Source organism: Thalassophryne amazonica, chromosome 18 (assembly GCF_902500255.1).
Source record: "Thalassophryne amazonica chromosome 18, fThaAma1.1, whole genome shotgun sequence".
NCBI lineage: Eukaryota > Metazoa > Chordata > Actinopteri > Batrachoidiformes > Batrachoididae > Thalassophryne > Thalassophryne amazonica.
Genome location: NC_047120.1, coordinates 53,534,786 through 53,645,146, shown reverse-complemented (window position 1 = coordinate 53,645,146; position 110,361 = coordinate 53,534,786). Strand labels below are relative to the sequence as shown.

The 110,361-nt window shown below is 39.4% G+C and overlaps 3 protein-coding genes across 6 annotated transcripts; 1 reads left to right on the top strand and 2 right to left on the bottom strand.

Moving 5' to 3' along the window:
- The first annotated feature begins 3,843 nt into the window (after positions 1 to 3,843).
- Positions 3,844 to 17,870, top strand: LOC117530601 (testicular acid phosphatase homolog). Its single transcript, XM_034193488.1, has 10 exons — positions 3,844 to 3,958; positions 6,112 to 6,190; positions 9,094 to 9,256; positions 9,475 to 9,573; positions 11,476 to 11,571; positions 14,678 to 14,810; positions 15,092 to 15,174; positions 17,092 to 17,198; positions 17,489 to 17,670; positions 17,761 to 17,870. Exons 1-10 carry the CDS (start codon positions 3,844 to 3,846, stop codon positions 17,868 to 17,870), a joined length of 1,167 nt encoding a protein of 388 aa, XP_034049379.1.
- Positions 17,871 to 18,044: 174 nt separating this feature from the next.
- On the bottom strand, positions 18,045 to 75,957 carry mybpc2b (myosin binding protein Cb). 4 transcript variants are annotated; one of them, XM_034193836.1, is made up of 29 exons: positions 75,839 to 75,875; positions 61,891 to 61,911; positions 60,336 to 60,359; positions 52,985 to 53,053; positions 52,759 to 52,907; positions 49,112 to 49,229; positions 48,951 to 48,999; positions 48,700 to 48,759; positions 45,697 to 45,863; positions 45,358 to 45,490; positions 43,248 to 43,372; positions 43,013 to 43,118; positions 40,555 to 40,724; positions 40,247 to 40,412; positions 40,058 to 40,164; positions 39,944 to 39,973; positions 39,684 to 39,826; positions 37,333 to 37,492; positions 31,704 to 31,808; positions 31,419 to 31,607; positions 31,145 to 31,279; positions 30,885 to 31,052; positions 25,432 to 25,520; positions 23,721 to 23,916; positions 20,938 to 21,077; positions 20,677 to 20,836; positions 20,370 to 20,506; positions 20,075 to 20,261; positions 18,045 to 18,191 (listed from the first exon to the last, which is right to left on the bottom strand). In XM_034193836.1, exons 1-29 carry the CDS (start codon positions 75,858 to 75,860, stop codon positions 18,166 to 18,168), a joined length of 3,351 nt encoding a protein of 1,116 aa, XP_034049727.1. In that variant the 5' UTR covers positions 75,861 to 75,875; the 3' UTR covers positions 18,045 to 18,165. The 4 variants fall into 4 exon arrangements, with proteins under 4 accessions (XP_034049727.1, XP_034049728.1, XP_034049729.1 ...); XM_034193837.1 differs by having other exon boundaries at positions 18,045 to 18,182; XM_034193838.1 differs by lacking the exon at positions 60,336 to 60,359 and having other exon boundaries at positions 18,047 to 18,191; positions 75,839 to 75,917.
- A 32,184-nt stretch (positions 75,958 to 108,141) lies between these two features.
- Positions 108,142 to 109,267, bottom strand: LOC117530600 (stonustoxin subunit beta-like). Its single transcript, XM_034193487.1, has 5 exons — positions 109,207 to 109,267; positions 109,045 to 109,077; positions 108,896 to 108,961; positions 108,653 to 108,810; positions 108,142 to 108,575 (listed from the first exon to the last, which is right to left on the bottom strand). The coding sequence occupies exons 1-5, from the start codon at positions 109,265 to 109,267 to the stop codon at positions 108,150 to 108,152; spliced, it is 744 nt and encodes a 247-aa protein (XP_034049378.1). The 3' UTR covers positions 108,142 to 108,149.
- Between the last annotated feature and the right edge of the window lie 1,094 nt (positions 109,268 to 110,361).

The following is a 110,361-nucleotide window of genomic DNA, read 5'->3' as shown; positions in this document are numbered from 1 at the left end:
AAAGTTTTTCGGTCCGCACTCGCTTCTTTTAGTGTCGTTTTTATTGTTTTTGCACTTTGTTGCATGGAATGTGTCACCGCTCCTGGTGTATGATCGCCAGACTCTTATCAGCGTTCGGGCTTCGCTGGAGAATGTCGCTGTTCCTGGCTCGGGCGGACGGCCAGGGACGCGGCTGCCCCCGTCGCCTGTCTTAGCGTCCGTACCAGACTTTCTACGCCGGCCGCTTGGCGTGTTGCCTCGGCGTCTGCGTCGCAGAGGACGCAGAAGAGAGGGAGGTGTTTTCTGCTCAGAGTGTGCCTGGCTGTTTCCTCGCAAACATGCTCCACGACAATTCATAGCCGATTCTTCACACCATATGACGGCTACGACGTGCGGCGTTCCCTGACTTTTCGCTATCGGTGGCTCCGGCCGGTTGTCCGGGTTGCCGGGTCTCCACTTCCGCGTCGCCGTCCTGTGAGGAGCTGCAGTCGCGGCTGCGTGCAGGAGAACCTGCGCCCGCTCAGTCGTGTCTCCCAGCAGACTGACGTGCGCTCATCAACACAAGGTCACTCACAAGTAAGGCTTTCATTTTGAATGACTTTTTCTCCAGTCGTGATCTGGACTTTCTCCTGTTAACGGAGACCTGGTTGAAACCAGGTGAAAATAGCGCCTTTTCTGAGCTCCTCCCCCCCTGGCTGATCGTTTTTCAGCTCCCCACGAGCATCAGGTCGAGGCGGTGGTGTGGCCACGGTTTTTAAAGACAGTTTTAAATGCCGATTTTTATCTTCTAATGTCTACTCCACTTTTGAACTTCAGTTGTTTGTGATGGAGTTCGACTGTCCTGTGCTCTGTGCTGTTGTTTACCGTCCACCGTCAGTTTCACTTAAGGACATATCAGACGCTGCTATTTCAGATCACTTTCCTGTTATTTTTGAATTTATTGCTCCTCCATCTGCTAGTAAGCCACTTGTTCCTGTCTCTCGCCGCCGTTTGGTCACCTCCTCGCTGCTGCCTTCATGGACTCTCAGTTTTATGCCATGAATGGACTGGTTTCTCCATTACTCCCAGATAACATCCTCTCTCTTTCCACTCTACATGCACAGTCATTTTGGACTCTGTTGCACCGATGCGCTGCAAATCCAGGAAATCAAAATCCGACCCCTGGTTAAATGCCACGACCCGTGCCCTCAGGCAACGCTGCAGACGGGCGGAGAGAAAATGGAAAAGGACAAACGGCAGGTGTCTCTGGGTTTTCTGAGGGACAGTCTAACTGACTATCAGAAGGCTTTCTAGCAATTGTCATCGTCCCAGTGTATTTCAGACTATAAACTCAGTTGTAAATCCACACACCTCTGTTTTGATGGACGCTACAACCACAACCTGTGAGGAGTTTCTTCAGTTTTTTATTGATAAGGTTTCATCAGACATATTTCTCCTTCTTCTGTGCACAATATCATTAAATGAATCAAGGAATCTGGAAGAATTTCATGCCAAAGTCACAAAGCACAAGATGTGTTGTTGTATTTATATTTGTATTTACTTTTTGCAAATTGTTTCCTACTTCTTCTTTTGATACTACGTGTGCTCTTACCCTGCGTGCTACTGTCCAGTGCTGCTGCAACCTCACATTCCCTGAGGGAGTCTTCCCAAGGGATTAATAAAGTTCTGTCTAATCTAATCTAAGGCTAAAATGAATAACTCTGATTTCCGATCTCTCAAACAGCACTACACCAAGACCCATCGTTCATCAATAGCTGATATAACCACATGGGCAAAGGATTAACAACAAGCTAACTACACAAAACATGAAATATTTTGGGTTCATATTGTCTACAATGAAAAGCAAGTCAAAGTGAATGTAAGAAACACTGTGTTTGTTTGATTTTATTTATTTGTTATTTATGTGTTTGTTTTTGTTGTTGGTTTGTTTTTTGCATTTTCAAAACCTTCCCAACTTTTTTCTACTTTGGATTTGTCCTTGCACATTGACCATTTAACTGACTTATCTAACTTATGTAAAAAGGTTTACTGAGTACTGGCTCATAGTTTGATTCAAAAGAATAGCCTATAGTCATCTAAGAAATAACTGGAACATATTTAAATAACTGGCACTTGGGTAGAACACAAATATGTAACATTGCAACTGTAAACTTAAACTGTTTGATAAAATAATTAATCTTAATCTGTTGTTACACAACTACATTTAATAAGCATATTTTTGAGACATCTTTATATATAGGTAAGCTAGCATGGAGCGGCATTCTAGCAACTGGGCTAAGCTTACTAGCAAGTGAGTACATCCCGCCACTGGAAAAAAGTGTATTTGTACAATTGCTTTCTTGTGATACAAATCATTTATCTATTTTTACACTTCGGTGGAGTCAAATTGAGAAAAGTAGACATGACTATTTAATATGATAAACTAGAATGGAGTATATTGTAGTAAGTTCATGGCAGCTAGCTAGCTAAGATATTGTGCAGCTATACATGTGGAAGAAGTGCAGTTGGTGTTGTCTTACATATAAATGATTATTTTTACAGCCATGTTTCATAAAAGAAGAAGAAGAAAAATGAAAAACATTACATCTAAGCTTCAGTCTTGCATTCAATCACTGGTGTTGCAACACACAAGAAACCTGTCACTTCTTCAGAGTCGTCATTGGTGTCCTCACCAATCGGAGTGATTTGGACGGGTTCATGTGTCCATTCTTTGACTTGTTTAAAGAAAACTGGCTGTAAAAGTGGTGATTTTTATGAACAATAACCAAAGCGGCCATAATATAGCACAGCAGTCTCGTTTGAAACCTGCGTGGGATTTGTGCACTTATGGGAACCTCGGCTACTTCATTTACTTCACACGGAAAAATGGTGTCCTGTTTTGTTTTTGGCTGCAGTCACCAACGCAGTCGTGAAAAGTGTTTTTTTTTTTTTTTTTGGTTCCCAGTGGAGAAGGGAAGACGCGGCACATGGGAGACGTCGTGTCGGTGTTAGCCTACACAGCTAACCAGAGTAGCTACGTTCTCTCGCCAGCAAAACCGCCTCGGCATGTTTGTGCTCCTGTGCAACACATGTCCACTTTATTATAGCGTCGTCACTTTTTCATTGCATTTTCACTTTGTTTACATGTAATTTGCCCAAAAACTCAGAGAAAATCCCGTATTTTTTTCCCTGGAAGTAGAGAAAATTAGTAGAGAAATTACGTCATATGCGTAATATTTTACCACTTTAGCACCTGTCCTCAATTGACACTGCGCTGCCCAATTGCTGAATAGTTAATGCAATATTTTTGATAAACCCTTTGAATTAAAGCTAAAAATCTGAACCACAAGCACATTTTTTCATCGTTTGTGTGCAGAGACAAAATCACAATTGTGTCACTGTCCAAATATTTATGGACTTGACTCTGACTCAAAAGCCTCTGTTATTTAGGACATTGTTGCTTGCGCCTTAAGTAAACCCGGCCCTACAACACAGAAAAGAATGCAAGTACACGTAAAGGTCTTAATAGCTTCGTTTGAATCCGCATCCCAGTCTGGACAAGATGTTTTGCGTCATGTCACTTTGAAAACAGGTGATTTTCTCTGACAGCCTTGAGTTTGTTGCCATGGTTGTGTCAAGTGTTTGTGTTTGAGGTTTTACACCTAGTGTGGTGCAAACAGGAGTGAATCAGATGTTTGAATAAATCAGTTTAGTCATCTTGAGTGTTATGTCACTGCTCAAGAATAAGCAGTCAGTCCTCCGTGTCATTATCGCACCAAAGACTGAAGGCTTTGTGTGCGTATGATGACATTAAAGTAGACCCTTTGTCTCAAATCCACACTGAGCTGGTGGGATCATGTCTGAAGCTTATGTGACCTCAGCTGGATGACTTTTCAGGTGTTTCGACATGGCGATCGTTCGCCTATTGAGTCGTATCCCAGAGATCCTCATGGAGAAGACGTGTGGGCTCAGGGCTTTGGACAACTGACTGAGGTATTGTGTGCAGTCTGCAGAGTCTGGCTGTCACCAAAGACAATACATACGTAAATATACTCAACGCAAAATAGCAGTGCAACACTTTTGGTTTTGTTCTTATTTTTCAAAAGCTGAGGTAAATGTTCTTTTTCCTACACGTTTGTTCAGAAATCAGAGATGTTTGTATTTTCCATGACTTCTCCACTGTCCCTCGGCCAATTTCCATCAAGCATGGTGTATGGAAGACGGGTGAATTACCTGAAAGGAGTTGTTGTCGCAAAGGTCAAGGTTATCAGGGTGTAAAGTCAAAACTTTAATTTTTTTCGTCACTCCAATCACCACCAAATGACACACATATGTAGGTGGTTCTGGAATTGCCCATGCGAGCAAATTTGCCAAAGATCAATCCTTGGGATCAAAGACTTGGGCTCACAAGTCAAAACATAGGGTTTTTCAGTCAAATTTGCACCAAACTTGGCATGCATATGGATGTGGGTTCTCCAGTTGCACATTAGAGGTCAAATTTCCCAAAGTTCTATTTGTTGGTTACTCTTCCCAGGTTCTTTTGCTGATTAATACCAACAAAACTTGGTATGTCAGTGAAGGTTGACCCCAAAATTACCCTTAAAGAATTCATTTTGTCAAAGGTTAGCATCAAGAATTAGATTTCAACCCAGTTTGGACCAGATGTGGGTCCACAGGTAGATTCCAAATTTGCCCTGGCAAGGCCAACCAGAGGTCAAACATTTGGGTGAATTTCAAAAGCTATATTCTTATAGCACAGTCTTTATGACTGCAACCCAGTCTCATGCCAGTTTGTGATGGTATCACGAAAAGTGTTTTAATCTATTAGTTTGTGATAATGTCGCGAAGTATGAAGACATTAATTTGAGATGGTATCACAAAATTTGGAGTGATGCAGAGGAGGCATGGGGTTATGGTTAGGATGGTGGTTAAGGTTAGGTTTAGGCTAGAGTTAGGGGTAGGGTTAAAAATATTAAAATAAACATGGCCACGTCACAAAAATATGACTGGGCTGATTCCTCATGCAGTATTGCCTAGGGCAGTGGTGTCCAAACTATTCCAGAAAGGGCCGAGAGGGTGGCAGGTTTTCTTTGCAGCCACTGATTAACATCACTTTGAGCAGGTGGGATGAGTTCATCAATGAAATCACCTGCTGAAGTCAGTGGCTGCAAAGAAAACCTGCACCCTCTCGGCCCTTTCTGGAATAGTTTGGACACCACTGGCCTAGGGTGTTAAAATCCATGTCAGTGAGCACACCACCTTATCCCTCCACCCATCAGCTCTGGCAGATCAAGATGCCAATTAAGCAGCATGATTATTGCACAGACATGACTTAAACTGGTCACTCCAAAATGTGTTCACTAACATATATTTTTGAGAACATTTGAGAGAAATAACCCCATAGAGATGGTGGGTGAGAGGAGGATGTTATCTAAGCTAACATCAATAATGGACAGCCCCTCTCACCCCTTGCATGAGACTGTGGGAGCCTTAATCAGCTCCTTCAGTAACAGACTGCTAGTGCAAAACAGAACACCTTCGTAGGTCATTTATTCCAACTGCAGTCAGACTGTATACAGCATAATACCTCAAAATGTTTCTAGCACCATAATCACCTGGTGATTTTGCACAATCAGCTACACCCACCGCCACCTTTGTACTTTATTACATGCACAGCTGTGCAATTTATCTGTGCAATAACTTTACCATATATATACATATTTATACTTATACTCACTATATTCTGTTTTTCACTTAATCTGTTCACATCAGTATTTATGCAACCACAAGCAAACATTGCAATATACATTAGTCACCTTTCTTTAATGCAAATATTTTTCTTTTTCTTTACTACTGTATGACTTTTGCTGCTGCAACAAGTGATTTTCTCCGCTGTGGGATCAATAAAGTTGATCTTATCTTAATAATCTTGTTTTGCGCACAAAGGAACTCTTACGTTTATAATATCAATGCATAAAAATGGGAATGAAAACAAAGCATTGCATTTCTATTTTTGTCCACTTTATATGGTTGCAGCAGCACACACAGCCTGTGTTGATTTAGAATGAAATTTATTAATGTGGTGTGATTTTGTTGTTCACCGGATCACTGTGCGCTGTTGTTCGTTAACAGTATCAACCATCTTCCTTTCAGCTGGCATGAAGCAGCAGTTTGACCTCGGCCAGTTTCTCAGGAGGCGCTACGGAAACTTCCTCAATGATGACTATGACACAAAGAGGTGCATGTTTAATTTGTTTTTAGATTGTGGCTGGGTGAAATCCCAGGTGCAGCTGTGTGTGCATGTCCCCACTCAGACAGACCACGTCGGCATGAGGTCAGCCACTGTCTGTAATGGCTGTAAGCGCGTACAGTGACTTAATGAGCAATGTGCCACGGCGATGAAGCAGCCGTAATGTGCTGCAATCTGTGTACTGATGTCACTCCAGAGCTCCTGTTTTTCTTCAGTGTGGCCTTCTTTGCATCCACCCCCATACAGGATATGATTCATACTGCATTATTCCACATTTGCCGCCTTCCTTTTCTGTTTATTTTCTTTTACTGAACTAGCGCTTTCAGCATCCTTGCCTCATCCTGAAAAAACAAAACAAAACATGCAATTACCACAAACCAGAGCTGGGACGAAGTCACCATCAAGTCACTCTCAAGTTACCAATCAGCAAGTTCCATGTTAAGTCTCAAGCCATAATGACCACCAATGTTTGCAAGCTGACTTGAGACTTGCAGATTGATGACTTGAGAATAACTTGACAGTGACTTCATCCCACTTCTGCCACAAATGTGACGACTCTTCTCAGTACCCCTCGTCTACGATTTGGTGCCCAAGTCTCACTCAAGTTGTGCCGTGCTTCTCCCTGCCCTGTCATGTTTGCTTAAATTTGACAAAACCGGGGGAAAAAAGAATAATTCTTGGCATCACAGGAACATCCAACCTCATCACTGTGTGCAAAAACCTGACGCAGTCTGACAGAGAGATACAGATGAGCGAAGGCTGATGTCAGAAGAAATCACGCTATGCCCCCCAACGTCCGTTTGAATATCTTCTGACTCTCCTCGTAATCACACTGAGGGAATACCTCACATGATTTTGATCGCATTTTTTTTTTAAATATTGCATTTAAAAAGGGAATCAGCAGGAAAAGGTTTCCTACACCATAGAACCTGTTGTGTAACAAACCCTTCTCCACTCCAAGTCCTGATTTTGATATCAAAATTTTCACTATTTTCCTTCTACATTAGAAATGTGAAAATTTAGCTTTGATGCAATTTCAGTAGTTTATGATTTATAAGACTTTTTTTCCACGTTGTACAGAAAACATTCAGAACATTCCAACAGAGTGACAAGTGGAGGTCATTATGTGTGCAACGGACTAATATTATTCATGTGATTCTAACATCTGAACATCTAGTTGTCTGTTGTACTTCTTAAATAATTGCTTTGAATGGGCTTTTCTTTATTTTCTCCTGCATTTTTCACACTTTTGTTGGGTTGATGTGCTTTACTCTTGTGGAGAAGGTGTTCCAGCTGGATACCCACGGTTAACCCACCCCTGTTGTTCCGGGCTTGGAACCAGCACCAGTGTGGACGGAACCAGCAGCAATTCAGAGTTGTGTATCTTTTTCAAAGACATGCCGGTTCAATTGAATTGAATTGAATTCACTCATCACTCACTCATCTTCAACCACTTACCCAGGATTGGATTGTGGGTGAACATCTCCAGCAGGGGACTCCAAACAAACTTCCCTTTCCTGGGCCACATTCAGTTTATACAGCGCCAAGCTATAATGTGGCATTTCAAAATGCTGTAAGTAAGTACACTACTACTGACTGACTACACTTTAGCCACTCTGTGAGCAAACAAAATGACAAACGTGCGAAGGAAAAGCTATCTATATATATAGGAAGAAACCTTTAAGAGACCAGACTCAGTGGAGTTGCCATCTGCTATGGCCATTTCAACAAGACCAAACAAAAAGCAGAGCACAAGATTGCCAGAAATTGCAATGATAGAAATGTTACACCTAAAAACCAGATAGAGTCCAGTGTTCACAATGACAGGATGAAAAGATAACCACGAGGCAAAGACAAGCCTTAAGTTTCTGCTACTAGCCTATAAAATTGTTCACGGACTGGCACCTCCCTACTTAGCTGACCTTATTAAACCCTATGTACCAGCCCGGGCTTTGCGTTCTCAAGGTGCAGGACTACTTTGTGTCTCTAGGGTGAATAAAAAGTCTGCGGGTCACAGAGCTTTCTCTTACTGTCCCCCTGTTCTGTGGAATGATCTCCCTACGTCAATAAAACAGATTCTGTAGAGACTTTAATGTCCAGACTTAAGACGCACTTACTGTATTTTCCCTTTTGTATGGCTAGCATACTGGTACAGTATGTTTTTATGCTTTTTACTCTTTTAATTCATTTTATTAGTAACAGAGCATGCTGCGGCCTCAACTTTATCAAAATTCTGGGTCTTTTAGTGAAGCTTAGGGCTAGTGGCCGGCGATCACCTTAGTATTTCTTCTGGTTTTCTTGTTGCTTAATGCTGACAAATTACCAGAGGTGGGACAAAGTCAACGTCAAGTCGTGAATAGGCAAGTCTCAAGTCCCAAGTCAAAAGTCTCAACTGAAGTCTCAAGTCAGCTTGCACCAATTGGTGGTCATTATGACTTGGGACTTGACTTGAGAGTGACTTGCTGGTGACTTAGTCTCACCTCTGCAAATTACACTGTATTTGTTGTCTTTCTGATGCTTAATTCTGCTTTTTTTGTTTGTTTGTTTTGTGAATTATTTTGTAATTTATGTCTGTCAATGGCCCAAGCAGAGGGTCACCCCTTTGAGTCTGGTCTGCTTGAGGTTTCTTTCTCAGAGGGAGTTTTTTCTTACCACTGTTGCTCTGGGGGTTGGTAAGGTTAGCCCTTACTTGTATGAAGCACCTTGAGGCAACCTTGTTGTGATATGGCGCTATATAAATGAAAGTAAATTGAAATAAATTGACAAGCACCCTCCCTACAATGGACCGGCAACCTGTTCAGGGTATACCCTGCCTCTCACCTAATGCTCACTGGGATAGGCGCCAAATGAATGAATGAATGGCTGAATTCACACCCTCCATGTTTCCAACAGATATATGTGCGGAGCACAGACTACGACCGCACTCTGATGAGCGCCCAGGCCTGCCTCGCTGGGATGTTTCTGCCATCCAGACGACCACCTCCAATTGCGCCCCAGTTACTGTGGCGGCCTATTCCCGTGCACACCATCCCCAGGTCTCAGGACAAGGTGGGCTACTGAGCCACATGAGTATTTCCTCTCCATGCCACACCAAACAGAACCTTCTTGAAGTTAAAGTTCTTTCTCTGAGCTCCATATGGTTCTTTTCTCCTCATGTCACACTGCAGATATTCCCCACACTTTTTAAGCCTCAGAAATGCATCTACACCCACTAGATTTGTAAATTAATGCAACAAATATTGTTCTGTTGCTTTGGATTTCTGCAGCTGTTGAAGTCTCCTGGGAAAGATTGCCCAAGATTGAAAGCACTGATGACCGAGACCTTTGAGAGTGCACCCTACCAGACTTACCTCAAGGCTCACAAGGTAAGATATATGCTGAACGACTGGCAACACAAATCATTGGGCGAATTGTTGATTAAATCATTAACTGTAAAACGACTGCATATCTGTGTGAATTAATCTGTTATCAGATTGTTTCTGACACCCCAAAAATGTGCATAATAATACCTCACTTACTCCGACTGAACCTGAGATGGGTGACGCTTTGACACAACAGATAGGTTGAGCCCCAGATGATTTCCTAATCTTCTTCACACTTCTTGGTTTGAACGCAAATTGTGAAGGCATGACATTCCCACTTTTGGACTACCCCCCTCCCCCCCAACCATGGTGTGTTTCATAGAATAAAATAATGGATTTTATTACTGCAGGTATGATTAAAATTATGATATAACAGCCCTGGATGCAGGCATACCTCTGTAAGACATCTTCTAAAGATCTGGAGATCAAAAATAGATCTTCCCGCAGGCTTCTAACATCCAGCCTGTCGAGGACTTCCTGGACTTGACTGTTTTCATGTTTCTGGGTCCTCTGCCTTGAGATTAGGAGATATCTGGGAAGGCCTCATGATGTCACTGGATAGAGTCATTTGTGGACATTTCTAATGTCTTTGCAGGAGAATAAAGGTCCAGGTCTTTCAGGTCCTTGCGCTTCCTCTCTTACTGTAGGGTTGCAATTTAATCAAATCTTTATTTACCCAGGTTAGTCGTGTTGAAATTGAGATCTCTTTTGCAAGGGAGACCTGGACAATTGTAAAGCTTCCAATCCACCTAACCTGCATGTCTTTAAATGTGGGAGGAAACCGGAGCACCCGGAGGAAACCCACGTAAACATGGTGGACAACATGCAAACTCCACACAGAAAGGCCACAGGTGGGACTCGAACCTGTGACAGTGCTAACCACTAAGTCACTGTGCTCTCATGTGCTGCCTGACATTTTGGCCATGTGGCACATTTCTCTGGGAAGGATCCAGCACACGTATCTCAGTGTTGAGGACCCCATTGGCTGAAGAAAGCCAAGGGGACACCCATGTTTCACCTGGCTGCTGCAGATAAATGGCCTGGATGGACCAGTGGTCTACTTAGGTGGTTGTCCGTAGTGTGGCAGGTGCAGCGACACAGTGTCCTATATTATTAATTACTGTCCTCTTACTCATCCTCAGCATCTGTTCAATGATGCGTTCACAGTCCAGTTTGTGTTAAAGTCATACCATCACTTTAACGTGACTCATGCCCCGGTTAACACTGAAAACATTTTCCTAAACGTTTTATGACGCAAAATCAGCTTTGCCCTCAACTTTCTGTCTTTTTTCTTCTATTTATCACTGCAGTGATTTGTAACCGAGTTAACTTTGAGAACCGTACATATGTATAAAGCGGTGAACTCATACACTCCACAGCTGTCGGTGCCGACGTTATCGTCACCTCACGGATGTGTCACTTATGCCATAGACATCATGTCCTCAGTGATTTTCTCAGGCACGGTGACTCTGGCACAAAAGCTGCACAGCGCAATTTCTCACACATTCTCAGAGACACTAATTAACGGTTCAGTGGAATTAGATTAAGAATTACAATGAAAAGGTTTTAATTAAACCGAGTCCCATGTGCTGCCTCTTAAAGCGGTGTACACCAGCAGAAAAAGGGCCTCCTGGACTGAATTTTTATCACCCTCTGCTGGAAGCAAAGAACCTGCAAATTTAAATCAGGATAGGACGGTGCCATTACATCATCTTTTATACTAAATTTCTTGACCTAAGGTTAAAACGTCAGTGCACAAAAATCTAATCAGCACACATTATACTGGAGCTAAAGGGTCCTATTTTTAATTTTAGTCATAACATTGTGGGATAAAAAAAACCATTTGGATTCATTCAAAATTCCGTTGTTTGCTGACATCACTTTCATTATTTCTTCACCATGCAGCAGTTTGTGGAGGAAGTTTCTAACCACACCGGCTACGCCCCTTCCAAACTGGTTGGGAAAAAAATATGGAGGGTCTACGATACTTTAACATGTCAGGTATGGTCCACTTTTTAATGCAACAGTGCTTACAAAATTTGAAAAAACAAAAATATTAAATATATTGCAAACTATTTATTAAGCCCAGAATGCAAATTATACAATGACAACATTGGTCAACTAATGTCAGGTAAACGTCAGTTCTAGCTAGATAAAGTGAGATAGTTGACTTCAAAGAGATGGTAAAAAGACTACAAGAGACAGCAAGCTTGTGTTTACAATACGAGGGTTCCCCGAAAAGTACTTTAGAAATTTAAGCTATTATTATTATTATTATTATTATTATTATTATTATTATTATTATCTGCAATCTTGTAAAAGAAACTACAGCAATTTTTGTGTCAACATTCAGTTTTGGATGAAAATTGATTATGTATGTGGAATCCACTACCTTTCTCTTTTAATAACTTTACATTTGAGAAGTGGTTTAATAACTGTGTTCTTCTGATTGAAAGTGAATATTATCGCTATAATATTACATTTATGAGCTTTAAACAAGAGTGGAAGTTCGCTTTGGTTAGTGGAAGTTAGCATCCATGCTAACGTCTGTTAAAATGTCTTCTAAAACACTCCAGAGGTGTTATCAGGTTACAAAAACAGAGTTTCCAGTTTATAAGTGTTTATTTTTTGCTAGCTTTTACATAATATTTGACAAAAAGGTGATATTTAAACACAAATGAAGTAGTTAGCAGGTAGCTAGACCAGGAAGGGATGTTATCACGCTAACATCTGCTAAATGTCTTGTAAATCACTCCACAGGTGTTACCAGGTTACAAAAACAGCATCTCCAGTTTTACAAGTGTTTATTTATCAGTAGCTTTTACATAATATATGATAAAGGTGTTACATTTAGTCAAAAATGAAGCGAAGTTAGCAGCTAGCAACACCAGGACGTGATGTCACCACACTAACATCCATGAGATCATACTATTAAAAACAGGAACAGAATGCGACTTTTTAACTTCTTAAAATAATCCAGGTTAGCCATCTTTGAACTTGTCCAAGGTTTGTGTCCAAAAAATGTTCCTGTGAATTTGAAGACTGTGGCAGTAATAGGACAGGAGTTATGCTGAGCACAGACAGACGGATAGGCGGACGGACGCTTAAGTCTTCGCAGTACCCGATGGCTATATTTTATGGCCTCAGGTAAAAATGAGAGTTCCCAAATATGCTCACTAGCCAAGGGCGCAATTTAGAACTAGAAATTGGGGAGGGACAAAGTGCGAGGCCAACGGTTTCTAGATAAGCTCAGATGCATTCTGACCATCCAGAACAGTAATTTTAATGTTTTCAGAAGACCATAAAGTGGACACCATTTGACTTATACTATTTGAAACTGTGGATATAAGTACGTACTTTATTGTGAGAATAGCCAGCATGATTTTATAACATCTGGTGTAAATAAGGTATCACCCCATGTGTAGAATCAAAAAGAATGATAGGTGAGTTTTCTTTAAAAAAAACAACTGCCATATGTGGTTAAAATGTATTCATACCTATGAAAGAACAGGCTCTTAATAATTATTAACTATTGCATACTGTATTTTTTTTTCTCACGATTTGTTTTTGCATAAGTTTGAAAAACAACAGCTCATACATTTAGGTAAATTACTTATCATGAATTAATTTTCGAAGTGGCACTAATGACAACACTCATACTGAACATAATTTCGTTTGCATAGACTGATTTGGAGATCAAGCAATAATTGCCGATGGGTTTCTGATGGCCCCGATAGCTTTCTGAATTTCCTTTTCTAACTTTCAGACTTTAGTAATTAGCATATGGTCCACTGATACCTTATGCTTGTAGACACTAGTCCCTAGGAGGCAACATTTTTTGGCTTCAAATGTGGGCGCAAAATGCAGTCCCAGAAATTCCAATGTGACACACAACAAGAACAGGTGTTAGAACAAGTCAATGCTGCTAAAAATACAAACTTGCAGAAACAAAGATACTATTCTGCATGGTTTTGCACATAAGACTGACATGGTTTGCACATTAAGACGGGGCATAGCCTGTTTAAAGTACCACATATATGTTCAGAAGGGGGGGGAGACATAGCATGTTCTGTCTCCCCCGGTTGAAAAGGTGTGGGGGGGGCATGTCCCCCTATCCCCCACCAATTGTGCCCATGTCACTAGCCCTAGCACCCAATAGTCAGGTTTATCGGGGAGCAACCATTGATTCCTCTTATTTTTCTTCCGTCTTCCGAGGCCCACTTTAAATTATGATAGACGGCATCAATATGTCCCTTTTGGGCTACTGTATAAACATGGCGGTTGGCAACATGGCATCCATGAGCAGGCCCCCTCCTATGTAGCTATGAAGGGCTCATTCTAAGCTTATGAAAACCCACTGATTCATTGTGCAGGTAAATTATACACTAATTAACAAATACCTATGAATGCTATATTCCATTTCTAGAAATAACTAACCTAGTTCGTACACGCTGTAGCTTGTAAGCGTGGGGATGGCTGCCTTAGTACAACCCCTGTGAACTCTCATTTTTCCCTTTGGAATTTGAAATCAACCAATAGGAAAGTCCAATGAAAGAGGTTGCAGCGGTTCAAAACGAGCTGGAGTTTTACAACAGCGACTTAATGGGACTCTGAAGATAATCAACCAATAATTGCGCCCGACAGCTAAATAACGTTGCTGAGCCAGCGCCTTCCAGCGGCTGAATAAGCGGCGCCTTTGTACTATCTGCATTGTGTAGTTTATAAATGCTTCAGGACGCTGTGTGCTCAACATAAAGAGTCAAACAAAGAGGGAAGACACAGACCTGCTTTCCTCAACATATCTGCGGAAAACTAGAAGGGGTAGAAACACTGGAGTATAATATTATACCAACAGTATCACATGAATACAACCACATATTGAAATGATAATTAAAGCATTATGAGATGGGTGGATTCTGGGCTAAGTTGAATACACTCATTCACACTTACAAATTGAGCATCTGTTATCTTCAGAGCGCCACTAAAAATACCCCGTGCAATACAAATGATGAAATACAGATATTTAAACCCATTCGTTGTGCTTCGCGCGTTGTGTAATATGAGTATTAGCGCGGGGCCGGATAATGAATGTTGTTTTCTGGTGTAGAGGATCCATAACTTGACTCTCCCGCACTGGGCTACCCAACGCGTTCTGGACACTCTGAAGAAAATTGCATCCTTCGAGGTTACGTACAGCATCCTGAGTCACAAGCGGAAGGAGAAGGCCAGACTCTCGGGAGGTGAGGATTCACATTAGGAGCAATTCATTTCAGTCGCTGTTGTTTGAAAAATGTTATGAGAATAAAAGGTCTGTGAATATCTAATGTTGCCGCTGCACTTTACCTCGACTGAGCCGGTGTAAAGTGCTGGGTCAGGCCTCACAAAAGCATATTAGCACATATTAACTAATAGGACAACGATAATTACAGGGCTAAGACGAGATGTTCAATAAGGTCAAGGGGATTGTGTTGATGTCTGAGTAAATTTAATTTGCATCGTTGACACTATGCTAATTTGCCAGGGGTGCTACTGAATGCCATCGTGAAGAATTTCTCCAAGGCTGTGGAGCAAGGCAGCACACTCAAGTTCATCATGTACTCGGCTGTATGTTTTTAGTTTTTTTTGTAATGTTTGACAATGCACTCATAAATGGATCTTTGGATGAACTCAATTCAATTATGTGCAGGATTTCCATCTAATCAATATATGTAGACCCAACTCAAATAAAAGACATCCATGCAAGATAATGTAATTTAATTTAGTTGGGACTATATATATTTTTAGATGGAATCAAATCCAATGAGTCAACTTTTTTGCATGTATAACTCAAACAAATGACTCATTGGATGAACTGAATTCAATTATGTGCAGGATTTCCATCTAATAAATATATGTAGACCCAACTCAAATAAAACACATCCATGCAAGATAATTTAGTTTAGTTGAGATTACATATATTTTTAGATGGAATCAAATCCAGTGAGTCAGTTTTTGAGTGTATCATTCAAACAAATGGCTCTTTGGATGAACTCAATTCAATTATGTGCAGGATTTACATATAATAAATATGTAGACCCAACTCAAATAAAAGACAGCCATGCAAGATAATGTAATTTAATTTAGTTGGGACTATATATATTTTTAGATGGAATCAAATCCAATGAGTCAAATTTTTTGCGTTTATCACTCAAACAAATGACTCATTGAATGCAAGATAATTTAGTTTAGTTAGGATTACATATATTTATTAGATGGAATCAAATCCAGTGAGTCGGTTTTTTGAGTGTATCATTCAAACAAATGGCTCTTTGGATGAACTCAATTCAATTATGTGCAGGATTTACATATAATAAATATATGAAGACCCAACTCAAATAAACACATCCATGCAAGAAATGTAATTTAATTTAGTTGGGACTACATATATTTATTAGATGGAATCAAATCCAATGAGTCAGTTTTTTTGAGTGTATCACTCAAACAAATAACTCACTGGATGAACTCAATTATGTGCAGGATTTCCATCTAATAAATATATGTAGACCCAACTCAAATAAAAGACAGCCATGCAAGATAATGTAATTTAATTTAGTTGGGACTATATATATTTTTAGATGGAATCAAATCCAATGAGTCAATTTTTTTTGCGTTTATCACTCAAACAAATGACTCATTGGATGAACTCAATTCAATTATGTGCAGGATTTCCATCTAATAAATATATGTAGACCCAACTCAAATAAAACACATCCATGCAAGATAATTTAGTTTAGTTAGGATTACATATATTTATTAGATGGAATCAAATCCAGTGAGTCAGTTTTTTGAGTGTATCATTCAAACAAATGGCTCTTTGGATGAACTTAATTCAATTATGTGCAGGATTTACATATAATAAATATATGAAGACCCAACTCAAATAAACACATCCATGCAAGAAATGTAATTTAATTTAGTTGGGACTACATATATTTATTAGATGGAATCAAATCCAATGAGTCAGTTTTTTTTGAGTGTATCACTCAAACAAATAACTCACTGGATGAACTCAATTCAGTTATGTGCAGGATTTCCATCTCATAAATATATGTAGTCCCAACTTAATTAAATTACATTTCTTGTATGGATGTGTTTTATTTGAGTTGGGACTACATATATTTATTAGATGGAATCAAATCCAGTGAGTCATTTTTTGAGTGTATCACTCAAACAAATGGGTCCTTAGATGAACTCAATTCAGTTATGTGCAGGATTTCCATCTAATAAATATATGTAGACCCAACTCAAATAAAACACATCCATTCAAGATAATTTAGTTTAGTTGGGACTACATATATTTATTAGATGGAATCAAATCCAATGAGTCAGTTTTTTGAGTGTACTACTCAGACTACATATATTTATTAGATGGAAATCCTGCACATAATTGAATTGAGTTCATCCATTGCATCTGTTTTTTGAGTGTGTGGATGCAAGTATGCATGTGTAATTTGTATCTAAAAAAGTGTGTTCTTGTTCTAGCACGACTCCACTCTGATCACCCTGCAGGCAGCTCTGGATGTCTACAACGGCTTTCTTCCTCCTTACGCTGCCTGCCAACTCTTTGAGTTCTACCAAGAGTATGACGGGTAACGCCTCCGGCGTTATTTAATATTCTTTTTTTTCTTTCCCTCTCTCTTTGCATAATTGCCTGTATGTAGGTCAGATGGACAAAATACACCACATTTTGAGTAATTGCGTCCCCGGCGCTGTAAAGCCACACTGAGCCAGTTAAATCCTTTTCACGGTAAAACAAAAATCTGGCTGCAATCCACAAATGAAATGTTGAGATAAGCACATGATGAGACAAATGTGGTTTATGTAACACTTACTACAAAATGTGTGTCATCTCATTGTGTTCACCCTAATAATTCCCCAGATCCTATTCACTGGAAATGTACTATCGGAACGACTCCTGGCGTGACCCGTTCCCCAACCCGGTGCCGGGATGCAAAGGGCTGAACCCATGCCCTTTGTCCGTGTTCACTGAGCTGCTGCGGGATGTGATGGTGGACGACTGGGAGGCCGAGTGTGGGCTCAGAACAAAGTGGTCAAGTACAGGTAGAGAAAATGTACAACTCTTACAGTGTTTGCGTTTTCCTCTAATTGTGTCAGGCTGGAATATTTTCATTCTGTTATTTTCTCCCTCAGGTGTCGTAACAGCTCTTGCAGTGGCTGTGGGTCTCCTGGCAGTGGCGCTGTTGGTTAATATAGGAGTAGTAATCCGTAGTAGGAAAGCACACTACTCCAGGGAGGTGTAGACCTGCAAATGCACCAGTAATTAAATGTGCCTCTTGTGTTTAATAATGTGCCATGTATTTTTTTTTTTATTTTTACATTTTTACAAATATATGAATGACTCAAACGCTATATGGACCTGGATATGCGAACAGTTTAAACAGAGATATAAAATATCCAGAATAAAGGATTTTTGATAGCAGGTGTCACAAAGCTTTATTTCATTCCTTGCTGACAAGGTTGGCGATACATTCACTGTTCATTTAGGATTTGGTTCATATCATTTCACACCGTCTGCTGCTTGGCTTCTCACTTGTTTTACTCTTTGCTCGGGGCTGTGGGAACTGTGGGATGACAGAAGAGAGAACGAAAGAGGTTTTAACATAAGAATAACGTAAAAGAAAGCTATCCTGTTCACAGTCACAGTTCGGTTGGGTCTGGGAGCAGGCACCAATACCACATGTCACTGCATCCACCAGACAATGGATCTACCCTGGGCAGGGGTGGTCCAACAGGTTTGGCAAACTAGGCAATTGTCTAGGGCCCCAAATAAAAAGTGGGCCACCCCAGAACAGTTGATTACATTTATGAGAACTCCCTTAAATTATATGGTCAGCTGTGAACAGTCTAGGAGGCTGTCAAATGCTTTGTAATTTCAAGAGCAGTTACCATCAAAGAAGTGCACTTGTCCTTCAAGTGATCAAAAAAGAAAGCAAAGCATAAAACAAACAAAACAGAAAATCACAGATTGTATTTCAACCCCAACCATATTTAGGGCCCCTTCACACATATTGTGAATACATAACTCCAGGGCAATTCACGGCGGTAGAGCTCATATGAGCGAACCATGAAACATTGCGCCGGCATGCATGATGCTGGTGCAAAGGTTCTTGCACGTGGGAACACAGTGCCAGCAGCTGTCGCACAGCTGCTGTGAAGAAAAAAAAAAAAAAACACAGGCTGCGATGGTTGCAGGCACACAGGAATACAGCAGCTTTTCACAGCAGCTGCTGTGAAAAAAAAAATTAAAATAAAAATTACATGCCACCCACGGGAATCAAAGTTGTGCCTTCCAAAAGCTCTGCTTTCTAGTCAGAAACTTTACCACTGAGCTACCGTCACTGTCCTGTGTAAACTGCGGGAAACTGCCTGATATCAGAAAGGACATGGACGTATTAAAAAAATAATAAAACCACAACTCATATAAAAATACCACATTTATTAAGCAGGCAATACAAATATGATCCATCTGTTCCTCTGTAGATGACCCATGGTCTCTGACGTACAGTCATAAAATGACATGAATGAGAAGCAGAGCCCAGCCCCCCGCGAGCGTGTCCTGCTCAACAGGCATGTCTTGTGGAGGGCGCGCCGCAGGACTTACACAGCGTCATGTGGGACAGAGCTCACGTGGGTCATGTGACATTCAGATCGCCCACTGCGAGTTATGATGTGACGGTCAATTTCAACCTGGGGGTAGCCTGTCAGTGGGCTGCAGCGTGTGCACACTCGCTCGCTGCAGCCCATCGCCACAGTGATATATGTTTTCATTTATGTCCATGTGATGACAGCAAGCAGACACACACGCATCACAGTGGGCAGCTGTTAGTTCATGTAAGTCCAAACACAGTATGTGTTGTCCAGCTGGGATGTCCAGATCGACAGATCTCCACGGCCACTTCTGTCGGCGGCCACACCTCCTGTCAGTTCAGCGCACAGACCAAAGCCACACTCGTGGGGCACTTAGACAAATTTCACTGCCAGCATGACAGTGACTGTCTACTGACTCTTGTCCTGTTAATAGTACGAATGACTACACATTTTCTAAGTGCCATGCGAGCGGTGTTAGATGTTCGTGTGTGTCACCTGGAATTTGGCCGACACCTGCCGCGAGAGGGATCAATGGGCTCGCACAGCGCACACTCTGTCTTTCAGCTGCTGGTGTGCACAAATAGTTGTAGCAACAGCAACAGTGCATGATGCGTTAGAAGCAGCTACAATTTTACACGTTTTGCATATGATTCCTGCTTCATGTGCACTTTATGCGCAAATCGACCAAATTCGCCCTATGTGTGAATGCTCTTGGAACCTCAGTTTCCCAGAGGGAGTCTTCCCAAGGAATTAATAAAGTTTGAGCTAATCAAATTTAATCTCTAATCTAATCCATGATCCACCCCACTTTTCACAGTCTCCCAACATGCTTTGGTGTACACCATTCCGTACTTACTGCGGACATTCAGAGTGCACTCCACTTCATCCTTCCCCAACTCATTGACAGCCATGCAGGAGTACTTCCCCCCATCAAAGGTGCTGGGCTTGCGAATGTTAAGGGTCAGCACTCCTTGGTTGTTCTGCATCAAATACTTGGGATCCTCTCCAATGATCATCCTGTTCTTCATCCACGTGATCTTAGGCTGAGATGAAGAGATGTGGAAAGCAAACAACAGTAATTAAACATGGTTGGCAATGTTACAAAGGACTGTGCTGCTAGTGTCCATCAGCATTTGAACATGCACGTGTACCTTGGGAAATCCTCTGACGGCACAGCTGATGGCGGTGCTGTAACCGGCCACTACGGATCTGTCTACAAGTGGTTGGGTAAACTTGGGCACACAGGTTATTTCCTTCTCCCTGTAGGAGTGTTGTTTTTGAACCAGACCTAGGGAGGCGGAAGAGGACTTAGTCAAATTTCAGGTAAGCATCATTTCAGTTGACGTCTCCACTACAGTAGATGGCCAGTGGTTGCGCACTGCTGTTGGAAAAGAGTCCCAGACAAACCACACACAGTAAAACCCTTCCAGACCTACACCTGTGTATATACGCTCACACCTGTCTTAGCGATGACAGCTGTATTCTTGCACATGCGTGGCTCCTCGCTCAGCCCACAGAAGTTCTCACTGTACACGCGGAACATGTATTCGTTGCCCATGATCAGGTCTGTGGCTGTGCAGTGTGTACGTCTGTTGTGCTCGTAAACCGTGAACCATTCCTGGAGAATAACAGACACGTAATACGTTCAGTCTCAAGAGCAACGAGGCTGCACCGGATGTTTTAGCGGAGTAGAGGGTAGATGATGAAAACCATTCTTACCTTGGTCTTCATGTCGGCCTTCTGGATGGTGTAACCAGTAATTTCGCAGTTTCCATCATCTCTAGGGGACTCCCACTCCAGTGCGGCATTGAAGCCCCAGACATCGACCACCCTCATGTTCACAGGGGGCCCAGGCTTCTCTGAATTTACGAAATGAACGAAAGATATAACATTAACATATTATTATATGTTCATGTTACTGTTTGGCTGTTACTACATAGTAGTAGTTTTTACTTCAGAGGTTTTTATTTGTTAAAAACTGCTGAACAAAGCATCTAATTTTTTAGTTATGAAAGCCATAACATTCTCTGCCAATGCTTCAGGACTGAACTGTAATTATGGTGACACTTTGTGCACATTTTTTTTCAATAGTATTAAATACAGGTTTCTGTCAACAAATATATACGAGGGCTGTCAATAAAGTAACGGTCCTTTTTATTTTTTCAAAAACTATATGGATTTCATTCATATGTTTTTACATCAGACATGCTTGAACCCTCGTGCGCATGCGTGAGTTTTTCCACGCCTGTCGGTGACGTCATTCGCCTGTGAGCACTCCTTGTGGGAGGAGTCATCCAGCCCCTCGTCGGAATTCCTTTGAGAAGTTGCTGAGAGACTGGCGCGTTGTTTGATTAAAATTTTTTCTAAACCTGTGAGACACATCGAAGTGGACACGGTTCGAAAAATTAAGCTGGTTTTCAGTGAAAATTTTAACGGCTGATGAGAGATTTTGAGGTGATTCTGTCGCTTTAAGGACTTTTCACGGTGCGAGACGTCGTGCAGCGCTCTCAGGCGGCGTCATCAGCCTGTTCAAGCTGAAAACCTCCACATTTCAGGCTCTATTGATCCAGGACGTCGTGAGAGAACAGAGAAGTTTCAGAAGAAGTCGGTTTCAGCATTTTATCCGGATATTCCACTGTTAAAGGAGATTTTTTTTAATGGCACAGGAAAAACACCTCCGTGTTGATAACCATTTGTAAAATCCAGGCGGCTTTTGATGGCTTTCAGTGGAGTGAGTATATGAGAAATTGTTTAACAGGCAGGACATGTTCCAACTTGTCCTTAAGGCTTTCAACAGAGGTGTTTTTCCTGTGGCGGAGCATCACGGCGGCTGCGTCCCGCGGCTGTCTATCTCGGCTTTCAGTGCTTACCAGTCGAGTGAGTATAAGAGAACTTGTGGAGAGCTGGACATGTCCAAACTTGTCCTCTAACACTCCGAAACGGAGGTGTTCCTTTGTCTCGCTTCATCAGCGAATCGGTCGTGACGCGCGAAGCCTCCGCGCAGCTTTCCATGACAAAATCTCTTGTTAAAAGTGAAATCTGCCGGAAAATGGCTGATGTCCAGCTCTTGTGATAACCAGAGAAAGAGCACACGACGGTCTCGTATCCACAGAGCCATCAGCTTAGAAATGATCCAGTGGTTTGTGCCGCGACGTCGCAGCTCGGAGCGCGGCGCACCGACTGTCCTTAAAGGGGTCCTTAAAGCTGTAGTTAAAGTCCTTATTCTCTGTAAAGCCCGTAAAATTTTCACCAAAAGCCAGATAACTTTTTCGAATGGTTTCCAGGTGCCAGTCTCTAACAGCTTCTGAAAAAATTCTGATGGAAAAAAAGTCCTTTTCATTCCGCCATTTCCAGACAATGAAAATCCGACGAGGGGGCGGGACCACTCCTTCCACAAGGCGTGCTCACAGGCGAATGACATCACCGACAGGCGTGGAAAACTCACGCATGCGCACAAGGGTTCAAGCATGTCTGACGTAAAAACATATGAATGAAATCCATATAGTTTAAAAAAAAATAAAAAGGACCATTACTTTATGGACACACCACGTGTACATATATATATATATATATAATATTATATATAAATACAAATAATGAACTCATTATATATTATATATATATATATATATATATAAAATACAAATAATGAACTCATTATATATATATATATATATATATATATATATTATATATATATAAAATACAAATAATGAATGTTTATGAGTTCAATGGTACCAATATTTTATGAGGTGAAAGATGGAACATTCCATCTTTCACTGAATTAAAAAAAATTTATTATTTGTTTTATTTAAAGGCTAAAATCGAGCCTTGTCATTTATATTATATTAATTTATAAACATCAGAAAAGGGACTTACATTTTGATGCATCACTGATGCTTTGACATCAACAGTCCAACACAAACTTTAAATAGGAGTCAAGAATTGTTCTCGGTCAACTTGGAAAAACAGTTCAAAAATAATTATGACGATGTAGTCCGTGATACTTCAAAAAAAAAAAAAAAAAAGGATTACGTGTACTTCTTCAGTCCAGCGAAAAATCGCGTCAGAAATTTGACCAGGTTTTCAACAGCTCTTCATGCCTCCAGACAGCTTATGGTGTAGTGGATTTATTTTGTGTATGTGTGTGTGTGTTAGAAGAATTAGCATCGTCAATTAACTCGTTCAAATCGTTGCCCGTCAGCAAAAACAAAAAAAAACACTGCTATGTTTAGCTAAACGCTGCCCCCCACTAGTATGTGCATGAGTGGGGTTTGCAGCGTGGAATGGTACAAAACATATGGAAACAAATTTTCACGGTAAATGGACGACTAATCCATGTCATATGACATACAAAGCACCAATCAAATGACAAGGATCCACTCAGCCATTATATAAATATACATATATGATATAAATAATACAATGGGAAAACAACAGCCAACAAACTACAACATATGAGACAATCGGGTATTGACTTGACAAGGTACTGAAAACATTACCAACAATCCTTATTTCGATGGTAGCCCTGTCCTCCATGTTCTCAATCTGTAGAACCAGCTCATATTTTCCAGAGTGCTCTCTCTCTGCGGAGCGGATGAACAAGATGCTGTCCACATTGGAGTTACGGACGTTGACCACTTTGGGGTCAATGGGCTGACCATCTTTGTACCAGGTGGCAACAGGACGCGGTTTACCCTTTGTAAGATAAAAACCAGATCTGTTACTCAGAGTGCCAGAGATGGGGTAAAGATCTTATAGAATGTTAGATGTAAAGCTCCAAAATGATTAACGTGACAAAAGTACCCCCCCACCCCCATTTTTAAGTGTTCGAAAATAATGCAACGTAGTAGCTTAGTTCACCAAATGGATGCACATGAAAATTCAGTAAGGTATATCTTCTATTATACATTACCATTCTAAGATAGAAACTCTAATGTGTATACTAAAGTATATCTAAATATCTAAAAAAGAAGAGCAGAGCCACTTAGGTGCCTGGTCTTGAGAACCAGGGATGAAAGGTTGAAAAGCCTTTTTATTCCATGGGAACTCTCCCTACCCACCTAAGCAGCTCAAGAATATAGACAGTATGTATATAAGTGACATTTACACAATCAGGGTGGTAAACAACATATACAAGAAATATAGTTACTACATAATATTATATGAGTTAGCTCCTAAACCTAAATATTCATACAGGAGAAGATTGTAGTATACGTCTACCTAGTCTGTAGCCTTGTGTAAAACTAAATTTGTGAAGTAACTTGTAACTAAAGTTGTCAGATCAATGTCTGTTCCTTCTTACTTTTAGCTGCTCCTCTTAGGGGTTGCCACAGCAGATCATCTGTTTCCATCCTGTTCCTCTGTATACCCTGGATCTCAGCTCTGCATACGTCCAAACCATCTCAGTCTCACCAGTCCAAGACACCCAACTCGCCACGGTCCCTCTGACATGTTCATTGCTAATCCTGTCCATCATCATCAATAACAAAGAAAATCACAGCATCTTCAGCGCTGCCACCTCCAGCTCTGGCTCCTGTCTTTTGCTAACACCATCACCCCTATACCATACAACATAACTAGTCTCACTGCCATTTGTAAACTTTCCCTTTCACTCTTAAAGATACCCTTCTGCCACACATCACTCCTGTGTAGAAAGTGGCTTGAAAAGAAGAAGAGGAAAAATAATCAAGTGAAGCTCAAGTAAGCTACATCTAATTTGTAAGGTACATAGATACACTACAGGAGGAAAATCTACTTAGTTTACAGTCACACTAATGAGTTAATCAATCAATAAATAAATAACCATTTCCAGTACTTATTTTTTCTTAACAACCCAACTTAAATACACTGAGTTGACTTGCAGTTGATTTTACAGTAATTTTCTTTAAATGAGTGGTAGTAAAAAGTTGATAAATACAGTAATGTTTTTTTTAATTAATTTTTTTAACACAATGACTAAATGCAATGATATATGATTAATTTGGGCTTTGCTTCAGCTACTGTTAACATGATTACAGTGGTCAACTCCCAGCTCGCTATTTTCAGTTTGAGAATTGCATAATTATTGATAAATATATTTTATATTGTGTGTGTGTGTGTGTGTGGTGTGTGTGTGGCGGGGGATATATAGCTGGATGGAATTTTGTTACAAAATCTGTTTTATCAATGTAGGGGAAAACAGTCAAGCTTTTGTTGAAGTTTCTTTCAAACCTGGAATGGGATAGTCAGGTTGATCTTGTCTCCCACTCTTCTGATGTACTTTGTTCTCAGTTCACGAGGCAGGCGAATCTTAGGGTGTTCTAATACCAAAAGAGACATCTCATTCAGTGCACTGTATGATTACAACAATTGATAATGTAACAAATATTAAATTTACCTGAACAAATATCACACAGATACGATGCAAGTATAAATAAACATGTTTGGGTTTTCATATGAAATAAACTAAAAATTTACAATTCTGTGTATGTGCATGTAGAAACTACCCTGAAACTACTCTGCCATATGTGTGAAACGCCTTGTTCTACGCTTCTGTGACATATGACACAAAAGTCTATTCCTCTTTGCTCCCTACATTAATCTCACTCCCCTTGATCAGAAAGGGGGTGTGCACAGAAAGAGTATTTTTTAATGACCTTGTATATTTGTGATTGTTTTTAAAAAGATTAAGATAAGATACAGCAAAAAAAAAAAATCACAATCAAACTATATAATCTAATAATGTTGCCACTTTGAAAAGTGTCCCATGACTGAAAGCTGAAGAAACTAGAGGATTCAATTGTTAAACATTTATCTTTTTGCATTTTATTTCAGAATCACTTGTGTATAAGGTTTAGAAGTGCTACCAATAAATTGTTGTTGTTGTTTTATTCTTATTACTGTTGTTGTCGCAGTAGTGCCTGTCTCTGGCTTTTATTGTGAAAGATCAGGATGAGCGGTATATTTCTTTCTCATTGCGTGCAATTTGACAGCAACTTCAGTTTGGAAATTTGTGCCAGTCTTCTCACACAAGGGACCATACATGTCTTAAAACTTTTTATCAACAATTTCCTCAGCTTCAGAGGATGACGTGAGTTCACATTCACAGTCATGTTTCATGCCTCTTCCCAGGTCAGCTGTGTCTTTTGTTTCTGCCATTTCCAGCGCTTTTCTACATCAAACAAACACACTGCACTGGGAAATGATCGTGCACTTTGATGTGCAAACTAAAACCTGCATTGTTCTCATGTTTATTTGTGCTGTATAATTGCTGTCGGCCCATATTTAATATAAATATCCAAAGCACATCACTATTGATAGGAATTTTATTGTGGTACATTATCATAATCATATTATCTATCACCCAGCACTAATCGAAAGGGTAACATGACCCCTTTAATATGTTTTGCATGAAACTTGTCATCCAGACTGTTCATCCATTCATTAATATCCTGCTTATTGCATTAGAGGTCGGGGGGTTGGGTCGTAGGGGGGGTCGAGCCTATCCCAGCAATCAGCACCAATTTGACTCAAATATGGCATTTTGTGATTATTTAATGAGGATAAAATCAGCTTTTAAAAGCAGATTTGGGTCAGTAGAAAGTCCTCAAACCACTTCAACTTAACCATATCATATTGTACTATAATTTAGGAAACATTTGTCTTTCTGTTCCCATACTCTGGCCAATTTCCACCAAAACTGATATCTGGTCTGGATGACGGTCAACCACACAACTGCCCTTAAAGGGTTTATTTGAGAAAAGGTCCAGATAATTGTAGTCAAAGGTCAAAATATGGTTTGATTTTTTTTCACTCTGATGTCCACCAAACTTGGCACACATATGTAGGTAGGTTCTACAATTTCACAGACGGGATACAATTTACCAAAGATCAATCACTGAGATCAAGGTAATTGTGGTCAAAGGTCAAAATTAAAGTTTTTCGGTCCGCACTCGCTTCTTTTAGTGTCGTTTTTATTGTTTTTGCACTTTGTTGCATGGAATGTGTCACCGCTCCTGGTGTATGATCGCCAGACTCTTATCAGCGTTCGGGCTTCGCTGGAGAATGTCGCTGTTCCTGGCTCGGGCGGACGGCCAGGGACGCGGCTGCCCCCGTCGCCTGTCTTAGCGTCCGTACCAGACTTTCTACGCCGGCCGCTTGGCGTGTTGCCTCGGCGTCTGCGTCGCAGAGGACGCGGGAAGAGAGGAGGAGTCCGTGTTCTGCTCAGAGTGTGCCTGGCTGTTTCCTGCAAACATGCTCCACGACAATTCATAGCCGGATTCTTCACACCATATGACGGCTACGACGTGCGGCGTTCCCTGACTTTTCGCTATCGGTGGCTCCGGCCGGTTGTCCGGGTTGCCGGGTCTCCACTTCCGCGTCGCCGTCCTGTGAGGAGCTGCAGTCGCGGCTGCGTGCAGGAGAACCTGCGCCCGCTCAGTCGTGTCTCCCAGCAGACTGACGTGCGCTCATCAACACAAGGTCACTCACAAGTAAGGCTTTCATTTTGAATGACTTTTTCTCCAGTCGTGATCTGGACTTTCTCCTGTTAACGGAGACCTGGTTGAAACCAGGTGAAAATAGCGCCTTTTCTGAGCTCCTCCCCCCCTGGCTGATCGTTTTTCAGCTCCCCACGAGCATCAGGTCGAGGCGGTGGTGTGGCCACGGTTTTTAAAGACAGTTTTAAATGCCGATTTTTATCTTCTAATGTCTACTCCACTTTTGAACTTCAGTTGTTTGTGATGGAGTTCGACTGTCCTGTGCTCTGTGCTGTTGTTTACCGTCCACCGTCAGTTTCACTTAAGGACATATCAGACGCTGCTATTTCAGATCACTTTCCTGTTATTTTTGAATTTATTGCTCCTCCATCTGCTAGTAAGCCACTTGTTCCTGTCTCTCGCCGCCGTTTGGTCACCTCCTCGCTGCTGCCTTCATGGACTCTCAGTTTTATGCCATGAATGGACTGGTTTCTCCATTACTCCCAGATAACATCCTCTCTTCTTTCCACTCTACATGCACAGTCATTTTGGACTCTGTTGCACCGATGCGCTGCAAATCCAGGAAATCAAAATCCGACCCCTGGTTAAATGCCACGACCCGTGCCCTCAGGCAACGCTGCAGACGGGCGGAGAGAAAATGGAAAAAGGACAAACGGCAGGTGTCTCTGGGTTTTCTGAGGGACAGTCTAACTGACTATCAGAAGGCTTTCTAGCAATTGTCATCGTCCCAGTGTATTTCAGACTATAAACTCAGTTGTAAATCCACACACCTCTGTTTTGATGGACGCTACAACCACAACCTGTGAGGAGTTTCTTCAGTTTTTTATTGATAAGGTTTCATCAGTCAGACAGAACGCTGATCAGAGCTGTAATATTGAGTTGTCTGCTCCTCGTGCACATTCTGCTGTGCTCGAACAGTTTGAGCCCATTTCTTTTGCATCTCTCGCTGATGTTGTAAAACACATAAAATCTACAAGTTGTCCTTTTGATGTTGTTCCAGCTAAGGTGCTGAAGGAGGTTTTTAATACTGTTGGGGCGGGTCTCCTAACTTTTATCAATGCTTGTCTTAGATCAGGGTCTGTTCCAGCTGCTTATAAACATGTTGTGGTTCGACCTCTTCTTAAAAAACCTCACCTGGACTCATCAGTTTTTTCCAATTTTAGACCTGTGTCTCATCTGCCATTTCTGTCTAAGGTTTTAGAAAAGGTTGTCTTTTTACAGTTACAATCATTTTTAGAAGACAATCTCAGCCTTGAAAAATTCCAGTCTGGGTTTAGATCACGACACAGCACTGAGGCAGCACTTTTAAAAGTTCATAATGATATTACTCTGTCGGTGGATGCAGAGAATCCTGCTGTGCTGGTTCTGTTGGACCTCACAGCAGCCTTTGATACTGTGGATCACACAGTACTTGTTTCCTGGTTGGAACATTTTATTGGCATTCATGGTACTGCACTTAAGTGGTTTAGATCATATTTGGCTGAAAGGAGCTTTTCTGTCATGATTGGGGACCTTTCCTCATCAACTGCTCCTCTGTGCTGTGGAGTGCCGCAGGGATCTGTCCTTGGGCCGATTCTATTTTCTTTGTACATTCTGCCATTGGGGTCAATTATAACCCAGCACAACCTGTCCTTTCATTGTTATGCAGATGATCTGCAAATCTATCTGCCTGTGAGGACTAATGGGAGTGATGCTTTGTCATCATTATTTAATTGTATTCATGATGTAAAGCAGTGGCTGTCCCAAAACTTCCTTTACCTGAATGATGGTAAAACTGAGATCATGGTGTTTGAGCGCACTGGCATACCAAATGTGGTAACACCAAATTTTGGTGCTTTGGCTAACTATGTAAAACCAGCTGTCAAGAATTTGGGAGTGATATTTGACAGCTGTTTGAGGTTCGATCAACAGATAAATTCTGTTGTCAAAGCTAGTTTTTTCCAACTTCGCCTTTTGGCTAAAATAAAGAACTTTCTCAGTAGACGTGATCTTGAGATGGCCATTCATGCTTTCATCAGCTCCAGACTTGATTATTGTAATGCACTTTATTCGGGCATTAATCAGTCGTCTCTTGCACGTCTCCAGTTGGTGCAGAATGCTGCTGCTCGTCTTTTGACAAACACTTTTAGACGTGAGCATATTACGCCCATCCTGTACTCACTCCACTGGCTTCCAGTTCGTTTTAGAATTGATTTTAATGTTTGTTTTTAAAGCTATTTATGGCCTTGCACCTCCCTACTTGTCTGAAATTTTAACTTTGCGCACCTACTGGCCAACTTTACTTTTAACTGGCTTTTAACACTTAGTGGGGAGGTGACATGTTCTGTTATTTTTATGTTCTTTTTTTATGTGTTGTTTTAAAATTTTATTTTATATGTGTTTTATTTTTGTAAATTTGTGTTTTTAATGTTAAGCACTTTGGACACCAGTCGGTGCTGTAAAGCGCTTTATAAATAAATGTTGATTGGTTGATTGATTGATTGACTTGCGCCAAACTTGGCACACATATGTAGGTAGGTTCTACAGTTTCACAGATGGGATACAATTTACCAAAGATCAATCACTGAGATCAAGGTAATTATGGTCAAAGGTCAAAATTAAAGTTTTTCGGTCCGACTTGCACCAAACTCGGCACACATATGTAGGTAGGTTCTGCAGTTTCACAGACGGGATACAATTTACCAAAAATCAATCACTGAGATCAAGGTAATTATGGTCAAAGGTCAAAATGAAAGTTTTTCAGTCCAACTTGCACCAAACGTGGCACACATATGGAGGTAGGTTCTAGAATTGCCCATCAAGGTCCGCCCTGACACTGCCCCTTAAAGAATTCGTTTTGGCAAAAATCAAGGTCAAGAAGATTGATTTTCAACCCGATTTGGACAAAATGGTACATTTCAGCATTGCTCTGTCAAGGCCAACCAGAGGTCAGTCATTAAGGTGAAGTTCTAGGACGCTGAGGTCAAATGCCCGATTGCCATAGTCTGTCTTTGTGCCCATGGACATTTTAAAACAACTAAAGGGCCACGTTAGCAAAAGACCATTGTGCTGGATTCTGCGTTTGTACGGGCTGGTAGGGAAGAAACTGGCAACCTGACAAACAGAAGTGTGTAAGCAAAGTGTAAAATGTGTTTGGAAGCACGATTTGGTTCTCATCTGCACCAAGTTAAACCCTGAATGACTCACCCATGATCTCACGGATGGTGACGGGCTGTGAAAGAAGAGCGGGGGGACTGCGTCCAGCTATGTTAACCGCCACAACCCTGAAGTTCATCTTCTCACCCACAGGGAGGCCACGCACCACATATCCCTGCCTCTCGCAAAGCTCCTGGTTTGCCACCACCCACTCGGTGTCTACAAGGAGAACATTCATACCCGTGTAACTTACCGCTTTTCATTTTGTGCCTAATATCATTATTTATTTATTCATTTTTAATTTTTTTTACCTCCATCTTTGCAGTATTCAATGACGTAACCATCCAGGCCGCCGGCTCCAATCTTCTCTGGGGCGAGCCACTTCAGGCTGCACGTGCTGTCCGTCACATCGTGCACAGTGAGACGTGTTGGCTCACTAGTCGGGGCTGAGAGAGACAGAGAGATCCAACATGCTCAGTGATTGGCTGGAGAAAAGCGGCGTACAAAGCGAGGAGTTGGAAACACCTGAGAACAAAAAATAGTGGCAGCGCCAATCAAAAGCAAAAAATAGGTAGCCATGCATACCAATCGGCATGAAAGGCTTGGACGTGGCACTTGGCTGAGACATGCCGATGCTGTTGACAGCAAACACCCTCATCTCGTACAAAATGCCTTCAATCATCCTCTTAGCTTCATATGTAGTTGAGGGATAAACGTCAAAGTTGAGCTTTGTCCATCTGCTGGACCCTTTCTTCTTCCTCTCCATCAGATAACCTGATGATAAGAACCCAGTTAACCACAGATTTTACTCTACGACAAAAACTTTAAGTATTGTCAACATCCTGTTTAGAGATACATCTCATGCTTTACCTTTAATTGGGGCGCCGCCATCAAACTTAGGCGCCTCCCAAATGATCGTGGCAGTGTCCTCTCCCACTGATGTGCATTTGACATGCTCAGGAGCATCGGGCACATCTGCAAAAAGAATAAAAATGCATTATAAATCTGCACCATTATCAACAAAACCATCCATCCATTCATTTTCTATACTCGCTCACTCCAATCAAGAGAATCAACAAAAACATGCTTAAATTATTTTCTGTATAAACTACTATAAAGCTAATAGAAGGGTACAAAGGCACAAAATACTATTTCACACAGTGTGAGAAAATTCTCAAAAAATTGTGCCTCTGCTGCTTTCCTAAACAAATTAATTAAGTTTGCATGTTCAATCCAAGTGTTCACTAATAGTCTAATGTAATAGTTTGGATCTGTTTTGGGCCAAACCTGGTGGAATGATTGAGGAAAACCAAGGATAAAGTGAATTGATTTTGAGAAACTGGTCAAACTTCAAGGTAGAAATTTTGGCTCAGTGCTTATGCACAGTGGAATGAATGTCTGTGTTGAGGAATTGGTTAAAGATTCACCTATGGTCACGATGAAACACTAATATGAAGCTGTATGTCACTTTTTATTGACCTTTAATCATTGGGGACCTTGAAAGGTAAAACTCATTTCTGATAGTAATTATGAAGAATTGGTTAAGAATAAGAAGAAGATGAACTTTATTATCCAGAAGGAAATCATTTTGCCAGATTATCGAACAGTAATATTTGTTATTTTCTATCGTCCACCTGGTCGTTACTGTGAGTTTCTCTGTGAATTTTCAGACCTTTTGTCTGACTTAGTGCTTAGCTCAGATAAGATAATTATAGTGGGCGATTTTAACATCCACACAGATGCTGAGAATGACAGCCTCAACACTGCATTTAATCTATTATTAGACTCTATTGGCTTTGCTCAAAAAGTAAATGAGTCCACCCACCACTTTAATCATATCTTAGATCTTGTTCTGACTTATGGTATGGAAATAGAAGACTTAACAGTATTCCCTGAAAACTCCCTTCTGTCTGATCATTTCTTAATAACATTTACATTTACTCTGATGGACTACCCAGCAGTGGGGAATAAGTTTCATTACACTAGAAGTCTTTCAGAAAGCGCTGTAACTAGGTTTAAGGATATGATTTCTTCTTTATGTTCTCTAATGCCATATACCAACACAGTGCAGAGTAGCTACCTAAACTCTGTAAGGGAGATAGAGTATCTCGTCAATAGTTTTACATCCTCATTGAAGACAACTTTGGATGCTGTAGCTCCTCTGAAAAAGAGAGCTTTAAATCAGAAGTGTCTGACTCCGTGGTATAACTCACAAACTCGTAGCTTAAAGCAGATAACCCGTAAGTTGGAGAGGAAATGGCGTCTCACTAATTTAGAAGATCTTCACTTAGCCTGGAAAAAGAGTCTGTTGCTCTATAAAAAAAGCCCTCTGTAAAGCTAGGACATCTTTCTACTCATCACTAATTGAAGAAAATAAGAACAACCCCAGGTTTCTTTTCAGCACTGTAGCCAGGCTGACAAAGAGTCAGAGCTCTATTGAGCTGAATATTCCATTAACTTTAACTAGTAATGACTTCATGACTTTCTTTGCTAACAAAATTTTAACTATTAGAGAAAAAATTACTCATAACCATCCCAAAGACGTATCGTTATCTTTGGCTGCTTTCAGTGATGCCGGTATTTGGTTAGACTCTTTCTCTCTGATTGTTCTGTCTGAGTTATTTTCATTAGTTACTTCATCCAAACCATCAACATGTTTATTAGACCCCATTCCTACCAGGCTGCTCAAGGAAGCCCTACCATTATTTAATGCTTCGATCTTAAATATGATCAATCTATCTTTGTTAGTTGGCTATATACCACAGGCTTTTAAGGTGGCAGTAATTAAACCATTACTTAAAAAGCCATCACTTGACCCAGCTATCTTAGCTAATTATAGGCCAATCTCCAACCTTCCTTTTCTCTCAAAAATTCTTGAAAGGGTAGTTGTAAAACAGCTAACTGATCATCTGCAGAGGAATGGTCTATTTGAAGAGTTTCAGTCAGGTTTTAGAATTCATCATAGTACAGAAACAGCATTAGTGAAGGTTACAAATGATCTTCTTATGGCCTCGGACAGTGGACTCATCTCTGTGCTTGTTCTGTTAGACCTCAGTGCTGCTTTTGATACTGTTGACCATAAAATTTTATTACAGAGATTAGAGCATGCCATAGGTATTAAAGGCACTGCGCTGCGGTGGTTTGAATCATATTTGTCTAATAGATTACAATTTGTTCATGTAAATGGGGAATCTTCTTCACAGACTAAAGTTAATTATGGAGTTCCACAAGGTTCTGTACTAGGACCAATTTTATTCACTTTATACATGCTTCCCTTAGGCAGTATTATTAGACGGTATTGCTTAAATTTTCATTGTTACGCAGATGATACCCAGCTTTATCTATCCATGAAGCCAGAGGACACACACCAATTAGCTAAACTGCAGGATTGTCTTACAGACATAAAGACATGGATGACTTCTAATTTCCTGCTTTTAAACTCAGATAAATCTGAAGTTATTGTACTTGGCCCCACAAATGTTAGAAACATGGTGTCTAACCAGATCCTTACTCTGGATGGCATTACCCTGACCTCTAGTAATACTGTGAGAAATCTTGGAGTCATTTTTGATCAGGATATGTCATTCAAAGCGCATATTAAACAAATATGTAGGACTGCTTTTTTGCATTTACATAAATATCTCTAAAATCAGAAAGGTCTTGTCTCAGAGTGATGCTGAAAAACTAATTCATGCATTTATTTCCTCTAGGCTGGACTATTGTAATTCATTATTATCAGGTTGTCCTAAAAGTTCCCTAAAAAGCCTTCAGTTAATTCAAAATGCTGCAGCTAGAGTACTGACGGGGACTAGAAGGAGAGAGCATATCTCACCCATATTGGCCTCTCTTCATTGGCTTCCTGTTAATTCTAGAATAGAATTTAAAATTCTTCTTCTTACTTATAAGGTTTTGAATAATCAGGTCCCATCTTATCTTAGGGACCTCGTAGTACCATATCACCCCAATAGAGCGCTTCGCTCTCAGACTGCAGGCTTACTTGTAGTTCCTAGGGTTTGTAAGAGTAGAATGGGAGGCAGAGCCTTCAGCTTTCAGGCTCCTCTCCTGTGGAACCAGCTCCCAATTCAGATCAGGGAGACAGACCCTCTCTACTTTTAAGATTAGGCTTAAAACTTTCCTTTTTGCTAAAGCTTATAGTTAGGGCTGGATCAGGTGACCCTAAACCATCCCTTAGTTATGCTGCTATAGACGTAGACTGCTGGGGGGTTCCCATGATGCACTGTTTCTTTCTCTTTTTGCTCTGTATGCACCACTCTGCATTTAATCATTAGTGATCGATCTCTGCTCCCCTCCACAGCATGTCTTTTTCCTGGTTCTCTCCCTCAGCCCCAACCAGTCCCAGCAGAAGACTGCCCCTCCCTGAGCCTGGTTCTGCTGGAGGTTTCTTCCTGTTAAAAGGGAGTTTTTCCTTCCCACTGTAGCCAAGTGCTTGCTCACAGGGGGTCGTTTTGACCGTTGGGGTTTTACATAATTATTGTATGGCCTTGCCTTACAATATAAAGCGCCTTGGGGCAACTGTTGTGATTTGGCGCTATATAAAAAAAATTGATTGATTGATTAAACAGTGAACAATTTTTTATACAATAGGTACAACAAATTTATGTGAAATGACTGAAAAAATTTACACAAGATGTTTGCCAATATTGCACATAACTGAGTAATTGAATAACTGAATTACTGTGTTCGTTATGTATTCATCCTGCAGAAGGGGGAGGAATTACAGAGTCTGATTGCCACATGTAGGAAAGACCTCCTGTGGCCTTCTGTGGTGCACCTCAGTGGTCTCAGTTTATGGCTGAAGGTACAGCGGGTGGGAGGTGTTTTCCCGGATGCTGCGCAGTTTCCTCAACATCCTCCTCTCTGACACCTCCACCACTGACTCCAGCTCAACCCCCAGGACAGAGCCAGCTCTCCTGATGAGCTTGTTGAGTTGGTTCATGTCAGCTGCCTTCAGCCTGCCACTACAGTGTAGAAGATGATGCTGGAGACCACCGAGTAATAAAAAATCTGCAACATTTTTGCAGACATTGAAAGATCTGAGCCTCCTGAGGAAGTGCAGTCAGCTCTGACATTTCTTATATACAGCATCTGTATTTACAGTCCAGTCCAGTTTGTTGTCTATGTGGACACCCAGGTACTTGCGGTAGTACACTGTAAAACTCAATGAGTTAGTAAAACTCAAACCATTTGAGAAAACCGATTGCCTTAAACCATTTGAGTTTGCCAACTTAAATAATTTTCAAAAATTTAATTGTTAACGTTTTAGTAACTTAACAATTTATAGTTAATTAGACTTATGTAAATGTAGTTTATGTTTTTCAATAAAAAAGTAACAAAAATTTCTGCCTAAAAAAATTACATTATATTTTGGAATCATTTTTTTGATGCATTCTTTGGTTTACTTGTTGACAATAATCTACTTTCTAAGAAAAAAAAAAAATCTAAAAGGACTACAACAGAATGAAAAATGCTAAATGGTAGCCCATGAACAGAACTTGCAGTTTTTCTTAATGGTATAAATGTAGCGGCTGGACTCTGCGTTGTGTTGTTATGACTCTGCCCATTTGTGAACTCACGATCTCCGGCATGGAAGTCGGACTCTTTAACAAGAAGGTTTAAAACCAAGGGCTATTGAGCTGTTGGAAGTGAGGTTTACCAACTACATCTGCACAGCGACACCTGTTGGCCAAAGTTACATAAACTCAATTAAAATGAGTGAATGGAATGCACTGGAAATACACTTAAATGCCCAAAACTTTAAATGCACTTAAAGGAACTGAGTTGTTATGACAACAGTTCATTTTTGAGTTAGTTTAATTAATGGAAATGAGTGACTATAACTTTTTTCAAAGTTTGAGTTACATTAACTTAACTATTGTATTAAAATGGAGTGTTCAGTTTAACAGTTTAAAGATACACTTGGCTACTACAGATACTATTGGCTACATGACCTTTGACCATAGGTGACCTTAAAAGGTAAAACTCATTTTGTGAAATTTGTTAACAATACACCTGGTTACTATGAAACACTCACTTGTAGCCACGTCACATCTATTGGTCACGTAACCTTGGACCTTGACAGTTCAAACTCATTTAGAAAGGCTACTTTGAGGAATTGGTTAACGAAGGTATAGCTACAAAACATGAAAATCACATCTTTCTACTGGCCACATGGCCTTTGACTTTGGGTGTCTAAGTCATAACTGTTGAACTTGATCAAATATCAAGGCCACAGAGAACCATAAATTATGCCATCAATGTATAATAAAGAATTAATGTGCACCAATCTGATTAATCGTTTTTCAATAATGCTTTTAAAATTCCTAAATGTAATGACTTTGTTTGTCAGACCAGGTTCAGCCGTTTCACCAGATTTAGAAAAATGTGTTCAGCCTTTTTTTTTTAAGCGACTGTACTCACAATCCTTCAAACGGGTACGGGCGGAAACACGTAATCCGCTTTGTTTAGCAGCTTTACATACCCACAATCTTCACAAAGAGATTAGCCTTGTCCTCTCCAGCTGGGTTGGTAACACAGATGGTGTAGTTCCCCTCATCCTCTCTCTCCGCGCCCTCTATGACGAAACAGCTCAGGTCTTTCCTGGACTCCACCCTCACACGGCCAGTGGTCTCCGTGACTGGCTAAAAAAACACCAAACAAACAGGAAGATATCACCGTTAATTGTATTTCTGCACATGTATTAAATCCAGCATTACATTTTCATAAAAGTTATGAAAATAAGACACTGCCCTCCGTATGTACACGTATTGCATCTGAACATGTCAGCTTTTGCACAGAACTGCTCATGTAATGAGGGTACCGCTGTTGCATTCTGGGATAGGGTTCTGCACCACTTGATCTAACCTGAGAGGTTTTTGGCTAGCAGATGGTCACACGGAGTCTTAAGTGTAATCAGTTCGTCCACGCAGCCCCTGACGAGTATTTGGGCTGACCAGCAAGGCACTTATCCTGCTAAAGTGCACCTCTGGTGTGACATTAGGACAAAAAAGAACTGTGGAACAGTCCCCTTTGGGCACAGACTGTATTCTGTTGGAAAAAGGTTTCATAAAAGGCCACTAAAAGGAAAGGGAGTGCTAGTCTCGCACAACTGCCTGGGCAGGAAGACAAAAAAAAAAAAATCCTTAGACAGTTTTATCAGACAATCGAGATCACTTTCATTCCATATGGGGCATTAATTGAATCTTAAAAAGATAGATGGAAGGTGTGATGTTGTATTGTGCTTTCACTGTAAGGTGAAGTGGAAAAATAAGTCAACCATACGCCAGGAATTTTTCAGGTTAGCAAGATAGCTTCCTGGTGCCTTACCGGGTCAGGCTTTATTGTCTTTTGTGGTTCACCTCACTGCAGTTTAGGTCAACCAATGAAAACAGCCCTGCAGTTCACTCCTGACAAGATATACGGAAATGTTGACCTAAAATCACAACCTAGTTCTGGCAGCTCATGTATAAAATCATTTCTGTGATATTTGCTGTGATCCTGTGCTTGTCGTATCGTTACTCATCTGCGGTGTCAGGGTGGAGCTTGGTGGGGGCTCTGTCCCCCAAAATAATAAAAAAAAACCCTGATATCTTCTGTTTCCATTTCTTACATTCTGTGACTGATCTGGTCCCGCTGCACCCTCAAAAACCAACAGGTTTTATTGTCTGTGCCAATGATCCCTAAAGTGTGGGCCACCAGTGTTACCACAGTTACTTTGAAAAGTTACTTTATTAGTTACTTTTTAGTTACTTTATACAGTTACTTCATTAGCAGGTTTATGCAGTTACTTTATTAGCAGCTGCTGACAATGTGTAACTTAGAAGGAATGTAACTAATAAGGTAACTAATAATCTAACTTGGTTACTTGTAAAATTGAGTAATCAGCAAAGTAACTAATAGTTACTTTTTTGAGTACGCAATCCTAAAAATAACCAAGTTAGATTACTTGTTACTTCATTAGTTACATTCATCAGCTGCCGACAAGTTGTCTGCAGTTGATAATGAAGTAACTGTAAAATGTAACTAATAAAGTAATTTTTCAAAGTGACTGTGGCAACACTGTTCAACATAAATAAAAAGTTTGATTTTCAATTTTATAACAAAATTTTAATTTACCCCAAAATATTAGCTTTAAACCTTTCAAAGTGGGCCATGGTGTTCCTTAAGTTTTGGAATGGCTGGTCATTCCCAAACTGAATGCATGTTTCTGAATTAATGTCTTAGACATTAATTCAGAAACATGTTGAAAACCCACTGTACAGAGATAAACTGAAAGTTTGTGTTTGCTTTTCTATGGTGGTGCTATTAAAATGGATGATTTCCATGCTAAACAAACTTATCCAGAATTCAGTACATAGTAAAAATGAGCTTTAGATGGTGGTGGCGGTCTATGCAATGTACTGGCTTCTCATCTTGAGAGGTCATAAACGCTCATAAACTTGAAGTGACAGAACGTAAGCACCGACACCAGATCTTCTTTGTTCAGTAGACTGACCGCTAAACAAGGATACTTTGTAGACAATACCCCCTCATCATGAGTATGGTTTGGTAGGAATCACTGAAAATTAAGCACTGCGCAACTTTTCATTAGGTAACACTGAGATATACAGTTTATCTAATTCATTCAGTATTTGTGCTGTAGCTTTTGATTGTCTACGGCGATAACTCAATTTTTTTTATTTCTGTGTCATTGTCATATGCATATATGGTCTCGGGCAGATGCCCTGACAGACTCCATTCCAGTTTCTTCTGTTCTACTATGTGATGATTTGCAAATATAGTGCCTTTTTGTCCCCACTTAGTAAGATTTTCCAGTGACACCACTGTCCTTACTATATCTCCTTTTGACCAAACCACGGTAGGCGCCGGCTCGCCTGTGATCTCCACATCCAGGCGGAGCTTGTTTCCAGCCACAACAATGATGGTGTTTTGGGAAACCATATTGCCAGTGGTGTCCAGGTGGATCTTTGGTGGTTCTTGAGTATAAAGAGAGACACATATTGTGGAGAGAGTTATTTATTTTAGGACCGAATTCACCAAGTGCATCACGTAATTTTCAGTTGCGTCACCTTAGGTAGTTTAAGGATACTTACCTTGTCTCGGCACATAGTCGATCTTGATTTCTGTTTGTGAGAAAACAGTGATTATATTCAGAAGGCCAACTGATGCTTAAGGTATGAACAAATTCAAGCTGTCATCAGTCTCACCCAAGAAGTTAAGTTTAGCAGACAGAGACAAGGCGTATCCATCAGGAATAAAGGTATAGTCTCCTGCATCCTGTTGCTTGACATCGTCAATGACCAGCCGATGAAACCTGAAACAAACGGGGAGCTTGTGATTTATTGACAAATGTATCAGATATTCAGACTAAAGGTTTCTTACCCTGGACCTCATACCTTCCATTGTGAGTTATTTTGATGCGTTCACTTGGTAGGACCTCTACACCGTCTTTGTACCACTTCCCTGTAACCTTCTCATCAGACACCTCACACTTGAAAACTGCCTGATCTGTAGCCTTGACTGTAAGATCAGCAATGTCTTGCAACACCTCCAGTTGTTTCTCTGATTATGGGAAACCACAAGACCATGACAGGAGGTTGGCTGGAACAGCGGTAACATTTACACTGCGCTAAATGGCATGAACGCCAATGACTACACAGTGAGACATTACACAATAAGTGAAAAACGTGACATTTTCTAGTACCTTCCACCTCTAGTTCTCCTTTGGTGTGCCCCCCATTTGTCCAAGCATGGTACATTCCAATGTCTTCCATTGTAGCCTCCAGGATAATAAATGTGTGCTTCTTCCCATCTTTCTTAAAACGATACTTTGAGGAAGCTGACTCTTTGTGAAGTTCTTGGTCCTCAAAGAACCTGGAAGATATGAAATGAAAAGAAAACCATTGCAAGTGATTTATTCAGAAAATAGAGAGATTGCATAGAAGGTCACATACCTATGCCAAGGCGAAACAGTTTCTTCAACCATATTACCTCCAACCCTGTGCTCTACACCCACAGTCCCCTGACTTTCATTTTCACCGGATCTGCAAAATGATCCAGATCTACAGAATGTGTTTATAAACTTCAAAATCATACACCTGTATGATTATTTTTAAATTTAATGGATTATTTTATGGCCTATACCAGGGGTGGCCAAGTTTGGTCCTCGAGAGCCACATTCCTGACACTCCTAGTTGTCTCCCTGAATGTGGCTCTCGACGACCGAACTTGGCCACCCCGGCCTATATTGTACCCCTTCACCAAGTTCAATGAATATTGGACCATATGTGTTTGAGTAATACTTATTATCAACTATCCATCATACATGAGTAAAACATCATTTCCTTGGCAGAGGTAGTAATAATAATAATAATAATAATGATAATAACATGCAGCACGGTGAATAAATTGTTAGCGCTGTTGCCTCACAGCAAGCTAAGTTAAGTTTGCATCTTCTCCTTGTGTTTGCGTAGGTTCTTTGGGTACTTTGGCTTCCTGTCACTTACAAAGACATGCTAGTTAGGTGAATTAGAAATCTTAAATTGACAGTAGGTGGGAGTGAGGGTGTGGTTGTGTTTGTCTGTCTATAGGTGGCCCTGTGATAGACTTGTGTCCTATCCAGGTTGTACCCAGCCTCTCACCCTATGACTGCTGTGACAGATCTGAGTTTTTTGTAGTGTTCCCATTTGTGCACAACCAACCCCCCCACCCCAAAACATTTCACTTGATAAGCTAAAAGCCATCCAGTGCGAATACAGCCTAAAGTTTCAAGTGAGCAATGCGATGGAGCATAGCATCCTGTTCCGAGCCAGTCGTAGACTCCCATTCGCTTCACGAGTCAGAATCCAGGGATCAGCAAGGCACCAATGGTCCTCAAGGTTTATAAAAGACTTACTTTTCTTCTTCTTCAGAAAAGGGAAGCACTTATTGACAAATATGTAACATTATACTGTATTTACACGGGAGTATAAGTCACACTTGTTAAAATAATGCCTCTTGAAGAGGAAGAATACATATATAAGTCGTACCGGAGTATAAGTCGTACTGGAGTATAAGTCGCAGTATCATCAGCTTTTTAATTTAGAATTTTTGTTGATTGTTCTGTACTTTCTATTATTGGCATTTATTCTTTTATTATTAGAGTTTATTTCTTTTTGATTCCTAGATAAATTTCCAAACGCTTATTGAGTGTTGTTAGAAGGAAAGGTGATGTAACACAGTGGTAAACATACCACTGTCACAGCGTTTTTGAAATGTGTTGCAGGCATCCATTTCAAAATGAGCAAATATTTGCACAAAAACAATAAAGGTTATCAGTTTGAACATTAAATATCTTGTCTTTGTGGTGTATTCAATTGAATATAGGTTGAAGAGGATTTGGAAATCATTGTATTCTGTTTTTATTTACATTTTACACAACATCCCAACTTCATTGGATTTGGGGTTGTAATAACTGTTATTATTAATAACAATGAATGTGTGATTTGTCAGTATATAAGTCGCACATGCATATAAGTTGCTGGACCTCCCAACTAGTAATTAAAAATGCAATTTATACTCTGGAAAATACCAGTTCCAAGATTAAATGATTTAATAAAATTACAACCCAGGTAGTGAGTGGAATGTATTCATTGAACATATTATCTGCACACAAATGGGTTGAACAAACAAATGCCTGAGGCCAGATTCATGCTAAAAAAAAAAGCTAGCATGTAGCATGACTGTCACAACTGCGCTACTAGCTTACTGTAGTAGTTGCTGTAGTAGCTAGCTAACTGGTGAGTTAACTAGCCAATAATAAAGTGACAGTTATGTGAGGAGAGTGTAGTACTATGAGTGTAGTATGTAATATTGTCTTACAGCTTAATGCAAAGTGCAACAATGTTTTTACAGAAGTACAAAAAATTTGCTGCAGTCATGATATATCATGACAAGCTAACATGACAGACGTTATTTCCACCAGACCCACGACATGTCCATTCTTGGTTGTCAAACTGTGTCACCTATTGGAAAGGAAGGTAATTGTGAGGAGTTTACTCTAATTTCCTCAACACCATCCTGTTTGTGGAGGTGGGCGTAGGAAAATCAGTCATTTTAGGAATAAAATGTCCCACTTGAGTTGCCCGACTGAACTGCAGTGATAAATACGATCGTATACTCACCACATGACGTGGGCTCCTTCCTCTGACACCTCAATCTCAAATTCCACCCTCTCACCCACCACCACATGATAGTCATCCATCAGTTTGGTGATGGTCACAGGGGGCTCTGGACACAGCAGAAAATAACTTTTAGAAATTCTCCAGAAACGCTGTGCCATGAGGATTATATTAAAACTCATAGCGGTCACATCAGATGTGTGACTAGTGATGATAAAGTGCCAAAGAAGAGACGTACCTTTGACAAACACCTCTGTGAGGGATTTGTCCTCACCAACCACACATTCATATTCAGCATCGTCAGCCAGGGTTGTCTTATTGATGGTAAGTGTCCTGATGTTACCATTTGCCTCCATTACATACCTTGAAAAGGAAAAAAGTTTAAACATAGAATGTCACTTTAACAAGATTTTTGACAAGTTTGTGCACAAATGCATTAAAGTTATATGCTAGATACAATACTACTTGTATATATAATAGGTTAGGCAGCCATCATGAACAAAATAGAAAGACTAAAGCTTTACAAAAGTTAAGATATGCTCAATTTGTGTCTGTCAAGAAACATTTTAACTCAATATAAGTAATATTTACCAAATTTTTTTGGTCTTTTTTTTTTTTTTTTAAGTACAGACATTTTGCAGTGGGAAACCCCTGTACTGACCCCAAAACCTAAGCATGATATACTATTCTGCCCCTACATGTGGACATTATGCCGTATCTCACAACCCATTAGGCATATTTTCAAAATTTTGACGTCAAATTATTTCCGAAACGCTCTTCTGTGACATTGTCAGAATCTGAAATGTTCACACGCTCTAAAAAATGAAATGCTATAATTAATTCATCTCATCATATCACTACCAGACCTACAAAATTTAATTGTTTAAATAGGAAAAGCAAAAGTTTAACAAATTGTTAAAATAAATTGCATGTTTCCTATTTAAACAATCAACTAGATTGAGTAAAGAAAGCATGTCCATTTTAGAGAGAATAAGCTCTTGCCTAAGCATGTTCAGGATCTGTTTAAAATGAGGGATACCAGCTACAATTTGAGAGCGACATTAATATTTGACAAACTAAGGATCAGAACTACTGCAAAAAGTCATTGTATTTTCGTTAAGGGTGTTAATATTTGGCATAATTGTCCTGATAATATTAAGTTACTTGGTATCTTAGTCGGCTTTAAAAGGCTTTACAAAAATAATCTACTTACCCGTTATAGCTTGGAAAGTTAGATTTACCATTTTGTTGTTGTGCTTGGATTTATGCACTGTTGCTCATTTGGTTGTGTTTTAAAATTCTGGTGCACCGTCTGAGTTGTGTTGTTTGTGCACATTTCTTTTGTATTGTTGTTATGAGTATATATAGTTATATATGTATACATTCTTTGCTTTCTTTATTTTTTATGGTATAAGGGGAAGGGTAGCTATAAGCTTTGCTTCTACCTTCACTCTTTTGGCTACATGGGTTCATTGCACATTGTTCTTTTTATGAGTGTGTTATTGTCTGTGTTGTTATTCTGTGTGCTGAATTAATTCATTCATTCATTAAAAAAAAAAAGACTGCAAAATAATGGGCAAGAACATTGAAATTCGCCTGCTTAATATTAGCCACCACTGTGGCAAGAGAACAGAGCTTGGATTTAAATTCTATTTGACCCAGTTGAAAATATTTACTGAAAATGGCCCGAGCAGATGGTCACCTCAAAGAGTCCTGTCTGTCTGAGGTTTCTTCCTATAATCAGGAAACAATGAGGGAGTTTTTCCATACCATTGTTGCCAATGTGGTTGCTCATTAGGTGGGTAAGTCCTAGACCTTACTTATGTTGACCTATGGGGTGACTTATTATTTGGGGCTTCACAGATTGAACTGAACTAAAATGAAAACAAATCACAGTTGCATACATACTGCAATCATCCAATGTATGGTGATATCATGTAATTTTAACAGCAAAATCCAAATTATGCACAGTCAGCAGAGACAGGAAAGTTCCGAACATGAAATCTTTTAAATTTAGCTCTCAGAGGTCTTTGTCCAGAGGGTGGATCTGCACTGCTGTGCAAGGGGCATAATAGATTTTGGCAGTTTGGCTAAAACCCTCTGGGAGACTACGTGTGACGGCCTAAAAATAAAATATGATGATGGCAGCCTCGCATGAAAATGTGACTTTGAGGTCCAGATAATTATAGTGCAGTATTTTTGAAACGAGGCTCAGCTTGATGATTAATATGATACAACCTATTTAAGCAATCATGGAAAAAACCCATAGCAAATTAAAAAAATCACTTAAATGTTTTGACAAGAACAAAAACTGTTTTGTATGTGTGTGTTTTCATGGTATAATATACTTGGCGGAGGGTTTGATCTCCTGGCCATTCTTCAGCCACTTGACCTGGACGTCAGGATCTACAACCTCACACCTCAAGACGATCTTCTTCCCCTTTTCCACAGAGTAGCATGATTCAAGCCTCTTTAGGAAAGCTAAAAGGGAAGAGTTATACGTAGTTAATTCACAAAACCTTCCACGTCTCATTTTGTGTTGCTGTTTTTGCCAACTTAATGTCTACTTTTCCTTTTTTGTTCCCTACAGAGTTCTTCTCGCTTCATCTCCCCTCTGGTAAAATCTCACCTCCTTATTCATTTGCTCCTCTATTTCTTCCCTTGGCTTCCCGCCTGCCCCGACTTACCCTCGCTGTGCTTAGGCTCAACCTTCATCTTTTTCAGACGTTTCAGCATGCCCCTCAGGTCGGTGATGCCATACTTAAAGGCGATTTTCTCGTACTCGCTTGGATGGGCATTCTTGAGTAATTCCCAGACATCAACCTCTGGTACCTCATCTTCAGGCCTCTTCTTCCTATCAGTCAAGGAGAATAAGTATATGTGAAACAAATGCCGTCAGAGATTTGGGGAAAAAGGAGGTTTGAATGAAGAAATCCATCATTCAGTGATTTTTTTTTACCTAAGTATGTACTTATGAAGTACTACTACATTAAGTCAAAGTTATAAGATACTAAATCAAAATGTTATGATACCAAGTCAAAATTAGGACATGATAATTCCTAATTACAAGGTACCAAGTAAAAACAGTGTTAATGTGTTCATATATATATATATATATATATATATATATATATATATATATATATATATATATATATATATATATATATATATATATATATATATATATATATATAGCACTCTAAATTATGAGCCAATAATTCAAAATTTCAATAAACTTATAATTACGAGACAGTAGCTCATAAAATAGGACCTGGGCTTTGTCTCAATTCAGGTTCTGCATACTTCTAAGGGCTGCGGCCCACAAAACTCTTTAGGGTTCAAACTCTCAAACAGCTGGAACAAACCATTATGAAATGAGGACACCAAAAGTGCTCAGCTCATAAAATATAACTTTACATCTCATAATTATGACTTCATGAGGTAGTTGTATTTTATAACCTAAGACTTTGTAATTCATGCTATTATATGGGTTTTGAATTAAAATATCATAACTGTGCCTTTAAATTATGAGTTGTTAATTATACATTCATCCATCCATTTTCTAAATCCACTTATACGAGTTAAGGGTTACTGGAGCCTATCCCAGCAATTCAGCAATTAATTGTGAGAAAGGCATGGTTCACACTAGACAGGCCACCAGTCTAACGTAGGGCCGACACATATAGGCAATCAAAGTCATTCACACTCACTATCTCAGTTACTTTTACAGTTGTGAATTAGTATCTCATGATTCTTGACTTAATGTCTCAATTCTTGATTTAGTATCTCATAAATCTTTATTTAGTATCTCATAATTCTTGATTTAGGATCTCAATTCTTGATTTATTATCTCATAATTCTTGACCTTGTATTTCATAATTCCTGATTTTGGATCTCATAATTCTCAATGTAGGATCTCATAATTCTCAGTTTAGCTTCTAATAATTCTTGATTTACTATCACATAATTCTTGATTTACTATTGGAAATAGTACTGTTGCCTCACAGCAAGCTAAGTTAAGTTTGCATCTTCTCCTTGTGTTTGCGTAGGTTCTTTGGGTACTTTGGCTTCCTGTCACTTACAAAGACATGCTAGTTAGGTGAATTAGAAATCTTAAATTGACAGTAGGTGGGAGTGAGGGTGTGGTTGTGTTTGTCTGTCTATAGGTGGCCCTGTGATAGACTTGTGTCCTATCCAGGTTGTACCCAGCCTCTCACCCTATGACTGCTGTGACAGATCTGAGTTTTTTGTAGTGTTCCCATTTGTGCACAACCAACCTCCCCACCCCAAAACATTTCACTTGATAAGCTAAAAGCCATCCAGTGCGAATACAGCCTAAAGTTTCAAGTGAGCAATGCGATGGAGCATAGCATCCTGTTCCGAGCCAGTCGTAGACTCCCATTCGCTTCACGAGTCAGAATCCAGGGATCAGCAAGGCACCAATGTGTCTTGACTTAGTATCTTATAATTCCTCAGTTAATATCTCATAATTCTAATATCTTATAATTCTTGATTTAGTATCTCATAGTTTTTTTTTACTTTGTATCTCAAAATTCTTGACTGAGCATCTTATATTTCTTGATTTACTATTTCATAATCTTTTCGTATCTCATAATTCTTGATTTATTATCCCATAGTTCTTGACTTAGTATCTTATAATTTGTGAATAACTATCTCATAGTTTTTTTTACTTTGTATAATATAATTCTTGACTTAGCATCTTATAATTCTTGATTTACTATCTCTTAATTTTTTAGTATCTCATAATTCTTGATTTAGTATCTCAATTCTTGATTTATTAGCTCACAAGTCTTGACCTTGTATCTCATAATTCCTGATTTAGGATCTCATAATTCTCAGTGTAGGATCTCATAATTCTTGACTGAGTGTCTCATAATTTGTGATTTAGGATCGCATAATTCTTGACCAAGTAACTCATAATTCCTCATTTAGGATCTCATAATTCTCAATTTAGTTTCTAATAATTCTTGATTTGCTATTGTATAATTCTTGACTTAGTATCTTGTACTGCTTCAGTTAATATCTCATAATTCTTGACTTAGTACCTTCTAATTCTTGATTTAGTATCTTATAGTTTTTTTTTACTTTGTATCTCATAATTCTTGACTTAGCATCTTATAATTCTTGATTTGCTATCTCAAAATTGTTTAGTGTCTCATAATTCTTGATTTATTATCTCATAATTCTTGACTTAGTATGTTATAATTCTTTATTTACTATCTCATAATTTTGTAGTATCTCATAATTCTTGGTTTATTATCTCATAATTCTTGACTTAGTACCTTATAATTCTTGATTTATGATCTCATAAGTTTTTAGTATCTCATAATTCTTGATTTGTTATCTCATGATTCTTGACTTAGTATCTTATAATTCTTGATTTACTGTATCATAATCTTTTACTTAGTATCTCATAATTCTTGATTTATTATCTCATAATTCTTGACTTAGTATCTCATGATTCTTGATTTACTATCTCATAATTCCTGACTTAGTACGTCCTAACAACAGTGTCTAATAATGTTAATGCTTTTGATAGTTATTGATTGCAACTGTGAAATACTATCTTCTGAGTAATATCTCAATATTATAAGAAACACTTTCATATTGAGAACATAAATATAGACATAGACATTTGGGCAAACCAGTAACGTTTAGCATCTTACTTCTTTGCGGCTTTCAGCAAAGCACTGAAATCCAGATCTCCCTCGTCTTCTCCAGCATCCCTGCATGTGTGCAAATAGTCATTCAGCATCACAGCACTGCACAGTGTTCAGACATTATCTCCTGACATCACACTAAATGACCATTTTTCTGTATCTCCTGTACAGAATGAAGTTTTAACATGGATGCATACAGCTGACAGCACTGGAAGTACACGCACATACACGCTACTGACAAATACTGATGCACTTACGCTCGCTTGAAGGCAGACAAAATATCCGCCTGCTCATCCCGCTGAGCAGCTGAAAGGTGAGAAGTTGCAGAGAGAGGCACTTTAGAGATGGATCAGTTCAAAACGTCCGCGTGCACGGAATCTGTGGCAGCTTCAGCAGGACAGAGTCTGTTTTCACTCACCCTCGACAGTGATCTCAAAAGTGGAGCTGTCACACTTGTCTTTTGCTGTCACCTCGCATCTGTAGCCCCCAGCGTCCCCAGGTTTCACTTTGATGATCTTCATTTCATATGTGTAAATCTGGGACGGAAATATTGCTTTATTTGGTATTTCTAAAGTAAAATGATCAGGGGTTACACACATAAAATAAGAAGTGCTCCAAAAGCACATATATCCAACAAGACATACGGTACATCTGGAAAGTATTCACAGTGCTTTGCTTTTTCCACATTTTGTTGTGTTACAGCCTTATTCCAAAACGGAGAAAATTCATTTTTCTTTCCCCTGAAAATTCTACCTACAGAACCCCATAAGGACAACATAAGTGTTTTTTTTTTGTTGTAAATTTATTAAAAATAAAGTTAATAAATCACATGTACATAAGTATTCACATGTACATAAGTATTCGCACATTTTGGTCAATACTTTGTTGATACACCTTTGGCAGCAATTACAGCCTAAAGTCTTCTTGAATATGGTGCACCTATCTTTGGTCAGTTTTGTCCATTCCTCTTTGCAGCACCTCTCAAGCTCCATCAGGTTGGATGGGGAGTGTCGGTGCACAGCCATTTTCAGATCTCTCTGTAGAGATGTTCAGTTGGATTCAGGTCTGGGCTCTGGCTGGGCCACTCAAGGACATTCACAGATTTGTCAAGAGTACTCTGGAGCAGGTTTTCATCCAGGATGTCTCTGTACATTGCTGCATTAATTTTTTCTTCAATCCTGACTAATCTCCCAGTTCCTGCTGCTGAAAAACATCCCCACAGCATGATGCTGCCACCACCATGCTTCACTGTAGGGATGGTGCCTGGTTTCCTCCAAACACGGCATTCATGACAAAGACTTCAGTCTTTGTCTCATCAGATGAGAGAATTTTGTTTCTCATGGTCTGAGAGTCTTTCAGGTGCCTTTTGCCAAGCTCCAGGTGAGCTGCCATGTGCCTATTACTAAGGAGTGGCTTCCATCTGGCCATTCTACCGTACAGGTCTGATTGGTGAATTGCTGTAGAGATGGTTGTCCTTCTGGAAGGTTCTCCTCTCCTCTCTCCTTCTCCCCAATTGCTCAGTTTAGACAGGCGGCCAACTCTAGGAAGAGTCCTGGTGGATCCAAACTTCTTCCATTGATGGATGATCGAGGCCACTGTGCTCATTGGGACCTTCAATGCAGCAGAAATGTTTCTCCAGATTTCTCCCTCAAGACAATCCTGTCCCCGATGTCTACACACAATTCCATGTTTGGTTTGTGCTCTGACAAACACTGCCAGCTGTGGGACCTTATATGTAGAAAGGTGTGTGCCTTTCCAAATAATTTCCAATTAAGCTGTAGAAATATTTCAAGGATGATCAGCGGAAACAGGATGCACCTGAGCTCAATTTTGACCTTCATGGCAAAGGCTGTGTTGTGTGGGCCGCTGAAGAGGAGGTACTGCTGGCCCACCACCACCAGAGGGCGCCCTGCCTGGAGTGCGGGCTCCAGGCACCAGAGGGCGCTGCCGCCTAACAGGAGCAGCCAGGGTGACAGCTGACGCTCATCATCCTTGACAGCTGTCACCACTCAACAGGATCAGCATTGGTATATCAGCCAGACGACATCTCCACCTCTTTGCCGAGATATCGTTCTACCTTGAAGGTAACGTACCTCAGCTGGTTGTGAGATAATAACCCTTTGTTGCTTGAGTGTTTTTTGTGAACTCTTTATTCGACGAGAGGAGGAGGTGGTTTTCCACCGTACGTATTGCTGGGTGCACACGCACCCACTTCTAACTGTGTTTGCTCCTCGCCAGCAGTACCAGATCCGACACGCGGAGGCAGTGGCCACCTGGGAGTTCGGGACTTGGCGGCTCCAGTATTCCCGGGGTTCGGTGGCGGAGGAAATCGTGTGGTTCCGGTTCGACTTCGGACTGATGTCTCCTATCTTCGAGCCTGCCCACATGACATCTTGTATTTGACTCACTATTGTAATCTGTTGTTGTTGTTGTTGTTGTTGTGCATTTTCACAACAGTAAAGTGTTGTATTTGGCTTTATCCATTGTCCGTTCATTTGCGCCCCCTGTTGTGGGTCCGTGCTCCTACACTTTCCCCAACAGGCTGTAGATACTGTACATGTATGTGATTTCTTATTTTTTTATACTTAATAAATTTGCAAAAATCTCAAACTTTTTTCACATTGTCATTATGGGGTATTGTGTATAGAATTTTGAGGGAAAAAAAATGAATTTCATCCATTTTGGAATAATGCTGTAACATAACAAAATGTGGAAAAAGTGCAGAGCTGTGAATACTTTCTGGATGTGCTGTACATACATATTTAAACCACAAGTTCCATGAAGAGAAATATGAGGTACAAGAATAATACAGCATTGCGAAATAGGATGAGCTGGCTTCTTCACTTATGCTGGGTGAGTGTAAGACAAGAAATTGGGACAGAAATGTGTAGCTTTATCTTTTTACATATTCTGTGACCAAAACATGAAATTAATTTCTGATGGAGTGTTCATAATGACATGAAAAAATTTAAAGTATGAGCCTTCCAATGGTGAGAGAGAGAAAGAAAAAAAGTGGATCCACTCCATTCCAAGTTAATGGCTTCCTCCTTAGCCCATACCAGCCTATCTTATGTCTGGCCGTAGATTTGTGTCCAAGAGATGTAACATCAAAAGATATAAGAACTATTTTATACCCACTGTTACTTGTTTTTTAAACACTATCATATGAGTGTTTTTTTTTAACTACTTCTGTTTTTTATGTCCACTGTCTGGTGAGTTTTCATGTCATATTTAAGTCTATGTATGTATGTATGAATGAATGTGTTCTCTGCTGGCTGCACAACAAATTACCCCATTGGGGACAATAAAAACACCTTGATACCTTTCGGTGAGGATACTCTGGGCGTCACACAGATTAAGGAGCATTACAACCGGATTAAAGACGGCGCACAATGGCGGAGGGTGTGCCGCACTCTGAGCGGCGATCGACAGGCTGAAACAACCAGATCATTTCCAAAGTGAACGCTGTGTTGATCCAGGACGTCGTCTGACTACCAGAGAAATTGCAGAAGAGGTGGACATCAGCACTTTTTCGGCACATTCCACTGTTACAGGAGATTTTGTAATGAAAGACGTGCAGAAGTTGGAAGTCTCACAGGACATGTTGTGACATGTCCAGCTCTTACACAATTCCTCGGATACTCACTCGACTGAAAAGCCACCGAAAGCCGTCTGAATCTTCCGAATGGTTTCCACCTGGCTGTCTCTCACAGTTTCTGGAAAAATTTGATTCAGCGCTGCTCCAATCATTCAGACATTTTCCTCGCAATGAAAATCCAACGAGGGGGGAGGACCAATGCTCACTCAAAGCCTACTCACAGGCGAATGACGCAACCGACAGGTGTAAAAAAACTCACACATGCGCATGAAGGTTCAAGGTTGGCTCATGCAAGCACACGTGATTCAAATCCATAAGGTTTTTGAAAAAAATAAAAAGGTCTGATACTTTTTGGACAGACCTCGTATATAGACTGATATATCGGTAGGGTAATTTTTTTCTCCCTATTATCGGTATTGGCCATCCCAAAAAACCCATTTCATCAAGCTCTACTCTCTATCACACACCTTTGTGTTCCTGTCATAAGTTTCTTTGAACTGCATATGCTTCCCAGCCTTGCTGCCAAGGTCCAGCCACTTGCCCTTCAACCATTTCATGGTGGGCTTCCTGGTCAAGGTGCTGGAGTCAACCTTCGCTGTGAAAGTGACATCCGTCCCTAGAATCAGAAACAACAATCAGTAGTTTGCAAATTTTTCTTTCTCATCTTTTCATGCATTCATTTCCATGTCTCACCTGCAACGATGACTACATGATCTGGTGGCTTCTCAGTGAAGAGCCCCGTGAGCTCAGTCGTCTCCGAGTCTGAAAGGAAAGAAGGAGAAGTAAGTCCTATGTAGGCCCCCAAGACCATTGGTGCCAAAGCTTATCGCTGGATCCCGTAGCTTAAAGCAAATGAAGACTCTGTGACTCCGCCTTGATAGAACACCAGCCCAAAGCTGGTTGCTTCACCAGCTAAGGCCGGTACCCATTTACAGCTGGGTGGACTGGGACAATGCAGATGAAGTGTGTTGCCCAAGGAAACAGACAGGTAGTGTGGTCGAGAATCAAACACAAGTCTACATGTTTGCAGCCTTATCGCACCTGTTCTACAAATCTGAAATGAAAATTTTAAAATAAGTCAGTGCACATAAATAGTTCAATGAAGGATCAAAAAGAAAACTCAAATTTAACTCTAAAACACAAAAAGTGTAATGAGGCGTGCAATCATTTCCATTAATTACCCTGAAAAAACACACAAAGTTCATTTACCCAGGCCTCTATTAATCATCTTCACATGTTACAGATAAACAATCAGATGGCTGAATTCCTGAGCTGATCGTGTCAAGTTGCAACATGAGATCTTCTTAGATATCATTTTAACAAGGAAGTGACAGAAAAAGAGATTATAAATAAAACTATTGCTAAAAACAGTTGTGGGGAAGCATATTGTAGCTTTTTAAAGAAGAGCAAAAGTGATACATAGTCACTTGTGCAAAGTGTCATTTAGAAGGTGGTACTGTCTAATTAGCAAATAAGCTGACGCTGCGAAGCCTAAAAGGTTCAGCACGTGCACCTGTTGGCCACCATACATCATCGCCGTCTCTTCATAACCAGCATTCAGCATGCAATATGCAATATAAATACATAAAACCAAAGTATTTGGCTCACATTCATCCAAGACAACACCAACAAAATGTTCTGGATGAGAACATGATTTATGTCAAGATACAAAGGATGCAAAGTCTAGAAGTGCATTTCTCATAATGACATTTTCATGCACACATTTTCAGATTCCATGTAACCATCGGACTGCAGCTGTGCCAAACAATTCCAGAATAACACATGGAGGTGTAACAGTTCACTGTTACACTGTGCCATAAGTCAGCGCGAACTCACAACAATAAAAGTAAGCAACAACAGAATGATTGTTTTGACCGATTACTGCATTATTACACCACACGGTGAAAACCATTCAAAACTGCTTTTTGTGGAGTTAAGATCATAACTGTTACAGGTCAAAACAGAAAGTAATCAAATGTTTTGATTACTGCATTTTTAATGACCAAACTCTGGATAATTCTTTATTGGAAAATGTTTTTAAAGCTACAGTGTGTAGGATTTAGCGTCATCTAGTGGTGAGGTTGGAGATTGCATTATGCCATTGCTTGTCGCGATTTTTTCCCCCTTCAAACTTTGGCTTCTTTTGTTACACAGATTCGTACTCCTTTGCCTTCCAATTAAACAATATGTATAAACCTCCATTTCACAGAAATGTTAACCTTGTTAACCTGCACTAGCAACCAGCAGATGGCACATAGGGGAGCAACCATAGATTCTTTTGTCCTCAGTCTTCTGGTCGCACTGCAAAATATGAAAGAAAGAGTAAGTATGTCCCTTTTGGGCAATTGTGTCAACATGGCGGTGCAACATGGCGGCTTCCATTTGGTGACCTGACCCCATGTAGATATGAAGGATCATTCTAAGCTTATAAAAACATCAATTCATTGTTGCATGTAATTATACACGACCGAACAGGTGGTTATGAATGCTATATTCCATTTACGTTAATAAACGCCTGTAAACCCTACACACTGTAGCTTTAAGTACTTATATTTGGACTGATTTTGCATAAAGAGAAATTACTTTGCTTCAAAAACAGCAAGTGTGCCTGCAAAAGAAAAAATAAAATTTTGAATTAAAGTCTTTTAAGGATCATGTCAAAGCTACTTCACGGATATGACATCATGATATAAAACCAAGATCAGGAAGACATTCCGGATCAGTACGCAATTACTGCATGGTGTTGTGGACTCAGGATCCAGATAAAGTCTGGGTCACGATATGAATCACATATTTGTTACTTTGAGTCCTTGTCAACCCTTGGCAGGCATCAGAAATCTCCGACTGTTCTAGTTTACGTTGCAAACTCTGTGCTTTTTGTGGACTTTGAGAGTGAGCTGTTTTTTGATAAAAACTGTCCATACTCTGCATAATGCTGCATTTACACATAACGACGACAAGTCACGAATGCCACGAAGTACACATTCTTGGCTGCTGATCACGAATGTGATTATCCTGGGCAGAGGCGTCAGGTGTCCTCAGGAACTGCTGCAACCTGTTACCACACGTTACGATTAATGGCACATGTTGCTGGAGAATTATCAGGAACCATTACGCACGGTCAAGAATAGTGTTCCGCGTTGTTGCGCGCTATTGCGTGTAACAGCGCATCGTTAAGTTCTGTCACGTTGTGAACGAGGTGAATTGTCTGCACACACACACCCATATTCATCCAACCGAATTCAGATCGCTCCAGTTTTTCAGAACTTTGTGACTGCATGTGTAACGGAGGCCAGCAGGTGTCGCTGTGCAGATGTAGTTAGTAAACCTCACTCCCAACAGCTCAAAAGGATTCTCTGGTCACAAGGCCAGAGCCCTGGGTTTTAGCCTTCTGGTTAGAGAGTCCGACTCCCATGCTGGAGCTCGTGAGTTCGCGTCCCAAGGGGAGCGAATGGGCAGAGTCATAACAACACAACGCGGAGTGCAGCCGCTACACATGCATAGTTGGGCTCTGTGCCATGGAGTGGCACAGAGAGGAGGAGGAGATGGACAGAGCCAGATGTGTGGCTTCATGCGGCTCTCGTCTCGTGCATTTTCCCAAACATCAGGCACATGCAGCAGGTGGAACACCTGCATGAGCGCGCTGAAGAGCACTGAAATTAGACTTTTAGCTGACTTGGTGTCAGCAATCAAACTGAATGCGGTGCAGCAGGGTTTAATTGTGCGCACGCTTCTTCCTCCGCCGGACTGGAGGAGGTGCAGAGATGTCTGGCTGCACGTGAGTCTCCTCTCGCTCCTCTGGTTCCTCTGGCTCAGATTCGTTCTCCCATTCATCGGTTACAACAGCAGGTGGAACACCTGCAGGAGCGTCCTGAGGAGCTTCAGCAGGAACCGTGGAACGACATTTGGAGCCGAGTTTAATTGTGCGCATGTGACACAAAATGGATTCGTCGTGGCGCGCAGTGAAATGTGACGCAGTGTTACAAGTCGTGTCAAACCTTGACAGTTTCCGTGTCACTTCGTAATAACGCGTGACAGTTTGGGCTTCAAGAACCATCACAGGAACCACTATGAACGTTGTCATGTTCTATTAAAGATCACTATTCATCAAGACGGATCAATACGCTCAGTTGCGACCTCCACGACGTGAGATGAAATGAGGGTGGTGTGTGACATTCGTGGAAGATTTTTTGACAGGCAAAAACATGCTCCACGAATATCAATATTACGCACCAACACGCACTATTAAGAAATCTATTCAGATGAGTTAAGTCACATTAAGAATGTCAGGAATGTGTCACGAATGACAGAAAAATGACATTCGTAACGCGTCTTGGTTATTGTGTAAACGCACCTTAAGTAACCCATAATTACCACATACTTCCTACTACAGTATCCACTAAACATTCCCTCCAAATTGGGTGGGCTATTTAAGATGTAATTTTCCCAGGTCCCCCTTTGCCTGTTATGTCACTGCTGCTCAGCCCAACCACCAACTCAGCAGCCACCTGTGGGGTCTGACAATGTACAACCCCAATTCCAATGAAGTTAGGATGTTGTGTAAAATGTAAATAAAAACAGATTTGCAAATCCTTTTCAACCTGTATTCAATTGAATACACCACAAAAACAAGATATTTAATGATCAAACTGATAAACTTTATTATTTTTGTGCAAATATTTGCTCATTTTGAACTGGATGCCTGCAACACATTTCAAAAAAAACTGGGACAGTGGTATGTTTACCACTGTGTTACATCACGTTTCTTTCTAACAACACTCAATAAGCATTTGGGAACTGAGGACACTAATTGTTGAAGCTTTGTAGGTGGAATTCTTTCCCATTCTTGCTTGATGTACGATTTCTCCATTGTCGCATTTTGCGCTTCATAATGCGCCACACATTTTCAGTGGGTGACAGGTTTGGACTGCAGGCAGGCCAGTCTAGTACCCGCACTCTTTTACTAAGAAGCTACGCTGCTTGGATGGATTGCTTGGATGGCAGCATGTGTTGCTCCAAACCTGGATGTACCTTTCAGCATTGATGGTGCCATCACAGATGTGTAAGCTCCCCATGCCATGGGCACTAACACACCCCCATACCATCACAGATGCTGGCTTTTGGACTTTGTGCTGGTAACAATCTGGATGGTTTTTATCCTCTTTTGTCTGGAGGACACGATGTCCATGATATCCAAAAACAATTTGAAATGTGGACTCATCAGACCACAGCACACTTTTCCACTTTGCGTCTGTCCATTTCAAATGAGCTTGGGCCCAGAGAAGGCGGCTGCGTTTCTGGATGTTGTTGATGTATGGCTTTCGCTTTGCATGGTAGAGTTTTAACTTGAACTTGTAGATGTAGTGACGAACTGTGTTAACTGACAATAGTTTACTGAAGTGTTCTTGAGCCCACGCAGTAAGACCCTTTACACAATGATGTCAGTTTTTGATGCACTGAGGGATTAAAGGTCACGGGCATTCAATGTTGGTTTTTGGCCTTGCCGCTTATGTGTAGAAAGTTCTCCAGATTCTCTGAATCTTCTGATTATATTATGGACTGTAGATGATGGAATCCCTAAATTCCTTGCAAATGAATGTTAAGAAACATTGTTCTTAAACTGTTGGACTTTTTTTTCACGCACTTTCCCAGTCGATCATTTTTGTCCTCATCAGAACAGATGTCCAGGCAACAGAGCTGAAAAGATGGAAGGTCACTACAGCCAAATCCACTATCATAAATAAATAAGAGTGAAAGAAATCAGAGCTGCAATGCAACAAGTCCCTTATGGGTTACACAATGTATTCATACTCCAGGAAGCAGATTGTGTGAAGGCTTTAGGGTCTCAATGCATCCATGTATACGCAACCTGTGCACCCATTCAAATGTGGTGACTAACGAAGAAATTTTGGATGACTCGCTTGCTTGAGGTCTCTTTGTAGACTCGTCACTGCAGAGGAGGAACTATTAAAGTGTCATTATGTCAGATCATGCTCGGCGCATTAGCGGCAACAGCTGCCGTTGTTCCGCTAGGGCTGTTACACATGAACCACAGCTGTGTTTTCACTCTCATTGTTTAAACTGCCAGAGGGACAGACGCCACAGAGGGCTGGTATCACAGCTCCCAGACGCAATGGGCAGCAGTACTGTTCCTGTGTCAAAACCAAATTCTTGCCTGGTGAGAGCGCATCAATTAAATTTTCATTTATGGGTTTGACATCATCCGCTGAAGCAAAAGACAGCGGATCAAGGACATGAACAGTCTTATATCCTAAACAGACAGTCTTTTTGTTGTCATCTCTGGCCGTTTGCTGTCACTGTCCAACCTAGTCTCATGGCAAGTCATGATTCAGCAGCATGAAATATACGTTAATCTATTGGTTTGTGATATTGTGACGAAAAGCACCTCATTTTCGTCATGGCAGCACGAATTCATTTGAATTCATTCCGTGATGGCTGCATGAAATTAAAAGTGAAGTGGTGGGGGGGTGGGGGGGGTGGCTATGGTTAGGGTGAGGGGAAAGAGTAAGATTAGGTTATGGTTAAGGTTAGGGTCAGGGGTAGGAGTAGGGTTAGGAATAATGAGTGAAAAAAAAACATCATGAAAATTTGACTCATTTCATCACAGGAGCACAAAACAAACAAACAAACAAAAAAAACAAACAAAAAAAAAACGTGAGACTGGGCTGCACTGTCAGAATTGTCTAATGGTTTATTTGTATGTTATCTCCTTAATTTATGGGAAAAAAATGTGGTAACAAATTGCTTTTGCTATATTAAAATCTACAACTATAAGCAACAGGTTCATCATCATGTCCCACAGCGGCCTATACTCAAGGTTCTTGAAATGGAGCAATATCTCCACATGGTGGGCATTTATCGTTAATGCAGGTACAACGCAGGTCCAATAGAATTTTGCCAAGAGCTCTTTTTGTGTATATTCTTAGTGGTATGTGAGAGTTGTGACTCATACCAGCATGCTATATACAGACAAAAAACAAACAAACAAAAACAAACAAACAAAAACAAAACAAAACAAAAAAACAGAAACACAATGGACTTAATTTTCAAAAATATTTCATGAAAACAAAGTTATATTTCTCAATAAATAAATTTGTGTCCAGATATTTTCACTCACATGTATTAAGTTCGAAAGGGCACACAAAATGGCAAAATAACAACAGACAACAGAATTAAAAATAACAGAACAGCTTATTTTGGTGAACATTTTGGACACAATTTTGAGGCCTGGTTATATTTTAGAGTCATTTGAGGAACAGAAAAAAAGTTGGTTTGGTTTGGGGTGCAAAGAGGGGTGGGGTGGTTTTAGCTCCCTTACAGTCATAAGGACAAATCTCCCATGTAAAAATAATATGTATAGTCTCGTTCATACATTTTTTTTCTTCTATATTTAACAGGGACAATGCACAGTACATTTATTGTATTACATATAGCTAAAAGTTAAGCGCATCCGGAGTCTCAGCTCACAACATTAGTGGCCACCAATTTTATTGCTGTCTTTGCCTCAAATGTCAGCCATTGTAAGGAGTTTTCTGGTTTTTTGTTTGGCCAAAGGTGCAAGAGGTACTGGGATTTTCTCTTACGGAGACTCTTAAGTGTTTGCTAAATGATTGTCGAGGGGCTGTACTAAATTTTACACCTTGGGTGTCATTAACTACTTTTGGTCAAGTAGTTTGTTGAATCCTTGGAGACATTAATCTCATAACATTACTTTCTTTTCAATAGATTAAAAATGAAATTTGGGATCATTCTAAACTTTCAGTTTCCAGTAAAAGTGACCAAAGCAGGCCAAGAAAATTTGGAAAAACTGTCAGTCCAAATATAAGTACACAAAAGCATTTCAAATAAAAACAGATCCAGATTTACAAACAGTAACATTTGATATATTATGTGGCATCTTGCCTAGCACATAATAACCATATGACACACAACATCGTGTTCCGAACACTCAGACTGTGTTCTCGGATCAACAAAAGTCGATCGTCAGTAGTACACGCCAGTAGAGATCACGCTCTTCTCTTACCATCCCCTTCACCGTCTGAATATGCTGCAGACAAGGAAGCAAAGGCAGCTGAAAAAGTAGCTCACAAGCAACTGCATGCAACTATTAAGTAAAGGCAAAGAAACAAATAAATAATAAAGGAGACATGCACCATCTTATAAAAATCTAACAAATCCACCATTCTTTGGTGTTGTACAGTACTGTGCAAAAAACTGCATAAAAACCTTATATTTCTAAATAAATATGTGTAAAAGGTGTGACTACTTTTTATCTATTAAAAAAATTATTGTTGATAAAAGACTTTTTACTACAGCTGAAAAATCTTATTTCTTTTAGATGTTAAAATTATTTTAAATGACTAATAATGATTAAAAATGATATACAATAATTTTATTATATTATTGACTGACCATTGTTTTGTTTTTTTGTTTTTTTTGCAAAATGATCTTCTCACGTAGTAATTCAATTATTTATATATATATATATATATATATATATATATATATATATATATATATATATATATATATATATATATATATATATATGGAATACTGGGACATTTCAGATTTTATGTCCTTGAAGAGAAATGATTAAATATGACCATTCAACTAAAATTTTACAGTCCCTAAAATGTTTGTCACAATACTGTATTTTAGCATTTCCTTTTAAACATTATAATGTATGGGGGGTGAAAATCCATGCCAAAATTAAAGAACACATGATATGCACACCAGACACAATACGTAAAAACACATACAGAAACTACGATGGAGTTTTAGGGCCAAATTGAATTTCTTTTTTTTTTTTTTTTTTTGAACTTCGAGAATAAAGTCATAATAATACGAGAAAAAAGTCGTAATATTACGAGAATAAAGTCGTAATATTATGAGAATAAAGTCATAATTTTACGAGAAAAAAGTTGAAATATTATATTATGACATTATTCTCGTAATATTATGACTTTATTCTCGTAAAATTATGAATTTATTCTCATAATATTATGACTTTATTCTCATAATATTGTGACTTTTTTCTCATAAAATTCCAGCTTTATTCTTGTAATATTATGACTTTAATGTCGAAGTCTTAAAATTACGACTTTATTCTCGTAATATTATGACTTCATTCTCGAAAAGTATTTAAAAAAAAAAACTCTATGTGGCCCTAAAATGCCGTCGTAAGAAACTGATCTGCATACTGTGTATTTTCATATGCAGTATTCAGAAACATAACATTAAATTCAGCCATACTGCATACAAAAATCAACCTGAAAGGCAGGAATATTCGTCAACATGGTACCGTGTTTTCCTGTCTCACAGTACATTACATCCTTATTCAAAATACAGTATGTGGGCAGAAAATATACATTTTGCATTTCAAACTTACACCATAAAAACACCTGGAATAAAACACATTCAATATGAGAAGTATTGAATGGTAAAAATAAACCCATCGTGCACATACATCAAAGTTCAACCAAAGTAGTCCATGTATGCACTCATATATTTGAATACATTACATGATTGATGATAAAGGCACACAGCTTACATTCAATGTACCAACTCTGTCTTACCTGCTTCTGCAGGAGGTAATTCTATGGAAATGAACAACAGTTAGCTGAATCTTACAATATATAGTTAGTGATTATGAATTGAGAATTCTGCAAAGTAGACACAGCAAGCAAAAATCAGTGTGAAAATCAATTCTAAAAGACTCGTTTTTAACATTGTTTCAGAGTTTATATACTTGAGCCCATAGGTTTCAATTAAACTATAACACTATCTTAAGAGTTAAAGATTCAACACTCTGCCACAGTTCATATTTTAACAGCGTGAGATCGGGTTGAACTTTCGAGACACTAAGGAATACGTTATCACTAGTTTGCAAGGCTTGTCTGATAAAATCACCAGAGATAAAAGTCTCACGTTGGGCTTCAACCAATAACCTTCTGGATATGAGATGACAACACCATCACAGAGTAACTTTAAAAAACACTAAACAGAGTACTTTGCCACTGATATAAGAGGGTCTTTGTGTACATAAGAACACCAGAGACAAAGGTGTCACATTGGATTTGGACCAGCAACCTTCTGTATATGAGATAACATCACTGTCAGATTTCAAATTTTAACTTCCAACAGTGTAACCTTCAACACTATAGAGAGTACTTTACCACTGATATAAAAGGGTCTATGTATAAAAGAACACCAAAGAAAACAGTCTCAGGATTTCAACCAGCAACCTTCTGGTAATGAGGCAACTGTCCTGTGGCAACACAGCCTTTGAAAATGTGCAGACCATGTCAATAAAACTCTTTGCATGCATGGACAAAGATGACACCTTCAGAGAGTTAATTTACACTTGTGTTGAATCAACACTGATATGATCAACTTTGAGACCTACTCTGTAACACCGATTTAACACTGAGCAATATGACTTTAGGAGTTAAGTTAACTGAAAGATGTTTGATGTTTGTTTGAGGTTTACAAAGTGATTCCATTTTCAGAGTATAATGAAGTTCTCAAAGAAGATTTGTGTAAATTTCTTTGCACAAATTGGTCATGTCTGCAGAATCCAAGCAATTCAAGAAGTTAGTGAAATATGACCACCAGCAACACCACGTAAACAAGGAAACAAGTTCATCATCAGTGTGCAACAACTAAACAGAACTAGCGTCGATTGAGAAATGAATGGTTTCAGTAACGGCTACACATGCTCTCTATCGCCTTCATACCTTTTGACCTTCAACCTCTGTCTCACAAAACTCAATCTCCTGTGTATTAGCTCAGCGCTCCTAAACTAAAATCTCCCATTTTCTCTCCATTTACTGCAGGAATGGGCAATCAGGTGCCATAAAGGGCTGACAGCCTGCAGGTTTTCTCTGCAGCTGATCAGAACAGGCAGGCGGTGTCACCGGTTACACCACTTAGAAAACCAGTAGACCGAGTGCTCACGCAGGTACACGAAGTGTAAAAATCAACAGACAAAAACCCCAAGTTAATGCTTTTGGTTGTAAAAGTTTAAAACAAGCCTTTAATGCTTGGATGGTTCATAATTTTAACATTAAAAATCATAGCAGCGATTAGAAAAAACGTTTCAGCCAACTCAGGCCTTCATGTGGGCAAACCTGATGGAACACCGTATGGAGGTGAGGGGAGCAGATGACATCTGACCCGTTTGGGCACATCGTTGCCCTGATTTAGAGATTTTGATACGATGTGATATACTTTATTGTTTCACAAGGAAAATTGTCTTGGACTCAAATGCTGCACACATAGCACTACTACTATACTTACTACTTTAATAATATAATGTAAAACACTATAACATATCACAGTATTGTACATTACACATACTGCACATACATAACCCTTAATCAACATATTACCCAACACGCCATAAACTATTGCGCAACCCCTACAGCTTCAAGAAGATGGTTTAAAATTTTAATTGAGGGAGGCACAAATGTGTTTTTAAAACAGTTAAACTTGCACTGGTGCCAGTCTGGATCAAACATGTGGTATAATAATGGTTTACCAACCCAAATACTGAAGCCCAAATACAAAAGTTTAAAAAGTACGCATTAAACTGGATTCCGCCGGTTCACGCTTGTGTGCTTTATTTAGCATTATGTCATATATCACAATCTGCTCAGCCTATAGTTTTCACTTTGGTGTCAAAGACTTAAATGGAATGCTGACAGGAAGTGACTCCTTCAAATTCTAACGGCCAAAATGAATAATAATACTTCCTGTCAGCATTAATAATAATAATTAACAATAATAATAATAATAATAATAATAATAATAATTATTATTATTGTTATTGTTATTGTTATTATTATCATTATTATTATTTGGATTTAGCAGACCAGACATGGTCTGGCCTAACGCTAACGTCAGCTAACTCAAAGCTAATTTCCACTTCTGTCAAATATGTGTAAATATAACACATCTCTCATATATTATGTAAACACTAGCGAGAAATTAACACTTTGAAAATTGAAAACTCTGTTTTTGTAACCTGATAACACCTCTGGAGTGATTTACAAGACATTTCGCGGATGTTAGCTTGCACACTAACTTCTGCTAACTTCCACTTTTGTCAAAAGCTCAAGTATGAGCACACACACGCCCCCCTGCAGACACCGTTAAAATGTAAATAAAATATTGTTTATAACTGATTAATTAATTGAGTTTATTCTGCAACATCAATATAAACATATAGAGGCGAATGTGTCAATAATACATGGATAACACAATAAAGTTTAAATGCTTATTTCCATTGTGGTCCTTGTGACATGACAAAAGAGATTGATTGAACATGTATAAATTGTACATAATAAAATACATAATAAACTGTAATGTACATAATAAAAGTAATAATTAATGTAAATAACAATAAAGGTGTAATTTTATATATATTATTTTATAATTATATATTTATAATAATATATAATTATATATATATATATATATATATATATATATAGATATAGATATAGATATATATATATAGATAGATAGATATAGATATATATATAAAAATTATAGACTGGGGTACCAATTAAACAACTGAAAATGATAAAGAAGACAATGCTCATATGGCTGAGGGTATTTTAGCATTGCCTTATATTTATGAATGTCATGACCTTGACAACTAAAAATAGAAGTGGTAAATCCACAGTCCACAGTCAGTCAGCAAAACCTGTTGGTGTCTGTAGATATATTTGGCTTTGAGTTCCACTGAAAACAGATACAACTTTGTGAACTTGGAATTTTGACCTTTTGGTGACCTTGCAAGGCCTTGCTTACCTGCCACTTACTCCCATTTTTTTTTTTAATATCCTTTTCTATATTATCAAACTCTCCATAAAGTGTATATGCTGTATCATGTCCTCAGCAGGTCCTCTAATGTAGCTAAAAAGTCCTGTCTCTAACATCTATATTACTTTTTACTGGAAATCTCACGGTGCTTTACGCGTAGTGCGCAAATATCAGTGATGCAACACTGCCCTCTGCTGGCCGTGATACAAATGAATGATGATGCATAAGCAATGGGAATCTTCATTTTAATGCAACAACATACTACATTTTTCAGTGCATATTATGTTAGGAATAGTGAAAGTGGTCATGATTTTGAACACAGACTGCAATAGTAATAATTTTTGGTTGTTTCGCTTTGGTATATTGAGGAATATTAATAAAATCCAAGAAAATCAAAGTATAACATGCTTATAATGCAGTTTGAAATAAAACACAGAAATCATAGTTATTGCAGTTTGTATTGAAAAAAAAAAAGAGCTATACTGATGGACTATTTTGTGCAACAACCATCTAAATAACCCTGGAAAAAAGGTCCATCATAAAGTACAACCTGCTTTTTCTTTCTTTCTTTCTTTCTTTCTTTTGTGCCATGGTGGTTGACATGCACTCACAGAAATATTTAACCCTAACTTTTAAGATTTATGTAATTTTATTACATGACAAATTCCCATTTACTTTTTTTTTTTTTTTTTTTACATCATTTCAATACAAACCTACCAACTAAACAACCTGTTCTGAGTTACATTTTTTTAAAATAATTTTTTTAGAATCTCATGTACTGAGACTTCACAGTAAAAATTGGATACATTTCTATCAATGCACATGTAGCAAAAATTTAGGCCTGAAAAAATGTTTCAAACTTCTATGGTTTGTAATGAAAGTCCTTCTCTCATCTCCTGCTATGCTCTGTGAAACATGCCCAAACACATGATGAGAGGGGGCGTGGCAAGCAGCTCATTTCAGAAACAGGCTGTTTCTTACAGACTGGAAAATTGATTTATTTATTTTTTTCTCCTGCCAGAATGCATCACCTTAGTGTCCAGGGGTTTACTGACTGCAAACTTTAACATCTGTTTCTTAGATTATCTTGATCTAGCTTGATAATAGGTGTAGAATATGACCCCTTTAATGTCACAGGTTTATATAAAACTGGTTATCTTGGGAAATGTATAGTGTATATTGAATTACATAGTGAAACTCGTTGGACTCCAAAACATTGAAACACTCTCTTTCAAGTAAGAAGATACTTTCTATAAAATGAACTTCTGTATTCCTCTGGCACAAATCCTTGAAACCGACGAGTTAAACTTGCTCGTCAGTGACCTTTGGATCATCTTGTTATTGGAATATTTCGCAAATAATTTCTTAGATATATATTTCTGATGTCAAAATGGAGCTTCAGGCAATCACTGAAAGTCTGATTTTGTTGTATCAGTGAGCACAGTTGAGGTAATTGTTGAGGCCTAAATCTGGAAAAGGAAAATTGTCAACTGAAATAGATGCATATTATATACCCGACTCCTCGAGTGTGTCTCCGGGGGCGACTGCATTACAGCGGTGACTGAAAAAGGCCATGGATGGTGTCTTGTGGCCTCCCTGAAGTCTTGCCACGTTCTCCCAAGATGCACGCACTTTCCTTGAATAGTCCCACTTCAGTATTTTTTTTAAAAACATTATAGATATTAAAATTGTAACAACTTGGATTTCAGTTCTGGATCCTGGCTCTTGAAAACAGGTACTAAATTAATAGCATTATATTTCATATTTTCTGCAAAGCATGTTATTCTGTTTTTTGGCTACATTACTCTAATAAAGACCTCTTAAATATTACATTTGTGATCATACTGCTTTCTACTTACTTGAAAATTAGAAATCAGCTAACATAACGCACACGTACAAACACTCGTGTAAATATTTGATGAATTTTCACAAATTTTTTCAGACACTGGTTTGTATAATACAAAAAAGTCTGGTATTTTATTATCATTTTTGAAGATACCAATCAAAGTCGAGCTTGGATTGGTGTGATGTGACGTTTAAATCTCTCACAGACAACTACAGAATGGCGACAAGGGTGAACCCCCCCCAACCTAAATATGCCTCTCCCAAATTTTTGTGAGCCAACTAATAAAAACAACTGTTTTTAAGTTCTGGTATTTGTAGTATGTTATCAGTTATAACTGCTTTTATTTATCATGTTGGGATTTATTTGTTTTTATACATCCCAATGTTATTTCTGAAATACAATATTCAGTTTGAAAGTGTTTATTATATATATATATATATATATATATATATATATATATATATATATATATATTTTTTTTTTTATTTTATTTAAAAGAAGAATTGCCTATATATGAATACATAAAATGAAATTTAACCCATCCTAATTATAGTTGGACACAATCCAACCACAAGGAGCAGTGTGCAGCCACAGAGAGATGCCCAGGGACCAAGTCCAGATGTAGAGACGTTGCCTTGTTTTTTTTTTTAAAGTGTCATATTAAAGTTGTTTTTACCCGATGGTCATCAAATATGGCCATCGGGTATTGCGAAGGCTTTACATCCGTCTGTCCATCCGTCCATCTGTCTGTGCTCAGCATAAGTCTAGTACTATTACTAACAGACTCTTGAAATTCACAGGGAACATTCTTGGGACATGTTCAAAGATGGCTAATCTTGATGTGTTTTAAGAGGTATTTTCAGAGGATAAAAAGTCACATTCTGTTTCAATTTGATCTGTTTTGTGTTTGAATGACGCGGGTGACAGCCAGTCAGAGTAGAGCTGCACCGCGACGTCAGTCATTGGTCTCTTTAAAACTGCTTCCTTTTGTGTGTTTATACAACCCCTGGGCAAAAATTATGGAATCACCGGCCTCAGAGGATGTTCATTCAGTTGTTTAATTTTGTAGAAAAAAAGCAGATCACAGACATGACACAAAACTAAAGTCATTTCAAATGGCAACTTTCTGGCTTTAAGAAACACTATAAGAAATCAAGAAAAAAAGATTGTGGCAGTCAGTAACGGTTACTTTTTTAGACCAAGCAGAGGAAAAAAATATGGAATCACTCAATTCTGAGGAAAAAATTATGGAATCACCCTGTAAATTTTCATCCCCAAAACTAACACCTGCATCAAATCAGATCTGCTCATTGACATTGACCCTATGTGTCTTTTTGCAAGGAATGTTTTTGCAGTTTTTGCTCTATGGCAAGATGCATTATCATCTTGAAAAATGATTTCATCATCCCCAAACATCCTTTCAATTGTCCAAAATATCAACATAAACTTGTGCATTTATTGATGATGTAATGACAGCCATCTCCCCAGTGCCTTTACCTGACATGCAGCCCCATATCATCAATGACTGTGGAAATTTACATGTTCTCTTCAGGCAGTCATCTTTATAAATCTCATTGGAAAGGCACCAAACAAAAGTTCCAGCATCATCACCTTGCCCAATGCAGATTCGAGATTCATCACTGAATATGACTTTAATCCAGTCATCCACAGTCCACAATTGCTTTTCCTTAGCCCATTGTAACCTTGTTTTTTTCTGTTTAGGTGTTAATGATGCCTTTCGTTTAGCTTTTCTGTATGTAAATCCCATTTCCTTTAGGCAGTTTCTTACAGTTCGGTCACAGACATTGACTCCAGTTTCCTCCCATTCGTTCCTCATTTGTTTTGTTGTACATTTTTCGATTTTTGAGACATATTGCTTTAAGTTTTCTGTCTTGACGCTTTGATGTCTTCCTTGGTCTACCAGTATGTTTGCCTTTAACAACCTTCCCATGTTGTTTGTATTTGGTCCAGAGGTTAGACACAGCTGACTGTGAACAACCAACATCTTTTGCAACATTGCGTTATGATTTACTCTCTTTTAAGAGTTTGATAATCCTCTCCTTTGTTTCAATTGACATCTCTCGTGTTGGAGCCATGATTCATGTCAGTCCACTTGGTGCAACAGCTCTCCAAGGTGTGTTCACTCCTTTTTAGATGCAGACTAACGAGCAGATCTGATATGATGCAGGTGTTAGTTTTGGGGATGAAAATGTACAGGGTGATTCCATCATTTTTTCCTCAGAATTGAGTGATTCCATATTTTTTTCCTCTGCTTGGTCTAAAAAAGTAACCGTTACTGACTGCCACAATCTTTTTTTCTTGATTTCTTATAGTGTTTCTTAAAGCCAGAAAGTTGCCATTTGAAATGACTTTAGTTTTGTGTTATGTCTGTGATCTGCGTTTTTTCTACAAAATTAAACAACTGAATGAACATCCTCCGAGGCCGGTGATTCCATAATTTTTGCCAGGGGTTGTAAACATGTTTCTCATATATTATGTAAAAGTTAGCGAGAAATAAACACTTTTAAAACTAAAAACACTGTTTTTGGAACTTAATAACATCTCTGAACTTATTTAAAAGACATTTCGCAAATGTTAGCATGGTGATGTCACAGGCTGGTAGCTAGCTGCAAAACTCCATTTTGTATGTGTGTAAATATATCCTCTTTGTCATATCCTATGTAAAAGCTAGCGAGAAATAAACTCTTCTAAAACTGAAAACTGAATCCTGGCGTAGCTGCTTGCTAACAGCTTTGTTTCTGGTATAGCCTATTATGTAAAAGCTAGTGAGAAATAAACACTTCTACAACTGAAAACACTGTTTTTGGAACTTAATAACACATCTGAACTTATTTCTAAGACATTTTGCGGACATTAGCATGGTGACGTCACAGGCAGGTAGCTAGCTGCAAAACTCCATTTCGTATGCGTGTAAATCTTTGTCATATATTATGTAAAAGCTAGCGAGAAATAAACTCTTCTAAAACTGAAAACTGAAACCTGGTGTAGCTGCTTGCTAACAGCTTTGTTTCTGGTATATTATGTAAAAGGTAGTGGGAAATAAACACTTCTAAAACTGAAAACACTGTTTTTGGAACTTAATAACACCTTTGAACTTATTTACAAGACATTTTGCAAATGTTAGCATGGTGACATCACAGGCTGGTAGCTATAGCTGCAAAACTCCATTTTGTATGTGTGTAAATGTATCCTCTTTGTCATATATTATGTAAAAGCTAGTGAGAAATAAACTCTTCTAAAACTGAAAATGTTTTTTGTAAAGTGACAACACCTCGCAGACATTTGCTTGCATGCTAACTTTTGCTAACTCAAAGCTAACTTCCTATGGAGTTAAATTTGTTTCATTAAGAACTGCAAATGCAGAAAGGGTGATCTATAAATCCTTCATCCTTCTTTGATTTACACAACATGAACAAATGGCTGTTTGATTTGAACATGTACAAACTGCACATAAGACAATAGGATCTTAATAATTAATTAAACAATTGCAAATTATAAAGAACACAATGCTCATATGGTCGAGGGTATTTTATTGCGTTATATTTCCTACTTCTTAATATCACCGCTGCTGTTGTTGATTCTAAATACTTTGTCCAGAGCAGTGTAGCTCTGTGTTGGGAAAAGATGATTATAGCATTTTACTTCTGACCACTAGGTGCCAGTAACAGAAAGAAGTATTACACACTCTTGTCTGGTGAATGGCAGTAATGCTAAAGTTGCAAACTGCCAATAAACTTTACCAAAGAAGAGGAAGAAGAGAAGGTTATTGGTAACGACAACTGGATAAACAAACAAAAATCGACATGATGTGGTATCTGTAAAAAAAAAAAAAAAAGACTCTGTGTGTGTATTTGAAACGTAACCGAATGTAGATATTTTTGGAAGGCGCCGCAGCAGTGCTGGAGAGCTCGCAAACATTAAAATGAAGCCAACGTAGAAAATCTTACAGTTATTTGAAAGCCTGTTTGAGACTTGGCTCCAAAAGTGAGTCACTCCCCATAAATGCCTGTGTTAAACTGCCCAACTTTACAGCATAAATAAACATGCTTACAGCGTGGTACAAAAAAAAAAAAAAAAAAAGGTTTTGGTCCCTCTAGCTAGCTTCTAAATTTCTGACAACTGTATGGGTTTGGGAAATTTTTATATAATTCATCTGTTTAAAGTATTTGAAGCCATAAGGTTGTGAATAATTAGGAGCATGGTCACTTTGAGAGACAGCTAATGCGTTTGTCCAGAGCCCCGCTAACAGTGGCTGTTAGTTGCTTTGTGCTTGTTATTCCTGAGCATTTGTTGCAAATACCTGAGAAAATATGGCTTACTGTGTGGATAAGTATGGTAAAGGACCATTTAAGGAATCCAATTTTAACCATATTTAATCTGTATGTTAGCACCGTTAGCAGTAATTAGTAGGTATCAATTGCTTGGTGGCATTTGCTTCGTTGCTGTTGCCATGATTGCTGTGGCAACATACCATTCATAATATTTAATGCCTACACCCAAGCCACCCATTATGAAAAATATCAACTCTTCTCTAATTTTATGTGTTAATCAAACATACAAGGTCAGCCTGTTAGCCTTAGCTTGTTTGATAACTATGGTGTGGTTTGGTAGTCAGGCCTCATTTGTCCCACCCAGGTCACCCATGTCGTGCCCATGTTCCACCTCGTTAACATTGTATCTGGACCCTGCTAAAACACTGATGACGATCTTTGAGATTGGATCAGGACATCCCTAATTATAACCATATCTAATCGTAATTTTTTTTGCTTCAAAATCTTCAATACACTGAATTAAGAGAATAGTTTAACCAACTTAAATGAGTTGTTTTAATTGGTAACATCTAAATTAATTAAGTTTGGAAGTTACTTATTAACTTAAGTTCAAACAACTTAGTTCATTTAGATGTTACCAGTTGAAACAACTTTTTAAGTTGGTTCTTTTTTCAATGTAGGATCAGAACGTTAACTCACTAAAGCTCAACTTTGCATTAAAACATCAGCCGACTTTCGTATTTATGTTTAGACTTTTGAAAATTGTTTATTTAGTGAAGAAAGATTAATCATTTCATGACACGGTTTATGTATCAGCTTTGGGGGCGGGGTGGGGGGGGGTCAGATTGTGGAAACTTCACAGATCGGTTTCGGATCAACTCGTCCTCATAGTGTTTCATAAGCTCGCGCTGATGACATGAATTATGACCATGAATCATAAAAAATCGCTTCCAACCTCCGACTGCTGTCGTGCGCTCGATTGAAGGTGTCTTATTTGAGACGACCTGCAACCCCGCTGACAGAATCGACGACGGAGCTTTGCTGCCCAGAGTGACAGATTACATCATGATTGATCTGGTTTAGGATTGCAAGAGTGATACGCTGGCATGCTTGAAAGGGTACAAAGATTTTATTTATTTTTTGAAAGGTGGATAAGGTCAGGGGTCATGGCAGGCTATATTTAGCCAAAGCAGAGAGCGTTGGATCCAGCTGCTAAGTGGCGCACGACAGAAAACGTCATTTTAGCAAACTGAAATAGAAAATAACCATTTTTTTTATAGTACTCTAGAAGCATGCATATAGACACTACACTGAGGAAAGCTCTTAGAATATCACATTCAGTTCTCCTCTGCTGTGAAAATCATACTGTGAGTAGCGGAGGGTCATTTGACCCTTACGTTCTCAGTCTTACACTGAGCGGGAGTTGGGTGGTGCAGACATACAGTAAGCGCCGTGAAATTGTATCCTGATTACACGGATAAACCACTTGCCTGTATATGGTGAATTAAAGGAGTGCCTCTTGCATTCTCGGATAAAAATAAACCGGTCTGCTGTAATGCAATAAAAAGATAAGAACAAAAACATATGCAAGAGAAATAAATCAAATAGGAGAGAAATAATGTGCTCCGAAGCTCGCCAAAGCCACTATCGCGGCTTAAGTGTGTAAAGCTTTTTGGAGCCAAAGAGGATTTCCACCAGCTCCGTGTGGAAAGCTCAGTTCTGCACTGCTCTTTTAACTGCAGTGTTTTAGGTTTCTGACAGTTGACCGATTTAGATTTAACGGGGTTAAGGTGGAGGACAGATGGCTTCCCAGAGGTCAAAGGTTGAAAGGTAACTATTATGAGAAAGCAGCTTTGACTGAAGGGAGTCAAAGGTGAAGTTAAAAAAAGATTTCCACACTGTCACATAAGCACTCGTTACAAAAGCATGATGTGAGTAAACTGCTGGATAATAATCACTTAAATTAGATCAGCATTTATTAACCCTTCAGTTGGTGATAGTTTAAGCCAAGCAGGAACCTCCTATGCTGAAAAAAGAATGCAATGTGGAAGTGTCAAAACCTGCAGTTTCTTAAATAGGCGCTTGAGACTGTCTCCAAAAGTGAGTCAATCCCCATAGAACCTCCATGTCAAAATGTTCAACATTACAGCAGAAATAAACATGTCAAGCCTGGAACAAAACATGGCTTTAGTCGTTATAGCTAGTTGTCCCATTCATGGCAGCTGTGTGTGCGTATGTATTTTAACATAATTCATTAGGTTTAAGCTGTTTTAAGCCATAATGTGATGCATAATTAAGGGGATTTTAGTGACAACAACCATCATGGTGCCAAACTGCTACCACAACACTAGCAGCTACCTGCTATCAAGCTGCTAGTTCCTTTCTGAGCATTTTAATATAAATATGAGACAACACAGTTTGCTGTGTGGATAATAGTACAAACAGATCATCTAACAAGTCTGTGTTCCCATGTTTCCAGTGAGTGAAGGTTCAATATTATTTAATTTTGTATGTTAGCACCATTAGCGCTAATTAGCAAGTATTGTTACATAAGTAATGTTAGCTACACTTACAGCACCATGGTTAATGAGGCTGTTATAGTTTTTAATACCAACATCCAAGTCTTCCATTAAAAGAGCCACCATTCAGGACATGAAAATATGCATTTATAATTATCTCCCAAACGCAGGTTAACTAGCTTGTTACACTACCTTAGCTAGCTTAGGTGGATATATATTCACACTTCATTTGTTCCATTTGTTTTGACAGGTGAAAGAAAAGCATAGTTTTAGCCTTGCTGTGTCATGTAAGAATTTGGAGAATGATTAAAATAAATGTAATGAATTAAAATACTTTTATTTACAATATATTTAATTACATAAAAATGTCAACATATTGTATTAGCTCAAGTCCTTAAATGCTTTGTTGGCAATACAGTAGTAAATTACCACTAAAGGTTATATGTACAAAGTGCATGAGAAGAAAATTTTAAGTTGATTTTCAAGACCAGCAGTCCAGAATTCATAAAATCTGGAAGCAAAGAAAAAATATTATTATTATTACCAAGCTGAGCTAATTAAACCCTATGTACCGGCCCAGGCTTTGTGTTCTCAGGGCACAGGACTACTTTGTATTCGTAGTTTGAATAAAAAGTCTACGGGTCACAGTGCTTTCTCGTATCGGACACCTGTTCTGTGGAATGATCTCCCTGTGTCAATAAAACAGTCAGATTCTGTAGAGACTTTCAAGTCCAGACTTAAGATGCACTTATTTTCCTTTTCATTATGGCTAGCATACTGGCATAGTATGTTACTATGCTTTTTACTCTTTTAATTCACTTTATTAGGAAACGGAGTGGGCTACAGCCTCAACTTTATCTAAATTCTGGGTCTTTTAGTTAAACTTAAGGCTAGTAGCCGGCGATCACCTTAGTATTTCCTGTTTTTCTTGTTACTTAATGCAAACAAATTACACTGTATTTGTTGTCTTTCTGATGCTTGATTCTGTTTTTTCTCTCTCTCTGTTTGAGGTTCCATCCAGAGATGGAAGTGGTGTCTGCTTTGGAAACCCTCCTCTATATTGTTTTGTGAATTGTTCTGTAATTTATGTCTGTATCATGACCCAAGCAGAGGGTCACCCCTTTGAGTCTGGTCTGCTTGAGGTTTCTTCCTCAGAGGGAGTTTTTTCTTACCACTGTCCCCTATGTGCTTGCTCTGGGGGTTAGTAAGGTTAGACCTTACTTGTTTGAGGCAACTTTTTTTGTGATTTGGCACTATATAAATGAAAATAAATTGAAATTGAAATTATTATTATTTACAGTGAATGGTGATCTAAAATTCTGCACAAATAGCAGCCCTTTAACAATATTAAAATCATATTTTGTCCAAATCCCATCAGCTGTTATAACATATTTATAGCGGTGGATATTCTCACCTTATCATTCATTATCACATTTTGTTCTGTCTGTTGCACCTACAAATATAACTTCTCCCTGGTGAGAAATTTGCACAGCAGCCTCGATTTGCTGCCCAATAACAGCTACTGTGATTGACAGAATGATCTCACATGTTTTATTTATTTATTTATTTTACCCTTCAGCTCAGCAACAAAAAGCATTTGCTGTAAATAACTACTACGGGTCACACGGGAGTTTAATCTGTAAAGTATTGCTGAATCAGCGTGCTCGACTCCGACTCCAACATTAAGACATTTCCACTTCATGCAGGCTGCAGAACTTTGTCAAGTCTTTGTGCAGTTACAGCGCTCGCTCTCATCTCGTCCTGAATGCTCAATTTTAAAAACACCCCGTCAGCAAGGTTTTTGCAGCATACACAGCGTAATATCGATCGAAAATCTTACAATAATCAAAAAGTGGCATTTTATACAGCAGCTGTTTAATTGCAGCACTATAACGAATCAATTCAGATGTGCATCATCCTAACCTGTTTATTATTGCACATAATGCAATCATCATTTAAACTCATCTCAAGGCAGTATAGTCCACATAATTAAAGAACTCATTTCATTCATTTAAATGTGTTAAAACAAGCTGTATACCTGCTGGTACTGGCTCAGGCATGGTTAATCCTGTGTCTTCTCTTTGCTGCTGGAAGACTGAGGTCTCGTGGTGCTGATTCCTTTTATTTCTCCCCCTCTCTCCGTGTTATTCAAAGCTTCTTTGGCACTCGAGCCACCCACACCCACCAGTGAGCAGGGAGACCGTTCAAGGAGTTCAAGGAAAAAAAGCATTCAGAGCCAGAGTCTGATGTAGTGGAGACACAAGTTGGTTTAGAAGAAATACAAAAGCTATTTCAATCACAGAAACTGAGAACTCGTGTTAGTTGAAAGCATTTAATTTGTAAGATTTGACGGAATGAGTTTCACCAGAGATTAAAGTGAGGTTAAGGAAATTCATTGTTGTGGCAGCTATGGTTGTTCTGGTGGCATGTTCCACCTGCACCGTACATACATCTCCAAACTAAGTGGGGTAAGTCGTGTGAAAACAGTTATTTTGTTTGTGAGGTCATGTCAGGTCAGGTCTAGGGTGAATTGGCTCGCCTCATCTAGCACACCAAGGAACCACCCTGAGTCTTGACTGGCAACAACCCATGCAGACAACCAGTCCATCTCCTTCTTTTGAAAGTAACCATCTACTTTCCACAGCCACGTGATACGTTGGAATCCCCTTGGCTGTTTCTACTTGCTGAGATCTTCAACATGGAGGAAACTCTGTGATGGAACATACCCAGGGAAGCGTGCCGCATGGCCACAATGATGTTCCAATTTCAATTTATTTTTATTTATATAGTGTCAAATCACAAAAAAAGTTGCCTCGAGGCGCTTCACACAAGTAAGGTCTAACCTTACCAACCCCCAGAGCAAGCACACAGGTGACAGTGGTAAGGAAAAACTCCCTCTGATGATTTGAGGACGAAACCTCAAGCAGACCAGACTCAAAGGGGCGACCCTCTGCTTGGGTCATGCTACCGACACAATTTACAAAACAATTCACAAAACGGACATACAGGAAATGTTGGCAGTGCACAGGAAGGGAGGGTTACAGAAACAGACACCACACCCATCTCTGGATGGAGCCGCACCTCAAACACAGAAGAAAAAAAAAACCAGAATCAGACATCAGAACGACATCAAATACAGTATAATTTGTCAGCATTAAGCAACAAGAAAAACAAAAGAAATACTAAGGTGATCGTCGGCTACTAGCCCTAAACTTCACTAAAGGACCCAGAATTTAGGTAAAGTTGAGGCCGCAGCCCGCTCCAATTACTAATAAATGAATTAAAAGAGTAAAAAGCGTAAAACAAAACTGTACCAGTATGCTAGCCATATGAAACGGAAAATAAGTGCGTCTTAAGTCTGGACTTGAAAATCTCCACAGAATCTGACTGTTTTAATGATGCAGGGAGATCATTCCACAGAACAGGGGCACGATAAGAGAAAGCTCTGTGACCCGCAGACTTTTTATTCACCTTAGGGACACAAAGTAGTCCTGCACCCTGAGAACGCACAGCCTGGGCCGGTACGTAAGGTTTAATTAGGTCAGCTAAGTAAGGAGGTGCCAGTACATGAACAGTTTTATAGGCTAGCAGCAGAACCTTAAAATCTGATCTCACAGGGACAGGAAGCCATTGAAGGCATGCCAAAATGGGTGTAAGGTGGTCAAACTTTATGCTTCCTGTAAAAAGTCTGGCAGCAGCATTTTGAACCAATTGGAGACCCTTAATGCTGGACTGTGGTAAACCAGAAAATAGAACATTGCAGTAGTCCAATCTAGAAGAAACAAATGCATGAATCACAGTCTCAGCATCAGACATAGACAGGATGGGACAAATCTTCAATATATTTCACAGGTGGAAGAAAGCAGTCCTCATAATATCTTTAATGTGGAGGTCAAAGGACAACGTAGGATCAAAATTTACCCCAAGGTTCCTCACTTTGTCAGTGTGATGTATGACACATGAGCCTAGGCTAAGCATTAGCTGGTCAAATTGATGCCGATGTCTCACTGGACCAAGAACCATCATTTCATTCTTGTCAGAGTTTAAAAGGAGGAAATTGCTAGACATCCAGCTTTTCACTGATGCATGGCAAGGATTTTATGTGGATGAGATTACCAGCAGTTATCAGCATGTATCACTGAGTATCACCAGCATATCAGTTAAAGGTAATCGCAAAACGCTGCAATATGTGCCCCAGGGGTGCTATGTAAAGGGAGAAAAGCAGGGGGCCTAAGACGGACCCCTGAGGAACCCCAAATTTCATGTCACAAAGGTTAGAGGTAGTGTTATTGTACAAAACACAGTGAGAACGACTGGTCAGGTATGATGTCAACCATGCAAGGGCACTCCCAGTAATCCCAAAATGATTCTCCAGCCTATCGAGTAGAATATGATGATCCACAGTCTCAAATGCAGCACTAAGATCTAACAGCACCAAAACCGTAGTGGTGTCCGAATCCATTGCCAGCAGAAGACCATTCACTACTTTAGTGACCAACCAACCTGCAGTGGCTGAAAAAGATTATTCTCAGTAAGATAGTCCACGAGCTGCCGTGAAACCACCTTTTCCAGAATTTTAGATCAAAATGATAGATTTGATATCAGCCTATTGTTTTTCAATACACTAGGGTCAAGATTAGATTTCTTAAGTAATGGTTTAATCACTGCAGATTTGAAACATTTAGAAGGCTAATGAGAGATTAATCATTTCCAGCACAGTCGGCACCAAAGTGTGGGCCACAGGTCCTCAAACAGTTTTGTTGGTATAGGATCAAATAAGCAGGTTGTGCTTTTTGTAGATGTTATGAGTTTTGTCAGCACGCCTAGTGAGATACTATCAAATCCTGTAAATCTTGGTAATACCTCAGTAGTGGCACCCACCTCAATAGGAGGGTGTAGTGGCTGGGTTAAGGCATGCTGGGATATGTTTTACCTAATGTCATCTATTTTCTTCTCGAAGTAATCCAAGAAATCTTTTGCTGTAAAAGGAGAGCGACTTATAGGTGGCTGTCCATGAAAAGGTGTTGCCACCGTGTCAAACAAGAGCTTTGAGTTATGCTTGTTTTTGCTAATCAAATCAGAGTAACAGGTCTGCTTTGTAGCCAGTAGTGCATGCTTATAGTCTAAGACAGCATCACACCATGCAACGTGGAATACTTCTAATTTTGAACTGCGCCATTTCTGTTCTAGACCTCTAGCCTTATGCTTGAGGTCACGCAAGTAATCACTGAACCAAGACGACTGTGTTTGGGGGGGATATGGTTTTTATAAAGGTGGCGCAATCATGTCGAGTATAGTTTTGAGCGCTGAGGTAAACCGTCCACAAGACTGTCTACTGACTGGGCATTTTCCAAATGTGAAGCTAAGATATCAAGCAGTGTAGCTTCGAGTTCAGTCGTAGTTGAGGAGTTGATGCATCGCCGTAGTGATAAATAAGGTTGTTGTTCCACTAAACATGGCAGCGAAACCGTAAACCCAATAAGTGAGTGATCAGAGACCACTGATGCAAGAGGCATGATGTCAGTATTCATGACAGCAATACCACGTGCGAGAACCAAATCCAGGGTATTATCACTAATGTGCGTCAAGTCCTGAATGCATTTCTGAAATCCTAATGCATCCACAATTTCCAGAAATTATTTGCAGAGGGGATCAGAAGGCTTATTTATATGAATGTTGAAGTCACCAATAATCAGAATGGAGTAGAATTAAGTTATGGTTAAGGTTATGGTAAGGTTAGGTCAGAAACCACATAAGTCCATTAAACTGTTTCCAGATGTCTCCCAATCTCAAAGGCAGAGGACCCAGAGATATCAATGTCACTGTCGAGATAAGTGAATGTGTGTGCAAGTTCAACACTTTCACCACACACGATACCCTTCGGATAGCTGAATCCAAAAATCCGGGAACTTAGTCTGCATTTCAATTCAGGGGTTGCATCCTTGTAAGGCTGCATTCATCCATGGTGTGTCTCATTTTTAAAAGCTCCATGTAATGCAACTGACAAATGCAGTCTTCTTTCTTCAACAAGTGTATCCTTCTCCAACAGATGTATCCTTCTCCAACAGGTGTATCCTTCATGGCCCAAGCAATCCCACCCAAGAGTCATTGTGGGGTTTTTTTTTAAGGCAAAATGCTTGGTCAAATAAAAAAAGAAAATTAAAACAATGGACAGTTGCTCCATATATACATACAGCTGTACATCCATCCATCCATCCATTTTCTTCCGGTTTATCCGGAGTCGGGTCGCGGGGGCAGCACCTCAAGCAATACCATAAGTAATGTATAAGTACAGAAAAATTAACACTAAACTACAGGTTACACCCACTATTCCAGCTTGTTGTTTGCAGCTGTCAAGGTTGCTAGACGACAAGGGGTAGGGGCGGGATAATGACGCAATCACAACATGTTCCATGGGCTAGACTATCTCATTTCAGAATGGATGGTTTGGCCTCCACTGTCTTGGTAGGTGAGATCTTTCTCACCAACAAAGACACCCAAAACACTTGGTTCCACAACCCTACCCAACACCCAGTGCAAGTATTGAACAATAGGAACCAGAACACATCCTTGATGAATTCTAGTTTTCACTCAGAAAAATTCGGTCCACTCTGTACAGCTGAGTACAGACAGTACCTGAGTACAGTATAGGCTGGCTATGATGTCCAGTGACTTCTTGGGTATACCATGAATTTTGTGGATGTCCCGGAGAGCAGACCATTTGACTAAATCAAACACTTGTGAAACTCTACATAACCTGCAAAGATGCACTGCCGATATTCACGCTTGTGTTCAGTGAGTACTTGCACATATAGTATGTCATTCATGGTTCAGCAAACAACTGGTACTGAATCCTGTTACGAATAATCCTTGCAAGCATGTTTCCTGGTACACAGAGTCCTGTAATACCCCTGTAGTTGTTGCAGTGAAGTCAAGAAGTCACTTAGATGCATGGTTCAAATTCGAGGAGGTACTTGGGGGAGGGGTGTCTGAGTTAAAAACAACAGTTCAGGGGTGGGATCAGAATTTTTATATGTCCTATCTGTAACTGTGAATTTTCCAATCTATTGCCCATATTCATACTAGAAAAAATTTGGAAATGTAGTGGGATGAAGGTCCTGGGTCCTGATTGAAAAGACGTTCCCGCTAGCTTGGCTAATGGGGAATTCCCCTTTGGCTGACCTGGTAGAGGAATGGTCTTTAGTGCGAGCTGTCCGGGGTTCGATCCCACCGCCGTCCTGGCCACAAAGGTCCTTTGTAGGACAATATTGTGTCCTTTGTAGGACAATATTGTGACTGTAGGACCTTTGTAGGACCTCAGCCAAAGGGGAATTCCCCGTTAGCCAAGCTAGCGGGAACGTCTTTTCAATCAGGACCCAGGACCTACATCCCGCTACATATCTCCCCACCATTTCTGACTTTGTCCTGAAGTCACAGGTGCATTTAAGCATGTTTTGTGACTACCCACGTCCTGCCAACAACGCCAATTGTCAACCGAAGGACCTTTGTGGCCGGCACGGTGGTGGGAACGAACCCCGGATGGCTCACCCGGACTGCTCACACTAAAGACCATTCCTCTACCAGGTCAACCAAAGGGTAATTCCTAGCCAAGCTAGTGGGAATGTCTTTTCAGTCAGGACCCAGGACCTTCATCCCGCTACAGAAATATGATTTCAACCATTTCTAAAGTGGACCTTATTATTTATTAGTATTAGTTGAACATTTCTTCTACCTACATCACTCCCATCATTGCAGTGGCTTATTTAAGTCCAGTACTTGACGCAAGCTAAAGGACACTAGCAGGTTAATCAAAGGAGCTATTTAGCTTTTTTAATCAACTTTACTTTCTTGGCTTCAGATGTTCTGAATACAATTGTGCCGTGTCTACAGATGAATGCTAATGTTGGCCAGTTTCTAACTTTTGCCTTAAGTTAGTACAGTTTAACTAGTGTTAGCTAGCTAAAGCTAATATTATGTTTGGTAAGGAACCCACAATTTTCACTTTAAAACTTGCACTCTGCTTTCACGTATGGTGAACTGTCTTTAAGGATAAAAACAAGTCCACTTGCTTTGGGTTTTAATCAACAATGAATGGTATGAACTGCTCAGAGGATCCAGAGGTAATGAACCCCAATCACACGTCGTTCCTTCAGGAAGTAGCGATGAACAGGTGGGCTGGCTTGCAAGCCGGCGGTAGAGAACATAAATAACCTGAAAATGTCAACCAACAAGCGGTCAAATGAATGGTCTTCTAAGTGAAAGATTCTTAAAGAACCGGCTCTATAAAATGCAAAATGAATAATTTGCTTAGCAGCGACTGATGTTGTTTTTATATTGATACTATAGTATTGAGGAAGTTTGTGTCTGTGTTCAAGGTGTTTATGATCACATATACTAAACTGGACAAGGAGTCTCAGAGAATGCATACCTCTGCCAAGATAATAATATGGTCAACACCACGAGTCAATTCACGGACTTCCTGGCAGCAAGCCAGAATTCTGACTTTTTGCACACACACGACAAAAATATTGGATGACTTTATTAGCCCAAACTGTTTATGGTTGCACCTATCATTTTAACATTCTGATCTCATCACAGAAACCTGCAAATACATAAATACCTATAGGCCTGTAACTGTAGTGTCCGCCATCTGCTGGTGGCTTTAGTAAATTAAAGGCAATCAAAATTTTTCTTTTTTTTTTAACGGTGCCATCCAAAAGTATTGGTACTCTTGGTATTCCACATACAGTGAGGAAAATAAGGATTTGAACACCCTGCGATTTTGCAGGTTCTCCCACTTAGAAATCATGGAGGGGACTGAAATTTTCATCTTAGGTGCATGTCCACTGTGAGAGACATAATCTAAAAATAAAATCTGGAAATCACTGTATGATTTTTTTTAAAATAATTTATTTGTATGTTACTTCTGCAAATAAGTATTTGAACACCTGTGAAAATCAATGTTAATATTTGGTATAGTAGCCTTTTGCAATTACAGAGGTCAAACATTTCCTGTAGTTTTTCACCAGGTTTTCACACACTGCAGCAGAGATTTTGGTCGACTCCTCCATACAGATCTTCTCTAGATCTTTCAGGTTTGGAGTTTCAGCTCCCTCAAAAGATTTTCTATTGAGTTCAGGTCTGGAGACTGGCCAGACCACTCCAGGACCTTGAAATGCTTCTTACTGAGCCCCTCCTTAGTTGTCCTGGTTGTGTGTTTGGGGTCATTGTTATGCTGGAAGACCCAGCCATGACCCATCTTCAATGCTCTTACTGAGGAAAGGAGGTTGTTTGCCAAAATCTCACAATACATGACCCCATCCATCCTCCCTTCAATACGGTGCAGTCATCCTGTCCCCTTTGCAGAAGAGCATCCCCAGAGTATGATGTTTCCACCCCCATGCTTCACGGTTGGGATGGTTTTCTTGGGGTTGTTCTCATCCTCTAAACATGGTAAGTGGACCTGATTCCAAAAAGCTCTATTCTGGTCTCATCTGACCACATGACCTTCTCCCATGCCTCCTCTGGATCATCCACATGGTCACTGGTGAACTTCAAACGAGCCTGGACATGTACTGGCTTGAGCAGGGGGACCTTGCTGCCCTGCAGGATTTTAAACCATGACAGCATCATGTGTTACTAATGTAATCTTTGTGACTGTGGTCCCAGCTCTCTTCAGGTCATTGACCAGGTCCTCCTGTGTAGTTCTGAGCTTTCTCAGAATCATCCTTACCCCACAAAGTGAGATCTTGCATGGAATCCCAGACCGAGGGAGACTGACAGTCATCTTGTGTTTCTTCCACTTTCTAATAAATAATCTTAACAGTTGTTGTCTTCTACCAAGCTGCTTGTCTGTTGTCCTGTAGTCCATCCCAGCCTTGTGCAGGTCTACAGTTTTGTCCCTGGTGTCCTTAGACAGCTCTTTGGTCTTGGCTATGGTGGACAGGTTGGAGTGTGATTGCTTGAGTGTGTGAACAGGTGTCTTTTATACAGGTAACAAGTTCAAACAGGTGCAATTAATACAGGTAAAGAGTGCAGAATAAGAGGGCTTCTTAAATAAAAATTAACAGGTCTGTGTGAGCCAGAATTCTTGCTGGTTGGCAGGTGTTCAAATACTTATTTGCAGCAGTAACATACAAATAAATTATTAAAAAATCATACATTGTGATTTCCGGATTTTTTTTAGATTATGTCTCTCACAGTAGACATGCACCTAAGATGAAAATTTCAGACCCCTGCATGATTTCTAAGTGGGAGAACTTGCAAAATCGCAGGGTGTTCAAATACTTATTTTCCTCACTGTATTTCAATTTGTTTATGCCATTTCAAATACAAAAAACAAACAAACAAACCAAAAAACACAAAAAATAAAATTTCTAAAATTATCTTCCTTAAACTCAAACTGAAAGCAAATCCGTACAACTTGATATAAATTAGTTAAAAATATAAAAGCCAAGATGATGGGTTGCATGAGTAGTGGAACACTTAGGTATAATACCTGTAAATAATCAGCCTTATTGCCAGTTTTCTTCAGACAAGCCAGGGGATGGATAAATGAACATTTGTCTGGCTTGTCTGGGTGTTTTGGTGGGTTTCCGCACTCTTCTCTTTCTTGCACTGTCTAATCCATGCAGATTTACCATAGAATGCCATATTGTTCAAATTTCTTCATAACTGATGTAAATAAAGTCCAAGACATATTCAGTGGCAGCTTTACCATCAGAGAGCCTCGTCCACAATGACCACAAAAGACTCCAAGCTGTCATTAATGTTAAAGGGGCAACACACGACATTAAGAGAAGGCGCATGTAAACTTTTGATCAGGGTCATTTGGGTAGTTTCTGTCGTCATTATGATTTTAAAAGAGTAAACACAGTTGTTTGACAATAAATGGCTTCACCCAACTAACCATGAGTAAAAACAAAGTTTTTGTGTCATCATTCATATTGAAAAAAATGGCAAAAAAAAAAAAAAATAATAATAATAATAATTCTGCCAGAGTATGTAAACATTTGAGCACAACTGTATCTCAAATGCATGCAACATGATGTCATGATTTCTGTGCTCGTGGCGCCCCCTTCAGACCTGAAACATGATTGTTCTCTTAAAGCTAACAGCTTGCCAGTGCATTGTGACCTTTTGTAGCACGTGCACTTCTGTAAGACATCTTGATCCTTGCGTCACCATGTGGGGAACCAAACAGGAACCAAAACAATGTTCAGGATGATCAGACTGCAGACTCCAGGAGATTCTGGGTCAGAACTCATCCCGCCCCGTGTACAGGCCTCCCATGCTCGTCTGCACCTTGTTGTGGTTAATCTCGTGGTTCTCCTTCGGCTTCTTCTGCTATGTGTCACAGTCTCTGCAGTCTCTATTGTTTGCAGCCGTTTTTGGCATTTTGTCCTGAATTGCAGGAGGAACACTTTGCAATTTGCAGGCGACGTTGTGTGACGGTGCATTAAATATAAGAAGTTTACAACTTGCTTTCAAACCTCCTGTATAATCTGATAAGGGAATTGGACTGGAGGGTAACTAGAAATATCTGGGAACAGACAGCAAACTTCAGACAGTGACAGAAAATTTGCAAGGGAGTACAAAGGGTTTGTTTTCATTTGGTTGTTTATTTGTTTGTTTTCTTGTTTGTGTTGTTTTGTTTTACCACAAGACAAAATGAAATCTTTTATTCCAGTCATTCCCAAATTTAAGACTGCCAGGGCTCACTTTGGAATGTAAAATTCTCCTGGAGCAATCACAAGCTTTAATTACAATTCTGATTGAGACTTGAATGAAAATTAAGTATTTCCACATACACAATGTGTTAATCTAAGTCAGCTATATGAAGAATCAAATCTAAATAAAAGATTTAAATCCCACATCTTTATTACTTCTGATAAAGTTTTAAAAATGATCATTTTAAAATATAATTTTAAACTTTATTGTACAAAATGTTATTTTAAAGTTTTGTGACCTCTCATGGCCCAATCGCAGTACCTTTATGACCCATCGTGGGGCTGCAGCCCACCTGCAGTATATTTGAGTCTCACCAGTAAACCGTGGTCCACGCTTTGAGAACCATTGTTTTCTCATTTGATAAAGAAACAAAGAACCAGAAAGAAGACAGTGAAAACATATACCATGTCAAAGAATCAATGCATTCAGTAATCAGGATCAAAGCTCTGTGATATGGATCAAAGGACAGCAATCTGAATCAAACTTCAGGATCAAAGGATACTGATTACAGAATCAAAGAACATAAAGTGACAGAAAATAAAACAACCATAATCCTCATCACAGAAACAAAGTACTGCGTTATCAGAATCAAAGCCCAATGATCTGGCTGAATGTTTAGAATTAAATATAAGGGACCAGGATAAAAAAATCTAGATCAAAGCTCAGGAATAAGGATCAAAGCCTATTGATCAGGATCAATGATCAGGAACACATGTTTAGCATTCAGGATCAAACCTCTGTGATTGGCATCCATGGTCAGGATCAAATGTGAGCGATCGGAACAACAGGTCATCAGTCAAAAACAAAGAGGTTGTTCCATGATTGTCTGTCCACTGGTGTGCAGATCCACATAATGATTCCAATCTGGTGGCAAAACCTAATTATTTTGAGACAGGTTGTAGTCCGCTACACTGAATTAAAGATTGGAATTTGGTTTGGGGGCTTAAATAAATTGGGACTGTGGAGCCTGGGTTGGAGTTATTTGCTCTCCAAGTGCCCTTCTTCAGTTTTTACAAAACTGAATCTAGATACAGACCATGCGCCCGGATCCAGCAGATCTTGGACAAAGATACAGTAGGGTAAACTACAGTGGGGTAAAAAAAAAGTATTTAGTCAGTCCCTGATTGTGCAAGTTCTCCTACTTAGAAAGATGAGAGAGGTCTGTGATTTTCATCATTGGTACACTTCAACTGTGAGAGACAAAATGAGGGAAAAAAAAATCCAGAAAATCACATTGTAGGATTTTTTAAAGAATTTATTTGTAAATTATGGTGGAAAATAAGTATTTGTTCAGCCACAAACAAGCAAGATTTCTGGCTCTCACAGACCTGTATCTTCTTCTTTAAGAAGCTCTTCTGTCCTCCACCTATTACCTGTATTAATGGCACCTGTTGGAACTCATTATCTGTATAAAAGACACCTAGCCACAGCCTCAAACAGTCAGAGTCCAAACTCAACCATGCCCAAGGACACCAGGAAGAAAACTGTAGATGTGCACCAGGCTGGGAAGAGTGAATCTACAATCGTCAAGCAGGTTGGTGTGAATAAATCAACTATGAGAGCAATTGTAAGAAAATGGAAGACATACAAGACCATTAATAATCTCCCTCGATCTGGGGCTCCATGCAAGATGTCATCCCGTGAGGTCAAAATGATCATGAGAACGGTGAACAAAAATCCCAGAACTACACGGAGGAACCTGATGAATGACCTGCAGAGAGCTGGGACCAAAGTAATAAAGGCTACACACTACGCAGAGAGGGACTCAAATCCTGCAGTGCCAGGCGTGTCCCCCTGCTTAAGCCAGGACATGTCCAGGCCCATCTGAAGTTTGCCAGAGAGCATATGGATGATCCAGAAGAGGACTGGGAGAATATCATGTGGACCGATGAAACCAAAATAGAACTTTTTGGTAAAAACTCAACTTGTCATGTTTGGAGGAAGAAGAATGCTGAGTTGCATTCCAAGAACACCATATCTACTGTGAAGCATGGGGCTGGAAACATCATGCTTTGGGGCTGTTTTTCTGCAAAGGGGACAGGACGACTGATCCGTGTTAAAGGAAGAATGAACGTGGCCATGTATCATGAGATTTTAAGCCAAAACCTCCTTCCATCAGTGAGAGCATTGAAGATGCAACATGGCTGGGTCTTTCAGCATGACAATGATCCCAAACACACCGCTCAGGCAACGGAGTGGCTCCGTAAAAAGCATTTCAAGGTCCTGGAGTGGCCAAGTCAGTCTCCAGACCTCAACCCCATAGAAAATTTGTTGAGGGAGTTGAAAGTCCATGTTGCCCAGTGACAGCCCCAAAGCATCACTGCTCTAGAGGAGATCTGCATGGAGGAATGGGCCAAAATACCAGCTACAGTGTGTGCAAACCTGGTGAAGACTTACAGGAAATGTTTGACCTCTGTCATTGCCAACAAAGATTATGTTACAAAGTACTGAGTTGAACTTTTGTTATTGACCAAATACTTATTTTCCACCATAATTTACAAATACATTCTTTAAAAATCCTACAATGTGATTTCTGGGATTTTTTTTTTCTCATTTTGTCTCTCATAGTTGAAGTGTACCTATGGTGAAAATTACAGATCTCTGTCATCTTTCTAAGTAGGAGAACTTGCACAATCAGGGGCTGACTAAATACTTTTAAGCCCCACTGTGCAACTAGAGTGACAATCATTCAGAGTGAAATGATTGAAGATCAACACCAGAATAGCAAAAGAGAAACAAGACTACAGACTAGAACAGGGTCTTTAAGTTGTTTAGATGCAGAGACTGACACTTTGGTTATAAATGGCACCATATCACCATCTTGTGGATACAACACAGTACATCTGTGAGGATAAATGACTAAACAAGTCACACAGTCGAGGTTTTCCTGAAGTCATACATTGAAAGCAGAAAAAAATACAAGCAACATGGACTAGGAACTGTAAAGTGTGGATCAAACTAAATGGAACTCCGGAGGAAGCGAAGGTCATAAAGATAAGAGAGCTTGCAGATTTGGATAAATTTAAATGATTGCTCCTTATGGATGAAAATGTTCCTTATTGTTTTGATATTGTTTATTTGAAGGGATTTCGGTACGTTTTTTGTTTTGTTTTCCTCTTTTGTTATGAGACAATTTTTGACTAAATCCATATCACATACTGGTTTACATGAAATAGTTATATCATATTTAGACGCATTTTTGGTTTGTCGATTACAACCCTTTTATAATGTCAACTGATTCTTTTCAACGTGCTTCTGCACAGGAGCTTGATCTAAAAGTGTTTGATTACTCTGAACATAAATCTCATAGCATTGATTATAATATAGATCCAGATTGGGTTTTTTTTCTTAAAAATACTACTCACCACTGCAATTAATTTACAGAGGAACAACTTAAGAACTGTTCCATGATAAATGGTTCTTTCTCCATTATACATTTTAATAGTAGAAGTCTTCCTATGAATTTGCCCAAAATTCAGAATTGTTTAAAAAGTGTCAATAATCCCCTTTCTGTCATTGCGGTTACAGAGACGTGGTTGAGGGGTGAGCACATGGACACGGTCTGGCTTGATGGTTACAGTCTTATTCCAAAATGGAGTAAATTCATTGTTCCCCTTAAAATTCTCCTCACAACACCCCATAATGACAACATGAAATAATCTTTTTGTTATAAATAGGATGAATAAAATGGGCGGTGGCGTGGCACTTTATGTCGGTTACAGTTAATAGTGTGAATTTGTCAATAATATATCCTTTTCTTTTGACAGTGTCATGGAATGTGTCTCAGTGGAAATTAAATATGAAAAATAAAAAAACATAATCATAAGTTGTATTTACAGAGCTCCTGGATCAAACACGAATATTTTTGTGGATAAATTGACAGATATGTATAACACCTTTAAAAATAATAAGCTTTTGTTTATCTGTGGAGACTTCAATATGGATTTCCTCAACCTCATAGTCAATCACATATAGATGAATTTATTAATTCTGTATTTTGTATGGGATTGTATCCAGTAATTACTCATCCAACTAGGATAACTAGGAATTCATCAACACTTACTGACAATATATTGACAAACATTACTATGGGAAACATAATGGGTGGACTTCTCATTAATGATATCAGTGACCATCTGCCTGTTTTTGTTGTTTTCAATTCATTAGTTGACAAAATTGACCATATTAACATTACAAATTTCACAAGGAATATAACAGAGGAAACTATGGAAAAGCTTAGGATGGATTTAAGACAGCAAAATTGGAGTGACATTTACATTAAGGATGTAGATCAATCTTACGTATCATTCATTTCTATTATTTCCAATTTACATGATAGACATTGCCCTTGTGTGTTAAAAGATGGAAAAAAGCTAAGCAAAGATAAACCTTGGATCACTAAGGGACTTCAGAATGCATGTAAAAAGAAAAAAAAAATGTATAAGCAGTGTTTAAAATCTAGAACAATTGAAGCTGAGATAACATATAAGTCATATAAAAACAAACTAACATACATTATGCAATTGTGTAAAAGACAGTATTATAGTGATTTATTGGAAAAACAAAACAAATATAAAGGGTACCTGGAGGTTCTTAAATGAAATCATAAATAAGAAAAAAGTTGTCAAAGAATATCCTGCCTATTTTTTATACAAATACTGACACAATCTTGTGGGCTGGGGTGTTTGGCTGGCTTGCTTTTTGTTTTCTGTTTCTCCCACCAGGTGGTATGCATTCAGGACTGAGCGGCTGAGCATCAGGACCTCACCCTGAACACCTGAGGCTTGTTATCACGTGCAGGTCATCAGGACTCACAGCTGTGGTGTATTTTGTCATAATCAGAGATTGCTGCATTTAAACCTTGAATGCACAGTGTGTGATTGCCAGAGACTCGACCTTGTGAGCAGACGTGTGAGATCGACGTCAGGAGAACAATCTCACCATCACGGACGCAGAGACCGCTCCAGGTTTGACGCCACAGTCTGTGAAGGAGGATTGGGTGAGGTCTCATGCTCTTCAGCACACTTCCTGAGGTAATTTGGTTTTGGTGACTTTTATGAAGTAATGACAGTGGATTTGGTGTCCCTCACACCTTGTGTTAGTGAGCTGTCACGTTATGCTAATTGTCTAATCAGCTTCTGCTGCAGTGGAGATTTGAACTGAGTTGTTCCGTGCCTGCAGGGTAAGAAGCTGATGTATGGATTTAAGCCAGGAAGTGTTTGCTGATTGTGTGCACCTTTGAGTTGCGTCTCTCTGTGTGGAGTTGGACTCACCTCATGTTTTCTTTCTTCACAGACTCGGTTTGTCGCGGCCACCTGGGGGGTGTCGGCGGGGTCCCTGGGTCCAAACTGCTGTGGCTCCGGACCGTTTGCGCTGCTGAGAGCGCGCCGTGTTTCCACCTCACCAGACCGCGGACTGTTTAGTTGTTTAGCACTGTATCACCCCACTGTTATGTTTATTAAATTCTGTTACCTTTTGAACCGTGCTCTGCTTATTTTATGCTGGGTCCTTCAAACGCTGGGTCGGTTCTCCGACCGCGTCCGAAACATAACACACAATTGTTAAAGAAAACAAAGCTATAGCAGATCATTTTAATGGTTATTTTGTTAACGTGGGTAAAAACTTAGCAAATTCAATTGTTCCTTCCAAAACATGCTCCTTGAGTCACAGCAAAACAATAGAAACAGTTTGCGATTCAATGTTCATTAGAGGAACGGATGAAAAAGAAATTATTGATATAGTTCACAAACATAAGGGGAAAAAAAAAAATCAACTGATAGTGACCATTTTGATATGTTTTCATTAACATTATTATTGATTGCACTGTTAAGCCTTTAACATATCTGTAATTTGTCATCAATGAGTGGGAAATTTCCTTTCAAAATGAAAATAAAGTGATCCCATTGTTCAAATCTGGTGACAAGCATGTTTTTTGCAATTATAGGCCAATCTCCCTCTTACCACAATTTTCTAAAATTCTGGAAAAGGTATTTGAAATTAGGTTAAATGATTTTTTAACTAAACATCATATCCTTAGCGAGCAGCAATACGGTTTTAGAAAGAATCGCACTACTTCACTGGCTGTGATGGAGTTCTTTGAACAAATTACTAACACGATTGAAAATAAGTAATATACTGTAGGGTTTTTTTTATTTACAGAAAGCATTTGATACTATAGATCATACCTTGCTACTGGCCAAATTACAGAAGTATGGTATCAGGGGATTGGCACATGACTGGATAGCGAGCTACTTTGACAGTAGGTATTAGTGGCCACTTTGGTGGGACAAATTCTGAGTTTTTGAAGATTACTTGTGGGGTGCCCCAGGGTTCAGTCCTTGGGTCACTGTTGTTCCTTTTGTATATTAATGATATATGTTTGGTTTCTAAGTATGTAAGTTGTATTTTATTTGCGGATGATACGACTGTGTTTTGTAGTGGGGATCATTTGGGACAGCTCCTGGACAAGATGGAGAAGGAATTACATAAATTTAAAAAATGGTTTGATTTAAATAAATTATCGCTCCACTATGTGGGAATAAGTCCAGGAATTTAAGCAAAAAACTATTACTACATGATATTGAAATTGTAACAGATACAAAATTTCTTGGTGTTCATATTGATGATAGATTAAGCTGGAAAACACATATTAACTAAAAGCCATTGCAATTCTGCATGAAGCCCAGGACTTCCTCACCCAACATGCATTAACCACTTTATATCATGCATTACCTGTTCCATATATGACATATTGTGTTGAGGTTTGGGGAAATACATACAGAACTAATACTAAATCAGTTTTTCTGTTGCAAAAGAAAGCTATAAGAATTATCAGTAATAAACCATATTGAGAGCCAACAAATTCATTATTTGCTTATTTGCAAATTTTAAAATTCTGGGACTTGGTTGATTATATTACAATACAGATTATGTATAAAGTTAAAAATAAGCTTTTGCCTCTACATGTCCAGAATCTGTTTAAAATGAGAGACTCCAACTACAGTTTGAGAGGAACATTATTATTTGAGAAACTGAAGATCTGTCAGGGGTGTTAATATTTGGAATATATTTACCCGTCATAGGTTGAAGGATTAGGGTTACCATTTTTGTCACTGTTCACACTTACTTGTTTGGTTGTGTTTTGAAATTTTTCTGATTAAGTTAAATAGTTTATGCACCTTTTTTTCTCTTTTCTTGTACAGTTATAATAACTGTACAAAATGTTTTCTGAACTCTGTTGATTTGAGTACTGCAAACTCATAATAAATAAGTTACTGTAATCTAATTTATTTAAGTTTATTTGAGCTTTGCAAACTCAAAATATATAAGTTACTTTAATCTAATTTATTTAAGTTAATTTGAGTACTGCACACTCAAAATAAGTTACTGTAATCTAATTTATTTAAGTTTATTTGAGTACTGCAAACTCAAAATAAATGTTACTATAATATAATTTATTTAAGTTCATTTGAGTACAGAGAACTAACAAAAAATTAGTTAATCAAATCGAATGTATCTAAGTTAACATAAATGAATTTTTTTAAGGCAACGACTTTGCATATTTTTTTAAGTAAAGTCAACTTATTATATTTTACAGTGTATGACCATATATATATATATATATATATATATATATATATATATATATATATATATATATATATATATATATATATATATATATATGGAACGTGAGATCGATAGACGGATCGGTGCAGCATCTGCAGTGATGCGGTCATTGTATCGGACCGTCATGGTGAAGAGAGATGTTATGTGTCGGACGCAGCTCGGAGAACCGACCAGCGTTTGAAGGACCCAGTATGAAATAAGCAGAGCACGGTACAAAGGCTAACTGAATTTAATACATAACAGTGATACAAAAAATAACAAAAGAAAGTGCGGTCTGGCGTGGTGCGCTAACGGTCCGGAGCCAGAAGCTGTTCGGACCCAAGGACCCCGCCGACACCCCCCAGGTGGCCGCAACAAACCGAATCTGTGAAAGAAGGAACCATTATGTGAGTCCACACTCTACACACAGAGAGAACACTTAAAGGTGTACAAACAGCAAACACTTCCTGGCTTGATTACTAATCAACTTCCCAACCTGCAGGCATGGAACATCCAGTTCACAAAACTCCACTGCAGTGGAAGCCGATACATGACTAACATACAGCTCAATATAAAAAGGTGTGAGGGACACCACATTTACTGACTGTATAAATGTTAGTCACAAAATCTAACGTACCTCAGGAAGTGTGCTGACGAGCGTGAGACCTCACCCCCTCCTCTTTCACAGACCGTGCATCAAACCCTGGACGTTCTCTGCATCCACTGATGATGAGATGGCTCCCGAGACGACGATCTCACCCGTCTGGTCACAAGGTCGAGTCTCTGGCAAATACACACTGTATACTCCAGTCTTAAATGCCACCATGTTCCAATCCATATAGATGCACCTCAGCTGTGAGTCCTGACGAGCCGCAGGTGATCAGGGTGAGGTCCTGATAACCTCAGCAACACAGCCACTCAGTCCCAAATGCAAGCCACCTGGAAGGAAAAACAAAAGACAGAAACAAAAAGGCAGCCAGGCCCCCCAGCCATACAACAGAGAGAGCTGAGTAGGGGGGCAAAGCTCTCGATTTACCGATCGATCTACGTTCCGATCCTCACCTCTGGTCATGAGATTTGGCTCATGACCGAAAGAACGAGATCGCGAGTACAAGCGGCCGAGATGAGTTTCCTCCGCAGGGTGGCTGGGTGCTCCCTTAGAGATAGGGTGAGGAGCTCGGTCACTCGGGAGGAGCTCGGAGTCAAGCCGCTGCTCCTCCATGTCGAAAGGAGTCAGTTGAGGTGGCTCGGGCATCTTTTCCAGAAGCCCCCTGGATGCCTAGCTGGAGAGGTGTTCCGGGCACGTCCCATTGGGAGGAGGCCCCGGGGAAGACCCAGGATACGCTGGAGGGACTACATCTCTCGGCTGGCTTGGGAACGCCTTGGGGTTCCCCCGGAGGAGATGGGGGAGGTGTGTGTGGATCGGGAGGTCTGGGCGGCTTTGCTTGAGCTGCTGCCCCCGCGACCCGACTCCGGATAAAGCGGAAGAAAATGGATGGATGTATGTATATGTGTGTATGTATTTATTTTTAATGGTATAAAGGGTGGGTGCTTACAAGCTTTGCTTCTGCCTTCACCCTTTCAGCCGCACGGGTTCTTTGTACATTGTTTCTTTTATGTTTTGTTATTGCCTTTGTTGTTGCTCAGCTGTGTGCCAGATAAATAAATAAATTCAAATTCAATTCAATTCAAAATTCAAATTCAAAGTTCTTAAGGGGTGGGGGTGTTTAGCAGGAAACATTTATGAGAGTCAGGTGCTTCATTTATGTCAGAAAAGACTAGATGATCATGTTAAAAAAAATCACACACACACAAACCATACAATGCAAGAAATTTTCCATTTGCTTGAAGTACCCTATTTTCCAGCCTATACATAACTCTTGTTGTTTTGTTTTTTTGATGTTGTTGTTGTTTTTGTTTGTTGTTTGAAGGTCATGAGAGTTCAATTCTAAAGTTACATATATGAAAAAATACTACATTGCCATCTATGCCACAAGAGGGCACTATCTTGTGACACGTTTCTCCTGTATACTTAATGAGGTACTGTGATTCATATTCTGGAGCAGAAGTTGGCCTTAACATGCTACTAATCTGGATACCACTGCTGTAAAAGAATGAGAAGAATATGATGATCTGAATGAGTCTAAAAGGATGGGTGAATTTAATAAATCATGCTCTCAAACTGAAAGACCATGTTCTTGATTTTTTTTTAAAAAAAGGGAGTATAACATGCATATCAGGACAAAAATAGGTTCTAGAAATTGCCCTTAAAAAATTAATTTTGGCAAAGATCAAGGTCAAGGTGTTTGATTTTAAACACGATTTGGACCCACTTAGGTGGATTCTAGAATTACACTGCCAAGACGAATCACAGGTCAATCATTTGGGTTACAGTCAAGGTCACTGGGTTCAAATGTCAGATCGCTGTGACCCTGGCAATCTCCATGCTTACAGATGCTGTTAATTAGCTATTTCAAAAATAACAAAATAAAATAAAGACAAATCATGCAGTTTTATGAACATTTATTTGTGGCTATGACATATTTCAGAGTTTTAGCCATAATAAAAGTTTTAAAGTTTTGCAGGTTTGCAATTAAATACAATATATAGCAAACCTATATGCAGTTTCAATGGTTGTTATATTTTTAACAGCCTGCAGGGGGAGACAAAGACGTTTCCTTGCTCAAAGGCAGTGGTTCTCAACTATAGAGCAAAGACACACTGAGAACAGTGATTAGTAACCCAGAGTTTACAAGGTCATATTCTGAGGGTTATAAAATACAAAGGGACAAAAAAGGACTAAAACATACTCACAGAAATATTTAACCCTAATTTTTAAGATTTATGTAATTTTATTACATAAATCTTAAAAATCTTTGAAATGCATAATCCTCAGCTTTATGTATTTTAAATAAATACTGTCATTATTATTGATTTTGAGTAATTATATTTTATTAATAATAAATACATAAAGCTGAGGATTATGCATTTCAAATAAATAGGATTAATGAATATGCATCATGTAAGGTTTATTTGGTAGGTTTGTATTAAAATTATCTAAAAAAAAAAAAGTAAATGGGAATTTGTCATGTAATAAAATTATATAAATCTTAAAAGTTAGGGTAAATATTTCTGTGAGTGCACCCCGACAGGTACAGTACTGTATCACATGCATTTACACTTATTAAAAAAAGAAAACTTTAGAGCTTTATTGTTCTGTACATATGATACTATATATTAATGACAATATAGCAGTTGTTCTTGACATGACGTTAACATGATTGCACTTCATCACAGTTTAGATTAAAAAACAACAGCTTTGACCCCTCTTCCAGGTACAGTACATCTAGAAAGTATTCAGTGCTTCAGTTTTTCCACATTTCATGTTACAGTCTTATTCCAAAATGGAGTAAATTCATTGTTCCCCTTAAAATTCTACACACAACACCCCATAATGACAACATGAAATAAGTATTTTTGACATTTTTGTAAATTTATTAAAAATAAAAAACAAAGAATTACGTGTACATAAGTATTCACAGCCTTTGCCGTGAAGCCCAAAATTAAGCTCAGGTGCATCCTGTTTCCACTGATCATCCTTTAAATGTTTCCACAGCTTAACTGGAGTCCACTTGGGGTAAATTCAGTTGATTGGACATGATTTGGAAAGACACACACCTGTCTACATATAAGGTCCCACAGTTGACAGTGCATGCCAGAGCACAAGCCAAGCATGAAGTCAAAGGAATTGTCAGTAGACCTCCGGGCCAGGATTGTCTCGAGGCACAAATCTGGGGAAGGGTACAGAAACATTTCTGTTGCTTTGAAGGTCCCAATGAGCACAGTGGCCTCTGTCATCCATAAATGGAAGAAGTTCAGATCCACCAGGACTCTTCCAAGAAACTCTGCTCCAGAGCGCTCTTGACCTCAGACTGGGGCAGCAGTTCATCTTTCAGCAGGACAATGACCCCAAGCACACAGCCAAGATATCAAAGGAGTGGCTTCAGGACAACTCTGTGAATGCCCTTGAGTGACCCAGCCAAAGCCCAGACCTGAATCTGATTGAACATCTCTAGAGAGATCTGAAAATAGCTGTGCACTGATGCTCCCCATCCAACCTGATGGAGCTTGAGAGGTGCTGCCAAGAGGAATGGACAAAACTGCCCAAAGATAGGTGCACCAAGCTTTTGTCATCATATTTAAGAAGACTTGAGGGTGTAATTGCTGCCAAAGGTGCATCAACAAAGTCTTGAATAAAGGGTGTGAACACTTATGTACATGTGATTTCTTAGCTTTTTTTATTTTTAATAAATTTACAAAAAAATTCAAAAATACTTTTTTCATGTTGTCATTATGGGGTGTTGTGAGTAGAATGTGGAGGGAAACAATGAATTCACTCCATTTTGGAATAAGGCTGTAACATAAAATGTGGAAAAAGTGAAGCACTGTGAATACTTTGTGATTGCACTGTATAACTCCTGACACTTGGTGCTCTTTGCTACTTGACACCTGGCAGCGCTTCAGTTGACGCCGACTAGGGATGTTTACTTTGATGATGCTGGCAGGGTCACACCAACACCAGCCCTTCCTGCTCATGCTGGGAAAACAATTTGCAAATGAAACTCAACTTGGACTAGTGTGCCTTAATTGAGAGAGTGGTGACATGACGAGCCAAAAAAAAAAAAAAAAAAAAAGTCGTGTGACTCGTGGTGCCATCTAAGGTCCAAAATAATGTTCTCTGTTAATCTATCTGCATGTAAATCGAGCTATTTTATTTATTTATTCGCTGAAAATGCTGGGCTGATGTGCATTTGGAGGCACAAATAGACACAACAAGGGCTTCAAGATGTACAGATTCCCTTCAGATCCAAACAGAAGAAAAATTTGGGAAAATAATTTCCGTGTGGGATGGAGCAACTTCATTGTCAAAGTTTTGAGAGGTAAATTTATTGTTCAGTCCCATGTGCAGTAAAACTCATCTAAACCATCATCATATAAACCGGATATTCGCAGTAGCTGGACAAAAAAAGCCCCAATGTTTTTGTATTGTTTTCCATGTAATAAACACCATATATAACGGAATTTGTGCAAGAGATTTTCACTCACATCAGATAAAATGTCCCATCCTATTGCAATGTATTTCCATTAAAAACCCCAAGCAGTCTGGATGTGCACAGTTACAGAGGTACAAATTAAAGTTCAGCTCTGACACTCACCGATTTCAGGAAAGTGGGACCAGAGTTATTTAAGTGATTAAAAATCTGACCGTTTATGTTTATTCACACTGTGCTCATACTCGGACCTGCAGCCTGACGTGCACCTGTTAAATCAGACACAAAAAGCTGTGATTTGACACTTTTCTGCTTTCACGCTTTCATATTTTAATAGTTTTTGCAGTGCGCACGCTGATTACAAATGGATCAGAAATGTCCGCAAATTTACAACTCTGAATGGAAAAAGAGGAAATTGTTCAGCTTACCTTCGAATTGGAGGTGATGATTGTAGAAAGAAAAGCTTGTTGCGGGTCAAATTAGTCCAGAATAAACATAATCCAGCTATGGAGAGCTTTAGAACTGTTACACATGTCATTGCATAACATAGAGTTACAGAATAGAGGTGGGCGATACCGGGAATTTTGGTATTGATCCGATACCAAGTAAATACAGGCCCAGTATCGCCGATATCAATACAGATACAATACTTTTTCATATTTAAACTTCATAGATCCAAAGGATCCAAAAGACGTAGGATAGAATTTCACCAAACATTGTACGTGACAACAAAATACTTTATTATCACTCTACACAACTTAAAACAAAATCTCCTGAGGTAGAGGGCTGACAAACCACAATACAAGGGTGCACTGCTCTATGTTGTGTGACACAGCGCAGTGCTGCTCTTACAGACAGAGAGTAGACTTTGATGAATCTGCGTGCGCAGCAGTCAGTGCGTGCGGGAGAGAAAAAAAACTTAAGTATCGATCTTTTTACACGAGGATCATTCAATATCAATACCAGCGTTGGTATCAATATTATCGATATTAGGATCGATCCGCCCACCTCTATTACTGAGCAGCAGAAGCATAACATCAGGCTTTAAATTCATTAAATAAATCGTCATAAATTGTAAATTTATGTAAATTTGATAGCTTAACTATTTTTATATTTATTTTGATAACACCTGTACCTGGATGTGTTGCTGTAGCTGGTTAAATGATTTTTAAAAAATGTTGAAAACATAAAAGGTCCATTCAGTAGTTCAATACAATTGGAACCAAAATGGCGCCATGTTCTGAATTGACGCCACTCTCTCAATTAAGGCCCCCCCCCCCCCACACACACACACACACACACAAGAACTACAACCTTGGTTATCAAACAAACAACAAACAACTGCAATCCACCAGAAACTGAGCTCAATGCATAGGACCCATTAAAAAGCAAAGTTCCAACATTTAAGCTGGAAGTTAAATTTGGAATTTATGGAAAATACAACATCAAAAACTAGTCAAGTCCATTTGAAGGCATCATATTGTCATTGAACTGAAATGCTGCACAACGTCAACCTCATTCCTTTCAAACAGTGAGACACTGACACCATTTAGGTAATATTGCATCTGTACACCAAAACAAATGAAGCAAGATCAAGAATGAAAGGAAGCATTTCTAAAGTTAATTCAAAAAATTTCAACAGAAACATTGCATTAACAGCATGGTACTGTATGATATATCTGTCTGGGTTAGGTAGTTCTCAAGAACTCAGTGACCGTGCTAGACAGAGATGAGTGAAGGAAGCGACACATCTTCACATCTTCTTTTTACAAAAATCCTTCTCTGTTCTACTCAAGCCCCAATAAGCATGTTTACAGCCCATACCATAACAACTGTACATGGCGAATTATATACAAGTACTGTCTGACACTTAGCCAAGTCCAGAGCTCCGCTACCACAGACTGCTAGCAATGGCAGCTAGCTGTTGTGGATGACCGTGCCTGTTGTTTCTGGGCATTTCATTACAAATAACTGTAATAATATGGCTTATCGTTTGGTTGCTTGTAGATCATCTAAGAAGTGTGTGCCCCAATATTTCTGTTGAGTGAAATTTTCATATGTAATTTTAAAGTTAGCAATATTAGCATTTTTAGCAGGTATCAATAGCTTGATGATGTTAGGTCCAGTTAATCCATAATCCTGTGGTGTGTTTTCAAGCAGTGCTTGGTAAAAGTGACAATTTTCATGAAAAATCATTCTTGTATTTTATCGACCTGGGAAATTGGGGGATTTTGTGGATATTTTCTTGACTGTCCCATGCTTGTCCCTGGTAACATGAACATCCACCTACACAATCATAGCTCTGCAGACTTCATGTGCCTAATACAATACCTTGATTTAAAATGGGTTTGCTCTGACAAAGCCGGCAAAAAGCTTTACTTTATTTTCCCCTGAATCTGTGTCACTAACCATTATGTCATTTGGTTCAATGTGTACCTCATGAAACAACCCTGTGTTCCACCTCCGCTGGTCACATTTTGCCGTAACCTCAGAAATCTATCTCCCATCATCATTTGCTCTGTGATTGCATCCACTCTGCTTCCGGTTAGCACGTCCTCCTGTGTATGAGTTCATGATGCCACAGAGACTCTCTGTTCCACACCGATCTCTTGTCTGGATATTCTGTGCTCTTTGTACCAGACCAGTGCATACTAACCAGCCACACCCACGGCTCAGGACTTTTGATACAGTTAGTAACTAGAGCCTACTATTTATACTCTCAAACATCGGCATCAGCATCTGAGTTAAAGCACATTCTTGGTTGAAATCATATCTCACTGGGCTTTCATTAAATGTATCATAGCTCAGACAGTTTTTAGCATCCCACTGTCTCTCCACAGGGTGCATGAAGGCTTGAGGCTAGGGTTCCTTCTCTTTGCCATATACACCACCTTCCTGGAGCAGATTATCAGTTTGCAGGACTTCTCATATCACTGCTATGCAGATGATACTGAACTCTATCTGTCGGTCCTCCTGAATGACCCCACAGTCATTGCGCAGATCTCGGATTGTCTCTCAGATTTATCCTCGTGGATGAAGGAATACCACCTTCAACTAAATCTCTCAAAGACTGACTTTTTAGCCAATCTAGACATCATTGTATCAACATAAAAATCACCCCTCTATCTTTTACTCCTACCAGGGTGGCAAAGAAAACTGAATGTCATGATTGATGACCAGCTGTCATTCTGTGACCATGTTGCCTCTGTCTCCCAGTCATGGGAGACTATTTAACAGAAGAATACTTAGCCATGCCTAACTCAATTTACCACCCAATTGCTGGTAGAGGCCATTGTTATCTCTCACCTTGACTACTGCAATGCCCTTGTAATGGGCACAGCTTGCATGGTGAAGCCTTACAGATGATTTGGAACGTGTCAGGGCATCTGATTGTTGATCAACCCAAGAAGGTGTGTTACCCCACTCCTTATCAACACCACTGGCTACCCATTGTCACCCACATCCAATTCAAGTCACTAAAACTTACCTACAAAGTGACTCCTGGGTCTGCACCTGTCTATTTAAATGCTCTCATAAATGCATATACCACCCCTCAGATGCTGTGCTCCTTAAACAAGTGGCATCTGGCACTGCCATCCCTAGATACAAGGTAATCCAGACTATTTTCACTTGTGGCGCCCCGATAGTGGAACAAGCTGCCAAATGCAGAGCATAGCGACACTCTAATTTCAAGAAGCTCTTAAAATCCCAGCTCTTCTGACAACACCTGTTCCCCTAACATCACTAACAACACTAGCATGGCTAACGTTTCTCTCTCCATCTTTCATTATAAAGTCACTGGTTTGCCATTATACAGATGTCTCCTTTAAACAGTAAAGATAGTATTTTTAGTTATGCTGTAGTACCCCTTCCAAAAGGTTTGACTCTGATTACTCACTTGTAGATCACTTTGGGTAAAAGCATCATCTAAATGAATGTAAATAAATCAATGTAAATTACCTTTAGTTTGGGCAACTACAAATGCGCTGTGAAAACAGAGAAGACTGTGTATACAAATGGCTCTAATTCCTAAATGGGCAATTCGGTATTTTTACTAAACATCTTGAATCAATGCTGAAAGTCGACACTACAAGTAAATCTTGATTATTGAATGAATGAATGAATGTATGAATGAATGAATTTTATTTGGCATGCACACACACATACTTAAAAGAATCTTTCATAAAACAAAACAGAAACAAAACAAACAAACAAAAAAAACAATAAACTTATGAACGCCCACTCCTTTCATCAGGTGCTATATACACATATATGTACACTCATAACAACAAATACCAAAAAAAGAAAAAAGCAAGCAGAGACAATATAGATTATTCAGTGAACTAAAATATCTCAACACAACAGAACAAACAATAGTACAACACACTATAAAACAAACAAACAAACAAAAAAAAAAAACTAAGAAACTCAGTTTACCTGATTTATCATACTATAATAAGTAATTATATATATATATATATTTTTTTTTTTTTTGTTTTGACACATTTTACAGAGTCGCAATGACTTTTTACAGTAATTTGAATCTTTAAACTATCAAATACTAATGTTCCTCTCAGATGATAGCAGGACTACCTCATTTAAAACAGTTCCTGGACATGTTGAGGCAAACGTTTATTAACTTTATACATAAACTGTATTTGATCTTTTTTTATCAACTGATAATTGGAAAGCTATGAAAACTAGCAAATAATCACTGACATCACTAATGAGTAGTCCACCTGTTATGTTCCCTACAGTAGCATTTGTTAATATATTGTCGATAAGTGTCAATGTATTTCTAGTTATCCTAGTTGGATCTGTGATCACTAGATACAATCTCATTCAAAACACAGAGTTTATAAATTCTGTTATTTGTAACTGACCACAAGGATTCAGGAAATCTATATTAAAGTCTCCACAGACAAATAAAAGCTTATTATTTTTAACTGTTATACATTTCAGTCAATTTATCCATGAAAATAATTATATTTGATCCAGGAGCTCTGTAAATGTAACTTATAATTATATAATATTGTAAAAATTTCACTGTCCCATTAACCGTATGTAATTCAAGCTGCAGTATTCCTGTTTACAGACAGACTGTTTATGTGTTATATAGTGGAGGATTAGCACAGCTTCATCAGCCACTAAACTCCACCTGGGGGAGGGGGGGTGTACCGGCTTGATTTCACGACAGATTGGATGTGCACTCCGTCCACTGTGTTCCAGATCTACCATGAGGTCTCCATCCAGCTATATGTGCTTGGAAAACCTCTAAAAGCAGGTTGTTTTACAATCAGGGTACATAAGTGGATCTTAAAGATAGAGTTTGGTATAATGACAAGGTGGAAATGACCAACGAAATTTAGTTTGCTATACATGGAGAATGACAACTGGTCTATCAGCAGCAATGGTTATTTGGTTTCATATCCCCCTTTGTTTACCAGCAGAACTCTAATTATACCAGGTTTTACAAAAATATCTTTGTGATTTCCATGATGTCTAATTTTGATGGGCTGCCAGAACTATTATTTATTTAGTAGGTAACCAATAAATGCAGTAATTTCCTATCAAAGCCTACTTTATAACAATCAAACTCGCAGGATTATTGCCCAGTGGGCTAAAAAAAATTGAAACAGGCGTTCAAAAATAAAATGTCTGTCAAAACTGTCTTCTCCGGAAATCGAGTCCATTTCAAACTCAAGCATCAGTGTTATCATGTGAATAATAATGTTTTGTTTGAAAGAGGTAATCACTATCTATGATTCCACAAAAGGATGTATACCTCAAATGACTTTAATACTGGGGTGAAACCCTCCATCTGTCAAAAACTGTCCTCTCCAGAAGTGCTTATAGTCCATCACTATTTGATGATGCAGAAACACAATAACAGTTGTATACTGAGTACATACTACCATCAACTGCACTAATCTTAGTGTGTATAATATACACAACAGTTATCTTAGTTAAAAAAAAAGTCCTCTCCGGAAAGGTTGTACTTGTTAGTTTCAATCTTGAAATAAATATATATGGCAAGATCTGACAGGTCTGAAATTTTGGGCATTTAAGTATCCATGTCAGCAGTTAGATATGGATGAATAACTTGGCCAAAGTAACCACTTTAATTTTTTTTTTTTTTTGGTGCACATACTTGTATACTCTGGCTGTGAAACAGCCTGTATCTAGGTGGTTTCATGAAGATAGACCCCAAATGCTCCAACTAGCATTTTTTAGTATAACTGGAGATACTTTTAATTTAAACTTCCCACCCTGTCTAAAACTCAAACTCATTTCAGTTTCTTGGAACCATGACCTTATTCTTTGGGTCAACACTGAAATTTCATCACCACAGATGAGTTTTGATCTATAAATGAAGTTGTAATTTAATAGCTTTTCCTTCTGACTCACTTCCCATTTCACCCTGATGCTGCAAAGCTGTCCATTACCAGTTGATTCCACCTGCAGACTACAAATTTAATCATGCAGGCTGTAGTTTATAAGAAATGGTGAGGCATTACATAATGGATCCAATGACAGATTCTGGATACTCAAGACACCCATGACAACTCTGAAGGAGATATAGACTTCTGTGGTTGTGTCTTGAGAAACTGCACATCGCCCGACTTTTATCTGTTGCATCACCAGTTATTTCAGCTTAATTTTCATTACAAAAGCAATGCTAAAATTTAAGATGCTTTGTGACTGAAATGAGACACAAACATAAACTTGATCTGTTTTCTTGCATGAAATATGATAGGTGTGTTGGTAGCTTCCCTCACTAGTCTTCTTCTTGCACCCACTCACTTGCAGAGAACTGAGAAGATTTACAATACAGTGGCATACTGTTTGCATTTTTTACACTATAGAAAGTTTTCTCCAATCACAGCCACAGACGTCTATAATTCCTTTTTTCCTTCCCTTCCAACTTTCCGTCCAGCATTCACTCATGTTGAGAACTGGCTACTCAAGACAGATTTTCCCCGGAATGCCCTTGTGTTTGCATTTCTTTTACAATGCACAGCTTTCTCCAATCACAGCCACAGAAGCCTATAATTCCTTCAGACTTGTCATAGATGTGTTGGTGGCTTCCCTAACTGGTTTTCTTCTTGCATGGTCACTCACTTTGGAAGAACTGCCTACTTTCAAACAGGTTTACCATGCATTACCATACTGTTTCCATTTATTGTACTAAGCAGAGCTTTCTCCAATCACAGCTATAGAAGCCTGTAATTCCTTCAGACTTGTCATAGATGTCTTGATGGCTTCCCTCACTGGTTTCCTTCTTGCATGGCCACTCACATTGGAAGAACTGGCTACTTCAAACAGCTTTACCACGCATTACCCTGCTGTTTGTATTTCTTGTACTATGAAGCACTTTCTCTAATCACAGCTATAGAAGCCTGTAATTCCTTCAGACTTGTCATAGATGTGTTGGTAGCTTCCCTCACTGGTACCCTTCTTGCATGGTCACTCACTTTGGAAGAACTGCCTACTTCAACAGCTTTACCATGCATTGCCATACTGTTTGCATTTCTTTTACGAAGCAGAGTTTTCTCTATCACAGCTATAGAAGCCTATAATTCCTTCAGACTTGTAATCGATGTCTTGGTGGCTTCCCTCACTGGTTTCCTTCTTGCATGGTCAATCACGTTGGAAGAACTGCCTACTTCAAACAGCTTTACCATGCATTACCATACTGTTTGTATTTCTTTTATGAAGCAGAGCTTTCTCCAATCACAGCTATAGAAGCCTGTAATTCCTTCAGACTTGTCATCGATGTCTTAGTGGCTTCCCTCACTGGTTTTCTTCTTGCATGATCACTCATGTTGGAAGAACTGCCTACTTCAAACTGCTTTACCATGCATTACCATACTGTTTGCATTTCTTGTACAAAGCAGTGCTTTCTCCAATCACAGCCACAGAAGCCTATAATTCCTCCAGACTTGTCATAGATGTGTTGGTAGCTTCTCTCACTGGTACCCTTCTTGCAAGGTCACTCACTTTGGAAGAACTGCTTACTTCAACAGCTTTACCATGCATTGCCATACTGTTTGCATTTCTTTTACGAAGCAGAGTTTTCTCTATCACAGCTATAGAAGCCTATAATTCCTTCAGACTTGTAATCGATGTCTTGGTGGTTTCCCTCACTGGTTTCCTTCTTGCATGGTCAATCACGTTGGAAGAACTGCCTACTTCAAACAGCTTTACCATGCATTACCATACTGTTTGTATTTCTTTTATGAAGCAGAGCTTTCTCCAATCACAGCTATAGAAGCCTGTAATTCCTTCAGACTTGTCATCAATGTCTTGGTGGCTTCCCTCACTGGTTTTCTTCTTGCATGATCACTCATGTTGGAAGAACTGCCTACTTCGAACTGTTTTACCATGCATTACCCTGCTGTTTGTATTTCTTGTACTACGCAGTGCTTTTTCTAATCACAGCTATAGAAGCCTATAATTCCTTTAGACTTGTCATCGATGTCTTGGTGGCTTCCCTCACTGGTTTCCTTCTTGCATGGTCACTCACGTTGGAAGAACTGCCTACTTCAAACAGCTTTACCATGCATTACCATACTGTTTGCATTTCTTGTACTAAGCAGAGCTTTCTCCAATCATAGCTATAGAAGCCTGTAATTCCTTCAGACTTGTCATAGATGTCTTGGTGGCTTCCCTCAATGGTTTCCTTCTTGCTGTCACTCACTTATTGAGGAATGGCTACTCAGGAGGATTTACTAGAGTACCATAAAGTTTATATTTCTTAATGATCGATGCAAATCAAGCCCAAGAACTATTGGAAATTTTGAAGTATTGACCATATTGTATTGGCATACAGAGACAAAATTACAAACAATATGTCACTGCCCAAATACTTATGGACCTGAATGTATGTCCTCACTCACTCTCCCTTTTCGGGCGCTATTTATGTGCTGTGTTGTTTATTACAGCCCCTAGCTGCTTTCAAATCAAGGCTGATCCTTTGTTTTGCTCACATTGTTAATTGCAGATGCCAAACGAAATCCTCAGAGCAGCTAAAGCCGTCCAAGAGGTTTAATGCTGCACATGACATTGATGGATGAATGTCCCCTTGCTGTAAGCTTTTATTTATAAGTTATGACTTTGCACCTAAAGATAACATGAACCTGTGTGGCTCAGCAGAAGTGATCTTTGTCTGCTGACTAAACAGGCTGTTGGTTGAGGAGATCCCTTTGTTTTTATGTAATTATAATTAATTATTGAATGAGCCAACACAGCTGTGAGTTCGGTTAAATTAGGGATTTGTGGGGTTTCACAGCTCTTTCTGAGCTATTATGAGAGTTTCTCAACAGTGTGATGTATTATTAGCATTTAAAACATTTATTCCAATTACATTTTTTTTCTTTTGTAGTCTTATATTTTATAGATTTCACACTTCACTCAGTAAAAGTCATGACTGCATTGGCACAGTGAATAATCAGGCTGTAATTTAAATTATGTTTGTCTGTTTGTTTCCAAACTTCTCACCCTAGAAGCTCTTGACCCTAGAATGGCAAATGTTAAGGTTACTTGGGTCGAACGTCAAATTTTCTGTTTTTATTATTATTATTATTATTATTATTATTATTATTATTATTATTATTATTATTATTATTATTATTATTATTCATGGATGATCTAAAGCATATATTGATCAACTAAATCTTCCGATTGGAGGTGTGAATGATTTCATAATGAAGTTACACAGAAGTCATATGATGAAGTTATACATAATCAACAACACCATTACAGACATATGTATATTTACTTGTACATTTATATCATGGTGTCTAGAGCGTGCAGCCCTCTCATGTCTTTCATTTCAGGTACAAACTTTAACATGTTGTTAAGGATACCTGATGACCTACATTAGCTTGCTGGAAAGCTTTATAATCTGACCCCATTATTTGGAAATGTAAGAAATCGGAACTTTAAAAGGCAACCTCTCTACTCTTCTGGCTTAACGAACGAGCATGATGACCTTTGTCCGATCCAAAAACCAGGCATCATTTTCCCCTTGAAAGGACTCTTAATGTGCTGCAGCAGTCTGATCTCCTCCTTTCTTTCCGCCCCTTCTTCCTTCTTCAATTCAATTCCATAAAAATTGATGACCCCTGCTGGATGGTCAAGGTACACCCCAAGAGTGGTGTACTGGGGGACATCCCAGATCTCAGAGTATGTGCCGTTGAACCACATCTGGTAGTGGGATCCGCCCCACCCAAGAGCCCAGGATTCATCGTTTTCTCCGAGTCCACACGGCCCCTCTTGGAGCCTCCTTCCTGCTCCTTCGAAGGCGACTCCGATGACCACCCATCCTGTGTACGTCACCTCCCAGTAGCCTCTGGAGCCCAAGATGCCCTCTTTGCATAGAACCTTAAGGATGACACAGACAATTTAGAGTAGAAAACAATGCCTCATGGCCATTTTGGGGCTAGTTATTTAAAACCTGCCTGTGGGACATCTTCATATCTCTCCGGTCTGTCCAGGACAGGACACGTGAGATCATCAGTCATGCGTGCCACCTTGTATCCTCCATCTGTGATCCACAGCATCTTATTAGCTGTCTTTTCATCCAGAGAAAGGTCGATCCAATCTACGGGTGGGGACGTAAAAACGTACAGTCATGACAAAAAAACGTAAGGCAGAACCACACAGGACATGTTTGTCCTTACACTTTAGAAGATCAGCTCTACATGTTGGCTCAGGGATGTCCGGCTCATAGTCTGGTTTTGCTTCTGCGTAGTTGACACATAAAAACACTGTCAAATAAATCCATCACAACTCACAGCATTTTAACATTACGCTTCATAACAGGTAAGCTCCGCCTTAAAAATAATCTCACCTGGCACTGAAGCCACAAGTTTAGAGTTTGTCCCTGTAAAAAGAAATCACAAGGAGCTTGAATGCTACTCGTTCTGCATTTCTTGGATACTTTGGTCAAAGAGTAAAAAACTGTACACATGGAATATAAGTTTAGATCAAGTTTGGAAACATGGCCCATTACCAGTTTTGATGCGTCTTGGCAGGATACTTGCACTGTTGGCGCTAGTGGGCATCTCTAACATTATTTCCAGTGTTTCCCAAGGCTTCCTGGATGTTTTGTTCCTCAGCTGCACTACAATGGTGTGTGAATGCAGATCTTCCTTATATATGCTGTACTCTCGGCAGGAGGCATTAAAGGTTGTTGGAAGCTTCCCTGTGGGCCATTTTGGTCCGGTATGCAGAGATAATCGGCGTGCCATAGACACCGCCAAGCCTGATACTTGCATCAGTGCCAACAACAGACCCACTGACCAATATGCAATACCAGTCAAAGGTTTGGGCACACGTTCCCATCCAGTCAAACAGGAAAGTGTGTCCAAATGTTTTTGCTTTATCCATTCCACAGATAACTCTGATGTGTGTCTGGGGGGTCATTGCCCTGGTAAAACACCCAACTTTGCCCATGTTTCAGCTATCTAGCTCACAGATTGAGATGTTGCTGAAGAATTCTGAGGTAGTCCTCCTACGCTATTACTTCATCCACTCGTGTTAGTTCCACTGGCAGCAAAAGAGCTCCAGAGCATGATGCTACCACCACAGTGCTTAACAGCTGCTACAGTGATCTTAGTCCCCCTTCACACATACGAATGTGGTCGAATTGCGCATGAAGCAGGAAATCGTATGCAATACGTGTAAAATCGGAGCTGCCTCCAACGCCTCATACACCGGTTGCTACAACTATTTGCATACACCAGTGGCTGAAAGACAGAGTGTGCGCTGTGAGAGCCTGTTCGATCCTTCTCGCGGCAGGTGTCAGCCAAATTCCAGGTGACACACACGAACATCTACACCATTCCCTTGGCACTTAGAAAATGTGTGGCCATTCGTGCTGTTAGCACGAAAACAGTCAGCAGACAATCACTGCCGAGCTGGCGGTGAAATTTGTCTAAGTGCCCCCATGACTGTGAAGTTGCTGAGTACGCATGTGGCATGCCAGAGTGTGGCGTGCTCTCCGCACAACACATGTGCATGTGTTTTGTGCGCTCCCCCTCCCCCAACACGTATGTGTGTGTGGTTTGCGCGATCCCCCGCAGGCGAGGCGCCTCTTCTCTGATCACAGAGTGACACCTTGGTCTGTGCGCTGAACGGACGGGGGTGTGGCTGGCTGCTAACAGCT

Coding starts and splice junctions, on each gene's coding strand:
- LOC117530601 (XM_034193488.1), top strand. CDS start 3,844: ATGACTTTTCAGGTGTTTCGACATGGCGATCGTTCGCCTATTGAGTCG. Junction 9,257..9,474: donor TCCCCAGGTCTCAGGACAAG/GTGGGCTACTGA, acceptor GGATTTCTGCAG/CTGTTGAAGTCTCCTGGGAA. Junction 11,572..14,677: donor ACGATACTTTAACATGTCAG/GTATGGTCCACT, acceptor TTTCTGGTGTAG/AGGATCCATAACTTGACTCT.
- mybpc2b (XM_034193836.1), bottom strand. CDS start 75,860: ATGCCTGAGCCAGTACCAGCAG. Junction 53,054..60,335: donor TTCAGACGGTGAAGGGGATG/GTAAGAGAAGAG, acceptor CTTTCCTTTCAG/ACTCGGAGACGACTGAGCTC. Junction 48,760..48,950: donor TTGTCTGCCTTCAAGCGAGC/GTAAGTGCATCA, acceptor GCACACATGCAG/GGATGCTGGAGAAGACGAGG.
- LOC117530600 (XM_034193487.1), bottom strand. CDS start 109,267: ATGTTAGAGATGCCCACTAGCGCCAACAGTGCAAGTATCCTGCCAAGA. Junction 108,962..109,044: donor ACTTGTGGCTTCAGTGCCAG/GTGAGATTATTT, acceptor TTTATTTGACAG/TGTTTTTATGTGTCAACTAC. Junction 108,576..108,652: donor GATATGAAGATGTCCCACAG/GCAGGTTTTAAA, acceptor GTCATCCTTAAG/GTTCTATGCAAAGAGGGCAT.